Source organism: Lutra lutra, chromosome X, assembly GCF_902655055.1.
Source record: "Lutra lutra chromosome X, mLutLut1.2, whole genome shotgun sequence".
NCBI lineage: Eukaryota > Metazoa > Chordata > Mammalia > Carnivora > Mustelidae > Lutra > Lutra lutra.
Genome location: NC_062296.1, coordinates 26,126,703 through 26,270,881, shown reverse-complemented (window position 1 = coordinate 26,270,881; position 144,179 = coordinate 26,126,703). Strand labels below are relative to the sequence as shown.

At 36.9% G+C, this 144,179-nt stretch overlaps 1 non-coding gene across 1 annotated transcript; it reads left to right on the top strand.

The window, feature by feature from the left end:
* The first annotated feature begins 37,599 nt into the window (after positions 1–37,599).
* On the top strand, positions 37,600–37,702 carry LOC125092517 (U6 spliceosomal RNA). Its single transcript, XR_007124977.1, has one exon. It is a non-coding gene; the product is annotated as a U6 spliceosomal RNA (small nuclear RNA).
* Positions 37,703–144,179: the final 106,477 nt, after the last annotated feature.

Here is a 144,179-nt window from a genome sequence, read left to right as displayed (position 1 = left end):
AGTATTTGCCAGCATTATAGATATAAAGCAGGTGCTAGAGATTATTATGATTCGTTCTAGAAAATTGACCGGTCTAATATGCAGCTGTAGTTAGAGTCACCACCTGATTAAGCTTAAAATATTTTATTCTTATCAAGATGACTTTATTTTATGCACAGGTCAAAGAGGTGATTTAAATGAAGAGAGGAAAAAATGTATATAGTTCAATAATTTGATGGTGTTATTAATCACTCTGATTCCCATAGGTAGATTTATTTTTATTTTAGTAGGAGTGGGAATCCCATGATGTTTCCCATGTGATATCTCCCCATGAGTGAAGCTGCCAGTGTGGGTATTCTTTTCATCTCTGAGTATGTCAGTTTCTTCTATGTACACCGAAGTGGAGGAAATACTACTAGATCATTTAGAGATCTACTGAGCTCCAAAACTCTATTTTTTCAACTGAGATTATAAATCCCTTCTTTGACCAAAGGAGTACAGTGGTGGTTAGAGTTCTCAGTTACTACTTTATCTTAGAACTAGTGTCGAGTTTTACCTGAAAGACATTAATGATTTCTTCTCTCCGAGGCTCAGGCTCATTGATAACAGCGTAAGTCCATGTAATTTATTCTTAAATTTCTGGTAAATCAATCCATAAAAATAAATTTATCTTTCTTTTGAAATAAATTTATCTTGAATAAAATCGTGATTCTCTCTCTTCACTCATCCTCAATATATTTCTACAGTATGCCCCAGGAATTAGTTAAAATAATTGATTTTCTTGAGATTATTTTGTTATATAATCTTTTTGTGTGTGTGTGTTACCTTTTTGATCTAAGATTTGTCTTTAAACTTTGTCACAGTGCCCATTCTATGATCTGACTTTTTGGGTAGAATATCAGTGGGTATGTAGGCTCTTCACTGTGGGGCATAAGGATAATTGGCATCCATGTACAATGTCCCTTCCTCAGGAGATGTTGTTATAAGATTCTGTAAGCTAGGTTGGCTGACAGAAGGGGTTCTTCTGCTGGCAAGGGAATCTTATTGGTTTTGGCATGTCAAAGGTAATCTCAATCCTTGCACTTAGTGAGCTTTTCAGGTCTTGGGCTTTATGAATCATTGGAATTGTCTCATTTTTTCCTGTATTATTCATTATAATTAATGTTGGGTCCTGGAACAATTAAATTATTTAATTTCAGTGGCTTCATAAAATACAGATTATTTTTTAAAAAAATGTCACATTCATGGATCATTTTTCTCTAAGTGGTGATACAAAGGTATGAGCTCATTGCATCATGGAGTTCTGCCATCTAGAAAGTTCTTCACATCTATTCATATGGACATGGGACAGAGAGAAGAGTTGAATCTCAAGAGTTTTTAGGGATTAGTCTTGAAATTTGTATATACCATCTCATTCCACTTTCCACCAGCCATGAGTAGTGTTGTGAGTTCACCATAATATAAGTGCGTCTGGGCCTCAGGGAGATAAAATAAGATTGTTGAAAATTGAATTTTGTTTTTCCATTTTCTGTTTTCAAGCCTCAGTTAGGGTTTTAGACTGTAGTTCAAGCAGTGTATCCAATTCAAAATCCATGATTTCTAGGATAATAAGCATTATTAATATCACTTCCTTAGTGTCCCCTGAACTAAAATGCAGGTTATCTGCCCACCCCTCCGTACTCTGTGTCTTTTTGCGGGAAGGTATGTAATGACTTCCCAAAATGCCCTTAGCAGCAAGTGAGAAGAATGGGACCTACACAGTAGTCAAGTAAAGTATTCTTAAATTTGGCTGTGCAGACATTTATAGGCTCATATTGTATTATTGACGCTTATTATTTTGAACCTTCTTTCAAAGTAACCCCCATATGTCCATGGCTTAGCCCATGCTAAAGTTTTATATTTTCTTACTTCTTTTGTAGTCCAGTTTCTGATTGTGTCCTTTTTAGGGTACTGTACTTCAGTGGCATGCAGGGATTTATTTCTCCATTCATCTAGTGGCAATAAATTTTTTCGTTCTGTGTGGGTATGAGAGAGGTAGGGAAAGAAGAAGTAATAAAAATATAAAGGAAGGAAGGAAGTGGGGAAGGAAGGATGGAAGGAAGGAAATATTGCAAAGAAGGTTTTAAAAGTCAGGCCCAGAAGTGAAAGTCTAATGCATAATTTTACCCTCATTCCATTGGCTACAAGGATCCAAAGGCAACATGTAATTGCAAGGAAGCCAGAAAAGTAGTCTTCCTCTATATGTAGAAGGCAGAGGAAGTGATTTGAGGAGTACAGCACTTTCTCTGTCTCATTCCCAGTTCTAATTCTTAGGAGGTACATTGCAAGTACCCTAATTTTTACATGAGGGACAAGAGAAGTTTCCATGGACACTGAAATAAGTAAGCCAGAGTATCATACTGTGAGTGTAATTTTTGTTTATATCATCCTAAAACTGCAGAAGATAACAGATTTTATAAATTTCATTATAGAAGTTCATATAATGGTGTCTTGACATCGTAATATAGAATTCTGGACATATCACTTATCTTGTTAAGGTTTATCATGATGTTATATCCAGACCGGGTATCTAAGATTTCTAGTGATACTTATGTCCATTCTCCTGTTCTGTAGAAGGAGTTGTTCCATCCTTCTAAGCCTTGCCTTAAGCAAATACTTCATTACCACTTAGTATAAGCTGTCATTTAACTTCCATTTTGCAGTTTCTGGAAATGGAGTAGTAAAGCCTCATTCTCTAATACCATGAGAATCCTTTTTTATTAAAAGGCAGACATATCAAACAACCTATCCCTATGGCCCACTTTTCTTAGGGTCGGTGGCTTATAACCATTTATAGTACCAAGTAATGTATCAGGAGGAGTTTTCTCTTGCAAACAATAGAATCCACCCAGCTTACTCTAAGAAGAGGAATTATTTTGAGTCTCTTAGGCAGTTTTTGCAATTACTGGGAGTGCTATTTGTTGATGTAGACTGGAGGCTAAGGCTAATTTCTTATAATTACTTGGCAGAAATATACCACGGACCTCACTGAATGACCTTATAGGTACAAGTCCTGCAAACTCCCTTATTACCTATGCAAATAAAATGGATAGAATGCTAGAAGTTTGTAGTCTCGGGTTATTCACTTTGGAGTCAAAGTCTTTTTTTTTTTTTTGTCCACTTTTTAAAAATTAACATGGAAGGTATTATTTCAGGGGTACAGTTTTGTGGTTCAACAGTCTTATACAATTCACAGAACTCACCATAGCACATACCATCCCCTATGTCCATCATCCCGCCACACTATCCCTCCCACGGCCTTCCCCTCCAGGAATCCTTAGTTTGTTTCCTGACATTAAGAGTCTCTTATCATTTGTCTCCCTCCCTGGTTTTGTCTTATTTCATTTATCCCTCCCTTCTATGATCTTCTGTCTTATTTCTCAAATTCCTCTTATCAGTGAGATCGTATGATAATTGTCTTTCTCTGACTTATTTCGCTTAGCATAATATCGTCTATTTCCATCCATATCATTGCAAAATGCAAGATTTTGGTTTTTTGATGGCTGCATAATATTCCAACAATTTGATAGCTGCTGCCTGTACAACTGGCCCCAAGGTAATAACTTCTATTAATTGTTCTCTTTCGTTATCACATATCTATATTTTGCTTATCACGGACTAGTACTTCTTGTTTTGATCACTTTCTAGGGGTATGCAACCCCTTTTCTTTAAGGGCTCTATCTCATGTACTTTTTGGTCTGTGGCTAATATATTTGTCCATTTATGTTCAAAACCAGGTGAGAACATCCAAAAGATTATGAAGTGGATTCCCTGGCTGCCACACATATTTTTTTGGGGGCACCACTGAATAACAAAACCTTACCTCCTCCTACAGATCAGAGTGAATTAACCCTTCCAGACTGTTGACTATTTTACCTTACTGCTGACCTCTTGGCTGAAAGAGCCTAACATGACTGGGATATAGCCATAGCTTGAGTTTATATGGGATACATTACACGTATTCAAAACATTACTTCTCCATGAAACAGTATTTCTACACCTGCAGATTCTAAGTGTTTCAACAGGAAGGACATATTTCTTAATGGGTCCTGGAGAGTAAAATTAACCACGGTCAATCGTGCTTTTACCCTTTATTTCTTGGACTCATGTGTTCTACCTGTTGGTGATTCAGCACTGTAAACATGTAATTTTTTTAGCCTATCATTGCATCCTCTGCGCTGTACATCACAATGTCTTCGCTAGGTTATTCCATTGTTCTGTCAGAACATCAGCTTCATAGTGGTAGTGTATGTTGTCATACCAGTCAATCCCATGGACGTTTCTCACTGCCATTCCTGCACGGCTATTATGTAGGCACTTTGAGCCAATGCAGTGTTAGCAGGACTCTGTCTCTGTGGATGAAATCATCTGTAATCCTTCAGAAAGACGTGATATTTTGAGCTCCTGCGTATAGACTAGAGAACATAAACCCAGGATATGTATCAATTACTACATTCAGGGTGAAGAATTGCTGAAGGTACTTTCTAGCAACCAACCTGCCACCAACTGGGTGGTTGATCTGTCCAAGAGATGGTATCCCATCGAGAGATGACTGGTTTTCTCCCTTGCCCACAGGTTGGATATTGACTAATTGCGGTAGCTAGATCAGGTATAGAGAGTGACAACACATTCTTTTGTTTGAAGCATGGATTTTACCAGTTTGTGCAGAGCTATTCTATATGCCATATTCTTAGCTCTGTGATAGCCAATGACAGAAACTGATGTAGAATGGTAGGGTATTTTTATTTTTGTGATTAATATCTCTTCTTCAGAAAATGCTTTCTGATGGGCACTCAAGTACAATGTAGGGATCTTGAGAACCTGTACATTTTCCCACGGGGCTACAGTGTCCTAGCCCCAGAAATCATTTTCCTTAATATTCTAGACTATTCTTTAAGTGCATAGTCCAAGTACTCAAGCAGTCTGCCACTGTCCATGCATCCGTGTACATCCTTACTGTAGTCTTCTTCTGATTCCACAGAGTGCAAATGATTAAGGGCATCCCATGGAGCTGTATGCTTCGGGACGTTTTCTCCTCACCAATGTCTTTCATAGCCACCCTTTCATGGAGTTTTAGTGCAGGCCTTGTTAATTTTGTGACTATTCCCAAATAACTGATTGACCTACGTATGAGCCAGTCTTGACCTTTTTCCTCCTAGCCTAGCTAATCATAAGAAACCCTAAACATGGGTGAAAGTAGAGGCATTGGTGAAACTGTGGAGGCTATCATGGAGTTCATGGCCCCCTGATGTTTTTAGTGCCCTCTGGCCCTGCTTGTGCCTGATTATGGATGTCCTCTTTCCATCTTAAAATCATTAGTATGAGCCTTAGTCTATCTTTCTTTCTTTGTTTGTTTAAGATTTTAAGTCATCCATAACGCAACATGGTCCTGAACTTACAACCCCCGACAAGAGTCACATGCTGTACCGTCTGAGGCCAGAGAACCCCCCTCATCCTATCTGTTTGAAAAGATGCATAAGCTAGATAGGGAGTTCTGGCTGCATAGTTACTTGATCCTCTATTGTCAGTCACTCTATGTCTGCCAGAGTGCTGTGATACACTAGGTTCTATTTCACTATAGTTACGTATTTCTTCTATTGAATACTGTATGGCCTTGATCCAGAACCCTACATAGGGTGCAGTGGACATTCTTGTTGCAAGATCCACTCAATGCTGGTAGCCTTTCAGGTTTTCTCTTCTGCTAGTTTCTCATGGGGTCAGAAAGGTCCTCATATTGTTTAAGGATCATGGAAAGGAATCTTGTGTTTTCACTTTTTTGTGATGCTTGTGGATATTTAGGAGGAATTTATTTTAACTAAGTTTTCAATGTTATGTTTCCTGTGTGTAGGGGGTCATAGACTATTCTGTGTTACTCAGAGTCCCCTCAGGAATGAAGGACTTACTCTCTTAGCTTCTCTAAGAATGGAAGAAAAGTTCGTCACCCGAAGGTAAGTTCTTATCATGGACTGATCATCAGAGGGGTATAAAGCCACATTCAGTATTATTGGATTTCACTGAGATGTTTGGTGGCCCTGCGGGCACCTCAACTTCCCCCACTGTCTAAACCTGCTTCCTTCATTCTTTTCCCTTGCACAGGTGTTAATCCAAAGACTGTTCTCTTATATACTTCCAGCATGCTAATATGAGATATGTTTAGAGGACCTGATTTGCAGTTGAAAGCAGAAGCTGCTATGTGAGAAGGCCTGAGAAAGTATGGTTAGTGTGAGGAAAGACAGTGGGAGGATCAGGAGTTGGATATGCAGGGCACAAGTAGATAATGAGGCACTAGGAAATTGGTGGGGAACAGGAGGGTAAGTTACATATTTCACATCTTTTCTTGAGACCTCATCACCTTCGCCCCATGATGTAAATTCAAATATACAATGTATACAGTTTTATATGTGTGTGTGTGTGTGTATGTGTGTTTATTTATATAGATACATAAATATGTCTTCCATGCCATGTTTTCAGAAGAGCCATTTGATTGATAGTACTTTCTAGCAGTTGTTTTGTTTCTACTTCATGTTATAAACTCTGGAAAAGGGAAGGTAAATTGACTAGCAATCTGTGAAAATAATTATGTTTCGTTCTGCTGATAGTACAGGTTAGCAGCATTCAGTAAAAATGCAAGGAAAAGTCCAGGATCTGAAAATTGTAGTGTTGTAAGTGGAAAATCTTCCACTCCTAACATATTAGTGTATTTGAGTACACTTCTGAACACTTCCTGATTATTTTTGCCTTTACTTTTGAATTCTGAGATCAGTCTTAAATGAGGACAGGCTGGAGACAACGGGAGAAGCAAAGAACAGCATTTCCTGTTCTTTGGAAAATTCTCATACAGCTTTGTGGAACATCTTGTCTTGATACGTGCTTTCCTGTCTCGTCAGCCCAATTGGATAGCTAAGATCTGCTCTAAGCAGATTTTGTATAATGAAATGACAGGGCATAAATATCCATGCATTCTTTCAGTATGTCCCTTTCACTGTTTATAATGGTATACAAATTGCTAAGTCTGTTTGTGGCTCATCATTTATTCATCTGGAATAAGTCTCACCTTTAAAAGCTGGATCTATTGAGAAGAATTAAAATTTCACAAAGCAATTTGGACCTGAAGTTCTTCCATAGGTAGTGCGTGCCAAAGAAGTAAAAGGCATAGTTGTTGACCTTTAGGATTTTGCAGTCTATTTGACTACTTCAAGTTTACACATGAGAAGAATTGAAAATAGGAGATAATGATTCCAGTATTTCTGAATGTTGTCTAAATGAATGGAAGAGTTCAGTATTTCTAAACGTTGTCTAAATGAAAGGAAAAGTCAATGGATACACCAGGGAGTCTGTGGGACCTCATAGATCTATATACCTTTACATATGAGATATTTCTTGTTTTGTGTTAAAATGTAAAAATCTGTTTCATTTTTTAACATTTTTAAGTGTGGTTTGGTTTACAAAGGACGTGTTCACGTGTCCTCCTTTCCTAATGTAAAAATACTATTCTAGGAACTTGCATTATACTTGTAGTTTAGGTTTCTTATGATTTTTGTAACATTTGGAATTATGGGAATATGTATATTCCCTTTTGAAAAGTTTGGAGTACAGGACTTCTTCATCTCAAAACTCTGTATAGTTAACACTAAGAAATGTGTCAGGCTGTTTAAAAACATCTTTCTGTAAGAGGGCTCTTTTATACCTCTCTGATAACGCTATAGAAGTGTCATTATAGTGATAGCAGTACATAAGTTTCATCATAGTGCCATGGGAGGACCTGCACTCGGAATTACGTATTTCTTTAGTTGGGAATAACTGGAAAGCCACCATAAGATATATCTGCTTTTAGTCTCAAGGAGTGAAGTATATTATATTAGTATCCTATAGCTGCTCTAACAAATTACAAGAGCATTAGTGGGTTAACCCAACATAAATGTTTTATCTTAGGATTCTGATGGTCAGAGTCTGAATTGGCTCTCACTGGGCTAAAATGAAGCTGTCAACTGGCCTATATTTTTTCTTAGAGCTTTTAGGGAAGCATCTGTTCTTATGTTTTCCAGTTTCTAAAGGCCTCCCACATTCTTTAGCTATATGCCCCCCCTTTTATTTCTAAGTCAGCAATTTCTGTTCAAGCCTTTTTGACATTTCATTTCTCTGAAACTGACTCTTCTTCCTTTCTCTTTCACATTTAAGAACTCTTGTGGGACGCCTGGGTGGCTCAGTTGGTTAAGCAGCTGCCTTCGGCTCAGGTCATGATCCCGGCGTCCTGGGATCGAGTCCCACATCGGGCTCCTTGCTTGGCAGGGAGCCTGCTTCTCCCTCTGCCTCTGCCTGCCACTCTGTCTGCCTGTGCTCACTCTCGCTTCTCTCTCTATGACAAATAAATAAATAAAATCTTAAAAAAAAAAAAAAGAAAGAACTCTTGTAATCACATGGGGCCCATCCAGATAATTCAGGATAATCTCTTTATTTTAAGGGCAGCTCCTCAATAGTGGCCTTATTTCCACCTACTACTTTAATTTCTCTTCTCCAGGGGTGCCTGGGTGGCTCAGTGGGTTAAAGCCTCTGCCTTCGGCTCAGGTCATGATCCCGGGGTCCTGGGATCGAGCCCCGCATCGGGCTCTCTGCTCAGCAGGGAACCTGCTTCCTCCTCTTTCTCTCTGCCTGCTTCTCTGCCTACTTATGATCTCTGTCTGTCAAATAAATAAATAAAATCTTAAAAAAAAAATTTCTCTTCTCCATGTCAGTTAACATTCATAGGTTCTGGCAATTAGGTCATGGACATCTTTGAAAGGATATTCTTCCACCTAACATGTATATTGATGTTGATGTGTTCTCTCTTAGATTGGAGTCAACCCTCTATTTAACCCCTGTTTGTGCCTGTATGGAAAAAAGCTGTGCAAGCTGTAGTCCAATGGGAAAGGATTTTTATGAGTGTGCTAAGTATTCTTGTGTTCTGGTGATGCATTGATAACGAAACTGAAAGATAATCTTTAAGCAAGTATATTTAGAATAGGGGAGCATATGTGAGTATTTAACACTTTTTTTGTTGTCATTTTGCTTTGATTTGATATTTTTTATAGGGGCCTTCTGGGTAAGATGATAGAAAGACTAGTGTAATTCACTACCCCCAATATGTTGTACAAATTTTAACAGTTTCCTTGTTGCGTCATATGTAGATGACAGGACGTAAAGTTTTTTGTTTTTCTTTTTTTTGAAGATTTTATTTATTTACTTATTTTTTTTTTGAAGATTTTATTTATTTATTTGACAGAGCGAGATCACAAGTAGGCAGAGAGAGAGAGGAGGGAGCAGGCTCCCCGCCAAGCAGAGAGCCCGAAGCAGGACTCGATCCCAGGACCCCGAGATCATGACCTGAGCTGAAGGCAGAGGCTCAACCCACTGAGCCACCCAGGCGCCGGGGGTGTACAGTCTTAATCCACATCTAATTCCACATGCGATTCTGTGCATCACAGACTGAAAAATCACTGTGCTCTCTGAATATTTGTGCTATTCTGGATATTGTTCAAATGCTGTCTCATCTGCTTTGCTCATTCTTTCTGATTTTTACATTTTGTATTCCCATCTTGGACACAGTTTGTTCATTTAATGGCTATCTTGTTATTTTTCTTTTATTGCTAACGACCTGTATTAAAATCTATATAAATAGCTCATGAGAACAACACAGAATTTTTTTTTTTTAAACTCACATTGCAGAGTGACAACAATCTCTCCTAAGCGTTCGCTCTTGAGACTCTGTTCCCGCTCTTCTATGTTTAGTGACTGCCTCTAATTGAAAGACTTGCTCAGTGTGTCTCACCGCTCTTTATGCTGGAAATACCAATCTCACTGAGGCGCTGTCCTGATTAGTAGAATACATGCAATTTCTATAGTCCAATTTTCTAATCTAATGTGATTCCCCTCATGGACACGACCATAATCATTGTGGTGCCTTTTGGTCAGTCAGATTTCAAAATTTCCTGCTATAATGTTGACTCTCTGTGAGGCATCCTCTTCAGAGTTTGGAGAAGCACTTGAATATGTACAAAATGTTCCTTTGTGCTAAGCATCCTTCACGAGGAAGGGTTTGAGGAATGTGGGGGTGTGTATATCACCCAGTGAAGGGTAGTTATGTGACTTTTGTGGTTCTGTGAGTGTTAAGAGACTACCACCGATTCAATTTGTACATGGGCAATGTATTTCATGCATAATGGTATTTATAATAATTTTATTCATCACTTATCATAGGCTAGACATCATGTTAGCATCTTACCTATAATATTGTATGTAATATTTTTCAGCAACCATGTGAGTTAAGTGCAATTTTTATGTCCACTGACAGTTGAAGAAACCGATACTCACAGACATTTAATAAGTAGTCCAATGTCACACAGCTAATAAGTGGCATAACAAGTATTTCTCTTTTAATCTGAAAAAACTTGTCTTCGTTTGTTTTCTCCTGAAAGGAAAGCATTTGACAAAGATGTGGGTCAAGGTAGTATTTTGGGATCTGATCCCAGAAAGTATTTTTAAGTTACTAATGTCAGTAGTAGGAGCTCAGTGTTACTGGGACCTCCTGAAAATTATACAAAATACTCCCCAGAAAAATCTCTCCCGAAAAGATGAGTGAATGATTTATTCACTGACTCCCATCCTCCCGTGGTTGAGGTTTGTCCCTGGGAGAGTTCATTTAAATGCACTTCTGGCCTACAGTTGTTCCAGGGCTAAGAGGCATTAGAGAAGTTCTTGGGTTAGAAAGCAGAACACCTTCAAACTATGCAGGGTCGCGTTAGAAGAGCTGCCCGAAAGAATTTGTGTGAACTCTCCTGGAACAGTTTATCACAAATACCATTGAAATCGAAGGTTTTCCAAGAGGCTATGACATATGGCGCCAGAGGCATTATGTTATAGATTCTAAATCTGGTGCTCTAAACCATGATTCTGTGTGGGTCAAACTGTTTCTCAGGAAAAATTTTCACTGTATATGTTTTCTGATACTTTCCCAATATATGCATGAATGGTTTCTTTACCAATATTGATTATGCTCCTCTTATGTTCCAGACAATCTTGTGGTATTATGACGATCTACATATAGGAAAGCAAAAGTCTTTTTTTCTTGGAAATGTTCATTCCTGTGATGATTTGGCAATCAGGGGGACCTGATTCAATGAACTGTTACAGGACAGTGGATTGGAAATGATTATTCAGGTCTTGTTTGTGTATGTCATGTATTTATGTGTATAAATTTCTCTCTCTCTCTCTCTTTTTTTTTCCCAAATTGCGGATGTGAAATCAATTTTGTTCTCAGGTAAATGTGCTGGGATATATGTCAAGATACTAATAATTAACTAACTAGGCAGTACAAAGGGGAGGTAGAGTGCGCCTGGGTGGCTTAGTCAATTAGGCCTCAGCCTTCTGCTCAGGTCCTGATCCCAGAGTAGTGAGGTTGATCCCCTAGTCAGGCTCCCTGCTCAGCAGGGAGTCTTTTTCTCCCTCTCCTTCTGTCCTTGCACCCACTAGTGTGTGCGCTCTCTCTCAAATAAATAAACAAAATCTTTCTTTAAAAGTAGGTGGAGGTAGAGGATTAGGTATTAGGAAAACCTGCCAGCATGCCAGCAGCTCCGTTACCGGCATCTGATGCAGCACACACGTGGCTTCACTTCCACTAACCTTGAACTTCTGTTGACATACCTGTGAGAGCCACACCTCCATTATCGCCATGAAACCTAATGTTTGATTTCTAGACACTTAACAGACCTTTGAAGTGTTTATTTTCACGGTTCATGTGTGTGTGTGTGTGTGTGTGTGTGCGTGTGCACACGTGCACATTTTTTGTGTCTGCATTTTCAAGGATAAAAGACAGGCCTGAGCCAGATGTGACTGAAATTCTCAAACTGTCATTCACACACATTTTATTATTCCAAGTGCAATAAGGGCAAAAATATTAACTTTGTATCCTTGACTATTTGTTGCTATTACAAAGCCTCAGCAAGACATTCTATTTATATTGGTTGTGTGAGTTGAAGATCAGGTTTTCTGAATCGAAGAGGGGAAGAATATTCCCTTTTCCAATGTTATCTATTCTACTAAATTATTATGGTACATCAAAATTCAACGTTGGGGGGGCACCTGGGTGGCTCAGTGGGTTAAGCCGCTGCCTTCGGCTCAGGTCATGATCTCAGGGTCCTGGGATTGAGTCCCGCATCGGGCTCTCTGCTCAGCAAGAAGCCTGCTTCCCTCTCTCTCTCTGCCTGCCTCTCTGTCTACTTGTGATCTCTCTCTGTCAAATAAATAAATATAATCTTAAAAAAAAAAAAAAAATTCAACGTTGGCCATATTTTCTTTTCCCATCATTTTTCTTTCAAATTGTGGCACTTATGTCCCTGACCTGACTTAACATGTCAGTGCCATTAAGAGACGCGCAACGTGGTAAAATGCCAAGAGGAAGAGAATAAAGTTCAGACTACTTGGGTTTCGTACACTAATAGTGCCACTTATTATGTGATTTTTGGTAATTTACGTATTCCCTCTGAAAAGTGTCCATTTTTCTATCCTTGAGATGTAAATTGACCATGCTTCCTACTTAGTTAATGTGAGAAAAATTGAAATGGTTTATCTGAAAGAGCCTTGCAGAGGGAGCCTTTCCTAAGTGCTCAATAAAAGCCAGTATTTTCTTTCATTTATTCTATGTGAAGAAGGCTGATGGAAGTGTGCCCTTCACTGATGGGGAGTAACTATCCCAGAAGTAAGAGCTTGCTGTGTTCCTGAGGGCCCTACATACCTCTCAGCTATTGGCAATGGCCCGTGGGGCAAGGGGAAGAGGCTTTTATCAAGGACTTTGGACCTTTTGTCTTTTTGTGCCTGTCCTCTTTTTCTTTGTGACCTCTGTACCTCAGTTTATTTATCATCAAAATGTGGAGCCAGTCAGTTTTGACCTAGGTTCATAGAATGTAGCGAGGATGGCAAGGATGCGGTGGCCAGCTGAAGCTAGGAAGACCTGTAGACGCAGAAGGCATGGCTGATGCGTGGATCTCTGTGCCCAGAGAATAGCCCGGTGGGGGGCTGTAGCACTCCCTTCCATTATCCCCTGCATTTACTCCCTAGGCTGGAGATTTGTGTTCATTTAAGAAAAGGTCAGACAAAAAAGCTTGAAAATTTAGGTCAGCCTGCTGCACTTAACTCTCAAGAACCAGACACCCCACTCCTCATTATGCTGAGCAGTCCTCAGCGTTCTCTAAGGTAAGGGTGTACGAATACACATGACAAGATTCTCTGATTCAGTGCAGGCTTGCAATAGAAAGATAAGGGGAGCAGGAAAAAAGAAATCCTGAAAAACAGAATTAATTTTAGTCATGAAATGTGATGGGGTCTCCATAAACAAAAGAAGTAACATTATTTAAAGTGGCGACTGGGATACTGTGATGGCTTAAACTATTGAATTTTATTTACTATATTTAAACAGATTGATAGGGAGGATAGTATTTACTGATTGGAAAGTCAGAGAGGAAGCAGGCTTCCTGACCAGGATTTTCTATTAATTTTTCTAAATTATTTAGGATATGATAGACTTGATAAAACAAATGGGGTGGGGGCGCCTGGGTGGCTCAGTTGGTTAAGCCTCTGCCTTTCGCTTGGGTCATGATCTCAGGGTCCTGGGATGGAGCCTTGCATTAGGCTCTCTGCTCCGCGGAGGGCCTGCTTCCTCCTCCCTCTCTGCCTGCCACTCTGCCTACTTGTGCTCTCTCTCTGTGTCAAATAAATAAATAAAATCTTAAAAAGAAAAAAAAAAGAATACTGGATTAGAAACTGGGATTCAGGGGCACCTGTGTGCCTCAGTCATTAAGTGTGGGCCTTCAGCTCAGGTCATAATTCCAGGGGCTCCTTGCTCAGCCAGTGCCTGCTTCTCCCTCTCCTTCTGTCTGATGCTCCCCCTACTTGGGCTCATCTCTCTGTCAAATAAATAAACAAAATCTTTAGGAAAAAAGAATTTGAGATTCAGATTATCTTGCTAGTAATCTCGGATTTGTTTATAACTAGATATATAAACTTGAGTAAATATTTTAATCTTGATTTGCAAGATAAAGGGATTTATCTGTCTTAGATGGCCTCTAAAGTCCCTTTTTCCTACAACATTTTGTGATTCCATTTTCATCAAAGTATCTGTGGGTTTAAGTGAGATTTTTTATGAATTTGTGATATATTACTGAGAATAACAGTTAGAAAGTACCTTGGAGTTCAACTTCAATAAATATATCATGTTTCATTTACTTTAAAAAATATTCAAAAAAAGACTTGTAAGATTATGATATCTTTAAATTAGGATAAATAACATTTTAAACACAAAAATAGAAAGAGGGATACATGTTTCAGAATTCTTGGGTAAGTAAATACTACAATTTTATTTCTTTTTCTTTTTTTTAAATTTAATTTTATTTTTTCAGTGTTCCAAGATTCATTGTTTATGCATCACACCCAGTGCTCCATGCAACACGTGCCCTCCTTGATGCCCACCACCAGGCTCACCCATCCCCCTACCCCCTCCCTTCCAAAACCCTGTTTGTTTTTCACAGTTCAGTGTCTCATGCTTCATCTCCCTCTCTGAATACTACAGTGTGAATATAAAATTTGGTTTATATATATTTATAAAATATAAAATTTGAGAATCCTGGAAGCAATGGAGAAAAGTGAATTAAATTCAGTTTTATTTTATCTCATTGGTACATAAAGTGATATAGAAAACTTTGTCTTGTGAAAGAATCTTTTCTAGCCCTAAAATTACAAGGAATTGACTCCTTGGATTCTTCCAGATAGAGCCATTGGTAATACAACTCAATGGAAAACTTCTTCAAAATTAGTTTCTAAAGAATATATAGATAAATAAGTTTCCCCATTTTAGTTTTCTCATCTGCAAATTGGGGATAATTATCAAGGAATCGAGCGATGTGAGGATCAATGTACATGTAATAATACTATTGTTTAAGATGGGGGCATATATCAATTTATGTAAATTAAAAGTTTAGAAATGAATCCAGAGTTTCAGATAATATCCTCAGCTCTCACCTTTTCTTTTTCCTTTTGAATTGGCTTCATTCTCTGGGAAAAGTCCCTCTGGCAAATCTAGGCTCACAATGATACCAGAAAAGATTACCTCATCCCCAAGGACCCAGTCAATACCCTGAACATTTTGATGTTGGACAAACTAATATTATATGCCAAACTCTGCATAAATTACTGCAGCCCATTTAAGGGAATGCTTTCATTAGGCAAGCATGAGTCAAGGGGGCTCCCCATGGAATAAGGGGCTACAATAAATCTCTTCAGACTACATGTATTTAGAATGAGAGTGGGGGTAATGTGGAGTGATGTGGGGTGGAGATTATCCTTCATAAATGGTTGAGATGTCTGAGCAAATAAAAACGATACATCTCAATTACGCTAAAGTCATACGCAAACCCTTGCTTGATCAGTGTGGAATGATCATCAGGAAATTTTACTGAGCTGTAACATTCAATATATCATGAAGGGATAGATTAAAGTATTCATTTTTTCATAGAAGTCCCCTTGCCATTTGGACGTGAATGTTCATACGTCAATGACCTGAAAAGGTATTATTTCCTTCCTTTATATCCACTGGGTATGTTAATTCTCAATGATTTATAAATTCATCTTGGCTTAGAAATCTTCTCTTTAGGAGACTGTGTATATTCTCTCCCATCCTTTATGTATTTATCTTTTCTTAATCTCAGAGGGCAATTTTATTTTACCCATGTCTGCTTGGGTGGCAGGAAGTCCAATTCAGCATTGTCACACTCATATCAAACATGTCTTTACTCAAATTGTGCTGTGAGGACCAAATGAAATAATGTGAGGTATTTGTGTAGTGTTTACTTTGTCAATAATAGGTACTCAATAAATAATAGGCACTCCATAAAGAAATAAATAAACATAGAGTTCATATAACAGCTAAGAAAAAAAAAAACCCCACAAAATAGTGAGAAGACAGATATTGATGGAGCCCATTGTTTTCTTTACCAGACCTTTTTCTTTTTTGGAATGACTTCTTGTTTTTTAATGGTACTAATGTCTTCCCAGTCAATCAGACTTAAAGCTTTCATAATAATTAATTTTTCCTGTATCTGGTTTCTAATATTATTATCAGTGGAGAAATCCCTTTTGTTGCCTCCCTGGAATATCTTACTTACCCTTAAGTTTTTCCTATCCCTTCACCAGGAATCCAGTTCTGACCGTCGATCCTCACTCCCATAGCAGCTTAACCGCTGGGGTGCCTGGGAGTTGGTTAAGCATCTGACTCTTGAATTCAGCTGAGGTCACCATCTCAGGGTTGTGAGAATGAGCCTCCCATTGGCTCCACACTCTGCTTGGTGACTGCTTAAGATTTTCTGTCACTCCCTCACCTTCCCCTTCCCCCCTTACAAAAACTAAAGAAATAAAATATCCGTTTACACCTAAATGGCGATCTCCTCCCGTCCTGCCTGCACTATATTCTGCTAATGGATTGTTCATGTGATCATCTTCCTTCATTGCTTCGAAATAGACAATGTCTCCTTGGCTTGTAAAGTCCCTATTTCTGATCCTTATATCTTCAGATCACTTCAGGGAGGTTTGAATCAAGGTTTCCAGTCTCATGAGAATCTGCCCTAACAAATCGCAGGATTCACCAAAAGTGAGCTATTCACATTTTTCCGTAAATTTCTTCTCATTTCCTGACTTAATACGTGTGGTCTTCTTTCCACTTGGAATGTTCTTCTCTCCTTTAATAATGTATCTAAATTCTTTTTCTTATCTGCGATGCCTGGGTGGCTCAGTCAGTTAAGCCTCTCCCTTCAGCTCAGGTCATGATATCAGGGTCCTGGGATTGAGCCCCACATCGGGTTCCCTGAGACGGCATATCCCTCTCCTTTGGCCTCCCACTCCCCCTGCTGTGCCCCCCTCTCTTTGTCAAATAAATAAAAATAAAAATAATCTCCCAAAATAATAAATTCCTCTTATTTGTCAAGATCCACATTAAATGTCACTTTCTATGTAGCCATTCTTGATTTTCACAACACAAAGCAGTCTTTCCAGTATCTCATTGTAATGACATTTCCTTATTTTGCATGGTATTTTCTTCCTTATTGTGCCCTAAGTATATGATGGATCTCACTTATCCTCTCAATTCCTTAAGGTTAGGATCTGTGTCAGCTAAAGTTTTTCAATCCTCCAACACAGAACTCAATGTAGATAATAATTTGATGTTAATTACATGAATGCATTAAACTTTATATCACATATGTCCTTATACCCTGATTTCTGGTGTTCTAATATTAAATAATCATTAACATAGTATGGAAAAGCATATTGTTATAATGTGGAGTATTGTTAATATCTTTCCCCCCTTTTTTTTCAAAAATTTTCAATAAGCTTAAGGCAAAGACAAAGATGCACATAGTTCTTGATTTAACTCTCAGATGAATACTTGACGATCTAGAAATTTTGCTTTTGATTAAAAAATCCATATGTCTTAAATAAAATACAATTGATGATAAAGTTGACATGTGTTTATGGAAAAGAAAACCATGTTTATATTCCTCCCCCAAGGGTCATTCCACCCTTGCTTGGAAGTAGGCCACATTGGTACCTTGAGGTAGAGCAAAATATCCTGAAAGTCTTTGAATTCATGAAAACTATTAGACAAACACTGACATGAAATCAGAATTTTGTGATATAAGCAGTTGATGTGATCCTGTTGACAGGATATATGGATTTCTTTTGCAAATTGGTTTTCTTTATCAAAAGCAAAAATAACAACCATGACTTCTGTAGATCAACCGACTTACATTAAAACTGTGTAGGCTGATATCAAATATAATTTATCTATATATGAAATGACAAGTTTTTTTCCTGTGAGATCATTCTTATTCCCATATAGTGTGTGAGCACTAATCAGGAGAATGCACTTTGTTAGTTATATTTTCTGAATTACATCGTGTATTGAGCTAGTTCTATTTAACAAACTGTTTTGATGCTTCTGTGCAATTAAAAGATAGATGGGATCGGATCCCACTCCTACAATCTCCTGACAGACAAAATTGTTATGCAATTTTCATCACAGGAAGTGTAAAGGGATAGAGGCAAGGCAGGGAGATTTTTACATTGTCCTTATAGTGTGCAAATGTTCTGTTCTGTGTATAAGTTGTAGGTTTGATTTTATATTGTTTTATACAGGTATGAAGCCTGATGATCAAATACTTGTTTATGTTACGATTTTATCATTATAGATCTCCCAGTTGTACATTTTTCTACATCCCCAGGCCTTACGTTTTTCATAACTAGAAATTTGTACCTTTCGACTCCTTCAGCCATTTTACCCATCCCACATATGAGAACCACCCATCTATTCTCTCTGATCTTGTTTCTTATTGTTCTTATTGTTAACTTATAGATATGTGAGGTCATATAGTATTTTTCTTTTGCTATCTGAGTTCTTTTTCTTGGTCAGTGCCCTCACCTTCCATCCATTTTGACACAAATCACAGGATTTCATTCCTTTTTATGGTTGGGTGATTATACCATTATACATACTGCATAGTCCATTCTCTTTATTCGTTAATTTGTCCTCAGATACTTCGTTTGTTTTCATCTGTTATTCTAATGTTGCAATGATCATGGTGGTGCAGATTGCTTTTTAGGCTGTGATTTCATTTCATTTTGAAAAATAACCCAAATAGATCATATGGTGGTTCTCATTTTCATTTTTTGAGGATTCTGATAGTTTTCTTCTTCTTTTCTTTTCCTTTTTTTTTTTTTTTGAAAGATATTATTTATTTATTTGACAGAGAGAGACACAGTGAGAGATGGCACACAAGCAGGGTTCCTGCTGAGCAGTGAGCCCGACGTGGAGCTCAATTCTAGAGCCCCGGGATCACGACTCGAGCCGAAGGCAGACCCTAATGACTGAGCCACCAAGGTGCCCCTCCATACTGTTTGCTGTATTCCTTTACCAATTTATATTCTCACCAGTCGTGCACAAATGTTCTTTTTCTTTTAGACATCTTCACCAACCCTTGCTATCTTTTGTCTTTTGGATAACAGCGATTTTAACAGATGATAGGTCTTATATTATTTTGATTTGGATTTCCCTCCTGGTTAGTCTTGTTGAGCACCTTTTCACATACAGCTTGGGTATTTGTATGTCTTCTTTGGGAAAATATCTATTCTTAATCCTCTCTCTGTTTTTTTAAGTGGATCTGTTTGTTATTGTGTTTTATATGTTTTTTAATATATTTTGGATACTAACCTCTCAGGAGATCCATGATTTGCCTCCCACATGTAACTATAAAAATAAAGAATCTTTATAATGTTGTCTTATTTTAAAATCCATGTAAAAGTATTACATCAGAATTAAGAGTCAAACAAAAAAAACCCACTCCAACTCCAAGAACATCCATATCATTGATCTAACTTACAAAGTGTATTATTTTAAATTCTAATTTTATTGAGGCACCTGGGTGGCTCAGTCAGTTAAACATCTGCCTTAGGCTTAGGTCATGATCCTAGGGTCCTGGGATCAAGGCCCACATCAGGCTCCCACTTTTCTGTCTCCTTATGCTGCTCCCTCTGCTTGTGACCTCTCTCTGTCAAATAAATTAATAATATCTTTTTAAAAATACCAATTTTATCAAATGTATGTTTGCATGTATATTTTCCTGCATTTCTGTATGTATATACATATGCAGAAATGATATCACAAGTTATGTGATCTTTTTATCCTGATTTTTTGACTGAAAAATATGTAACCTTTTTTTATTTTGGGCAACAGATTATTGGTTTAGTATTCTCATTCCTGATTAGGAACATCTGATGCTGGATATGGAAATCTTTAGTCTTTCGTATAATGTTTAATTTTATTTTATTCAATATTCCTGTATTTTTGTGTGTGTGTACATGTAATTTTTAGATACTGCTTACGTTTTTATTATTATCAATCACATGGTCATATCATCATTATTATCCTCTTTATCACTAATATTTATTGAATACTTTTTACTCGCCAGCTACTACCTAATGATTCTTGTGCATCCTCATTTAGTGTCTTCACAAAAAACATAAATGTAGAAATGACTATCTTGTAAACCTGTTGTCAAAGAGGAGGTACTTTCTAGTTTCTAGGTTCAACCACTGTTTATATGGCTTGTCATGTTGCAAGAAGTAATGACTGTGGTCTTACTTCAGGACAAGTTGTTTTCAAAGTAAAAATATTAAATATGGGTAGAAAAGCCACTTTGAAATGAAGAAAGGTATATTCCATAATGATTATAAAGATCTTATGAAGGGGCACGTGGGTGGGTGCCATTGGTTAAGTGTCCAACTCTTGGTTTCAGCTCAGGTCATAATCTCATGGTCTTGGGATCCAACTCTGTGTTGGGCTCTGTGCTCAGCATGGAGTCTGCTTAAAATTCTCTCTCCTTCTCCCTCTTTCTCTTCTATTCATGCTTTGTTGCCCCCCCCCCCAAAAAATTGTTCTGGAAACTTCATGATAATATAATATTTAGATATGAAATATGTTAAATACAGGAAACACCATATAGTTGCAAAGAATGTTTTAGGTTTGAATCCTGGTTTTACTGTAAATTAGCTGTATGACCTTAAAGAAGTTACTTAACATCTGTATTGATGAATTTCCCCAGATATAAAATGGGGAAGTCGAAATACCTACCTTGTGTTATTTTTATAAGTATTAAGTGAATTTAGTCATGTGATGCCGTTTGAAAGTTACCTGAACTATCACAAGGTCTCAAAGTTGGATTATAGTTTTATGCTGATGGAAATATGAAGTGAAATAAAAGCAGAAACACTTATCCCAACCAGTCACAGCCTATGAGACAACAAGTAGATAACAAATAAGTGTGTGTATGTTCTGAAGAACTCAATAACTATGATATTACACATGTATTCAGTTTCACATTTTACAAACCTAGTTTTATTTATTTATTTAATTGTAATGTTAGTACCTGAGGTATGCAGAATGGACTCCTAAAGATGTCCATACTCCATTTCTTGGAAACTTTATAGTATGTTATATGGTAAAAGTTACTTCAGTTGCAATTAAATAATGGACCTTGAAATAGGAAAATTTTCCTGGGTTATTCAGGTATGTGCAATTGGATCACATGAGACCTTAAAGGAGGACCGCATTCATTGGGTAGAGTAAGAAAGATGTGGTAAAAGAACCAGAGACATGTAACAGACTTTAGGATAATTTTAAGGATGATACTGACGTGACAGTGCCTTTGCTGATTTTAAGATAGTTGGGTCCACAGGGCAAGGCTGACTGATGGTCAGCAGGAAAATGAGGACCTCAGTTTTACAAATGCCTAGAACTGAAACGTTGCCAGCCAACAATCCATATGACGTTTAAAGCTAATTTTTTCTGGGGTCTCCCAGTAGGAGCCAAACAGAATGCTCTGAAATGACACTGTGTGACTCTAAATGGGGAAGTAACTGAGTTATATTTTATTAGATCCTGACCCATGGAGACTGAGAGATAATAGATTGATGTTTTAAGGTGCTAAACTTGAGAGATGTTTTTACACATCAAAAGAAAACTAATATGGTCCCTTGATGTTTTTATCAAAATTGAATAGATCACAAAGTAAATCTCAATGAACTCTCCGGAGTAAAAACATCATAAATCAGCTTCTGTACCACAAATCAGTAAAACTACAGATAATTTTAAGTTAAGATAGAGAATACCCAATTCCTTGAAAGTGTTCATAATGATATACAAAACTCTGTCCGTAAATTTGTTCAAAGAGAGAAGCTCAACCTTGTTTAAGAATATTGAAGAAGGAGGTTTTTGCTAATGAGAATGTTGCATGCAAATAAATTTGGGATTGGAATAATCCTTATAAAATGCATATTAAAATCCCTAATCATCTTCATTAGGGATCAAAGAATGAATCAGTATCCTGACTCAAAGAAATTGGAAAAACAATAAAGGAGGAATTAGATGTCAATAAAAGTGGATAAAGAAATTTGAAGGGGAAAAATGAACAGATATGAGGAATTTGATTTGATTTTTTTAAATATATATTTTTAAGAGTTTATTTACTTATTTGACAGACAGAGATCACAAGTAGGCGGAGAGGCAGGCAGAGAGAGAGAGAGAGGGAGAAGCAGGCATCCTGCTGAGCAGAGAGCCTGATGCGGGGCTCGATCGCAGGACCCTGGGATCACGACCTGAGCCGAAGGCAGAGGCTTTAACCCACTGAGCCACCCAGGTGCCCCAAAGAATTTGATTTTAAATAATTTGCAATATAAATATTAAATCTAAAATTTTAATAATAAATGAGGAAGGCTAAAAGTAAAGAAATATACATTAAGAATAAAAGAAGAGGAAATAACCGAAGGTAAGAGTTTTAATGTTGTGGGGCACCTGGCTGGCTCAATAGGTTGAGTATCTGCCTTTGCCTCAAGTCATGATCCTGGGGTCTTGGGTTTGAGTCCCACATTGTGCCCCTTGCTCAGCCAGGAGCCTGCTTCTCCTCCTTCCTGCTCTGTCTGCCGCTTTCCCTGCTTGTGCTCTCTCTCTGACCAAGAAATAAATTAATTCTTTAGAAATAAAGTTTTTAAATCATATATTTTCTGTTTTTTTTTTCACATATCATTTAAAACCAGCATGAATATATGTAAATATTAAGTTCCAAATTGGCTCAATAAGAGGTAAAAACTTATGAAAAATATTACCCATGGGCAGAAATGGGAAAGCCAGTATAACATACTGAGCCCATAGAGTTTCCCTGGAAAATTCTTTTACACATTCAAAAAAATATTGTTCTCGAGGGGGGTGGGGTTATGGATATTGGGGAGGGTATGTGCTATGGTGAGTGCTGTGAAGCGTGTAAACCTGGCGATTCGCAGACCTGTACCCCTGGCGATAAAAATATATGTTTATAAAGCTGTAAAAAAAAAAAAAAAAAAGAAAAAAGAAAGGATGAATACCCAAGTTTTGTAGCAACATGGACGGGACTGGAAGAGATAATGCTGAGTGAAATAAGTCAAGCAGAGAGAGTCAATTATCATATGGTTTCACTTATTTGTGGAGCATAACAAATAGCATGGAGGACAAGGGGAGATGGAGAGGAGAAGGGAGTTGAGGGAAATTGGAAGGGGAGGTGAACCATGAGAGACTATGGACTCTGAAAAACGATCTGAGAATTTAGAAGGGGTGGGGGGTGGGAGGTTGGGGGCACCAGGTGGTGGGTATTGTAGAGGGCACGGATTGCATGGAGCACTGGGTGTGGTGCAAAAATAATGAATACTGTTATGCTGAAAAAATAAAAAAACTAAAAAAAAATATTGTTCTCATTATTATTTATGTTATATCATACAGTAAAGAATGTAGTCAAATTCTTTTTCTGGAGCCAACACTTTCTTAATAACAGAACATGATTTTTAAAAATAGAAAAGTGGTGACAATTTTCAATTTGAATATAGGTGTGAACATCTGACATAGGTTCTTTATAAATAGAATTTAAGAGTATAATAATTAATAACAGAACTTAAAGAAGTATACTTTAGGAGTTGAAGACAGTTCTATATTATACAGTCTGATGATATTTGCAATGGTAATAACAGTTAAAACGGTAAAAATAAAGTATATAGTCATTTGGACAGATGTGAAAAATCATCAAATTCAATATCTGTTATATATAAGAGTATAATAAAATACGTAGAGATTCCTCATTAAAGTAGTAACTAGCATCTTCTTTTTTTTAATTAAAGTATATTTAATATAAAGTATTCTAGTAGTTTCATTACCCAGTGCTGATCTCATTGAGTGTACTCTTAATCCCTTTTATCTATTCTTTTTTTTTCTGACTTTCTCTATTTGTTTTTGAAATTGCACATGTGAGTGATATCATATGGTATTTATCTTTATTTGTCTGACTTACTTCACATAGCATCATACCCTTCAGGTCTATCCATTTTCTTGTAAATGGAAGAATCTCATTCCCTTTTATGGCTGAGTAATATTCCATTGTCTCTCCCTTTCTCTTTCTCTCTCTCTCTCTCTCTCTGTGTATCACTTCTTTATCCCTTCATTTGTAAATGTACACTTATGTTACTTTCACTTCATTGGCTTTCTAAATACTGAAATAAACATAGGAGTGTGTATACCTTTTCAAAGTAGTGTTATCTTCTTTGGATAGATTCTCAATAGTGGCATTACTGGAGCACATCATAATTCAATTAGTATTTTTTGAAGTAATCTCCATCCTGTTTTCTTTCTTTTTCTTTTCATTATATATCTGTTTAAATTCCAGTTAGTTTACATACTGTATAATACTAGTTTCACATGTACAGTATAGTGATTTAACACTTCCCATACAGCACTCTATGCTGATCATTCTAATTGCACTCCTTAATACCCATAAACTATTTTATCCTTCCCCACACTGACCTCCCCTAGGGTAACCATCAAGTTGTTGTCCATAGTTATAGTCTCTTTCTTGGTTTGCCTCCCTGTCTCTTTTTTTTCCGCTTTGCTCTTTTGTTTGTTTCTTAAAATCCACAGAAGAGTGATATCGTATCATATTGTCTTTCTTTGACTGACATATTTCACTTAGCATAATACTCTAGTTCTATCCATATCATTGCAAATGGCAAGATGTCATTCTTTTTGATGGCTGAGTAATATTCCATTGTGTATCTATACCACATCAATTTTATCCATTCATCAGTTGGTAGATATTTGGTTAACTATTGTAGATAATGCTGTTATAAATATCAGGGTGCCTATATATTATTTTGGGGGTTTTCTTTTTACGGATTTATTTATTTAAGAGCGAGAAAGCATGCTGAGAGGGCAGACGGAGAAAAGAGAGAGAATCTTAAGCAGATACCACGCTGAGTTTGGAGCTTGATGTGATATTCAATCCCATGACCCTGAGATCAGGATCTAAGCATAGACCTGGAGTCAGATGTGGAACCCACTGCGCCACTCAGGCACTCCGCTTCGAATCAGTAATTTTGGGTAGATAACTAGTATTGCAATTGCTGGATCATAGAGTAGTTTTATTTTTTTCTTTTTTCAAATTTTTATTTAAATTCTAGTTAGTTAACATAAAATGTTATATTGTTTTCAGGAGTAGAATTTAATGATTGATCACTTATATATAATACCTAGTGTTCATTTTAACAAGGGCCCTCCTTATTCCCATCACCCACTTATTCCATCCCTACCCACCTTCCTCCATCCACTCTGTTTGTTCTCTATTGGTCACAGTCTCTTATGATTTGTTTCTCTCTCATGTTTTTTGTTTTCCCTTCCCATATGTTCATCTGTTCTGTTTCTTAGATTACACATAAGAATGAAATCATATGTTATTTGTCCTTCTTGGACTGAATTATTTCACTTAGCATGATAGACTCTAGGTCCATCCATATCATCACAAACGGCAAGATTTCTTTCATTTTGAGGTGTGAGTATTTTTACACTCAATATATATGTTACATCTTCTTTATCTATTCATCATTCGCTGAACATTTGGGCTCCTTCGTAGTTTAGCTATTGTTGGTAATGCTGCTATAAACATTGGAGTACATGTACCCCTTTGAATTTGAATTTTTTATCATTTTGGTTAATAGCTAGTAGTGCAGTTGTTTGGTCATAGGGTAGCTCTATTTTTAACTTTTTGAGGAGCCTCCATACTCTTTTCCAGAGTGGCTGCACCAGTGTGCATTCCCACCAAGAGTACAAAAGTGTCCACCTTTCTCCACAACCTCACCAACACTTGATATTCCTAGTGTTTTTTGATATTAGCTCTTCTGATACATGTGAGATGGTATCTCATAATGGTTTTGATTTTTATTTTACTGATTATGAGTAATGTTCAGCATCTTTCATGTGTCTGTTAGCCACCTGTATGTCTTCTTTGGAAAAATGTCTATGCATGTCTTCTCCCCATTTTTAATTGGATTATTTGGTTTTTGCATGTTGTGTTTTATGAGGTGTTTATATATTTTGGATAATGAATTCTTAATCAGATATGTCATTTGCAAATACCTTCCCCCATTCTGAAGGTTGCCTTTTACGTTTTTTGGTTGTTTCCTTTGCTGTGCAGAAGGTTTTTTATCTTGATAAAGTCCCAGTATTTTTTTTTTGCTTTTGTTTTCCTTGCCTCAGGAGACCTATGTAGTAAGAAGTAGCTTTGGCCAAGGTCAGAGAGGTGACTGCCTGTGTTCTCATCTAGGATTTTGATGCTTTCTTCTTTCACATTTAGGTCTTTCATCCAAATGGAATTTATTTTTGTGCATGATGTGATAAAGTGGTCCCGTTTCATTCTTCTGTGTGTGGCTGTCCAGGTTTCCCAGCACCATTTTTTGAAGAGACTATCTTTTGTCCATTTCATTGTGTTGTATTTATTTTCTTTCCTCAATTTTTTCATACTTTTCAGAATACAGGTCTTTCACCTCTTTGGTTAACTTTATTCCTAGGTATTTTATTAACTTCTAGTAGAATCATAAATTTGATGGTTTTCTTCATTTCTCCTTCCGTTTCTTTATTATTTGCTTATCGAAATGCTGCCTATTTTTGTACATTAATTTTGTATCCTGTCACTTTACTGAATTTGTCTGTCAGTTCTAGCAATTTTTTGAAGGAGTCCTTCGGGTTTGCTAAATTATCACATCATCTGCAAATAGTGAAAGTTGGACTTATTTCTTGCTGATTTGGATGCATTTGATTTATTTTTGTTGTCTCATCGCTAAGGCTAGGACATCCAGTGCTATGTTAAATAAAAGTGGTGAGAGTAGACATCACTGTCTTGCTTGTGACCAGTGTTTCCCCATTAAGTTTTATATTAGCTGTGGGTTTTCATATTTGGCCTCTATTGTGTTGCGGTATGTTCATTCTATCTCACCTTTGCCGAGGATTTTTATAATTAATGGATGTTGTATTGTGTCAAATGTTTTTCCTGCATCTATTGAGAGAATCATATGATTCTTACCTTTTCTTTTGTTTATTTTTATATTTTTTAAAGATTTTATTTATCTAACAGACAGAGAGAGCAAAGGAAGGGTTAGTGGCAGGCAGAGGGAGGGGAGAAGCTGGCTCCCTGCCATGCAGGGAGCCCCATGTGGGACTCGATCCTCGGACTCCAGGATCACGATTGAGATGAAGTCAGTCACTTAATCAACTGAGCCACCCAGGTACCCTAATCTTTTATTACTTTGCTGTGTCATGTTGATTGATTTGCAAATATGAACCACATTTGCAGCCCAGTAATAAATCCCAGTTGATCATGGTGAATGATTCTTTTAATGTCCAGTTGGATATGATTTGCTAGTACTTTTTTGAGAATATTTGCATCCATGTTCCTTACAGATATTGTCCTGTCATTCTATTTTTTAGTGGAGTCTTTATCCGTTATTGTTATTAGTGTAATGTTGGCCTCCATTTCTGTTGTCTGGAATCGTTTAGAGAAGAATTGGTATTAACTTTTCCTTAAGTTTCATAGAATATACCTGTTAAGCTGTCTGTCCCTTGACTTTTGTTTGTTGAACATTTTTCGATTATTAATTCAAGTTTTTTTCTTAACTGTTTCAATTTTAGTGCTAATTATTAATCTGTTCAAGTTTTCTATTTTTTTCTGCTTCAGTTTTGGCAGTTTCTATGTTTCTAGGAAATTATCCGTTTCTTCTGGTTTGTCCAGTGTGTTAGCATATCGTGTTCCCTAATGTTCTCCTATAATTGTTTGTATTTCTGTGGTGTTGGTTGTTATTTCTCCTTTCTCACTTGGGATTTCATTTATTTGATTCCTTTCTCTTTTCTTTTTGATAAGTCTTGCTAGAAGCCCATCAATTTTATTAATTTTTTCAATGAATCAACCCCTGATTTCATTGATCTGATCTACTATTTTAAAAATTTCTATATTATTTTTTTCATCTCTAATCTTTATTATTTCCTTTCTTCTACAGGCTTTATGCTTTGTTTCTTGTCCTTTTCTGGTTCCTTTAGGCATATCACTAGGTTGCTTACTTGAGATGTTTCTTGCTTCTTGAGGTCGGCCTCTATTGCTATGTGCTTCCTTCTTAGGCCTGCTTTTTCTGCATCCCAAACATTGTGTAGTGATATTTTTTCATTTGTTTCCATGTATTTTCATTTCTTCTTTGATTCCTTATTGACCCATTCATTGTTTAGTATATGCTTTTTATCTTCCATGTTTTTGTGGTCTTTCCAGATTTTTTCTTGTGGTTGTGGTCTACTTTCATAGTGTTTGTGCTCAGAAAACATGCCTGGTGTGATTTCAGTCTTTTTGTATTTGTTAAGGGCTATTTTGTGACCTGATGTGTGACTAATCTGGAGAATGTCCCCTGTGCACTTGAAAGTAATGTGGTTTGTGGTATTTTAGAATGAAATGTTCTGAAATATCTATATGTCCATCAGCTACAGTGTGTCATTCAAAGCCCTTGTTTCTTTTTTTGTCCTTTTTAGATGATCTGTTCATTGATATAAGTGGGTGTTCATGTCCCCTTCTATTAATTGTGTTATTATCCATTATTTCCTTTATATTCATTATTAGGTTATTATATATTTGAGTTTTCTGATGGTAGATGCATAAATATTTATAATTATAAATTTTCTTGTTGGATTATCCTCTTTATGACTATATAATGCCCGATTTTGTCTATTTATACAGTCATTTTTTAAATCTCCATTTTGTTCAATAACAGTAATGCTGTTTTTCTTTGACCTCCATTTGCATGATAAATATTTCTCCATCCCCTCACTTTTAATATTCCTGTAGTTTTAGGGTTAAAAGTAGCCTCTTGCAAGCGTCATATAGATGGGGCCTGGTTTTTTTGTTTTGTTTTGTTTTTTAAAGATTTTATTTATTTATTTGACAGAGAGAGCACAAGCACAAGCAGGGGGATTGGGAGGCAGAGGGAGTAGCATGCTCCCTGCTGAGCAAGAAGCCCAACTGGGAGCTGGATCCCAGTATCTTGGGATCATGTCCTGAGCTGAAGGAAGATACTTAATCCATTGAGCCACCCAGGTGACCCTTGTTGTTGCTTTTTTGTTTGTTTGTTTTTGTTTTGTTTTGTTTTGTTTTAATCCATTCTGGCATTCTGTTTTCATTGCAGTATTTAGTCCATTTACATTCAAAGTTATTATTGATAGATACCTATTTTTTGCCATCTTAACCCTTTTTTGTCTTTTTTTCTGGAGACTTTCTGTGATCCTTTCTTTTCTTTGTCATTGTTGACCTCTCCTTTGTCATTAAGAAGTCTGCTTTAACTTGCAGGACTGGTTTAGTGGTCAGGGACTCTTTTATTTTTTTGTTTCGTGGGAAAATCTTAATCTTATTTTGTATTCTGAATGATAGGCATGCTCTATAGTGTATTCTTGGCTGCAAATTTTTCCTATTCATTACTTTAAATATATCATGCCAGTCTCTATTGTCTTGCCATGTTTGTTTTGAGATATCTCCACCTAGCTTTTGGGTTTGTCCCTTGTAAGTTAAGTACTTGTTTTGTCTTGCTGCTTTTAAGGTTCTTTCTTCAGTATAATTTCCAGATTTAAATATAAATGTCTTGGTGTTGACTGCCTTTTTTTTATTTTGATGGCAGTTCTTACTGCCTCCTTGATCTAGATGTCTGTTTCCCTCCCCAAATAAAGAAAGTTTTCTCTTCTTATTTCTTAATATAAATTTTATGTTCATTTTCTTTCTTTTGTTCTTCTGGGTCTCATATCATATAGATGTCATTTTATTTGATGGAGTCATTGAGTTCCCTATGTTGTTTCTTGTGTTCCATAATTCTTCTTTTTGTCTTTTGTTCTGCTTCATTACTTTCTGTTATTTTGTCTTCTAGGTCACTAATTCATTGCTCTGCTTCTTCCAGCCTACTGTTTATTCTAAAAGCTTCTTTTATATATCAATTATAACATTATTTCTCATTGATTTGTTTTTATTTCCTCTTTCTTTGTGGTAATGGTCTCCCTAATGTCTCCTCTTCTCAAACACAGTGAGTATTCTTCTGATTGTGTCTTTAGATTCTCCCTCAGGAATGTTACTTATATTTGTTTCACTTGGATCTGTGGCTGTGGCTTTATCTTGGTCTTTCATTTTGGATAAATTCCTCCATTTTCACATTTCGTCTAAGTCCCATTCTTCTGTGTATTAGAAAAGTCATCTGTGTCTCTTGTTCTTGAAAGTAATGACCTTATCAAGAAGAATTCATGAAAGCGTAGGACCTGGTGCCTTAGTGAGTGTCTCAGGTATGTGTCGTGTATGCTTTTATATTGAGTTGTAGCATTTCTAGCCTTTAGACCAGTTGTCCACAGTGTCTTTCCTTCCCTGCTCTGGGCAGTGGTTAATCATTGTCCTGAATGTGCAGTTTTAACTAGGAATCTTGTGGTCTTCTTGTAAAATGAGATCTGACACCAACTCCAGCATATCTGAAGCCCTTTGGAACTCAGGTGTGTGGCGCGGTTTCTGATTGTCTTCTGAGGGAGGGGGTCCACATCATTGGGACTGAAGAAGCTTGACTTAGAAGGGTATTCCTGCTGGTGCACAATGGGTTGGGGCATGGTGTAAGCAGGTTTTAGGTATCCAGTGTCCATGATGAGCTGAGTCCCTCAGGAGGATTTGTATTTATGCTGAAGTATAGGGCTGTGAAATGGTACCAATCAATTCTTTTATACCAGTCAACTCTTTTGTTTTCCGGAGGCTTCATAGTGAGACTTGTCTTTCAGGAAAGTGATCCTAAAATAGATATAATGACCCCTTTGTGTGCTCCTGGCTGTATCCCAGCCATGGTTGTTTACCTTTAAAACCCTAGGCTTTAGCGATGTGGGTGGGTAAGGGTTTTGCTCCTCTCTTGGAGCAAGGTCCTGTCCTGCAGGGATTTATGCAAGCTCACCAAAGGAGCCATTCCTTGCAGAGTTCAGGGGGGACAGGGCTTGCTATAAGCTTGTTAGGCAACCACTATCCTTGCTCCACTCCTTCCCCACAAGGTGCTTTGAATTTTTGCTTCTTTGATATGGCCTCTTCTCTCCATTTAGTTGTCGAGGTTGTTCTGTCATTCTTCGGGTCGATTTCTGGGGTATTTAGAATGATTTGATAGTTTTGAAATTGTGTTCATGGGACAAAATGAGCCTAGGATCCTACTAGTCCACCACTGTCTTTCGTATAGTCTCATCCTTTTTTCTGACTGTCTATTCCCTCCAACATTTTAGGAGTTTTTCCTTTTTCTCCACATACTTGCTAATAATTCTTATCTTTTGGATATTAGCCATTCTGACAGGTTTGAGGTAATATCTCATTGTAGCTTTGAATTGCATTTCCTTCATGATTAGTGATAATGATCATCTTTTCATTTGTGTATTTGCCATTAATTTTCTTTGACAAAATGTCTATTCAGATACTCTGCCCATTTTAATTGGGTTATCTAGCATTGTATTTAATGGTCAAACACTGGAAGTGTTTCTAAAACAATTAGGGAGAAGACCATGATCTTGGAACTAACTATTATTGTCTAAAGCACTAAAATAAGTTTATTTTTTTACGTGTGGAAAATTACCATTATTTTCAGGTGATTGTTATGTAGAACATCCAAGAGAGGCTGAAAAAATTAATATATGCAGTATGAAAATTCAGTAAAATATTTGTTTAGTGGTTTGGAGTATGAATTATAACTACCAAAAAAAGAATACTTCAAAGGCTTAAACCCCTAATGTGACTGTATTTTGATTTAGGATTTAAAGATGTAATTTGAGTTATATAAGGTCATAATAGTAGGGCTCTGATGATAGGATTAATGTCCTTATTAGTAGAGACACTAAAGAGATTGGATATGCTCTATTTCTGTTTCTCTCATGTGTACCAATAAGTGGTTATGGCAACACACAGTGGGATGATGACATCCAGGAATCCATAAGTGGAGGTCTTTGAATGAGTCCTACTTTACTACCATCTTCATCTTGGACTTCCTAGTCTCCAGAACTTGTGAGAAATTAATTTCTGTCATTTTAACCACCCAAGCTATAGTACTAAATATGACATTTTAAGCTAATATACAGCCACTGGTTTTAGTGTTAGTAGGATTCTCATATTGTAAGTACATGTTTGTGTGTTGTATGTTTATATACCCTTTATATATGTTACATATTTGACTTTATATCTCTGAAATAATTTATTATGTATTTCCTAAATGCGTAATGTGTATTGGAGTAATACTGATGAAACTATTGAATAAAATCAGATTTTAAATCATTATAATTTGTAATTATAATTTTATAAGTATTATGTTCAATTAAAATCTAAAAGGATAGAGTTCCCCATTTACATACACACATAATCAGATCTCATTCACAATAGCATCAAAAACATTAACAATACAGGAAGTACATTAAAATGAACAGAACCTGTAGGAATAATCTGTAACATTTACCTAAATATATGTCTGTTTCTCAGATTTGAAATAGAAAACTCCTTGGAAATTAACTACTACATAAATATAATCTCAATCAATATTGAAATAGTGTGTCTTTGTATCATGGAAAATGTTTGCATTAATGAATAAATATATTCTAATACCCAGAGAACTTCAGAAAGGAGGAAGCAATGAAGGTCATTGCCTTATCAGATTTTGAAAGTTTCTGTAACGCTAAGGAGAAATTAAAACATTATGGTGTTATCTTAGAAATGGAGCAGAGACTTCATATATGTTGTTAGGTGTATAAAAAAATTAGGTATCCAATGAAATTTATCATTGGAGCTCAACCATTTGTAATAATGATTACACCCTTTGAGGACCATTAAGAAAGAAGAATTCAGAGTCCTGTTCTTATTGAAATTAGGTTATTCTGCAGATGTGTACATTTGGAAATATTGCAGATTTCAGTTATTATAACGGTTAATCATAAGGGGAAAAGAGGAGTAGTTGAACTGGAGCCCCAATTATGAGAGTATCTCGGAAAGATGACTTAATATTGAATACACTGAATAAATTAGGGCTCCTTAAAGAAATAAGACATAAAATGAATATTTTCTGAGAGCTTAGAGAAAACTTAACCTTTATGTTAAAACATCACTAATTATGGGAATTGTCGGATGCAGTGGAAAGGAGTAAGTTCGATAATTAAACCACATCTCTCAAAAACCACCACAGAAATAAATTATTTGAGTTTTGTTAGACTTTGGTATTTTTACTTTGTTGATTATTTGTTGAGTATACTCTATATCTCCAGTCTTGGTGTGAAAAAATATTTTTCTGCAAGTCTATATTATCAGTGAGTGGCCATGTACTTTCAGAAGTCTTGAAGTGGAGCTCACACAATTCAAACATGAGTCTTGTTTGCTGGATGACATTTTTCTAGTTGCAGAGGAAGTGTGTTATGTCTGTGTTTGTCTAATGTCTTCATTAATGACTTTGAAAAGAATATAAATGTATGTTAATTAATTTTTTTTTAAAGATTTTATTTATTTATTTGACAGAGAACACAAGTAGGCAGAGAGGCAGGCAGAGAGAGAGGAGGAAGCAGGCTCCCTGCTGAGCAGAGAGCCCGATGCGGGGCTCGATCCCAGGACCCTGAGATCATGACCTGAGCCGAAGGCAGTGGCTTTAACCCACTGAGCCACCCAGGTGCCCCTGTTAATTAATTTTGAAATGATAGTAAATGAGAAAATGTTGTGATCATTATGAGATTCCAAACAATAACCTCTCCAGGAGAGGTTCAGGATGTATGCAGATAAGAAAGCCAGATTTAACCTATCATGTAGATGCAATCATGCAGAGAAAATGATCAAAAATAAGATATTTTAGTCTAGGGAGTGTACTAACTGGAAATCAGCCATGCTGTGAGCATTTGGCAGTAACCAGAATAGAATTAGGCTAAATAAAATTCTCAAGGAGGGAATGGAAAGAGTCACACTGAATTTCCAACTTTTCACTAAAAAAATTTTTTTTTATCTTTGAAGTGTTTTTGTAAGAGTTGATGTAGGCCATGGTCAAAAGGTCACAGATCGTAGATGTAGATCGGGGTGATGAGATAGCATTCCATATCTGTTCCTGAAGTGCAGAAAAATCACTATAGCATGAATGAAATTTATTCATTAAGGAAAATCTGACCAGTACTTCCACTTTTTAGAGAGTACTTTGGAAAAGGGTTAATGATGAGCATAATTTGTGTTTTAGTGGGGGTTTCTGAAATAACTTTTGTTTTAGAACTATAAGAAATCCTTTTTGAAATTCAGAATTGTGGGATCTACCCCTGACCTAATCAGAGTGCTTCCATATGGGTATCAGGAATGTGCATTTTAAACGTAGTGGGTTCCACCCCCCCCCCCCCCATGTAATAACTTTTGGGAGCCATGGTTTTATGTTATCAGCACTAAAATGTGATGAATAGATAGTACAAAATAGATGTACAAAATAGTAACTGTATTTTAATATGGAATGCCTTTTCTGATTACTTGGAATATAAAGGCCCAGAGTATCAGGGGCAGTCTTCTGCATGCATAGAAAGAGAGATATAGCAATATTTGAGTTAATGCGGACAGCCTCCCGAATTAGTTACTACACAATTCCTTGGGGTATCATTCACATGAATTACAATGTGAATGGAAACCCCAAGGATTTGTACAGTAAAGACATTGATTAATTATATACAGATTTTCCCATTTACTTCTGGCTTGTTTTGATTCTGGAGAAGAGAATTTCATTCATTTATATCTTACTCTAAATTAAAAGACATATTTATTTTGATCTACATTCACTAGAATTTACAAATCTGATATTAAAATCCCTTGATCCTGGAATAGGGATGTAATTACAAATATATACCCTATTAAAACATTATGCAGTTACATCTTCATTCATATATCGTTCACCTCAATTTTGGAGAACAACAGTTTTATAACCTGTAGAGTTGAGGGCCATACCCTGGGGCAAGAAAGGTGCAACTAAAGATATGTTGATCTCATGATCGCCACCCTGAAACTATCAGTTAGCTTTGTCCTTGTCATGAGTACAACTATGATCCTGTCACATTATGTATTTTAGTTTGTAAAGAAAAAAAAATCAGTGTTTTAGGATATAAGAAAAGTTGCAGACAGCTTGATGAGCCATAGATTACATTTAGAATATTTTCACTCAAATGCAATTTTTTTTGCACCTGCAAGCAGATTGTAACCTTGAGAAGAATCTTATGCACAAAATTAGAGGCCACAGTGGAAAATTTACTTCTGAGAGTAGGTCATCAAAAAAAGCATGCTGAGTCCAGATGCAGAGGAAATTAGAACCTTTGTTTATTCTCTCTTTGAGGACAATTGTGTCCTCTGTGAAAATTACATAGCCCCTCCTTACAATGTTTGAGGGGGAGAGAAACCCGTTAACAAAACAAGTATGGGAGATATTGGAACACAAAATCAGGAGGAGGAGTTAGGAAAATAATTGTTTGAAAACTGCTGAGTCATTATGACTGATTGTATAACCCCAGGAAATAGAAGGAGAGACAAAATAAGTTACCTGAGTTAAGGGGTAGGTGGAACTGGGTGAAGTAGTTACTGTCAGGTCATGGCGTCTTCCACAAGTTTCCCTTCTCCTGGAAATCATCTTTACTTCACCCTACTGGCCTTTCTAGATTCCTCCTTATTTCCTTCCTTCCTTTCTTAACTCAACTTCTCTTTATAATGTGACTATCTATCCTCCCCATGCATCCCTCCTTATCCCCAAACTTAAATACATTTAATCTGAAGTTTCTTCTCACCATGGTAGTAAATCTATAATCCTAACACGTATCAGTGCCATATCAAAGCTATATTTCCAGGTCCCAAATTCTTTCTCAGTCTTTAAGGTTTTATAGGTAAGATAAACACGACACCAGGCGAAGTGGGTGCAAGGCAAGATTTATTAAAGGCACTCTCCTGTGAAGTTTCAGGGCTTAGGAGAAGGGGAGCCAGGAAAGTTGCACCTGGAGGAGGTGGGCACCCTCAGAGGAGGTTCCTTGACTCTGGAAAGGGGAGTGGGGGAAGTCGCACTGGAAGGGAGTTGGAGGGGGTCTTTTATCTGGCCAAGGCAGGGCATGGGCTCACATCCATATATGGTAGGGTATTTGGTGATCTGAGGGTCTGGGGTGGGGATCCTGATACTTCTGTTTCCTGCTTAGGTATCTAGTTACCTATGGAGAAGTGACCTGGGCATACATCCTTTTGGCGGGAGAGTTAAGGGTTAAGGAAAGGGGGGGTGGTTGGATGCTGGAAGATGGCAGCATCCATCTTTCCATCATTTCTATTGTTCCTCCTGCATCCCCGGAGCCCTCCGACCCAACACAGTCTATTTCTGCTTTTCTGAATATCTGCTGGATTCTCCATCTAAATGTAATAGCCACGACAAAAGCAAAAAGAGCAAAGGCATCACTTATAACAGGATAGATTATTTATTGAGCTCTCTCAGGCCCTGTTTCAAGTGCTTTACATGTAGTAACTCATTTGATTATCTGGAGACTATGAGGTAGGTGCTTCTATTAACCTCATTATAAAGATAAATTAACAAGTTTGAAAAAGATTCATAACTTCCTCCAAAATCACATAAACTATGAACTAGGAGAAGATATTTGCAAATGACTTACCTGATAAAAGTTTAGTATCCAAATTATATGAAGAACTTATCAAACTCAATATCTTAAAAAGTAATCCAATTTAAAAATGGACAGATGGCATTAACAGACACTTGTTTAAGGAAGACCTATAGATGGCCAACAGACACATGAAAAATCGTTCAACATCACTGGTTATCAGGGAAATGTAAATCAAATCTATAAGGAGATACCACCTGACATCTGTCAGAATGGCTAAAATCAACAACATGAGAAACAACAGGTATTGATGAGGATGTAAAGAAAAGGGAACCCTCTTGTATTGTTGGTGGGAATGCAAAATGGTTAGCCACTCTGGATAAAAGTATGGAATTTCCTCAAAAAGTTAAAAATAGTATACCCCATGATCCAGCAGTTGTACTACTAAGTATTAACATAAGGATTACAAAAATACTAATTTATAGGAAGAGACTTACTCACACATATGCATCCCATGCAGGAATATTCCTCAGCCATAACAAAGAATGAAATCTTGCCATTTGCAAAGATGTGGATAGAGCTATATGGTATTACAGAAAGTGAAATAAGTCAGTCAGAGAAAGACAGATACCATATGATTTTCTTCCTATGTGGAATTTAAGAAACAAAAGAACAAAGGGAGCGGAAAAAAAGAGAGTGAGAGGCAAACCAAGAAATAGACTCTTACCTATAGAGAACAAACTGATGGTTACCAGATGGGTGGTGTGTGAGGGGGTTAGGTAATCATGATGGAGATTTAAAAAAAAAAATCACACCTTTTTACGCTGAATGTGGATAGTTTGATATAATAACTTATACATACATATTTCATAGTTTTTGAAGAATATAGATTTATTTTTTAAGTAGCATTCATTTATATTAATGCTTTCCTCCAGATAAATATGAAGTTCATCTATTTATTTTTTTAAAGATGTTGGAGAGTTTATTTTTTTAAAAATGGGTGTAACTAGGGCTTGCTTTGGCAGCACATATACTAAAATTGGAATGATACAGAGAAGATTTAGATGTTCCCTGCGCAAGGGCAACATGCAAATTTCTGAAGTGTTCTCTATTAAAAAAATAATAAAAATATATAGGTGTAACTAAATAGTAGAATTATCTTGAGTTTCACTTATTAACTGGGAATGTGTTATTTGGCAAATATGTCTTCACCTAAGCTGTCCTTTAGTGACTTCCTCCAGCTTCATCAGATATGTAAACACTGTATTAACACGTATGAAGAAAAAGGCCCCAACAGCTTTTTACAGATAAAAGTTTATGTGATTGGATAGTGCTTCTGGTTTTAATATCTCAAGGCTGAACTAGATATAGATAGCTGGTTGAATGTTGGGATGGGGAGTAGATATGGCTAAGCAAATGATAATATTAGTAATTTATGTGGGAAATATTATTTTAATCATCTATTTATTTTCTTTTCACCATGCTTGGAAACACATGTGTCTTTGGCATGGGGTAGATCAACCATCTTTGTAGCTGGATGACGTTTTTCATTTTTGTGCAGACTGTTTGGTGATAGACTTCGACAACTTCTATATTTTAATATTCTGTACAGAACAAGGCATCATACAGTGGGGTGTACAGGGCTGGTATATTAAAAGGTTGACTGAGTTCTACCCTCAAATACATCTGAATTCCAAATTAGAGGTAATTTACAAAGTATCAGTAGTTTGAAAATTACCAAAAATTCTGGCAGTAGTCCTTTTCTCTGATAAAGGGAATTTAAGTAATTTTGGTCACTAGCTCAATACTACGTACTCTTGCTGAACCAGTCTTTCTAACTTTGTATAATAATTGAGCCCTTTTTTGCTTTCTTTTTTTTTTTTTAAGATTTTATTTATTTATTTGAGAGACAGAGATCACATGTAGGCAGAGAGGCATGCAGAGAGATGAAGGAAAGCAGACTCCCTGCTGAGCAGAGAGCCCAATGCTGGGCTCCATCCCGGGACCCTGGGATCATGACCTGAGCTGAAGGCAGAGGCCTCAATCTACTGAGCCACCGAGGGGCCCCTCTTTTCTTGCCTTCTTGTCAAAAACTGACCTAGGTGCTTCAGAGCCAAGACAACATGAAGACTGAGTTTGTGATAAAGAGGAACAATAGCTTTATTGCTTTTCTCAGCAAAGGAGTCTGTGGGAATCTATGTCTTTCAATAACTGCAAGCCCAACTGAAGGGGTTGGGGGGTTTTCTAGAGAAATAGAGGATCTAGTTGGTTTTGATAGGAAACCTGTGTATATACTACGAGTTTCCTTTGTCTTGTGTTTTGGGTGGTACAGGGTTCCTGAAACAAAAGGCTAACAATGGAGGAGGGGGAGTTTGAAGGAGAGGAAAAAGGTTATTTTAAGGGGCGCCTGGGTGGCTCAGTGGGTTAAGCCGCTGCCTTCGGCTCAGGTCATGATCCCAGGTCCTGGGTTCGAGCCCCACATCGGGCTTTCTGCTCAGCAGGGAGCCTGCTTCCTCCTCTCTCTCTGCCTGCCTCTCTGCTTGTGATTTCTCTCTGTCAAATAAATAAATAAAATCTTTAAAAAAAAAAAAAAAAAAAAAAAAAAGGTTATTTTAAAATCTAGCCTCACTGAAACATTAGTGCAGCCATTTTGATTTTTGTTTGACTTAATTCTTGGAAGCGTTTTCTCTCCTTTTTTCCTTTGCTGAGATCAGGGAGGTAGGTCCCTGCCTCCTACAATCACCAGAACTAGGCTTCTGTTTTGTCCTGCACTTGATTCTTTGCCCAGTATTTGAGTTCCTTTGTAATTATGTTCTTAAATTTTCTTTATCATTATGTATTCCCAGAGATTAGAATCCAGACTCGAATTTAATTTCCCATGTCTTGACCCTTGAAAATTGCTACCTGATTTCCCTGGCATTTCCTGTTTATCTGCCTAGGCTCCTTCGCTTTTACATATGACCATGAATCTCAACACCTTGCAGCTGCTGGGGATCCATTGTGAAGACTGTGATGTGAATATTGCCCTGGAGTTCCACAGTGAGGCAGCCCTAAGTCCATCTTTACTTATTTTGTGCTGATAGACGTATCTCCTTTTGTAACTGCCTTTTGTAACACCTTATTCAGTCATGTCATGGATATTTGCCCGGTATTTCTTACCAGGCCGCCTTGACCTCAGATTTCTGCCTTCTTGGAAAACTTATTAATGCCTGCTGTTTAAATACTACTGTTGATGATTACAAATACAACTTTTTAAAAAACATCAAAATTGCACAGAAAGAATTTGTTAGAATGGCAAAATTCAAGGGTATGTGAATTAGCTAGTTGTCATGGTTCTGTTTTTTCACTCTCCTCATTTGAGTGTATTTAGTTTATATATATATATATAGCATTGGTTGCTTAAAACGTTGTTTGCTTAAAACATTGGTGGCATAAAACTATTTTGTATTTATACCATCATAGCAGTGAAACAAATCTACACTAATTCTTTGATAATTCAAATACATATACAGTATTGGGAGTGTTTCTATAGAGGGTCCGAGAATATAGCCTGGGGAGTAACTAGACTCTTTGTACAATTTCACTTAGACTTTTTGACAGAAAGCGGTGGACCACCTCAATAGTTTATATTCTATTTGGACTGTGAATACGTTTTTCAGGCTTTGTCTGTATGGTCATTTTGAAAAATTATTTCAAAAGGATAACATGAAGAAGAATACTAAAAGTCGCCATGATAAAGCACATTATTTATGCATTATATACGTCAAATACTGTTCTATTGCAATTAACTGTTTTGTGAGAAATCTAGACATTTCCTAAAAGTGAGTAAATAACCTTTTGTTCACTTTCACAGAATAAAATTTCTGAAGTATAGAGGTTATTTGAAAGAAAAAAAAACCAAATTGGTTAGTTTGGTGATACAGGCACCCTGTGGTTCTGTGAATTCTAGGATGTTTATAGCAGTGTATTGCGAACTTCTTACAGTGCCTTTTCATTTCATTATCAACTATAAGTTCAAAATATTCTTCAGGGTTCTAAACCCAAATCCCTTTTCCTCTCCATTAGTTTGAAAACTAGTTTTGTTTTCATTTTCATGAAATGTGGATATCAAGGGATCCTGGGTGGCTTAGTTGTTAAGCATCTGCCTTTGACTCAGGTCATGGTTCTGGTGTCCTGGGATCTGCCATGCATCGGGCTCCCTGCTCCATGGGAAGCCTGTTCTCCCTCTCCCGCTCTGCTTGCTTGTGTTCCTTCTCTTGTGTCTTTCTCTATCAACAAAATAAATAAAATTTAAAAATTGAAAAGGAATATAGACATCATACAGGAAGGAAATAGGACATGGTATTATTTTCCCACCTCAAGCCATCTGCCTCATTGTTGGAGTGTTTTTGGTTGTCTTGTGTTTTTGCAAGCACTGCTGATCAATACTGGCTAAGAGCACAGATTCACAGCAATTCCTGTGCTCCAAGACATATAATTTGAAGATGTAAGTCTCTAGCCTGCTTAATATAAATGATAACCAATACCATCATATCTTCATTTAAAGTTTATTAACTCTAGTGGAAATCTCAAATATCTAAGATGTTTGTTGCTTCAAAGACTAGACACTTTTTTCTTTCCAGCCTCTTTCCATCATTCCCTTAAGGTAGCTTTATTAATTAGCACATCCTAGTCAGCTTCCTTCATTGGACTTTATGATGTTAAGTTATTGCAATCTAAAGCAAATTTGGTAGTATTGAAGAGTTTTGCATGAAGCTCTTTCCTTTATTCCTTGGTAATATAACAAGGTAGATTTACCATTTTTCCACCTGAAGACATTTTATTCAGGGTATACCCTTTTCATTTTAGTGAGTGAAATTACCAAACAATGGAATATTTAATGCTGAAAGCTAGGATTATCTATATTTTATCAAATAGCCTTCAAAGGGGAGCACCCAACCTGGTGTCATATGCCCTAATGGAAATTTTCCTAGGTAGTTGGGTTAAAAAGTCTAGATTTAAATCTAGAATAGATTGTTTGAATCAGAGAGTACAAATTTTAATGCCTTTAGGAACTAAGCAGGTAACCTAAATTTGTAATTATCCTGAATGTGGCATTTAAAAAAAAAATTTATTTATTTATTTGACAGAGAGAGATCACTAGTAGGCAGAGAGAGAGGAAATGAAGCAGGCTTCCCACTGAGCAGAGAGCTGGATGCCGGGCTCTATCCCAGGACCCTGGGATCATGACCTGAGCTGAAGCCAGAGGCTTTAACCCACTGAGTCACCCAGGTACCCCTGAATGTGGAATTTTTAGTAATGCTAGATATGAACTGTGTCAACAGTATGAACTAGAGATCATATTCCACTTTTAGATAAATTCACGTGAACTTGTGACACTGTTTTAAAGGAGTTTGCGTTATATCTGTACTCAAATGGCAGCTTGTTACACTATGGTAGTAAAAAAACCCAACGAGTAGGATATTAAAGCGTATTAAAGCCTTTGAGAAGTATTTTAGTCAATAAACTTGTTTAACTAAGATTTTCGCAAGTGTGACAACGCAACCCTCCTTTCTCAATATCACTGTTCCACCTCCTTTATGTCCTCCTTTATGTATGTGCTTCTTAATGGTTTTATTCATTTATTTATTTATTTAGGAGAGAGTGAGTGCATGGGCACATACCAGTGAGGGGGAGTGGGTAGAGGGAGACTCAGACTCCCTGCTGGGCAGGGAGCCAGACACAGGACTTGATTCCAGGACTCTGGGATTATGACCAGAGCCTAAGGCAGCCCATTCAAACAAACAAACAAACCCATGTACCCCCCCCAACTTTTTTTTTTTTTTTAAAGATTGTATTAATTTATTTGAGAGAAAGTAAGTGATAGAGTATGACCTGGGAGTGGGGGACAGTGGGAAAGGGAGAAGCAGATTCTTCACTGAGCAGGAGCCTAGTGTGTGGCTTGATCCCAGGTCTTTGGGATTCTGACCTTAGCCTAAGGCAGACAGTTAACCTACTGAGGCTCCCCGGCATCCCGGAGGAAGAAGATTTTTTGTTTCCTTAAGAAAACTTTTTTGTACTTGAGACAAAGAAAGATTTTGAGGAGAAATTCTATGTATGTATTTCTTTTGTACACCAATTATTTAAATTCTTTTAGAGCAGAACTGTGTCTGCTCTCACCAATTTAATGAGTTTAAGAAAAATACTGAGCTATTTACAGAGTGTCAGGAAACCCTGAAATCAAAGATCAGAATTCAATTTAAAGTTCAGAATGCACAATGTTTGAAAATTTGTTAATAAATAAATTTCCATGATCATTTTCAGTATCATCTTCACTTAAATTTTATTCATTTGTTCTGTTTTTTTTCCCATAGTTTTCCCTGTTAGCTAAATGAAAGTCTTGTTGCTTTGATGTATACAAATATTAACAGACTGAAGGGCTCAGGTTGTTGGTTGTCCTTTTCAGAGTCATCGTTCTGTAAACTGTTGCAGAAAATCTAAGAACTCCAAGTCTAGTTGCGTTCATGGCGAGGAAAAAATAAATCGCCGGTGAACTTCATAAATGGAAGCGAGAGCTTATTTTTGAACTTCAGTTTTATTTCTTTTCACTTATGATTTCCCTAACAGGGACCTTGCTTCATTTGTGGAGGTTTATCATAGGATGTGAAGATTGAAATGGGTCTTCTAAGCAAACTTTTCCAAAATGGGATTATTTGCATTTTATAAAGTGTAAGACAAATTGATCTCTAATAACACACAGTGCAAGGTTTTCTTGAGTAGAATTAGATTCTACAGGAAAGAATAGAAAGCAGAAAGGGATTGATTCTTTCCTGCCTCTTTCTGCTTTTCATTACTTGGCTTTTTTCCCCCCTTGTAGCATCGACTTTGCAAGCAAGCTGATTAGAGCGCACAGTCTGAGTCAGCTACTTCCTCAGTATGACTGGGCAAAGTGATGCAACCTCTATAGGCCTCAGTTTCCTCACAGTCCTGTTGGGACAATAAAAGTGCTTATCTTGTAGGATTCTAATAACAATGAAAAGGCATAATTCATGTTAAAAGCTGGATGCAGTGTTGGCAATCTTTAAAGATGAGGGGTTAATATTATTACTAAATATTACTGCCATTCTTTGGACTGATGAATATAAAATTAGATTTCAAACCCTACCCTAAATTTAGTTCACAATTACCCATGGGATTTTTCAGTTCTCTTTCTAAAGTTTCTACCTGGCATTCCCCTCCAGCACTTCACTTTTTAGTTGTCTTCCCTCATTGAGGCTCTTAAATCTTCCCTTCTGCCTGAGTAATTCAGTTCTTTTCAAAAGTAGTTTTCCAATTAGCAAAATAAAGACATGATAGTCTCCTAATCTGGCTTTCTTAGAAAACAGTTTAGCCCATACTCAGCAATACTTCAATCATGTCCCTTCTGGGGATTTGTGTTTTTTATTTTTTAATTTTTTTTAAAGATTTTTTATTAATTTACTTGACAGAGAGAGATCACAAATAGGCAGAGAGGGAGGGGGAAGCAGGCTTCCCGCTGAGCGGAGAGCCAGATGGGGACCTGGATTCCAGGACCCTGAGATCATTACCTGAGCCAAAGGCAGAAGCTTTACCCACTGAGCCACCCAGGCGCCCGGATTTGTGTTTTTTAAATGACCCTTGATTCCCACACCTGCCCACTCTCCTTCCTTCCAACCCTCCCTTACTAAAGAAGGAATTCTGCTGGTATGATAAATAGGGTTACTCTAGTGGTAGAATTATTATTTACAACAGGGAAATTTAGCTTTAGCGTATGTATTCTTAAGACTTTTTTTTATTCATTTGAGAGAGAGATAGAGATAGCACAAGCCGGGTAGAGGCCGAAGAAAACTCCCCTCTGAATTGGGAGCCTGACTCTGGGCTCTGGGTTTAATCCCAGGATGAGGAGATCATGACCTGAGCTGAAGGCAGATGCTTAACCATCTGAGCCACCCAGGCACCCCTAACTTTAGCATATGTATTCCATGTAATTGCATTGTTTGGTGGTGCTTTAAGGTCTCAGATCACACACCAGAAGACCTATTACTTTTGGAGGAATGTGATGACCCAAGGTAGTTCATGGTCATAGAAGATGGTGACTTTTGACCACTTACATATCTATTCTCTGAAGCTAAAGTCTAAGCAACAGAAGCTGCTCTACCAATTATATTGGACTAGTATGCTTTAAGCTTTATGGCTTATTAGAAAAAGCCGGGCCTTGATTCACATCCTGGCTCAGACACTTCCCGTCTGTGTGAACTTGGTCAGGTGTCTTAACTTCCCTAATCTTCATTATCATTTTGAGGAATAAATATAATACAAATGTAACCTCCCTGGCATATCATTAATAATAAATGTTTCTATAATTGCTTATATGTGTGTATGTATGTTAAATATTCTTGGTTGAAGGAAATACCTAGAACCATGGTCCATAGTAATATACAGATCACATCTGAGTATACGTGCCAGTGGAAATTATAAACCCTTAAGAGTTTAGATGGCTGCCATTACTAGGTATTAGTAAATTAAGTCAATGTGAACGTGTTTAGAAATATTTTCTTGACCAGTCTTTTTGTGTGGAATCACCATTGACACTGAGACCACCTTGTACTGCTGTTGTGAAACTGCAGTGTTGTGGAGACTGCTTTGTAACAAGATCTTTTTAGTATTTCAACTTGTAAATAATTTCTCTAATTCCTAAATTGGCCATAGATAATCCTGGGTTCTTTGTAACAAGCAAAATTGTTATCTTTACTGGAGAAAAATAAATCTCTTCGCTGCTTAAGAAGGAGATGGAAGGTGAAAAAAAAAAAAAAAAAGAGTCACACCAAAATAAGAGTTTCTTTTGTCATGAAAATGTAGCCACTGCACACTTTCCAAAACAGTCATTTGACAGAGAATGCTTGACAATTAAATGATGATCCCGTCTTTTAGTGTTAGATCTTAAGTACAAAACATTCTGTCAAGATGATAAATGAATCTAATAAGAGCTATAAAACACACACACACACACACACACACACACACACACAGCCCCCAAGACCTATCTACTGAATTTTCTTATGTGAAGAACATGTTGTATTTTGGATTAGTTTGAGCTTAATCTTATCTTTTAATAGTCACTGAAAAGAAGGAAACTTCTCCTTTCAAAGCCATTGAAATGAACGGTCAATTCTGGAGTTTGTTACTTTATTGTTTTTGTTTTTGTTTGTTTTGTGTGTTTTTTGTTATTGTTTGTTTGTTTTTTTGTTTGTTTTTGAGTCCTCTTGTTTCCAGTATTACTTGCTGCTTAAAAATTTGTGTGGGGGGGGGGCGCCTGGGTGGCTCAGTGGGTTAAGCCGCTGCCTTCGGCTCAGGTCATGATCTCAGGGTCCTGGGATCGAGCCCCGCATCGGGCTCTCTGCTCAGCAGGGAGCCTGCTTCCTCCTCTCTCTCTACCTGCCTCTCTGCCTGCTTGTGATCTCTCTCTGTCAAATAAATAAATAAAATCTTTAAAAAAAAAAATTTGTGTAGGTGTTACACTTTTTTTTTTTTTTTTTTTTTTTTTTTTTTTTTTTTAAGATTTTATTTGTTATTTGCCAGAGAGAGAGCACAAGTAGGCAGAGGGAGAAGGAGATGCAGGCTGTCTTCTGAGCAGGGCGTTTAATGCGGGGTTTGACTCCAATATTCTGGATCATGACCCGATCCCAAGGCAGCTGCTTAACCGACTGAGCCACCCAGGTGTCCCCACACCTTGTTTTGAATGAATCAAGGTTCTCATTGCTCTTGTTCTTTAGAACCATTGCTGGCTATCATTTACTAGCAGATGTTGTCCCGAGAGTACTTTAGTCTATCAACATGTCTTGTTGTTTTCTATAAGAAAAGAAAAAGAGCTGGGGAATGAGAGTTCTTCCTGTATCATGCTGACTTCACTTGGTCTTTAATACTCATACCCCCCTCACTTCAACTAGTTAAGGGCCATCATCAGATCTTACTTTAAGCATCATTTTTCTCAAGGAAACTTTCTCTGTCACTCAGAATAGAAAAGGTTCCCTTAGTATACACTGTAGCTGTCCCCCCATTTTCCTTAATGTAGGTTATCAGAATATGTCATTATATTAAGTTGACAAATATTAAATTACTATTCATTTTGGTTAAAAACAGTGAAATATTGGTAGTTTCATATGGTTCAACCTAAAATCCTTATTTGTAGAGTTATTTAATAATTTTTTCTCTCCTTCAGTATACTGTAAACTCCATGAAGTCAGAATTTAGTCAATTTGTTTACCTCTTTGCCCCTAGTATCTGGTAAAATGCCTGCCATGTATCAGTTGCTCCATATACATTTCTTGAATGAATGATGAATGAATATGACCTAAATACCAATTTCAGGTATCTCTATAAACTCTTGAAACAATTATTCAAGGGATGCCTGGTGGCTCAGTGGCCTAAGCATCTGCCTTTGGCTCAAGTCATGATCCTCGGGTTCTGGGATCAATTCCCACATCGGGCTCCTTGCTCAGCTGGGAGTCTGCTTCTCGCTCTGTTTGCTGCACCTCCTGCTTGCATGGTCTCTCTCCCTCACTTTCTGAGAAATAAGTAAATAAAATCTTAAAAAAAAAAAGAGACAAATAGTCAAAATAGACTAGAACAAGAATACTGTGTGTGGGTAGATTATTATGCTTTATCATAGTCATGGGGACTTTTTTTTTTTTTTTTATCCTTTTTCTTTTATGAGTTGCCGGGTAGCTCAGTTGTTGAGCATTTGCCTTTGGCTCAGGTCACGATCCCAGGGTCCTGGGGTTAAGTCCAACATTGGGCTCCCGGTTCCGCCGGAAGTCTGCTTCACCTCTCCCGTTCCCCCTGCTTGTGTTCCCTCTCTTGCCGTGACTCTCTCTGTCAAAGAAATAAATAAAATCCTTTTTAAAAATTATTTTTCTAGGGGCGCCTGGGTGGCTCAGTGGGTTAAGCCTCTGCCTTCGGCTCAGGTCATGATCTCAGGGTCCTGGGATCGAGCCCTGCATCGGGCTCTCTGCTCCATGGGGAGCCTGCTTCCCCCTCTCTCTGTGCCTGCCTCTCTGCCTACCTGTGATCTCTCTCCCTCTGTCAAATAAATCTAAAAAAAAAAAAAAAAATTATTGGGGCACCTGGGTGGCTCAGTGGGTTAAAGCCTCTGCCTTCAGCTCAGGTCATGATCCCAGGGTTCTGGGATCGAGCCCCATATTGGGCTCTCTGCTCAGCAGGGAACCTGCTTCCCCCTCTCTCTCTCTGCCTGCCTCTCTGCCTACTTGTGATCTCTCTCTCTCTCTCTATCAAATAAATAAATAAAATATTTAAAAAAATTATTTTTCTAAAGATTAAATATACAAAAATATATACGTTCCCATTCTCCCACACTCCTCCGGCACTATTACTGTTGTATATTTCTGTGCTGGATGGATGTCTGTCATCTCCCTCAAAGACTGAGCAGAAATCTTAGAGCTCTGACTACTACTTCCTTCATGAACATATGCTTTTAGATGAAACTTACTGAAACCAAATCTTTTTGCTTGCTGTTCCCCATGTCTATTTTGGATTTCTTTCCATCTGCATCCTTCCTCATGCCCCTGTTCTGTATCTACTGATATTCCACCCATCTTTCAAAGCCCAATTCATACCCTCCCACTTCCTGCCCTCTTCCTGAGTCCTTTCAGGATCAGTCAAGGTGAAGTTTTCCTTTTCAACTCCTAGAACACTTAATACGTGTGCCATACAATTCTCTTATCACTTAGTTATACCTAGTTTGACAGTAATTTGGTTTTGTGTGGATCTGTTATTCTCTTTATACTTTGCCATATTTTTATCCCTCACTGGCAGTCATTTGGGAGAAACATGCCTGCTTTAAAGAAAGCCTATCAATACCTTTATGTTTAAAAAACTTAAAATATACTTGTTTTATTATACTAAGTATATAAGGTTTATGACTTTTTTATGTTTAGCAAAAGGAAACATTTATTTGAAAAGTGGAGAAATACTTCCAAAGGGAAAATAAGAAGCCACTTTTGGCATTACATAAGTAGAAGGAGGCAAAAACATGCCTTCCTCTTCATCCCTCGGAATGTCAAGACATCACAACAACATATAGTGGAATCTTTCTTCATCATTTTTCTATCCCTTCCTTTCCTAAGAGCAGCAGTTTGGGCTGTTAGATATATATGAGGAAACAGTGTAGGACTGAGGTGACTTTCACTTGGAAGTTGTGTTAGATGCAGAGGTTTTGTGTTTTAGTCCACCTTTGGCTATAAAGCAAGGTGAATGATGTTGGGAGTTAGCTAGTTTCTCTCTAAATTATTAGCCTGAATTGTTCAATTAGGTGACAAGATGTGAGACAGGACAGAAGTTCTGTCTTTCTAAAGAGACTCATTAGGGGGGGTACCTGGGTGGCTCAGTCGTCAAGTGTCTGCCTTTGGCTCAGGTCATGATCCTAGGGTCCTGGGATTGAGCCCCGCCTAGGGCTCTCTGCTTCTCTCCCACTCCCCTTCCTTGTGTTCCCTCTCTTGCTGTGTCTCTCTTTGTCAAATAAATAAATAAAATCTTAAAAAACAAAAAAAGATACTCATGAGGCTGGAGTTGTTGGCTATCCTTTCTAGATGTGATTTTATTATAGACAATTGAAAGCATTGTCCATGAATGCTAGAGAACCACAAAGTCTTTTCTCTCCATGCACATTCTCAGGTCCTTCAGAATAATGGTAATGGCTTTTCGGCAGGGGGCGGGGGTGGGAGGTTGGGGGAACCAGGTGGTGGGTATTGTAGAGGGCACGGATTGCATGGAGCACTGGGTGTGGTGCAAAAACAATGAATACTGTTACGCTGAAAAATAAAAAAAAAAAAGGTAATGGCTTTTCCTTTTAGCATATGAAACACAGTGCATTATACATAGTAATTTTTAAATAAATATTTCAATGAATAGCTGAAATTAGGTACTGAAAATACCCTGGAATCATTAAATTCAATTTCTTCATTTTATAGTTAATGAATTTGATTTATCATGTGAATATTCTGTGCCAGGGACTCTGTCCACTGAAGACCCAATTACAAATAACACAGTAATTGTGTTCAGAGCATGTTGTAGAATGAGAAAATGGAAACTCAATGTCATGGGCAAATGTACATGCTGGGAGGGGCAGAGGGTAAGGGAGAGAGATAGTCTCAAGCCGACTCTCCGCTGAGCACGGAGCCCAACTCAGGGCTCAATCCCAGGACTGTGAGATCATGACCTGAGCCCAAACCAAGAGCTGGAGGCTTAACTGATTGAGCCACCCAGGTGCCCCCTTTTATTTTTCTACTCAGGTTTCTCTTCGTCATTTAAGTTTTTCCTCATTCTTAGATAAACTGCCTCTGGAGAGTACCCTCTTTTGATTATATCAGAATATTTTTATTTGTAACTAAAGTTTTCCAGAATTATTATAAATTTTAAAGATACAGAATATGTACGGAAGAAAATAAGTTATCAACCCATAATGGTATATAACCAGAAATAGCTACCTGACTTTTTGGCATGTTACTTTAGTTCTTGAAGTGGAGTCATGACAGTTTAATTCTATAAACTTTAATTCTGTGAATTGCTTTTTTTCCATCAATAATATTCTTTCTATCATGTTACTGCTATGTGCAAGACATTGTGCTTTAATGCATAGGCATTTTGCCTGAAAATTATTCTAGTGATAGATTTAGACACAGTCTATACTTAGATAGCTAACTGCAGATTCCCCTTATGGAAATATATATATATATATTCCCCCCCCCCGAAATTCCTTGATAAACATCTTTGGAGTAGAATGTTGAATCTTGTGTGAGTGCAGTTTGGGACCAAATCTGGCATTTATTGATTACTAAACTCCTTTGTGTATGAAAATGTAGCAGGAATTTATGGTAGAAGGTGGATTGCAGTAGAAATGACAGGATGTTAGGACAGGAGACAGTTGGGCAACATGGGAGGAATCCAGAGCCATGAGAATGATATCTCCAGTGACATGATAGCAATGATAGGATAATTGACAGACTTTTAACAGCAAAAATCTGTAATAGCCAATGTTTTTTTGTTTAGGTTGAGAAAATCATTTTCCCTTCTCAAACTTACAATAATGACTGATATACCCATGTAATTTTGTGTATTCCAGTTACAAAGGAAGGACTTTGTGTGCAAATCTAAAGGAAAGGTTTTTAGTTTTGTTTTCATTTTGTTTGTTTTTTCTTTGGTTTGGTTTGGTTTGGTATTTTCTTTTTTTTTTTTTGTTTTTTTAAAGATTTTATTTATTTATTTGACAGAGAGAGATCACAAGTAGACAGAGAGGCAGGCAGAGAGAGAGAGAGAGAGAGAGAGAGAGGGAAGCAGGCTCCCTGCTGAGCAGAGAGCCTGATGCGGACCTCGATCCCAGGACCCTGAGATCATGACCTGAGCTGAAGGCAGCGGCTTAACCCACTGAGTCACCCAGGCGCCCTGGTTTGGTATTTTCTTATACAAACTCCACTGATGTTTTTCTGCAATCTGGGGAATTGAATCAGGTGATTGGTCGAGGAGTTCCAAGAAGTGATCACAGGAAGTTCAGGGTAAAGATGATAACTGGGTAATGCATTAAAAAAAACCAAAAAACAGTTTTAACTTGTTTAGATTAATGAGTAGCCATTTTACATAATCCTTTCTTCTGGTAGAAATAAAGAATTCATCTTTGGACCGTGGAAGATTTGGGAAGCTGATGTCAAGTTTACATCATATAAGATAATACATTCTATAATATTGGCATAATCAATATCTTTGTTGGTTGTAATGTGAATTGACATTTACATGTAGAGATTCTCCATACCAATCTCAATTAAACTTTGATTGGGAACTAAGGGTTTGGAAAATCATGATAGTATTAGACACATTTTTCCTCTAAAACACCTATTATCTTCCTTAGAATAACTTTGTCAATAATCTTCCTACAGAACTTAAAACATTTCTTTTTTTTTAATTTATTTTTTATTTTTTTATTTTTTGTCAGAGAGAGAGGGAGAGAGAGCAAGCACAGGCAGACAGAATGGCAGGCAGAGGCAGAGGGAGAAGCAGGCTCCCTGCCAAGCAAGGAGCCCGATGTGGGACTCGATCCCAGGACGCTGGGATCATGACCTGAGCCGAAGGCAGCTGCTTAACCAACTGAGCCACCCAGGCGTCCCAGAACTTAAAACATTTCTTAAAAAGATGGCAAGGTTCATCAATACAGTGTCAACTTTGTTTCTTTTTCTGCCTATTTCTAAAAAACACAGCTTTCTGCTTCTCTGGTGTGGGATTTTCCTGACACGTGTATGAATCAGGACTATCTTATTCGGGCCTCAATGGTAGTGCACCCTGCATTCAAGTAACATAATGAAGACTTTTTTTAAAACTTGTCATTACAGACCAATAGGTGTATTTATTACAGGTCAAGACTTATTTCCATGTAACATGATTTTGTGTAGTAAAAGCTGGCTATAAGATGGTTAACTTGCCAAGTGATACTTATTACTCCTGTATCCCTATGCTAACATCTTAAAGGAGTTCTGCTATATTGGTTTGATTGATTTATTATGCTGATTAAATGTGCATGCCTTAATTGTTGTTCTGTCTTTTTCCTGTCCACTCCAATGAAGTGCAACTTACTGAGTTCCTAGGAGATGTTGGGTGTTTGTAATGTTTTTCTAGCTTGCAGATGATATTCCATATTCTGCTGTTGATTGCAGTTTTGGCATGGATAGCCTATCTGGAGGCCTGGAATATAGAAGCAGAATATATCTGGCCTGAGATTGAAATTAAGAATACAAGGAATAGGAATCAGGAATATAAAACAAAACAAAACAAAAACAAAAGCTACCCAAAAAACCACATTGTAAGTATATTCCATACCAAAAGAAGCAGTTTGAAATTAGGTCCCAAATCTGAGTGGAGTTATAACAATGGAGTCCTGAAAGGTAAAGTTAAATAAGAAAAGAAGTAAGTGGAGTGGAAAAGTGAGGGTGTAGAAGGCAGTGAAAGGCAGCAGAACATGGAGTAATTTGTGATATGAAGCCTAGAGTGGTACGGAAGTTCTTTATTTTGTTCTAAAGTGTATTAGCACAGTCATGTTGAGTTTAATTCAAAGCAGTAGTTGTGAACCTCAGCACTGTTGTCATTTTGGACCAGATAATTCTTTGTCTTGTGATATTTCCTGTGAGCTGTTTGATGTTTAGCAGCGTATGTGGCCACTAGGCACTGGATGCCAATAACAGCACAGTCGTGTGCCCCGCCCAACTGTGAGTTCCTGCGGTCCAGAAATTTCTCCAGTCATTAACACATGTCTCTTTGGGGAGTGAGGGTGACATTGCCCAGTTGAGAACCAGTGATTGAAGGTTTAACAGAAAGAAAATAGTCAAGAGGGTTACAATATGTACTATACTCAGTTTGTATTTCCCAGATGGAGATAAACTCCTCATACTGTGTTACTGTCTTCTTCTGTATCTAGTATTTCCAAAGTTGTATCTCTTACAAAAATTAAGACTATTGATCATACTTTTACTGTCATCATAGTAGTTCTGGTGGTTATAATTACGATAAATTTTATATGCTCCTTAGGTTCTGAGATGTATTTAGCATCTGCCTTCAAATGAAGAATGGTATTATCAGGCAAAGAAATCCTTGGAGGAATTTCTGACTTTTAGGCATTCTCAGACATGTGTTGGAAAATTTCTTAGCTATAAAGGAAGTAGGTATTCAAATACATTTTTTGATGGATTTTCGGTTTATGTGGTGTCCCAGCTTAGCTGTCCAATATAACCTTTGTGCATGTGTTTGTGGGTATTTGTGCATATGTGTTGATTTTCTGAGTTTTGTTAGAATTTATTTCTCATTGCACTTTCGGAGAATAAAAATGGAAAATAAAACAAAACAGCTGCCCCAAGTGACACTATTATCCTAGCGTTATTTTGGGCTTGAAGCGATCTAGTTCTTGAGATTTCTTTTCTGTCTGTAACTTTTCAACCATTTCATCCAAGGGAGCTGAAAATATTTTATAAAATGTTTTCCTTATTTGTTTGTTTGCTGGGTTTTTAGAATTCAAGCAATGATCCCAAACTGTCCTCTTCTATTATTTCTGCAATTACTAATTTTAATAGCTTCTCTTGGACAGCAGGGGATCATCCCTAGTGTTGTAAAGCGGCAGTACCTTTCCTTACTCAAGAAAAATTTTAATGATGAGGATTTATTGGTCTAAACTACTTATAACCTTTTGTTCTGTTTGTTTTAAACATTAGCTGAGCTACATATTAGCATTCTTATTTCAGAACATGTAAGTTACTATTAGTCCCTTTTCCGTTGTTGACAGAACAATTGAAACTCATTTTTAACTCAACGGTATTACTTTTCATAATATTTTATTTCTTACAAGGAGGAATTTGAAGAACTTGAATAAGACCAAATTTGTCCTGAAGTTCAAGATTTTGACTTCTGGATTAATTTGCCATCTTGAAATGTCAAATTAAACTTCCCAAATCTGTAATTTTGGATGTTTGATATGAAATTTGATAGAAGCATTTAAAATTGCTCTAATATGCTAAAACTATCCCCAAACTACAAAACCGCCTTGTGCAGAGAAAGAACCAGGATGTAAAAATCCAGTAAATGAAAAGGTACTCTTATAATCAGTTTAAATCAATTAAATAACACTTTGATACAGTTCTATTTATGTTTTCATTTTAAAACTTTGTTTGGGGGTGCCCGGGTGGCGTAGTTGGTTAAGCATCTGCCTTTGGCTCTGGTCATGATCCTAGGGTCCTGGGATGGAGCCCTGTGTCAGGCTCTCTGCTTAGCAGAGGTCTGCTTCTCCTTCTCCCTCTGTGCTCTCTCTCCTTCTCTCAAGTAAATAAATTCTTTAAAAGAATAAAAGTAAAATTTTGTTCATTGTAAATATTTAAATACAGATTTGTATGGATATGAAAAGTGAAAGGCTCTTATTTATTACCTATCTTCTGCCCAATCCCAGTCTCCTGAAATTCTGGCTGAGTACAGTTTGGTTTATAACTTTTGGAATTTTGTTTTAGGTATAGAGACATAATGTATCATAAACTATTTTCATGATATATACACATCTTCTCACCTATCTGCCCAAGACTCATGTAATTTTTTTAAAAACTTCTTGAATATCATTTTGTATGGGTGTTTCACAATTTTGGAACGTGTTCCTTAATGATTGGAGACTTATTTTAACCATTTTTTAAATTTTGCAAATGATAGTTCAGTCTATATCTCTGTTCTCTCAAAAGACTGAACCAAAAATGAGTAGTGAAAAATAAAATTCCTAGAATATGCAGACATTGTTACAGAAGTATATTAGACTTACATTGCAAATGATATTTTAAGCCAAATTTACCTGGACCATAAAATATACTTGCGGTCAAAATCTTGATATTAATGAGAGCTAAGTGACATGCTTTAAAACTTGAAAGTGACCTATGATAAATATACAAAGGAACCAAAGAAGCTGGTCTACAGTTCACATGAGAAAATGGGTCATATATGGTTCACAACTGTAACTTTAATATATTAAGCTTATGGGAGAAAAGAAAAAGTAAAGAGGAAAGGGACTGTCAGAAGGAAGGGAAAGAAAGAAGGAAAGAAGGAAGGTGGGAGGGAATGAAGGGAACTTGTGACTTAACAACTATATAATAAGTGCTTCAGTTTATGGGCTCCTGGGTGTCTCAGTTGATTAAGTGTCTGCCTTTCGCTCAGGTCATGATCTCAGGGTCGTGGGATCGAGTCTTGCACCCGCTCATGGTTAACATGTTTCTCCCTCTACTCCATGTTCTTCAGCTCTGTTGCTCTCTCTTTCTCAAATAAATAAATAAAATCTTTAAGGAAATAAATAAATAAAAGTGCTTCAGTTTAACATCACATCAGGTCTAAATACAAGCTATATTTAGATATTTGGGAAAAGGGATGAAGTTTTAGATGCATCCCTAATTTATGAATATGTGATTATATTTTTTCTATCCTTCAGTGGTCCTGTAAAACATTAAACATAAAGCTACATCCATTTATTTTTGCATTTAGTTAATATTTATTCAATAGTCATTCTGTATGTACAACTCTCTGTTGTCAGATATATCTGTTCATTGACTTTAAATTGTGTTTAATCTAGGCTTATATTGCAGATGCACATAATGTAATTGATTTAATAGGACAAAAAGTAGTAATGGGCCAAAGGAGAAAATGCACGAGCTTTTGAGTAAGATGGTTATAAGTTCAAATACTGACTAGCCATGTAATCTTGGCATGCTGCATACTACTATAAATCCTAGTTTTCTCATCTATCAAATGAGGAAATATTATCTACCTCATAGGGTTATAAATGAAAACTAATAATTTAGTTTAATACTTAGCATATTATTTCAAATACTGAAAACACATAATGATGATATGATTTATTATTTTTCAATAACAGTAAACATAAGATATGTCTCTAGTCAGTATCTTATTAAGTGACAAATTAGGATTATAGATCAGTGGTCAGCAAAGTTTTTGTATAAGGGAATACATAGTAAATATTTTAGATTTTGTAGACCATTTATGATCTCTCTCACAAATTCATTATTCTTATTTACAACTCTTTAAAAATATATAAACTACTCTTAACTCATAACTTGTACAAAAATTGGCCTACTGCTGGGTTTAGTTAGATACTGTGGTTTCCAATCCCTGTGATAGATGTTAAAGTTCTGTTTGATCTCAAAAAGGACACTAGCTGTCATGTTGCGCGTCTTATAGGTTGTGGTGCTTGATTTGGCTCATAGAGAATGAATGGATCCTAACTATAATTTGGAATGGTAATTCTCATATTCTTAGAGAAACTGATAAAAATATTGCTCATAGTATCACTCTGAAAAATGTATGAAGTTGAGATTAGAAATAACTGAAAACAGAATTTAGAAGTGGGCTTTTAAATGTTTGGCCACTCACAGAGTTTCCTGGACCTACAGATGTGGATGGCATTCCTTGAATGTTTCCTCTTCTATGAAATTTCAACACAGTTATTTTTCTGTATAAACTAGCCTTTATTTTTTTTTTAAAGATTTTATTTATTAATTTGAGAGAGAGAACACAAGCAGGGGGAATGGCAGAGTCTGAGAGAGAACCAGGCTCCCCACTGAGGACGGAGCCATATTCAGGACTTAATCCCAGGACACCAGGATTATGACCTGAGTCAAAGGGAGATGCTTAACCGACTAAGCCACCTAGGTGCCCACCAAGCCTTTTTTTTTTTTTTTTAAATTTCATAAGAATATAAAATTTAGAATTCAGGTATTTGAAAGAGTGACACAAATATAGCAATAATTGATTTGTGCCATGTGATGTTCCAAATAACTCACATTCACTAACTCATTTATTTCCTTCCTGCCATAAACTCGTGTTATACATATCATTATTACCATCCCCATTTTACAGATGAGGGAACCAAGGCTGAAAGGATTTAGGCAAATTATCGTATGTCTTACACGTAGTGTGTAGCAGAAGTGAAATTTAAATCCAGGTAGTTTTGCTCTTGCAACAAGACTCTGAACTTATCTTCTGGGGAGCTCTGATTCATTTGTGGTCTTAGGGCCCATTTAATGGAAACTCTATTTTATACAATTTAAAAATATATATTAACCTATTTCATAGAATGTAAAATTTTTCTATTGATGTAATTTAAAGGATACACTGAAAGAAGAAAATTTATATGCTGTCCACAAATGTCTATAATTTTTACATAACTAACTTATAAATACTGTAGGTAGAGGGTTATCATAGTCTTCAAAAGTAGGTACTGATCTCATCCTCATTTCACAAATGAGGACACTGAGATTTGAAGAGGTGAAGCAACTAGTCTATGGTCACATATCTCATCAAATGGCAGACCCAGGATTTAATCTCAAACCTATGTGGTAGTAGAGCTTAAACTTTAATCATCTTACTTACTCTCCCCAAATAATTAACCATCTGTTTGGGATAGTAAGGGATGTATATATGAAATTATGACTAATAACACCCAGTGGTATTTGTGAAATGAATTGTATTGACAATAAGTATTGTTACAATTTTAGTGGAAGGCATGGGCATTTTGGGCTATGGTGGACAGAAGAAGTGATATTAATTATTAAGATATTAAGATATTAATTTTTATTGTAGTCAATCCAAAAATACCAAAGCACAAATGGCAAGGTGGTAGTGAGATAGCATTGGCAAAAATAGTGGCCACATGGTAGAGGATTTAAGGCAATAGCAAATTGGAAAACATTACTTCTGCTGTAATTTGTTGTTATAGAAGCAATATACACTAACGGTAAATGTTAAAAAACAAAGAACCAAAGACTGAAGGAAAGTGGGATGTGATATGTGAAATTTATCTTTAAAATATTAAATAATGAGGGGCGCCTGGGTGGCTCAGTTGGTTAAGCAGCTGCCTTCGGCTCAGGTCATGATTCCAGCGTCCTGGGATCGAGTCCCGCATCGGGCTCCTTGCTCAGCAGGAGCCTGCTTCTCCAGCTCTGCCTCTGCCTGCCATTCTGTCTGCCTGTGCTTGCTTTCTCTCCCTCTCTCTCTGACAAATAAATAAAATCTTTAAAAAAAATATTAAATAATGAATCATATTAAAAACATTTTACAAGAGATTAAATATGATACAGTTTTGCTACAATACTATCTTTTCAAAGCATAACAAATGATGAGAATTTTGAATGCTGTATTTTTTTTTTTTTTAAAGAGACGATTGTGCATGCTGTCAACATTTAATAATATGCTAGTGACTTAACTGTTTTAGTGTTATGGAACAGGTTTTGATTATCAGACAATGTTTTTTTAACATCTTGAAAACGTGGCCACATTTTAAACATAAACCTCCTTATTATCTGTGTCTGTCTCTGATTATATTTGGATTTTTTTAGCCTCATAAATGGATTTCATTTAATAATGTTTCTAAAATATACCATTGTCATCTAACAAGAAGTAAGATACATTGTCACATTCCTTTCTCTGGTATTCTATTGGAAAATATGTGTGATTTCTTTTGCAATTGCCGATAAGGTGGGTATTTTTCTGTAGATTATTAGGTCATTATGAATCTCTGAGTAGATTGATGAAACTGTTAATTTACCTGTCAAGAGCGGCCACAGATGTATCTGAAAGAGGTATTCTAATGGCATGGCACTGATGCAATTTCACAAACGACTTAATGGAGCACATAAAGCATATTTCCTCTATTAAATACACATAGCATGGAGTCATATCTTGCTTTACGGGCTGTGAAAAATATTTTTAATCAGCTAAAGGATGAAGAGACTCTTCAAGGTTATGCAGATTAAGTTATAAAATGCCCTTAAACCCATAAACCTCAATGAGTGTTCAGGAAGGAAAATTTCAATCAGGGATGTTTGTTCAGATTGACAACATTTGTGAGTTTCTTAAGTTTCCAAGAGGATTTTAAAAAGAAAATTGATATGTGATTGTCATTTAAAAAAATTAGGGAAAATACAAAGGTATTCAAGGCTTATCTTCATTAAAAATATCTACTGCTTTGTGATGCTAGATTGTTAACCACTCTTATAGTCCTGATCAGAGCTCACTTACAGCTACAGTTTTGTTCGATTTCAATTACCTGATTGAACCACGGATGTTCCTCACTGTCCTTCATACCATAGCCACCTCTTTCTTCTCCTTAGCAGCAGTAATTATCAAAACATCTTTAAGTACCAGCTTGCTGCCCTATGAGATAAAGATCCTTCTATATTTCCTTTATTTATTCATTGATTCATTCACCTATTTTCTCAAGAAATCCATATATAATTTGTGTGATAGTCTCAGCACTCTAGTATGCCCTTAAGACATAATGGGGTTTCATATACTTCTGTACGTCAATTAGACCTCAATAGCTTTTAATGTGTGTGACAATGCACGTATTATGAACTGGGCTGTGTATTAGATTGAGAGGTTAACAGGTAGGGATTCCAGCCCCTTAATAAACAATTGAGTGGTAGCTGCTGTTCTACCTTACTATGAGTATTTTGCAAGGAGTGGGAAAATGGCATGGAAGGTTCACTTCAGGGAATTAGGCATGCCTGGAATTAATCACTAGCTTGATGCAAACATCAAGGAGCCTTCGATCACCTTGGTAAGAGTCAAGTAGATGGTTTCCCAGCCAGCGAAATCAGTCTCTATGACCTGTGTTTTAACTTCCAACTCTGATCTTTCCCCAGACAGTCAATATTTATTGAATCATCATGAGACCTGTTAGAGTATTGAAGATCCTGAATCATTAAGGTCTTTAATCATCTAAGAATGATGAAAATTGTTTTCAATAAGTTATTCTTCCCTTATCAAGATGAGCGACACCTTCAAGAAGAATTGAATCCAAAAACGGTTTTTTCTTTATATAAATAAAACATTCTGAGAACTCCATTTGGGTCCCACAAACTGAAAGTCAGTCCTGGCTGGATTACTTCTGAAATGTGTGATTTTGTCCATATCATGTAACTTCCTGGACCTGCAGTTTCCATCTATAGAAAGAGGATGCTAAATCTGTCTCTGCTTAACATTTGCGGTTATGTTAGTAGTTGCAGTGATATTGAATATATGAACATTTTAGGGGTGCCTGGGTGGCTCAGTTGGCTAAATGTATGTGCATTTTCCAATTTGTTCGGCAATATACAGATGTAAGTAATTTTTACTTGAGAGTATCTTTGGTCCTGAAAAAGCCTGGCTTAGTACTTGAGCAGAAGCTTATTAAGAGTCTCATCTGAAAGTTATTGCAATAGTGGAAAGTATTTTAAAAGTTTGTATGATAAAAGTGGAAATGAGAGATATTTTCATTTTATTATGAAGGAAATGGAATTGCCAATTGACAGGTGAGTTTAAGACTGACTCTTTTATTCTCAATAAATAAATTCTGTATTGACTCTTTATAATACCTATTTACAAAGCTGTTCTAGATTGCTGTGTCCCACTTGACAGAAAGTGTTTTTTCTCATACGTTGAGCTCAAGACCATTGCACTGTATCCGACTTGGAAGTGCATTCTCTACTCAGTGCAGAAAGACAGGTAGAAAGGCCAGATCCTTAGTCTATGATGTCCTAGTTAATGATCAATTAATGCTTAAGAGAAATAATGTTTTACAGCATGGGAATTTTAGCAGTATACTCAGAATGAAAAAAAAAAATAAAACAAAAAGCAAACCATCTTATTATATTTGATCAAAAGTTGTGGAGAAGTGTTCTGCAATGTAAATCTGAACATGATTATGATCCCCTCTTTTGTCCCATCCAATTTTCAAGAAATATTTTTCAAGAAAATATTTTTGCACTAAAATTACATGTGCTTTATGATGCACAGTTTAGTTTTCGCAAATGCATAAAGACATGTAACCATTGCCAAGATCAACATACAGAATACTCCTTACGCCCTATGAAGACTTCCTGTTGCCCCTTTGTAGTCAATCCCTGCTTCCTTTCATAACTCCTGTCAATCCATTCTCTGTAGTTCTGCCTTTCTAGTGTGCTTTTTCCATTTATTTTCAATGAATGAATGAATGAATGAATGATTTTAAAAGATTTTTATTTATTTATTTATTTGACAGAGAGCACAAGCCAGCGTGGTGGCTGACAGAGGGAGAAGGAGGAGCAGACTCCCCCTCCACCCCCAGCCTCCCCAGCAAGGAGTGGGGCTCTTTCCCAGGACCCTGGGATCCTGTTCTGTGCCTAAGACAGATTCTTAACTGGCTGAGCCACCAAAGCACCCCAGGTTTTCCATTTATGAGCAAATTATTCCTATTTATTGCTGACTAGTATTCCCTTGTGTGAATTTACTAGTTTGTTTATACATTCACTTGTTGATGAACATTTGTTTTGTTTCCCATTTTTGGTGGTTATGAATAAAGCTGCTATAAACATTCTCATAGTGATTTTTTTGCGAATGTAAGATTTCATTTCTCTTGCCATGAATGCCTGAGAGTAGAATTGTTGGTTCAAATGAGAAGTATATATTTAATGTTATCAGAAAGTACCCAATAATTGTTTTCTAAAGTGCCTATACCATTTTCTCTTTTCGTTTGCAATGCAAGAGTTTTCCAGTTGCTCTGCATCCTCTCCAGGATTTAGCATTTTCACTGTAATAGGTGTGTAGTGGAATCACATTGGGATCTTTTTTTTTTTTTTAAAGATTTTATTTATTTATCTGACAGACAGAGATCACAAGCAGACAGAGAGGCAGGCAGAGAGAGAGAGGGAAGCAGGCTCCCTGCTGAGCAGAGAGCCCGATGCGGGATTCGATCCCAGGACCCTGAGATCATGACCCGAGCCGAAGGCAGCGGCCTACCCCACTGAGCCACCCAGGCGCCCCTCACATTGGGATCTTAATTAGTCTTTATTTCCCTAAGGATTAATGAGACTGAGCAACTTTTTGTGTGCTTATTTGCCATTCCCATATCTCCTTTAGTGAAATGTCCCTTCATGTGGTTTACCCATTTTTAAAAGTAGATTTTATTTTCTTATTCTTGTTTTTTTTTTTGACATTTATATATTGTGGATATAATCCTTTGTTAGATATATGATTTGAAGTATGTTTTTTTTCTAGAATGTAGCTTGTCCATTCATCCTAGAAATGGAGTTGTTTTGGAGCGAATATTTTTAATTTTGATGAAGTCCAAATTATCATTACTTTAAATTGGCTGTGTTTTTGGTTTTATATCCAAGAATTCTTCCATATCTATACCCAGAAAAATTTTGCTCCTATGTTTTCTTTTATTTTTTTATACTCTCTCATTTTACATTTGGGTGTATGATCCATAATGAGTTAGTTTTTTGAATAAGATATAAGCAATAGATTGAGGTTTTTTTTTCATATGACTGTTTAATTGTTACATATCCAAGCGGTGTTATTAGGTGCATGCACATTGAGGATTATTATTTCTTTACGATGATGTGACCCTATTATCATTATGTAACAAATGTCCCTCCTTATTCCTGGTAATTTTCCTCATATATATGTTGGCTTTGTCTCATATCAATATAGTTGCTCCTACTTTCTTTGAATTTGTGTTTGCCAAGTGTTCCTTCTTTTTAGACTTTTATTTTTAACCTATGTATATCTACTTATTTAATATAGGTGTCTTACAGACAGCATATAGTTGGGTCTTAAACAAGCATTTAATTTTTTTTTTTAATGCAGTTTGACAACTTCTGTTTTCATCATTTACATTTTACTTTAATGATTTTTCTTGGATTGGGTCTGTAATTTTTTTTTTTCTGTTTGTCTTTTTTTTGTTTGTGGTTCGTATCTTGCCTTCTTTTTATTATTTGAATAGGTTTTCTTTTTTTTTTAAGATTTATTCATCCACTTTTGAGTGGGGGGATGGGCAGAGAGAGAGTCTTTCAAGCAGACACCATGCTGAGCTGGACACAGGGCCAATCAAAGTCCATGAAATCATGACCTGAGTCTAAACCAAGATCAACTGGTCAACCATCTGACCCACCTAGGTACCCCTGAATAGCTTTTAGTATTTTATTTTAATTAATCTATTTAATTTTTTTCATATATACAATCATTTTTGTAGAGGTTGCTCAAATTACAATATACATATCTGTAGTTTTACAGTCTATTTACAGTATAGGTAATATTTTACCACTTCAAGTAAAATGTAGTAGCCTTACAAACATATAGAGTTCTTTCTCTTTCCTCTTTTTATGTTAATTTTTTTTTATCCTGTGACCAATCCACCAATCAAGTAGATTCTCTAATATGTATTCTCTGGATGTCTTTTGAATACTTTTCTTTATTTTTGATTTTTACCTATTTGATTATCATGTATCTGAGTATGGTTTTCTGTTGCTTTATCCTTATTTAGTACGCTCTACTTCTTTTTGTGTAAATTTCTTTTTCTTTCTTGCTTGCTTTCTTTCTTTCCTTTAAAGATCCCACTTACTCACTTGACAGAGAAAGAGACAGTGAGAGAGGGAACACAAGCCGGGGGAGTGGGAGAGGGAGAAGCAGGCTTCCCCGCAGAGCAGGGAGCCTGATGTGGCGATTGATTGCAGGACCCTGGGATCATGACCTGAGCCAAAGGCATATTCTTAACGACTGAGCCACCCAGGCGCCTTGTAAATTCATTTCTTTCAGCAAATTTGAGAAGATCATAACTATTATTTTATAAAAATGCATTTTATCTTCCAGTCTTTTTCTCCTGTCATTTTGGGATTCCCTTGACACAATGGCCTTTTCATTTTGTCCCACATGTCCTTTGTGCTCTGCTCATTTTATTAAAATTTGATTCTCTCTGTTATTCTGATCATATAATTTACCTTAATCTATGCTTACATTCACCTATTATTTCCTCTGTCATCTCCATTAGGCTGTTGAACCCAACTCATTGAAATTTTTATTTTTGGATTCTGTGTTTTTCAATGTTAAAGTTGTATTTGGATCTTTATTGTAATATATACCTTTGTTTGCTTAAAATTTTTAGTTGTATTGTGGGAGTTATGATTTTTATGTTAGGAGAGAATAGGTTCTATTAACATCCATTGGAGGTAGTTGATATTGTTATTTTAGTATCTGATCAACTTAGTTACATTCAGACTAAGTTCTAACTTGCTTTCTGTGTGATGTTCTTTGAAGTGATGTGGTTCAGAGCCAACAACGAAGAAGGAATTCTTGAGACGTCTTAGGTGCAAAAATGTGATTTTATTAACACCCGAGTCCGGGACCCTTGGCAGAAAAGAGCTGCACTGGGGTTGTATCCTATACTATTTATATACTTCAAGGTAGGAGGGGTTTAGGGAGAGCACAAGTCTCAAGCTATTTTTGGAAACAAGGTTTCCAAGATCCTGAGTGTTCTCACTACTGTTAGGAAAATGTCATTTATTATTGTTTAATGTAAACTCAGTCATGAGACACTTTTGATGTATATTAGTGGGCGATAAGCTTGCAGGAGGATTGCTAACATGTTTCTTGGGAAGTAGAGATAAAGGATGTTTCCAGCAGAATATTTATACATTAAAGAACACTTACAGGATCCCGGGGTGGGGATGGTAGTCAGGCTAAGATTGCCTTTTGCCGTTATCCAAGTGTCCACATTTAGGCAGCTGAGGTTCCAGAGGAAGGCCACTCATACCTTTTTCAAGGACTTGTGAATGGGCTGTAGGCAGTAAGGTAATTTAATTTTTTATTTTGCCTTTGTTACCAACATCATTTTTATAGTAGTTTCAATGTCAATTTATTTGTCCAAATGTTTACTATGCTGTTTGAGTTGAACGTCACCTGTACCACTTAGCAGTTAGGAACTAACTGGTGGTTTATATCATATTTCAGCTCTCTTGTCCTTTCCTGTCTTTCTTTCTTTTTTTTTTAAGATTTTTTTTTTAAATTTATTTGACAGACAGATCACAAGTAGGCAGAGAGGCAGGCAGAGAGAGAGAGAGGAGGAGGAGGCAGGCTCCCTGCTGAGCAGAGAATCCGATGCAGGACTCCATCCCAGGACCCTGAGATCATGACCTGAACCGAAGGCAGAGGCTTTAACCACTGAGCCACCCAGGCGCCCCCTTTCCTGTCTTTCTTTATGTCTGTTCTTTGTATGCACAGACTGGAGTGATCCTGCTATGTTTTTGTCCTACACATATTTAAGGTGTCAGAGAAAGAGACCTTCTGCCCTGTGGTCCTGATGTAGGAAAGGTGTTCGGGTTCAAAGCTGATGGCCAAGATAGAATTCTTGAGATGTCTTTGGTGTAAAAAGGTGGTTTTATTAAAGCACCTGGACAGGACCGATGGGCAGAAAGAGCTACACTGGTGTCATGAGACCTGGCCCATTACATGCTTATAAGTTGGGGGTTAGCTATTGTTGGGAAAAGGTCACTTACTACCATCTAATAATACCTCAGTCATGAGACCCTTCAAATGTGTATCAGTGAGCCATATGCTTGGATGATTACCAAGATGAATCTTGGGGAGTTTAGAGATAAAGGAAATGTTTAAAGGAATTTTTATATATTTAAATTAGACTTACAGGACGGTTAGGCTATGATTGCCTTTTGCCCTTAGCAAAGTGTCAACATTCGAGGCATTTGAGTCCCTACAGGAATGTCACTCTGCCTGTTTCAAGGACTTCTCATAGAGGGGCTGTGCGTAGTACAGAAATTTAATAATTGCTCTCTGCCTTTGTTTCCCACATCAGTCCTTCTACATAGACTTAGACTGAAATTGTCATGAGACAGACTGACATCAGAAAATCAATTATATGTGTATGTACTACAAGTCAACACAGACATGGAGATTCCAAAGGCAATAATGCAACATGAAGCTCTTGTGACCTAAGAAGGGGGTAGGGTCTGGGGCTACAAAGGGGAAGTAGCCATTAGGAGGAAGGTGAGAGGATATGTTATGAAAAACAAGGTTGTTCTGTTATATAGATAAGTTTCTTAGGTAAAGGGCTTCCCTTTCCAATCTAAATTTAGGCGTTGAGGGGGAATTCCGAGAGCTTCTCCTGAATCTGCTAGGTTTTGATTACTTTAACCTCAAAATAATCTTTATGCCAAAGTCGCCCTGGGCCACTTGCAATTTCTTCCTCTGAATCTTTCCTCAAGTGTCACACAGTAAAAGCTGAGCTGGTGTGTTGTTCCACCTTGTTGAACCAGTCTTAGTCATGACGTTAGGGAAGTTCAGTTCAACTCATTTCAGGAGGTGGTTATTAGGTGTGTTTTCAGAGAGAGGCCTATGGTTCAAGAAATGAGGTATTAAACAAGAGGAATTTCCATGGAAACAAAGAAATGAAAAAAAAACAAATGGTTAATTGTTAGGTCAAAATAGAAATCAATTTCTGATTTTTGAGAATGCCTGTGGAGAAGATTTCTGTATTTTAAGATTGAAGTGTTTTCAGAGAGCCGGAGAGGAGGCAGTGTCACTCTGACAGATTTTCCTAGTTTGTAGTTCAGATGTCTCTGGTGATCTCTCAATGGCCCCCATAGCAACAGGCATGAAGAGTGCCTCTCCATGAGCTGTTCTAGTGCTTTCTCTGAAGTTTACATCAAATTATTCATATTTATTTTACAGTGCTTTAGGAAAAAGGGTAGTTTTATTTCTCACATGAATCCGACTCAAAAGGTAGGAGAAATGTAAATATTGTTTGGAGAGTGACAGGCACTAGTGGGAATCAGGATGTTGTCTAGTTTATCATAAAGTGTATTAAAATCTAATATTCACTCAGGTGTGTTCAAACAATTTTTGCTCTGTATAATCACCGTCATTTTTATCAAAGGTAGCTAAATGAACGTTTGTTTGCAAAACAAGTTTAGTCTTTACAGCTGGTTGTAATTATTTACATAAGCACAGGAAGAATAGTGATTGGCCTAGTAGGTTCTTTTAAATTTGTTTTGCTGGAACTTCTTTTAAGGTATTTCTAGATTGAACTTTTGATAGTCTCTCCAGGTTGTAATCCAAATCAAAGTTCCCACCAAATTCTTGCCAGACTTTGCCTGTAGTACTTCTAGATTAGGGTGATCTCCTCTCTTCTTCAGATCCCCCAAATATTCTAAGGTTCTGGAACCTGCCAGAAGTATTCTTCTTTTCTCACTGTAAACTCTGAAGCAAGGTTTGAGGGGAACATCTCAAACGGGCTCTATTGGCTCCATAAAAGTCTACTTAGTTCCTTAAATCTGTTCATATCTGAGTTGATGCATATTTCAAATATGACATTCCAGTCCAAGTCTGAATAATATAACCAGCGATTCCAATTGTGTCCTGTTAGAAAGAAAACAAATTTTTATTGATCTTATGTAAATAAATATATAGCCTTAAAAATATGACAATATTTACTGAGCTGTATAATTCTGAAGGGTTCATATAAGTATTCCAGTTCTGTTTATAATGGTATGATTTATCAAAATCTCAATTGCTTAGGTATCTTAAGAGAAAAGATACCTTTATATCTGAAAAAAGAAAACATTTTATTTTTTTAATAATTTTTTTTTTTTTTAAGAGAAATAGCACAAGCAGGGAGAGGGATAGGGATGGGGGATGGGTGAGAAGGAGAGGGAGAAGCAGGCTCCCCGCTTAGCCGAGAACCTGATGCAGGGCTCAGTCCCTGAACCCTGAGGTCATGACCTGAGCTCAAGGGCGTCCCTTAACCAACTGAGGCATCCAGTACCCCTTAAAAAAAACAAAGCATTTTAAAAACCCAGCAATGATCAAAGAAGGTCATAAAAATATTATTTTCCTCGGTTCATTCAGTCTCATGTTACTAACTTTTATTTGGCTTCAATCCAGTTTGTTTCTACTGGTTTTTGAAATTTTTACCTAGTTAAGTTTGACAATCCTTTGGTCACCAGAAATCTGCGCTCAAGATTTCCTTCTAAAAAAAAAATAAAGATTTCCTTCTGTGAGTCTCACTGAAGAGTAAACACATTTGCAATAGCATTAGTGCAAAACTGTAACTGTAAATGACAAGACTTAAAAATGGCCATTGTTAACGTTTTGGTTATAGTTCACTATGCTGAAATTGGCAAGGTAATTTGGTTATTTCTGTGACATAAAATACCTTAAGATAATAACATACCAGGACATCAGATTTCTAGGTATATTATACAATTTTAGAACCCTTAATTATAATCTATGTAAATATGATCTAATGAGGTTTAGTATCATTTATTTCCTTTTTTTTTTTTTTTTAAGATTTTTTCACACCTGGGTGGCTCAGTGGGTTAAGCATCTGCCTTTGGCTCAGGTCGTGATCCCAGGGTCTTGGGATTGAGCCCAGCGTGGGGCTTCCTGCACAGAGGCGAGTCTGCTTCCTCCCCAGCACTCCTCACCCTGCTTGTGTTTCCTCTCATTGTCTCTCTCTCTCTGTCTCTCTCTCTCTTTCAAATAAATACATAAAATCTTTTTTAGTTTTGGGGGGGCAAGGGTCAATGGAGGAGGAAAAGCAGGCTTCCCGCTGATCAGGGGAATGCAATTGCTGGGTCCTAGGGTAGCTCTATTTTTAGCTTATTTTTTAAATTTTATTTATGTGACAGAGAGAGATCACAAGTGGGCAGAGAGGCAAGCAGAGAGAGAGAGAGGAGGAAGCAGGCTCCCTGCAGAGCAGAAAGCCCGATGTAGGACTCTATCCCAGGACCCTGAAACCATGACCTGAGTCAAAGGCAGAGGCTTAACCCACTGAGCCACCCAGGTGCCCCTCTATTTTTAGCTTTTTGAGTAACCTCTGTGCTCTCTGTCCTGTTTTCTAGAGTGGCTGTATCAGTTTGCATTCCCACCAATAGTGTCATAAGAGGGTTTCCCTTCCTCTACAACGTCGCCAACACCTGTTGTTTCCTGAGTTGTTGATTTTAGCCATTCTGACCTGTGTGAGGTGGTATCTCACTGTCATTTTGATTTGTATTTCCCTGATAGTGATGTTCCGCATTTTTTCATGTGTCTGTTAGCCATTTGTATGTCTTCTTTAGAAAGATGTCTGTTCATGAGCAAAAATGAAATGTTGGGAGTTATTCAGGATAAAAAGCTTCTGCACAGCAAAGGAAACAATCCAACAAAACTAAGACTAAGAGGCACCCTATGGAATGGGAGGAGATATTCGCAAATGACATATGTGAAGAAGTCTGGTATCCAAATTCTATAAAGAACTTACCAAACTCAACACCCTGATGTGGTTTTGGAAGGTAGGTGGGGTTAGGTCTGGAGCCGTTGGCCATGAATGAATTCTTGAGATGCCTTTGGTGCAAAAAGGTAGTTTTATTAAAGCATGGGGATAGGATCCGTGGACAGGAAGAAGTGCTCTGGGGTTGTGACAGGTGGCTGATGATATACTTGGGAACTGGGGAAGGTAAGGAAAAGGGAGGTTTTCAAAAGAAGCTTACTATGCTAAAGAGGACTAGAGGCCTTGCCATTGTCAAGTTAAGGTTGTTTTTCCCTGTAGCAAGGCATTAACCTTAAGACAGTTGGGAGTCACACATGTCCCACCCAGGAGTGGGGTTGGGGGTGTGGTTGCATCGTGTCAGCTTGTGCTTTGTCTTTAGCTAGACTTCTGCTCCCTCATTAACTCAAATCTCAAAAAATCCAGTCAAGAAATGGGCAGATTTTGGTTACTTTTTATCTTTTTTTGAAAATAGGTTTTATATTTTAATTTTTCAAAGATAATTTATTTATTTGTCAGAGAGAGAGAGATAGAGAGAGAACAAGCAGAGGGTACATCAGGCAAAAGGAGAAGCAGGTTCTGCTGCTGAGCAAGGAGCCCAATGTTGGGCTCTCTCCCAGGTCCTCGGGATCATGACCTGAGTCGAAGGCGGACAATTACTGAATGAGCCACCCAGTCATCCCTAGTTTTTATCTTTTAGAGCTTTGAAATGCTGAGTTCTTACAAGCACTTGCTTTTAAACCAAGTATATAGAGCTCTTTCACAAATGAATTTTAGCAATACCATCTGGAGTAGAAAAAATTTCTCATATTTCTAACAGAGATAAACACATATACACAGAAAAAATGCATGACCACATTCATAGACAAGATGCAAACAATCTTCTAGCCCTAGTTCTTACTAGTATTTGTGGTAAAGACATTAAAACTCCCTTTCAAAATAATTTTCCTCCTTTTTTCTTTTTTTTTTTAAATTTTATTTATTAGACAGAAATCACAAGTAGGGAGAGAAGCAGGCAGAGAGAGAGCAGGGGGGAGGCAGGCTCCCCGCTGAGCAGAGAGCCCCAATGCGGGGCTCGATCCCAGGACCCTGAGATTATGACCTGAGCCGAAGGCAGAGGCTTAACCCACTGAGCCACCCAGGCACCCTTTTTTCTTATTTTTGAATAAACTTTTCTGTAGGTTCTCCCTGTTCTTTTTTTTTTTTAAACATTTTCTTTATTTGAGGAAAGTGAGAGAGAGTACAAACAGGGGGACAGCAGAGGGAGAGGGAGAAGCAGACTCCCTGCTGAACAGCGAGCCCTATGGAGGTTGATCCTGCGACCCTGAAATCATGGCCTGAGCAGAAGGCAGACATTTTGATGAAGTTTTAGACTATAAGTGAGGTTCCGTGGGTTAAAGTGTGGAGCTGACGACCATGAAAGAATTCTTGAGACATCGGTGGTACAAAATGTTGGTTTATTTATTTATTTATTTATTTTATTATTATTTTTTTAAATATATAGGCCTATTTTTTTTTTAAGATTTTATTTATTTATTTGACAGAGAGAAATCACAAGTAGGCAGAGAGGCAGGCAGAGAGAGAGGAGGAAGCAGGCTCCCCGCTGAGCAGAAAGCCCGATGCGGGGCTCGAACCCAGGACCTGGGATCATGACCTGAGCCGAAGGCAGCGGCCTAACCCACTGAGCCACCCAGGTGCCCCCAAAATGTTGGTTTATTAAGGCACTGGGACAAGACCTGTAGGCAGAAGGAGCAGCTGCACTGGGGTTGTGTGGAGTGGCCCATTATATACTTGCAAGTTGGGAGGGGAATCAGGGATAGCCTAAGTCTCTAAGGAATTTTGGAACCAAGGTTTCCAGGACCTTGAGGGGCTAGCTGTTGTTGGCAAAACATCATTTATTACCATCTAACAAAACCTTAGTCATGAGACCCTTCAGATGTATAATGGTGGGCCCTATGCTTGGGGGATGATTGCCAGCATGTATCTTGGAGGGTTTAGAAATGAAGTTTCCAAAGGAATTTGTATATGTTAAAGGCTTTCAGGATCCTGGTTGGGGGTCCAGGGGAGGTCAGGCTAGGATTGCCTTTTGCCCTTAGCAAAGTATTAACATTGAGGCAGTTGAGTCCCTAGAGAAATGCCACTCTGCGTGTTTCAAAGACTTGTCAGTGGGTTCTAGGTAGTATGGAAATTTAATAACTTTTCTTCTGTCTTTGGTTTCCCACATTAATTTAACCCACTGAGCCAGCCACGCAGCCCTCCCAATTTTTTTTATATATTTTTAAAGATTTTATTTATTTATTTATTTGAGAGAGAGAGAGTGAGAGAGAGAGTATAAGCAGAGAGAGGGACAGAGGGACAGGGAGAAGCCATCTCCCTGCTCAGCAGGTAGCCCAATTCAGGGCTCTAGCCCAATACCCTGAGATCATGACCTGAGTGGAAGAGAAGTGCTTGAAGGACTGAGCCATGTAGGGGCCCCTAATTCTTGATGCTTGTAAGAATGGTTCTTACCTCTTAGAGGAGATGGGATTGGTAGAAAAATTACATCACAAATGCAGAGCAACTATGCACTTCTCCAAAGTACATGTTTGGTGCATATCTGTCTGTCCTGAAACGTGCTTGATACATAATTTTATTTATTTATTTGACAGAGAGTGAGAGACCACAAGTAGCCAGAGAGGCAGGCGGGCAGAGAGAAGGGAAACTGGCTCCCCACTGAGTAGAGCGGGATGGGGGGCTCGATCCCAGGACCCTGAGGTCATGACCTGAGCCAAAGGCAGAGGCTTAACCCACTGAGCCACCCAGGTGTCCTAGCAGCTTATATTTTTGAAAAAGAATACCTCTTTTTCCTTTATATTTTTTTGTTTCAGGCAATTGTGTTTTGTGTTTTCATTTTAAAGACAGAAGATTCATAATTTCAAGGGAAAGAAAGAATGCAAAATGATTTTTTTCAGTTTCATTATTGTTGTAATTTAAAATTCAACCATCCTTTCTCCTAAGTACAGGACAATTATGTTCCAATAACTTGATCCCTTGTACTATCCAGAAACAATTTCAGAGGCTGTTTTTTATCCTGGTTTCTAGAGTTGCATTTCTGCTTTTGTAGAGACTTTCAGACAAAGAGTTGTTTTTAATTCCCCACAGAACCAGATTACAGCATAAATATTAAGCAAGTCGCTGCCTTTTTAAGTAAATTAGCTTCTTTATATTAGGGTGAACTTTAACTGAAATGGTAATTCAAAAGGTTTTTATCTGTATAAAGCATTTTAATAAAGCCTTCCTATTCAGTCTTGGGTTCCATTAGTAGAATGGACTAGGAGAAATTTTGGTTTCCCTTTCTTCTGTATAAGGTAGGTAGTGAATAAGTTCTTAATCTTTTGAATTTCTGTCTATTTTCTAGGGATTTTTTTAAATGTGAAAGTATAAGGGCTTTTTTAAGGATTTTGCTATTATCTGGGAGATATGTATTCTTTTCTATTAGGGGGGTCAGAGGTACCCCTGCAAAAGACACTACAGGGGAATGCCTGACATTTGCCCAGCTTGATTATTAATCCCTAGAATGTAGGAGAATAGCAAGCTTTTGTTTCCATTTTCAGGTGCTTTGTTAAACTGTATTCCTGTCTTTTAGCACTTACATGAGCAATATATACACTTTGAACTTAGAGATTAGACCTGAGTGCTCTTTGTAATTCTTATAAGAACAGTAAGTTATAATAGGCAGATGAGGCCAGATTTTAAGGGAAATTTACATTTTTGTCGATATTTGTTTCTATGTCTGAAGTCTAAGTTCTGTGATTTCATCTTGTCAACGATCTCTCTAGGGTAGCCATTATACTAATAAGACAATTGAGAGTTCTCTATGAAGAATATTTTTCTTTTCAATATAGCCAGTTCGAAGGATCCATCATCTTGCCAGTGATGAGTAGGATCTAATAGCAACTCAAATCAGGAAAGTTTAATGGGTTACCCCAAAATGTAAAATGCACCCAAAGAGTACATAGGTGATACTTATGATCCAAAAATTTACTTCTTAAATTAGTCGAAGAAAGCATAGACCTTCATTTCACAAGTTGTAAGGATGGTGTCATGAAATCACTTTTTCAGACTCTGACAAAGTTGTGAGATGCTGTTCTGAAGAAAAGATTCACCACAGCTGTGTTTTCGGTTTCAAAGCCGAGAAAACACTTTATTAATATTATAAAAATCTGATAGAAAGAAGAAAAGGGAAATGTATACATAGCTGAGGGCAATATTTTTTTGTTTTTTTTTTTTTTTTTTTTTTAAGATTTTTATTTATTTATTTGACAGAGAGAGATCACAAATAGGCAGAGAGGCAGGCAGAGAGAGAGGAGGAAGCAGGCTCCCTGTTTGAGCAGAGAGCCCGATGCGGGGCTCGATCCCAGGACTCTGAGATCATGACCTGAGCTGAAGGCAGAGGCTTTAACCCACTGAGCCACCCAGGCGCCCCTAGCTGAGGGCAATATTAAGTGGTAAAGGAAAATGAGACAGAGTTCCATGAAATCAGTTCCTTACTTCATCCAGCCTCAGGAGCTGGGGAAGCCCCATGGAGACAGCCAGGCTGGGGTCCTGAGATTCCTGGGCAGAACATCCTCTCCTCAGCTGAGACTGTCATCTGATCATCACCATAAGGGCCCTATTTATAGGGCAAAGGATGGGCTCTGAAGTTAAACATTTGTTTGCCTATGTGTAGTTAGGAGCGAACTACATTTCCAAGTTATAATGTCTTTACATCTTCAAAGAGCCTGGGCCATCTGTGCTTTCCTCCCCTCCTGGATTCTATTCTGGGGGCCCAGCCCAGCCTGTAGCAGGAGGGAATGTAAGGCAAAATGTTCAGGTCTTGGCCTTCAGATCGCATGAGCCAATTCTGACCTGGAGGCCAGCTCATGCCAACTAACCAGGCTTTTGAGGTCATCCGTACCCCTGGAGTCTCACAAAGAACATTCTTTAGCCTGCCCATGTACCTGGCAGTTCAGGCGGTGGGTATGGGTAATGCAGGGCAAATCCTAGAAACCTCTGTCCACTGTCCACACAATGCAGAAACTTCCAGGCACAGACCTGCTGATCCTTTTATCCTGGGTAGGGGATTACCGGAATGGGATTTTACAGCACTAACAGGCAACAAAGGTTAACAGGTTTCTATGGGCTAGAAACTTTTTATGACACCCCTTGACAGCTGACATAGTTTGACAGAGTGAGCTAGAGGGTCAAGAGTCAGATTCCTTGGCCATTTGGCCACCAAAGTGAATCCTGGTAAGTGTGATGTGGTTCTGGAATAGAGGTGATGTTTTTTGGGGTGAGCTGACGACCAAGAAGGCATTCTTGAGACATATTTGGTGCAAAATGGTGGTTTTATTAAAACAGGGGGACAGGACTGGGGGGCAGAAAGAGCTGCACTGGGCTTATGAGGAGCAATTGATTATATTCTATTTGTTTGGGGGAGGTAAGTTAAAAAGGAGGTTTTTGAGAGAACTTTTATATCCTAAAGAGGACCTCAGAGATACCAGAGGCCTAGCCATTGTAAAGTTATAATTGTTTTTCTCTCTGGCAACATTAAGATAGTTGGGAGCTTTCTGGAATAATGTCACATATATCCTACCCAGGATGGGCTGGAGGTGGTGGGTTCCAGTGTGTAGAGAATCTTTCTGATGGTAGAGAACAAAGAGAATCGTCTCACTGATCATAAAGCAATGCACTTAGGTCATAGAACAGCATGAAGGAAAAAATGTATACACATTAGTAGTCTTGGCCGACCTTTGGAAATCTTGGAGCTGCAGGCACCTAAGAGCCATATGCTGTGGGGTTCTTGATTATGTTAGTTTTTTGTGTGCGCTGATGAATGGAAGTTTTCATGAGGATGACAGATGACCTTGTGTCAATTTAACCATCACCTTGTCCAATTTACCATATCATGGTCGTCTTTTAGATGTGGTGAGTGCTCTACCATATTGTAAGTTCTCCACCACTGCCTGTCATTTCGTGGCTTTGGCTTCTGAGAGATTACTTAGCAATAGCTTTTACCTCTTGGCCACAAGAAAAGATACAGGGAGAAGAATACAGAGACCATATCTAAGATGAAATGGATCGGTAACCTGAGTACGTCACCAAATTTAACCTAAGCTTTGTTAGGCCCCCGTGAGTAGTTTTACAGATAATTTTTTCCTGCTAATCTACGTGTAGAAAGGGAGAAAAAAGGACTATCAACTTTCTTGCTCCACTGGACTCTCTAGATAGAGACTCTGTTAAGGCTGACATGGTAAGAAATCTCACCTTTTGCTAACTGCCTGTTAGATACCCCAAAGATCTCTTAGGTTTAGCATTGTTTGGAATATGTGGTGTCCAGTAAGTTAAAGTGTATTACTGATTACTGTACAACTGTTGGGGAGAAAAAACTTCTGCCCTATTATTCTTATAGCTTGACTAACAATCAAATTGTTATGAGACAGTATTATAGAAGAAGGTAAAGTTTATTAGGCTTACCTACAGGAAACACACAGGGACCTAGAATTTCTAAAGACAATGAGGCTACCTGAAGCTTATATGAACTAATGAGAGGGGTAGAGTCTAAGGATACAAAAGAGAGAAGGCCATTAGCAGGAAGGTGAATGATGTTTTGAAAAACAAGGTTGTCCTATTATTCAGATGAGTCTTTTTGGTAAATGGGAGTCTCTGTTAATATCTGTCTTCCTGGTCGAGAGGACAGAGAGCTTTCCCTGCTTCTGCTGGACTTTGATTCCTTTTAATTAAAAAAAAATCTGTATTACAAAGTGGCTCTCTGGCCCATACAGGGTGTCTCTTGTAAGGACTCTTACCATATTTTCCAGCACATGGGGAACAATTACCCTTGATTCCTCTGGCCAGAAAGATGGGGTTCTTTCCAGATTTTAGACCTTCTCATAAGATTTTAAATGGTGGGATTGCTTCTACCACAGCAGTACAACAAAAGGCTCAAGGATGTCCCCAAAGTCATGGCAAGATGGAATAGAGAGATAAAATGTAGCAAAATAATGGGGATGAAAGCAATAATGAAATACCATTACACACCTACTAGAATAAGTATAATCCAAAAAGTTGACAGTACCACCTGCTGATCAGAATGCAGAGGAAGAACTCTCATTATATATTGTGGGAGTGCAAAATGATAATAATGTGGAAGACAGGTCGACAGTTTCTCTCAAACTGTACTTAGCCTCACTGTGTAATCCAGCAATCATGTTCCTTGGCATTTTCCCAAATGAGTTGAAAGCTCATGTCTGTACAAAACTGCCCATGAATGTTACAGCTGCCTTATTCATAAGTGCCAAAATGTGGAAGCCTCCAAAATGCCCTTCAATAGGTGGGAGGATAAAGAAACTGTGGTCCATCAGCACAATGTAAGATTATTCAGTGACGAAAAAATGAGCAATCAAACAAAAGGTATGGAGGAACCTTAAATGCATATTGTTGTGTGAATGAATCCAATTTGAAAAGATTACATACTGCTTGATTCCAATTGTACGATTTTTCTGGAAAAGTCAAAAGCATCAAATCAGTAAAAGATAATGTTTGCTGGAGGATTGCAGGAAGGGTTGAAGGGTTAAAACACTAGAATTGTTTATGGGAGGGAAACTTTTCAATATGATGCTATAGTGGTGCGTAAATGACCGTTTGCATCCATCAAAACCCAGAGAACTTCACAGTAAAGAGCAAATCTTAGTGTATGGAAATTTAAAAATGATTCAGGAGCTTGGTTGATCTCAGGAAGCCCTGAAGAATATGACAAAAGAATCTGAATATCACAAATGTATGAAACTAGTGAACAGAGTGGGGGAACAATGTGTTCACCTAGTAATTTTAAAAATGGTTGGAGACTAAGACTAAAGTCACTCAGAGCTGTGTATAAGCATTGTACTCTAGTTGATTAAATTGTTTTCTGAGGCGTGTGGGTTTACCATTTTGAAACCACAATACATGTATATTGGATAGAAATAGTAAGTAAATTGATTGCGTATGGTAGAAGCCAGTTTTCTTAATGTTGCCATGGAAGGTTACAGAGAAGTTAAGGGGGCTGGCCTGGATTAATTCATGTTTTAATGGTTTATAGTTGGAGACATTAGTTTGACCTCTTATTTTGCTTTAATATAGACATAAGTGGATCTCTATATCTCTAGAGAGACATATTTATATACATTTATTAGTATATATACATGTATTTTTCTTTTCCTCTTTCCTTACTTCAGAAAGCAAAGAAGTAAGAATAATCAAGTATCATTGACATTGCCTAGCATCAGATCTTGCTTTCTAATGCCATTCTATAATAAAAGAAACCCCGGATCCATTGAGAAAAGACTGATTGTAGCAGTGGGGCAGCATATAAATAAAATGTGCTTGGACCATCTGGTAACTCCTGAAAATAAGAAAGTTCTCCTCTCCCCGTAATTAAAGATCCAACATGCAATGTTGGGTTATGTCAAAGGATATTGGGAGTTTTGTGGAAGAGCGGCTTGTAGCGAAAGTTGAAAAAAATTTTAGTACAATGCCTAAAATATCATTATATTATATCTTAAAAAATAAAATAAATATTTATGAGTAAAACTGATACATATAAAGATTGAGGAAAGAAAGAAATGAGCAAGAACAGAATAATGTCCCATGGAGAAAAATCCCAAATAATTTAGATATTCTGTCCTCAAAGAGGTATAGTCTGTCCTTAAATGGTGGAGAAAAACTCTTCCTTTGTTGAGTTTGGGCTGTACTTAGTGACTATTTTCTGAAGAGTATTTTATGGAAAGGGAGGAAAACAATAATTAGTGTACCACTGAGAAAGCTGACAAAAACGTCTCAAGCCACGTGATGAATGTTAATATCAATAGTGATATCGATATGAAATGTAGTGCCACGTGTGAGATCCTTGAAAAGAAATAGTCTTTGAGGATAAAGTGAGGAAAGCTAAATAGTATGGACTTTAATTTATAATAATGTACCAATATTGGTTAATAATTATGGCAAGTGTTATGTAGTAATGTTGTTATGGAACCTGGACTGGATCCTGGGGGGAAAAACCAAGCAGCACTTGGAGACCTTGGTGGATTTGACAAGGTCTTTAACACCAGCCGGCCCAGAGGAGAGTGATCTCCAAAGGTCTGAGACTGGAGCACAAGCAGGGATGGGGATTTATACACTTCTACTTCAGGATACTTGGTACTTTTGGCATGTGCGGGGAGACGGGATAAGGAAGAAGACCCGGAAGGGCTTTGAGACAGGGACTGGAATTCCCTTCCTGGTTCGGTCGGCTATCTTACAGTACGGTTTTTCCCTTATCAATGTAAGTTGTTAATAATTGTGTGAGTGTCAGTGGAATGGTATTCTTTTTATCTTTGGATGAATTCTGTTATCCAAATAGTTCTATAATAAACAGTTTGTTTAAAATGTCTTTTAGACAAGAATGTGATTATTCCACATTCTTAACCTTTCACTGTGCTTCCAAACATGTCCTCTGACTATAAATAAGGAGCTACTCTTGGACTTTTTTGTACATTTGTAACTATGGTACGTTTATATATTCCTTCAATTAAAATGCAGGATAAAAAGGAGGGGAGGAAAATCTATGAAGCTTGGTGTTAATTAAGTTGTGACTGGAGTCTCCGATCTGCCTCCTACTGTTTACTTTCTAGAGCCCTTAGGTAGAGACTTTTGTATTTTGTTCAAGCATCATAGGTGTAATCAGTGGGAGAGATAAGGTTTAGGTTAGGACACCATTATTGTCAGGATTGGCATTCCCAACACCTGTTTCATTTGAAAAGAGAGCATATATATCTTTGGATGATCTATTTTTCTTTTTTTGTAAAATCTATATTGTAGTCAATTTATTTCCTAAGTGCTCATACCCCATTGAACGTTTACTTTAGCTTCAGAGCATCACCATGTGACTGCATAAATTTATGTGCTAACCCATGAGTTTATCTACCATTGATTACAGGTCTATATTTAAAGCTAGAGAGCTGGATGGTATAAATGTTTATAAAATGCCTCTGTTTATGTTGTATCCACCTACCTATCTTTCTGTTTGTCCAGCTTTACCTGAGAGATAACCTTACTAATGCACATTCACAAATAGGATCATATGTTGTATTTCTTTTAGCTTGGTTTTTCAACAATATATATTGAACATTTTATCATGTGCACACATCCAGATCAATCTCATTCTTTTAAAAATGGTTGCATGTGTATTTAGGAGGTTAGATTTAACTTATGGCTAATGGGGAAGAATTTCAACATAGTTACATTTGCAAGTTACATAGGTCATTTTGGCCTAATATAAAAGGGAAGAAGATGAGATGCAGGGAAGCTAATAAATAAGTTAAAGCTGGGGTCCTCTAGGACACCAGGATTCGGACCTGGAGTAAAGTATTTGGGGAGAAGTGTTGGGATACATTTGAGAAGTTATTGAGAATTTAACAAAAAAATGTTATGAGGGTTGAGTAGGATTTGAGCTAGTGCTTAATTATATACTATAGAAATGCCTTTAATGAACTCCTTTAGCATTGGGGTGTTTTATGTTCCTCAGGCTATGGGTTCAATATAGAATTTATGTTAGCATTTCAGTGTGAATTAGATTAACTTCAAATGTTCATGGCACAGGTATATTTAGATAGCATTTATTATCTCTTTTGTTTCATTCTGTCAGTCTAGGGTTTGCTTTATGATTATGAGGAAATGAAAATTAGTTGAATAAATTGAGCTTGCTTATATGAAACCCTAACCCATGTGACTAGCCGTGACTAAACATTTTGTTTACTTGATCACAGTGTATTCGTCTGTTCCAGCAGCCATAACAAAATAACATAGACTGGAGTGTGTAAACAACAGAAATTTCTTTTCTTACACTTCTGAAGGCTAGAAGTCCCAGATGCTGTTTTTGTAGCTTATAGACACCTACTTTTTTACTATGTTCTCACATGGCCTTTACTCTGTATACAACTAGAGAGAGAAGGGAAGAGAGGGAGAGAGCAGGACAGAGCTCTTTCTCTTCTTAAAAGGCCACAACCCTATCAGATAGGCTCCCTCTTTTATGACCTCCTTTAACCTTATTTACCTCCTGAAGTGTATCTGAAGGAAAAAATTTACTTTGGGAATTATGACTTTAATTCATTAATTTTGAGTGACACAGTTCAGATCTTTGCCATCATGATTAACTCTCATGAAAACCCTACAAAATATTATCAACTATATTTTATATGTGATGAAATTAAATCTGAAAGATGTCAAGTAAATGGCCTAGGGTCACTGGTATAATAAATGATATAACTGCTATTTGAGCCTCCATCTCTCAGAATCATTCCAGTACACCCGGGGTTAGAAAACTGTAGTCCATGAACCAAAACTGAGCCATCACCTGTTTTGTTGAAACATAGCCATGTAAATTCCCTAACTGCCTATGGCTGATTTCATGCCACAATGACAATTTTAGTAGTGGTGACAGAGTCCATATGGCCCACAAAACCTAATATTTATTACCGTAAACTTTGCAGATCAGGTGCCAGGCCCTGTCCTCCATCAAACTGCTGTCAAACAAAGTTGAATTTTTTTAAAATGTCCTCATGTGTTTATCAAATTACTACCTTTTTCAATCTGTCAGTTTGTGCTACCTTTTTTTTTTTTTCTTCTTCTTCTGTTGGCCCTGTGTTTTGTTTAAAGATGATGGCTAGGTAAGGCTATTAATTGATTAATGGAAGATGCTAAACCTCTGGATTTCATTGCTCTGCCAGGAAACTCAGAGGAATGAGCCAGAAAACTTGGTTTGGGGACATGGACCCAGAGGCTGTGAAATTGGAGTGTGGAGAAGATAAGTTCTGGAGCACTGGATTAATTTCATGATGCAAAAATGTATTTCACTCATACAGGTACAGAGATACCTCTCCTTGAAACCCAGTGTTTTCTATAGCAATTTTCACATTAAAGTGGCAGAAATAATTAAATGAATTTTAAATTTTAAATTAAATGAAAATTTAATATAGACTCAGCAAATGTAACCCTAGAGGAATAATGTCATGACTAATTTTGATATAGATACTTCCTTCTGAAAGACTTATTGTTACACAATCAAGACTAAGTCAAATACTGTAGAGCCTTAAGGTTATGTTGCTTACTATTATGCAGCCCCAGATGTATTTTTGGTCAAATCATGTCTCAGGAATTATAACAGCTCCATCCATTAGAAGTCAGTCATAGTGTGATTAATATAAATATTAGTCTTTTCCTTTATATACACTTTTTGTTAAAGGTATTTATCATGCTGATTATATATCTGTTCTTAGGACGGATGACCCTACAGAGAAGAGAATTACGACTGATAATAAGTAGATCAGCGAAATACTAAGGAACTTTTAAATAAACACACAAACTCTGACCTCTAATATTCTAAGTTGTTAATCAGTCTCTACTTGTCGACCTGTGGTAGAAAGAAACTCATTGTTTGTGCAGTTACCTGGTTTCGATTGTGGACATCCCTATTCATTATAAAATAGTTTCCATATGTAGGTCCAAAATCTCTAGTGTCATACTTCCGTCTATTAATCCTATAGGCAAAGTGGATCAAATCTGGTTTCCTTATCTATTAGCAGCCCATTAGATTTGAAGTTACTCAAAATCCGTTTGTTTTCTATACTCAGTCTCCTTGGTTCTGCCAACTGTTCTTCACATGTTATTGTTTTTGCCTCCCTTGCTATCTTGGCCATCCTCCTTTGTATATGCTCTTTGCCACTGGGATTCATAAGGATATAGTCCCGAGTAGCTCCGTTGTTTGTCCATGTCTCCCAGGGTAGAACAGGCCTATCTATTTTATTTTACTGATTATATTTATTGGATTATTTCCCAGGATCATATCAATGCTTACATATTTTTATTATACGTCTTCTTCATAGTAAATGTGTAATCATCCCACCCAAACATGATTTTATTGACTTATGTGCCTTTAGGTATATGATTTCCCTGCTCTTTCTTGAATACTTTACTATTTAGACTCATGGGTAAGATTCTGCGTAAGTATATGAATAATTCATCTTGTTGATACAGTTGGTCCCTCTCTTATTCACCTAATGGGCTCACTCTCTTTTGAATTCCCTCTCAGTGGCAAAGTTGATAAGCCAAATTTCAAAATTTTCTTCCAAATAATTAATGATTATTTTGAATGACCAGACTATGGAATGCCACTGATGTTCTAAGTTGACATTGCTTTGCCTCTAACCAAGGTCGTATAAATGTCTCAGATACAAATCAGTTGAACTCTGCCAGTACTTAATCTGTGTTTTGCTCCTTGTTTTGCATTAAGAGTAGTGAGATTGGCTTCATCAGATTTCCTGCTGTTGGCAAGTTGCTGTATGCTTAACAATATTTTCCCTGATCTACCACTCACACAAAACTTACCTTTTGAAAAGGGAATTGATAATACTTTTTTATAGCTGGTTATTTATGAAAACATAGAATCCTAGAAAAGTCTAAGATCCTCTCTGAAATAATCAAGATTAATTAATATCTCAATCATCTTTCCCTTTATGAGAAATTAGGAAGCACTGATACATCTCATGTCTTCCAAAATCCCTCCTTAGTTTATTCAAACATCACTATTATATTAAAACAACGCAGCCTGGTGTAAAGAGAAAGAGAGTAGCCTTGGAATCAGAATTGTGTTCAACTTCTCTCTCTCATAGTTGCTTCTTGGAATAAAATGTCAGCCTTAATATTTTCCTTTGTGAAATGTAAATAATCCTATTTGCTTGGCAAGAAGAGTTGTGTAAGTTATCAATGCTGTATGTAACATACCTAGTTCATAGTAAAAATTTCTGTTATTACCGTTATTTCTTGGAATATATAACATAATTTGTTATTATTATTCTTATTTCTTTGGACCATAATTCTTTTAGGTCTGGTAGCATAATTTTGCTTAAGATTATAAATATTTTCTTAAAATTTTCTTGTGTTGCTGAAGTTTCCAATTTCTTCTTCATGACCATTCGAACTTTTTAATCCTTGTATTATCCCCCTACCCCTTTGTCTTTGGACTCCTACCCCATAGTTGTTTCAAGTAGTCCAGGAGTTGTCTGGGGATACTATGTCAGATGCTAAGGTTCTCAATCAGAACTTCTCCTTAATATTATATTGTGTGCTCACAACACTTTCTTTCCTCCCTCTTTTACCTTTTATCCTGCCTTATTCTAATAGTAAAACATACTTTCTCCATGACTCTTCTTCCTTACTATCTCAGATTTTTCTTTTTTGAGTCTTTTTCAACCCTTTCTAGGTTTTCATAACATCCAAAATGAAGTTTTTGATCCTTGTTTTCTCTCTTGCCTTGAAGTCTATAGTTCTACAACAGAGGCTGGTAGAATGTTACAAAGGAAGACTTTTCTGAATTAGATTTGTGTGTATATGAATGTTATTGTCACCAGTGTTACCATGTGATTAGAATGTGTTGGGTAGGGCGCCTGGGTGGCTCAGTGGGTTAAGCTGCTGCCTTCGGCTCAGGTCATGATCTCAGGGTCCTGGGATCGAGTCCCGCATCGGGCTCTCTGCTCAGCAAGAAGCCTGCTTCCCTCTCTCTCTCTCTCTCTCTGCCTGCCTCTCCGTCTACTTGTGATCTCTCTGTCAAATAAATAAATAAAATCTTTAAAAAAAAAAAAAAAAAGAAAAAAAATAGAATGTGTTGGGTATACCTTCCTGATAGATCTGATTCATCATTAAAATTGCTTTTCCTCGGGGCGCCTGGGTGGCTCAGTGGGTTAAGCCGCTGCCTTCGGCTCAGGTCATGATCTCAGGGTCCTGGGATCGAGCCCTGCATCGGGCTCTCTGCTCAGCAGGGCGCCTGCTTCCTCCTCTCTCTCTGCCTGCCTCTCTGCCTGCTTGTGATCTCTCTCTGTCAAATAAATGAATAAAAAAATCTTTAAAAAATTGCTTTTCCTCATATCTGTTTTTTTTTAAGATTTTATTTTTTGAGAGAGAGAGAGAGAGAGAGAGAGAGCGTGCACAAGCTGGGGGAGGGGTAGAGAGAGAGAGGGAGAAACAGGGTCCCCCTGAGCAGGATTCCCAGTGTTGGGCTTGATCTTAGAGCCCTTGAATCATGACCTGAGCTGAAGGCAGATGCTTAACTGGCAGATCAACCCAGGCTCCCCTAATATCTGTTTTTAATATGCACATAATGGGGCTTAAATGATGGTGTACAGTGTAATGAGTAGTGCTCAACAGTGGTAACATCAGGTTGGTTCATAATCAGAATGATCTTAAAATTTCCATGGCTTCTGAGGAGTCAAGATGGCGGAGAAGTAGCAGGCTGAGACTACTTCAGGTAGCGGGAGATCAGCTAAATAGCTTATCTAAAGATTGCAAACACCTACAAATCCAATGGGAGATTGAAGAGAAGAAGAACAGCAATTCTAGAAACAGAAAATCAACCACTGTCTGAAAGAACTCTACGGAAAGCGCTCAGGGAACAAAAGCTCCCGGAAGCAAACCCAGCAAACCCCAGCGGATTACTCAGCCCGGCCCCCGGCTAAGGGCGGTGCAACTCCGCCTGGGGCAAAGACGCTTGAGAATCACTACAACAGGCCCCTCCCCCAGAAGATCAACGAGAAACCCAGCCAGGACCAAGTTCACCTACCAAGGAGTGCAGTTTCAATACCAAGGAGAGTGGCGGAATTCCAGAGGAGAAGAAAGCAAAGCACGGACTCATGGCTTTCTCCCCATGATTCTTTAGCCTTGCAGTTAATTTAATTTTTTTTTCTTTTTCAATTTTCTTTTCTCTACTTCTGCTAAATTTTTTTAACTTTTACCGTTTTTTTTAACGTTTTTTAAATAGTTTATCTAATATATATATATATATATATATATATATATATTCCTTTTTATATTTTTTCTTTATTGGCTTTCTTTTTTTAATAGTTTCTTTTCTTTTTTTTTTTTTTCCTTTCTGAACCCCTTTTTATCCCCTTTCTCCCCCCTCACAATTTGGGATCTCTTCTGATTTGGCTAAAGCATATTTTCCTGGGGTTGTTGTCACACTTTTAGTATTTTACTTGCTCCTTCATATACTCTTATCTGGACAAAATGACAAGGCGGAAAAATTCACAACAAAAAAAGAACAAGAAGCAGTACCAAAGGCTAGGGACCTAATCAGTACAGACATTGGTAATATGTTAGATATAGAGTTCAGAATGACGATTCTCAAGGTTCTAGCCGGGCTCGAAAAAGGCATGGAATATATTAAAGCAACCCTCTCGGGAGATATAAAAGCCCTTTCTGGAGAAATAAAAGAACTAAAATCTAACCAAGTTGAAATAAAAAAAGCTATTAATGAGGTGCAATAAAAAATGGAGGCTCTCACTGCTAGGATAAATGAGGCAGAAGAAAGAATTAGCAATATAGAAGACCGAATGACACAGAATAAAGAAGCTGAGCAAAAGAGGGACAAACAACTACTGGACCACGAGGGGAGAATTTGAGAGATAAGTGACACCATAAGACGAAACAACATTAGAATAATTGGGATTCCAGAAGAAGAGGAAACAGAGGGGAGCAGAAGGTATGTTGGAGAGAATTATTGGAGAGAATTTCCCCAATATGGCAAAGGGAACAAGCATCAAAATCCAGGAGGTTCAGAGAACCCCCCTCAAAATCAATAAGAATAGGTCCACACCCTGTCACCTAATAGTAAAATTTACAAGTCTTAGTGACAAAGAAAAGATCCTGAAAGCAGCCCGGGAAAAGAAATCTGTAACGTACAATGGTAAAAATATTAGATTGGCAGCAGACTTATCCACAGAGACCTGGCAGGCCAGAAAGAGCTGACATGATATATTCAGAGTACTAAACGAGAAAAACATGCAGCCAAGAATACGATATCCAGCTAGGCTATGATTGAAAATAGAAGGAGAGATTAAAAGCTTCCAGGACAAACAAAAACTGAAAGAATTTGCAAATACCTAACCAGCTCTACAGGAAATATTGAAAGGGGTCCTCTAAGCAAAGAGAGACCCTCAAAGTAGTAGATCAGAAAGAAACAGAGACAATATACAATAACAGTCACCTTACAGGCAATACAATGGCACTAAATTCATATCTCTCAATACTTACCCTGAATGTTAATGGGCTAAATGCCCCAATCAAAAGACACAGGGTATCAGAATGGATAAAAAAACAAAACCCATCTATATGTTGCCTACAAGAAACTCATCTTAAACCTGAAGACACCTCCAGGTTTAAAGTGAGGGGGTGGAAAAGAATTTACCATGCTAATGGACATCAGAAGAAAGCAGGAGTGGCAATCCTTATATCAGATCAATTAGATTTTAAGCCAAAGACTATAATAAGCGATGAGGAAGGACACTATATCATACTCAAAGGAACTGTCCAACAAGAAGATCTAACAATTTTAAATATCTATGCCCCTAACGTGGGAGCAGCCAACTATATAAACCAATTAATAACAAAATCAAAGAAACACATCGACAAGAATACAATAATAGTAGGGGATTTTAACACTCCCCTCACTGAAATGGACAGATCATCCAAGCAAAAGAGCAACAAGGAAATCAAGGCCTTAAATGACACACTGGACCAGATGGACATCACAGATGTATTCAGAACATTTCATCCCAAAGCAACAGAATACACATTCTTCTCTAGTGCACATGGAACATTCTCCAGAATAGATCACATTCTTGGTCCTAAATCAAGTCTCAACTGGTATCAAAAGATTGGGATCATTCCCCGCATATTTTCAGACCACAATGCTCTGAAGCTAGAACTCAATCACAAGAGGAAATTTGGAAAGAACCCAAATACATGGAGACTAAACAGCATCCTTCTAAAGAATGAATGGGTCAACCAGGAAATTAAAGAAGAATTGAAAAAATTCATGGAAACAAATGATAATGAAAACACAACGGTTCAGAATCTGTGGGACACAACAAAGGCAGTCCTGAGAGGAAAATATATAGCGGTACAAGCCTTTCTCAAGAAACAAGAAAGGTCTCAGGTACACAACCTAACCCTACACCTAAAGGAGCTGGAGAAAGAACAAGAAAGAAACCCTAAACCCAGCAGGAGAAGAGAAATCATAAAGATCAGAGCAGAAATCAATGAAATAGAAACCAAAAAAACAATAGAACAAATCAACGAAACTAGGAGCTGGTTCTTTGAAAGAATTAATAAGATTGATAAACCCCTGGCCAGACTTATCAAAAAGAAAAGAGAAAGGACCCAAATAAATAAAATCATGAATGAAAGAGGAGAGATCACAACGAACACCAAAGAAATACAGACAATTATAAGAACATACTATGAGCAATTCTACGCCAACAAATTTGACAATCTGGAAGAAATGGATGCATTCCTAGAGACATATAAACTACCACAACTGAACCAGGAAGAAATAGAAAGCCTGAACAGACCCATAACCAGTAAGGAGATTGAAACAGTCATCAAAAATCTCCAAACAAACAAAAGTACAGGGCCAGATGGCTTCCCTGGGGAATTCTACCAAACATTTAAAGAAGAACTAATTCCTATTCTCCTGAAACTGTTCCAAAAAATAGAAATAGAAGGAAAACTTCTAAACTCATTTTATGAGGCCAGCATCACCTTGATCCCCAAACCAGACAAGGATCCCATCAAAAAAGATGGGATCTACAGACCAATATCCTTGATGAACACAGATGCAAAAATTCTCGCCAAAATACTAGCCAATAGGATTCAACAGTACATTAAAAGGATTATTCACCACGACCAAGTGGGATTTATTCCAGGGCTGCAAGGTTGGTTCAACATCCGCAAATCAATCAATGTGATACAACACATTAATAAAAGAAAGAACAAGAACCATATGATACTCTCCATAGATGCTGAAAAAGCATTTGACAAAGTACAGCATCCCTTCCTGACCAAAACTCTTCAAAGTGTAGGGATAGACGGCACATACCTCAATATTATCAAAGCCATCTATGAAAAACCCACTGCAAATATCATTCTCAATGGAGAAAAACTGAAAGCTTTTCCGCTAAGGTCAGGAACACGGCAGGGATGTCCGTCATCACCACTACTATTCAACATAGTACTAGAAGTCCTAGCCTCAGCAATCAGACAACAAAAGGAAATTAAAGGCATCCAAATCGGTAAAGAAGAAGTCAAACTATCACTCTTCGCAGATGATATGATACTATATGTGGAAAACCCAAAAGACTCCACTCCAAAACTGCTAGAACTTGTATAGGAATTCAGGTAAGTGTCAGGATATAAAATCAATGCACAGAAATCAGTTGCATTTCTCTACATCAACAACAAGACAGAAGAAAGAGAAATTAAGGAGTCAATCCCATTTACAATTGCACCCAAAACTATAAGATACCTAGGAATAGACCTAACCAAAGAGACTAAGAATCTATACACAGAAAACTATAAAGTACTCATGAAAGAAATTGAGGAAGACACAAAGAAATGGAAAAATGTTCCATGCTCCTGGATTGGAAGAATAAATATTGTGAAAATGTCTATGCTACCTAAAGCAATCTACACATTTAATGCAATTCCTATCAAAGTACCATCCATTTTTTTCAAAGAAATGGAACAAATAATCCTAAAATTTATATGGAACCAGAAAAGACCTCGAATAGCCAAAGGAATATTGAAAAAGAAAGCCAAAGTTGGTGGCATCACAATTCCGGACTTCAAGCTCTATTACAAAGCTGTCATCATCAAGACAGCATGGTACTGGCACAAAAACAGACACATAGATCAATGGAACAGAATAGAGAGCCCAGAAATGGACCCTCAACTCTATGGTCAACTCATCTTCGACAAAGCAGGAAAGAATGTCCAATGGAAAAAAGACAGCCTCTTCAATAAATGGTGTTGGGAAAATTGGACAGCCACATGCAGAAAAATGAAATTGGATCATTTCCTTACACCACACACGAAAATAGACTCAAAATGGATGAAGGATCTCAATGTGAGAAAGGAATCCATCAAAATCCTCGAGGAGAACACAGGCAGCAACCTCTTCGACCTCAGCCGCAGCAACATCTCCCTAGGAACATCACCAAAGGCAAGGGAAGCAAGGGCAAAAATGAACTTTTGGGATTTTATCAAGATCAAAAGCTTTTGCACAGCAAAGGAAACAGTGAACAAAACCAAAAGACAACTGACAGAATGGGAGAAGATATTTGCAAATGACATATCAGATAAAGGGCTAGTGTCCAAAATCTATAAAGAACTTAGCAAACTCAACACCCAAAGAACAAATAATCCAATCAAGAAATGGGCAGAGGACATGAACAGACATTTCTGCAAAGAAGACATCCAGATGGCCAACAGACACATGAAAAAGTGCTCCATATCACTCGGCATCAGGGAAATACAAATCAAAACCACCATGAGATATCATCTCACACCAGTCAGAATGGCTAAAATTAACAAGTCAGGAAATGACAGATGCTGGCGAGGATGCGGAGAAAGGGGAACCCTCCTACACTGTTGGTGGGAATGCAAGCTGGTGCAACCACTCTGGAAAACAGCATGGAGGTTCCTCAAAATGTTGAAAATAGAACTACCCTATGACCCTGCAATTGCACTGCTGGGTATTTACCCTAAAGATACAAACATAGTGATCCGAAGGGGCACGTGCACCCGAATGTTTATAGCAGCAATGTCTACAATAGCCAAACTATGGAAAGAACCTAGATGTCCATCTACAGACGAATGGATAAAGAAGATGTGGTATATATACACAATGGAATACTATGCAGCCATCAAAAGAAATGAAATCTTGCCATTTGCGACGACGTGGGTGGAACTAGAGGGTATCATGCTTAGCGAAATAAGTCAATCGGAGAAAGACAACTATCATATGATCTCCCTGATATGAGGGAGAGGAGATGCAACATGGGGGGTTGAGGGGGTAGGAGAAGAGTAAATGAAACAAGATGGGATTGGGAGGGAGACAAACCATAAGTGACTCTTAATCTCACAAAACAAACTGAGGGTTGATGGGGGGAGGGGGTTTGGGAGAGGGGGGGTGGGGTTATAGATATTGGGGAGGGTATGTGCTATGGTGAGTGCTGTGAAGTGTGTAAACCTGGCGATTCGCAGACCTGTACCCCTGGGGATAAAAATATATGTTTATTAAAAAATAAAATTAAAAAAAAATATTTTCATGGCTTCTTTGTATAATAGAAACTGGTATCTGTAGGTCCCACCATTCCCTAATTGGGAAATCCCTAGAATCATAGTGAGTAATGATTTCTGGAATATCCATGTTTCCTTCTTCCTAGTTATTATGGTAATGAGTACATTTTAGTCCTCAATTTCTCTCTAGGATTTGAAACTTTTCACTCTTCCTGCTTTCTTTAAAAGTTCAATTGGCTTCTATCTTTCACACTCCAGATTTTGTTACTTTTTTATGTATTCCTTTTCTCTCTTATCCGTCTTCTTCCACCTACCCTTCAAACATGCTAGTGTTATCTAAAACTCCATGTTCTACTTACTCCCCTCTAAATCCATCTACTCTCCTTGGGTCGTTCATTTATTCACATAGCTTCAACTACATGTCTACCACTTGTAAGTTGATAATATCTAAATCTATATCTCCATTTCAGAAGTCTCATCAAAGTCTTAGATATGTATGTCTAACTCCCGACTGGATATTTCCACTTAGGTGTTTTCTCAACTTCTCAAGGGAAACATGAAAGTAATAATACCACCTATTATCTTTCCCCCTGTTCCACATTTTTCATCGTAAGCTCTAACTCAATGAATAGTATCAGTATTGATCTATGAATTCAGTAAGTCATTAATTTGAATTGTTCCTTTCCCTACGTCTCACTGTGGTGGATTTTAAAAGGCTAATGTTTATTTGCATTTCTTCCCATCAAGAGGCAGTATGTTTCCCCACCCTTTGAATCTGAGCTGGCCTTGTGACTTTTTTTGGTGGAAATCATATTGTGTGATTTCTGATCCTTGGCCTCAGGCCTTGTAGTTTTACTCTAATTCTCTTTAAACCTGGTGTTATCGTGTGTGAACACCTAGGTTTGTGTGCTTGTTTTTGAGACCATGTGGACATCAGCCCAGTTTAGTTGTCATCAAGATGAAGTGTAACTACTTGAACCTTGTATACAAGATCCTGAATGATGTGCCTGCCCTGTGCCATGTTACTGCCTCAGTCCTATCAAGATATGGTTAGAGTGTATTCACAATTTTGATACGTTTTCATTGAGCCCCTGTATTCCTAGTCTGAATTTTCCCACCATCTTTTTTTTTTTATCCCTTAGTACCTCCTTTTGTCTCTATCCTTGTATTTTAAGCTATATTGTCAATGTACCTCCTTATATTCCCTTTAGTCCATATGATATTATTTATTTATTTATTTATTTATTTATTTATAAATTTTTATTTATTTGACAGAGAGACAGAGAGACAGCGAGGGAGGGAATACAAGCAGGGGGTAGTGGGAGAGGTTGAGAAGGAAGCTTCCCAACGATCAGGGAGCCTGATACAGGGCTTGATCCCAGGACCCTGGGATCCTGACCTGAGCCAAAGGGAGACGCTTAACAACTAAGCCACCCAGGTGCCCCCATAGGCTCTTTAAATGCAAGGAGTATGCCTTATTCATAACTGTATTTGTGGTATTTAACTAGTATAGAGTGATCAGGTGACGATTTGATTAGAAGCATTTATCTTACCAATGTTAGAATGCCAAGGGAAGTCCAGAATTTGTAGGTCTTAACACTTGAAATAGGTATATGCAAAGGATATTTATAAATCAGGGTATCCAAATGGATATGGCAATAGGAACTGGGGGAAACATTTTTTGTCATCCATTAAATACTGACAGTGTTTATATATTTATAATATATGTACATTGTGATATATCTGATAATAGAATTTCAGAAAGCATATCGTGTTCCAGTCAGTTTTAGCAGTTGGACTTACACACACATGCACACACTCACACACATTCCTGTCTAGGAGAGTTCTAGATCCTAGGAATTAAGGATAAACTTACTTAATTTTGAATTGTTGTTGAAATTTTTTGAACTATTCTGTTTTCATAGTGTATACAAATGACATTTAGACAAGTTGTTCATTTCCTGTGGGTGGAATATTTATGTAATATAGAGACATGATACACCTGAGGGAGCAGTTTGGGAGCATGTCTGATTAACTGAGGATCTGAATTCATTTAAATGCATATTTATATCAAAAAGATGCATGTGGGGGCGCCTGGGTGGCTCAGTGGTTAAAGCCTCTGCTTTCGGCTCGGGTCAAGATCCCGGCGTCCTGGGATCGAGCCTCACATCGGGCTCTCTGCTCGACAGGGAGCCTGCCTCCTCCTCCTCTCTCTCTCTGCCTGCCTCTCTGCCTACTTGTGATCTGTCTGCCAAATAAATAAAAATCTTTAAGAAAAAAAAAGATGCATGTGTTTATCTGTATATACACATATAAACATTTTCTATTTATATGCTCACATGATCTCTATATATAGACCTCTATTTATCGTGTACTGAATCAATGGAAAAATGCTGTATATTTACTTCTTTTAATATTTGTCACCAGTGCAGTTTGCAAGTTTGAAAGATTTTATGGAAATTATATATATGACTAATGCACTTGTAGAAATCTGCCATTTTGTAAATGGTCATGAACATTCAAATTTATCCCTATCAATTTGGAGGAAATATATTTTTTTTAAAGATTTTTTTTATTTATTTGACAAAGAGAGATCACAAGTAGACGGAGAGGCAGGCAGAGAGAGAGAGTGAGAGAGAGGGAAGCAGGCTCCCCGCTGAGCAGAGAGCCCGATGCGGGACTCGATCCCAGGACCCTGAGATCATGACCTGAGCCGAAGGCAGCGGCTTAACCCACTGAGCCACCCAGGCGCCCCCAATTTGGAGGAAATATTTATCTTTTGATGTTGGTCTAGGATGGAATTGCAAGGAAATGATAATTTCTATTCACTTAAGATTTTAAGAATTTTATTATTTAGGTGTATATTTTACTTTTATAATCTGAAAGAAAAGGAAAAGAAAATATTTTCTTAGGGATTTTGTTTATTTATTTGACAGAGAGATTGAGCACAAGTAGGGTGAATGGCAGAGGGGGAGGGAGAAGCAGGCTCCCTGCTGAACAGAGAGCCCAGTGCTGGGCTCAATCCCATGACCCAGGAATCATGACTTGAGCCAAAGGCAGATGCTTAACCCACTGAGCCACCCAGGCACCCCAAAGGGAAACAATTTTAAAAAAACCTTTGCAGGTGAATTGTGACCTCCGTAGAACTAATAAAGTGGCAAAACTTTAAATACTGTAATATCATGGGGATTGTGACAGCTATGCTGAGATTTCTTTCAGAAACAAGGAAGTTAGTTTGCATTTGACTTTTATATTAAATCAACATTATGAACAGATATTTACATTTATGAAATTGTAGATTATAATGGGTGCAACAGTTTTATATTTAAATATATGAGTAATCAGAATAATAGTTGAGTCCCTGATGATTCCACACATACAATGTTTTTTGAAATCCATAGATCTAAGTATGAATAATAAGTAAATGTGAAAATTGGAATCATATGTATCTATTATATGAAGTCTCTTTTTTTTTTTTTAAAGAGTATTTACTTATTTATTTGACAGACAGAAATCACAAGTAGGCAGAGAGGCAGGCAGAGAGAGAGGTGGAAGCAGGCTCCCCACTGAGCAGAGAGCCCGATGTGGGGCTCGATCCCAGGACCCTGGGATCATGACCTGAGCCGAAGGCAGAGGCTTTAACCCACTGAGCCACCCAGGTGCCCCTATTATATGAAGTCTTACTCTTCACAGTAGTTTTTGTTTTTCATAGTCCTCTTGCTTCTCTTTCAGTCATAGGCTTATGGTCTCTCCTGGTCACCTTCACTCCTCATTTTTGGGAAAATATCTTCTTATTCTTGCCTTTTCCAAAGGGTAGCACTGTGTTTACCCTTTTTTTTTTTTGAACACTTTATTAATTATCTTTTAAATTTAAATTCAATTAATTAACATGTACTGTATTATTAGGTTCAGATGTAGCATTCAGATATACATCAGACTTTGCTCACCTTTTAAGAGAAAAAATGATGGAGTTTGATATAGTGAGGTGTGTCATTCATTCAAACAGTGTCCTTTGGAATATAAGTAATTGTATTTGTGGTCTGTCTTGTGAAGCAATCTTTGAGTTAGACTGGATTGTGTCATGTATTGCATAGACTGGGGTGGGGAGCATCAAATTACTCCTCAAATCGCTCTCTGGATATTATTTATATCTCTGAAACCTGAGATGATCCCAAAGTAATATCATCTGTGTTTTGTTCATTTGCAAAAAATGGGATTTCCTGTTCATACAAGGGGGAAAATGCTAATTTGGCTCATCAGAGTTATCCAAGGACTCTTTGTGCATAACGTGTCACAAGAGGAGGAAATACATTTTGATGAGTTGGTATAAATGAATCCCTAATGTAGGCCTTTCTTTTATTTAGAGACACAGGAAGGATTCTAGACATTTCTGCTAAAACATCATAAGTTTAAGGATGATGTATCTATCCAAATCCATTTCATTTGGTCCAAAGCTGAAATATTTTCAACTGAAACAAGGTCAGCCCTATGTAGTCAGAGATGCATTTTTTTACATTAGCTAGTGAACAGATGAAGTCCATTACCTTCTTATTTTGCAGAGGTTTAGTTTGTCCTGTTATTAAGTAGGTACACTTTTCTACCTTATTATTTATTTAATTCATATACTTAGTTACCATTTGGTAAGGGAAATAAAACCCTGCATAGTGGTAAAGAGTGTCTGAGCGGTTATTTTATATTCATGTAGTATTTTGCAAAGAAGAGATGTGAAATAGTCAAGGTATTTATTGGATTATCCGAAGATTTTTATTTCTTGCACTGGTTCTTCTCATCATTAATGCAAATAATACATAGTTAGAGTGGTGTGAAATATTATTTTTCCTTTTCCATGACTTTGCTATTATTTTGACACTTAACAGCTTTGGAAGAGCACGTGGTCATGCAAGGAAGTTATATATATTCCTTCTAAGTACATTAGTAGTCAAATGTGGTTTTAGTATTTGAGAATATGCTTCTCTGGAAAAAGAAAGAAGGATGTGTTTTTCTTTTGCTCAGCAGGAAACGTTAGTGACTGCCAGCCAAAGTTTTCTCCTTGCTGTGTTTTGAATTTTCAATTCCATTAAACAATTTGTAATCTTAGCCTTCAATCCAATCTAAATAAATGCTGGTCATCTCAGGTGGTGGAACCCACTGTTGGGCCCTCTCTTAATGAGAATTTATCTGGAGGGGAGTTGGCTGGAACTGAAGAAATTTGGAAACTGTTTCTCTATTCTCAACGACTGGGTTTATCTCAGAGGAAAGAAATTAAGTCCTATTATTTGGGGTAGGAGTTTCATAAAAATTTACTTATGCACGATTCCTAGAGAGATAATCTTATTTTAAGGTATCCTGATAATCCTGAGGTCATGGGTGTCATACTTTAGGAAAGTTTCAAGATAGGCGGAAAATGTGAACAAAGAACAAATTTTGTTTTGAAAAATTGTCTTACTCAAATAGGGTTTTGAATTTGCTTTTCTAAAACATAGCTTTAAAAAGGACAATAGCTTTTTCTTACTTCAGTTACCCAAGGGTAAGAAATGCTCCTGATTCAGGGTATAATTCATGATTTCATATAAGATACCCTGATACTACTTTTGGTTGGGCGGAATTAGAGTAAAATTACTAGGTAGCAATGATGAAGCATTACTTGTGTTGTGATATAAAGCAAACTTTTTAAAAAAACATATCATTGACACATATCATTATATTATATTAGTTTGAGGTGTATTTCATGATTATTCGATCTTTGTATTATAAAATGATCACCATAATAGACCCTGTTAACATTCATTACCATGCATTTCTACCAATTTATTTTTCTTCTGATAAGCCTTTTTAAGATTAACTCTTTAGAAAGTTTTTAATATACAATACAATATTATAAACTATGGTGGCCATCCTGTACATTACATCCCCATTACTTACTTTCTTACTGGACATTTCTATCAGTTGACAAACTTCACCCATTTCACTCACCCCCATCTCTCATTCCCAGCCTGTGGCAATCACCAATTTAGTCTCTGAATATATGATCTTAAATAAAATCCAAGTGTTTGTGATGGTATTTAAGGTCACCACCAACAGATAAGAAGCAAGAAATTAGCATGCAACCAGAGCAATTCACTGTGTGTGTGTGTGTGTGTGTGTGTGTGTGTGTGTGTGATATTTATTTACGATTAGATTTTCCAGCCAGCCATGTTTTCTCTCCTATGTAGAAGCCTAAAGAAATAGCAGAAGTTAAATAAATGAACAAGGGCTGGGAAGATGGGAATCAGTTCAGTGCATATGCAATCGCATATGCCAAGTTCCCAAGATGAGAAAGAGCATGACACCTTTAACAACTGAAAGGAATTCAGTACAACAGGAGCATATAATTCACTGTCATGAGTAAAAGATTGGGGTTGGAGAGAGAAGCAGCAAGCACGTCATAAAGAATCTGGTGAACCATTGTGTGATTTTCAGCTTTATTCTAAGGGTAATGGGTAGTTGTTGAAGACTTAGGCAGAAAAAGGATATTAGATTCATGAGTTTTAAAGCCAATGTGACTATATTGTAGAGAATCAATTTGAGGGCTTAATAATGGAGGTGGCAAGATTATTTGGAGCGTGGCTATTGTAGTAATTAAGTTAAGAATTTAATAATGAATTAAGATAAAGAAAATTCGAGTAGTGAATTAAGTTGCTCAGAGGTTACTGGGACCTGAGGAATGAGTTCGTGGCCAAGGAAACTGAAATGTTCTTAATAATTGTGAAAATGAGAGGCCAATGATGACATTTATCTAATATGTACAGTGCTATACAGTTTACTAATTACTTTAGAAGGTGTTGTCCTATGTAAACCTTTTTTAATAGCTTCATAAGTTATTAAACAATAACTGCATAAGTTATTGTATTATTATTTTTCTTATGCAAATAATTGAATAGAAGTTTGCAGAGGTTCTATGAATGTTCAATGTCATACTGCCAAGAATTTTGAAAGGTCATAGATTCACCTTCCTATATCTTAACAAATTAGTTTGACACAGTTTCATGGAGTTTGGGAAAATTAAAAAACAAGAGGTTCCTGGGTCAAAGACAAAGGACTTTAGTACTCAATGCTTTTTATGCAACATGAGTATATTCGTATGTGTTCTTGTTGCTCTTCAATTCTCATGTGAGTAATGTGAAATTGGCTCAAGTGGCTGCTACACATTTAGTAGGTATACTCCACAGCTGAGAAGACCTAAGCCTAGGAAGCCCCAATATTTTAACTTCTCCCCAACATTTGCACTGAAGGATGATGATGTTATCTTTAGTATCCTGGACAATAAACACATCTGCCCTATGTATTGGAGGAAGACACTATCTCTACCTCCCAATGTTGTCAAAAACACTTGAGAAGATAGTCTAGAACATCGGCTTTCAGTGCTTCTGATCAGAAGCTGCCTAGAAATGTAAGATATCCAAGGAGAATTATCTCCCAGCAATAATCTTTGCTCTTGGATTCCAAGTCCCATGGATGTTCCTTCCTCCTTGATTTCTGTAGGATTTATAATTTTATGAGCACATTCATAACATTGAATTATGTCAAAACCTTTATATAGAGATGAGTTCGCTCTGAGATTTGGAGATTCATGCTCATGAATATACAAAAGTAGAATTGTGTAAGCTCCCACAGAAATATTTTCGTATTTTTCTTTGCCTTAGCATCTGGGAGATTTCAATTATTGCTACTGGCTGGATTTAGAGGACTGAAAACTAAAGGAGCATGGCTGAATGTTTATTTATTAGACTTTTTAAATTGCTCATTCATGGTGTTTGGAACTGTAGGAGGACATAGTGCTGCCAGAACCATTCAATGTGAAAGGAAATGATAGGAAATACAAGGAGCAAAGGAGAGGCTTTAACAGTGGAATCTCAACCAATAATAAAGCTACATTGGATGTATACATTGATGTGAAATTACTTGGTATCAAATGCAGATGTTGTGTCATTTGTATACTGTGCAGAAACCACGTTCCTAGTCTCGAGAATAGTCAAGGACTTACGTTACTTCTGAAAGTGCTTGGAAAACTCCAAACCTAAATAAGTTTACAAAACCAAAAGTCACTGATCACATTCTATATGCCATGTCCTTGTATTTTTTTTAAAAGATTTTATTTATTTATTTGACAGAGATCATAAGTAGGCAGAGAGGCAGGCAGAGAGAGAGGAAGGGAAGCAGGCTCCCTGCCGAGCAGAGAGCCCGATGTGGGACTCAATCCCAGGATCCTGGGATCATGACCTGAGCCGAAGGCAGAGGCTTAACCCACTGAGCCACCCAGGCGCCCTCATGTCCTTGTATTTAATTCTTACTGCAAACCTATGAGATCATTATTATTCTCATTAAAAGAGGAGGAATATGTGGGATACCTCCCTGGCTCAGTCAGTTCTGCATGCTTCTCTTGATCCGGTGGTTGTGAGTTCAAGCCCATGTTGAGTGTAGAGTGTTTAGAAAAACAGAAAAGAGAAGATAAAGAGAAAGAATAAGAATTTTGGTTAAACTAAATACGTTGCTCAAAATTTTATAATTGTAAATTGACCAATCTTAGATTTGAGGTTTGGTATAATTCCCAGCACTTGTGATAATTCTATGTCACCATGCTACCTATTTATAAATTCTTAAAATTTTTTAGAATTAGTGGAATTACTATTTTCTAAGAGTACTTAGATGCTCTTAATGAAATATGTTGACATCTCTAAGTTTATGTATTATCTTATTTGGAGAAACTTAAAAATATAATCAAAATCAAAAAAATAAAAGTGTTTATAATAGGTTGGGGGTGGGAAGAAGGAAAATCAGCCATGAATCTGTTTCTTAAGGAGTAGAAAGTCCTCTAGATACCACCAATATATATTTTTATTAGCTGATTGGATAGAAGAGGATATATAAATCCTATCTACTTATCTCTGCCTAATAAAATGTGTTCACAATTTATATAGTTAGATTGTCTAGATTACTCAATCAGATCAACTATCCAGAGATTGCTTCATTACTCAGAAACAGTTTATTACAGTAGTTAAAAGTCTTTTTTTTTTTAAGATTTTTATTTATTTATTTGACAGAGAGAAATCACAAGTAAGCAGAGAGGTAGGCAGAGAGAGAGGAGGAAGCAGGCTCCCCACTGAGCAGAAAGCCCGATGTGGGGCTCGAACCGAGGACCTGGGATCATGACCTGAGCCGAAGGCAGCGGCCCAACCCACTAAGCCACCCAGGCGCCCCTAGTTAGAAGTCTTTTAGTGATAATTCCTACACTGTCTGTTAGACATGGTCAGTTCACTTTTAGAGTTCAGTGCAACTGATCATTTGGATCTTGTGGACTAATTAATACATCAGAGTAGTGGTTTAACAGGATTTTTCTCCATATTAAGAATGTGGAGGGACGCCTGGGTGGCTCAGTTGGTTGAGCGGCTGCCTTCGGCTCAGGTCATGATCCCGGCGTCCTGGGATCGAGTCTCACATCGGGCTCCTTGCTTGGCGGGGAGCCTGCTTCTCCCTCTGCCTCTGCCTGCCACTCTGTCTGCCTGTGCTCGCTCTCGCTCCTCTCTCTCTGACAAATAAATAAATAAAATCTTAAAAAAAAAAAAAAAAAAAAAAAAAGAATGTGGAGTTCGCTTCCTGTAGACACAGCTTCAATCTTCAGAGCTTAATGTAGGAAGTATTGCTTTTATTGTTTTTTTCAGTTCTTTAATACAGGTTGTGTAGGATTTTGAGATAATACAATAAGGAGTAATAATATATCTGTTTTCTGATGTTTGTTGGAGAGCTATGTTGATTCAGTATTGTCTTACCTCCTATGTGTTTGCTTATGTGTCTGATATAGCTTGGACTCTGAGAAGTAATCTTAACAGATTCCTAAGAAAATGGAATCCTCTGGAATCGAATGCATTACTGTGAATGGAGTAAACGTCACAAATAATCTGCTATGAATATCTGAGGAAAAGCTGTATGGAATCAATTCCAATGAAAATGCTTAGTAATACACACTAGAAAATTATTTAAGAGAAGGGTAGAAAAATGCTTATTTGTTTATTAATTTGGATAAACATGTTTTCCATTAGTGCATTTAATGAGAATCCTCAAAATGGAATTGGTGGTGATAAATTTAAAAATAGATTAAAGAAAATACTTTAAGAAAGATAAAATTAACTTGTTAGTCTCATGAATACAGTTTATGAATAGGAAACAAAGATGAAAATAAGAGAAAATCTAATAAAATTATTTAAGGAAAAAATGGAAATTTTTCTTTTTATTTTTTAAAGTAAGTTTTACACCCAACATGGGTTTTGAACTCCTGATCCCCAGGTCAAGAGTTCCATGGTCTACTGATTGAGGCAGTCAGATGCCCCTGCAATTGTCATTTTTAACCACCGCCCCTCCCAAACACATAAACACACACACTGCCCCAAAGTAACAACTGATATCTGAATATAGATATTCCTAATACTTCCATACAATTGACCTATTGTGTGGAATTAACTGTATTGCTGGTAATGACATCTTGACTTTGGAGAAAATCACAATGTTTAATCCATAATAAGGTTTTTGCCATATACTATTTTGGGCAGACTTGGGAAATGCCAGGATGATGGCAGAATTTATTTTTTGATCCGGAATTAGGATTTGTAGAGGATATTGTTTGAGGGTGGGGATCTATTAGTCCTTCCTTCAATAGGAGAAGTTTAAAAAAAAAATGCTATGGTTTTATTTCAAACAAATCCCACATTTTCCTCTTAGCTAATTTTATCCAATGAGCAGTTTTCACAAGGGAACAACTCTCCTTACCTGGCTGTTTAGGCTTTCCTTCCTTCCCCATTCCTTCTCTCTCCTCTTTATCTTCCTCAGAAAAAAATTGCTAAATCTCTACTATGTGTTGAGATGTTTTTTTAACCTCTAGTAATTTATTGATAAACAAGAGCATAATACATGCCATCTTGGTGCTTAAGTGTAATATAGAATGCACTCAAGTAAATAGCTTCAAATACAGTGTTACAAATGCTGAAATAGAAGTACAGAGTACTATGTAAAGAGAGAGAAAGCATCTGAATTTCAGGGAAAGCTTTCCAGAGGAAATTAACATGTAGATGAGATATGAAGGAAAAGTAGTAATTAGCCAAGAGAACAATGGAGGAATGAATGTCATTTTGTAGAAGAAACAGAATGTGAAAGTTTTGGTGTTGAAAGCAAGCACAGAATCTTCAGGAAGTGAAAATCCAGTCCTGGATCAGAAAAATTAAAATTTTGGGGTTTATAATAGATAACACTTAGGAAAGAAGACTATAAAGGCATGCATAATACTGTAGACTGATTGAAATGAGAAACCATTGAGTTGTTTTTTTTACTTTTTTAAACAATATTTTATTTATTTGAGGGAAAGATCACAAGAGATGAAGGGGTAGAGGAAGAGGGAGAAGCATACTCCCTGCTGAGCAGGGAGCTGGACATGGAGCTTGATCCGAGGACCCTGGGATCTTGACCTGAGCTGAAGGCAGATGCTTAACCGACGGAGCCACCCATGTACCACTATTGAGTTGTTATAAGCAAGGAAGTGGCTGTATCAGTTGTATATGTATATGTATTTAGGTATTTCAGATGTATTTCTTAAAAGTTCAGTTTCTACTGTGTGCAACATAGCAGTGCTAAATAGAGTGGAAGGACAAGAGAAAACATGCATGATCCACTGAGAAAGATGTTAAAACATTTACTGTGACACATAAATGAACGCATGACTCAGGTTGTAGCAGCGAAGATGGTTTCAGGACATTTTGGTGTTACAGTTCCCAAGATCTGTTGATGCATCAGCTAGGGCAGAGGATTAAGAGTTTAGATGGTGATTTAGTAACGAATCTTGCTTTCTGTCTTGGATAATATGGTAGGTACCATTTTCTGAGGGACAACACTGTAGGAGAATGATTACAGAGTTGCGGTGATGATAATTTAGTTTTTCCTTTGAGCCATACATTGGGCTTTATTTATAAGGCTGTTGGATATATGTGTGTGGAATATAGAGGAAAATTTGAGATACAGATACAAATTTGTGAATCTTCTATATATTGGTGGTGATAGATGGCATATGAATTGAGAACATACATGGAAAGTATGAGTGGAGTGTAAGAGCTTAGCACAGAATCCTGTGGAGTGAGCCTTCATACTTAAGGAACGGCCTTAGTAAAATTATCCATCAAAAGAGACTGAATAGAGGAATAATCTGGAGAAAGTAGATTTATGGAAAGTGATGGAGAATACCTTGGAAAGGAAGTGGGTTTCAACAGTACCAAAAAGTCCTAGATTAAGTATATTACAAAAGAATCCATAAGAGTCAACAACAACGTTGTCCGTGATTTGGGCAAGAGTGGTTTCAGTAGAATGAAGAATATGGAAACCACATTGGAGTAGATTAGAAAGATATTGGGGTTTCAGGAAGTGTTTGATTGGATATCTGGGGAAGTTATATGTATACCAAGGGCCAATGCTGGTGGTGCTGATTTTGTCTTATAATTCTGCCTACCTTTGAAGAAATATTTGCCTACATCAAAGTCACAAAAGTTTTCTTCCAAGGTTTTCTCTGAAAGTTTCATCTTTTTAATTTTATGTTCAAGTCTATGATCCATTTTGATTCATTTTTTACTCATGTGAGGTTTTTAAAAAAATTTTTATGCTTATGCATATTCAATTCTTCCAAGACTATTTCTTGAAGAAGCTATTCTTCCCAAAATTGCCTTCCTTTGTTGAAAATCTGTTGCCCATTTTTGTGTGAGTCTGTTTTGGTACATTCTATTACATTCCACTCATTTGTCCATCTTTATGCCAGTAAATACACTGTTTTGATTATTATAGCTCTATAATATTGATGTTTTGACTACTGTAGTTACTTTGCATTTGTATTTGATATGAATTTTAGATGCAACTTGTTAATTTCTGTATAAAAGCCTACAGAGGTTTGGATTGGAATTTTTAAAAAAGATTTTTTTATTTATTTGTGAGAGAGAGAGAGAGCACAAGCAGGGGGGAGCAGCAGGCAGTGGGAGAAGCAGGCTCCCCGCTGAGGAAGGAGCCAGATGTGAGACTGGAGGCTAGGACCCTGGGATCATGACCTGAACCGAAGGCAGATGCTTAGCCAACTGAAAGCCCCAGGCATCCCTGGATTGGAAAATTTTTTTTTTTTTAAAGATTTTATTTATTTGACAGAGAGAGATCACAAGTAGACGGAGAGGAAGGCAGAGAGAGAGAGAGAGGGAAGCAGGCTTCTTGCTGAGCAGAGAGCCCGATGTGGGACTCGATCCCAGGACCCTGAGATCATGACCTGAGCCGAAGGCAGCGGCTTAACCCACTGAGCCACCCAGGCGCCCCTGGAAAATTTTTTAATGTTTATATGAGTGTTAAGATTGAATTTAATCATGAGCAGGATCTCTCTTCATTTAGTGAGTTTTTCTTTATTTCATCTCAATAGTGTTCTGTTGTCTTGAGTATATTGGTCTTACAAATCAGATTTATCCCAAAGTACTTCATATTTTTCATACCTTTTAAGAGTTTTGTTTTTGCTTGAATTTTCTATTGTTTACCTGCAGGATAAATAAAATTGATTTTTATTTAAACTTTTTGAGATCATTGTATATAAACATGCAATTTTAAGTAATTATTGAGACGAATACCGTGTATACTTAACCCAGTTTTCCTTCATGCTAACATGTTGAGAAACTATAATATGACATCACAACCATGATATTGACAGAGTTGCATTCAAAGTTTACAACATTTCCTTCTCTAAAAGGATCTAACTTATTCCCCTTTTATATAACCTCTTTGATTCCCATGTTTTCTTCTCATAGCCCCCTGTTCTTATTTCCTGGCAACCACTCATCTGTTACTTTTCATGTAATATTGTAATTGTGAATAATTCTATATGAATTTAAAAATATAGTATGTAAACTTTTGGACATTCACTTCTTTCATCCATTATAATACTTTTCAGATTCATCCAGAAATGATAGAATTGTATCAAGAATCTGTGTATGTCCGATGTGTGTTATTATCACAATTTCTCTCTCCTTCTATTTCTTTTTATGAGATCATAATATTAATAAGGATGGACAAACTAAAGAAGTAGTCTAATGACTAGTGGAAGGTGTTAGTGTGAGACTAAAGAATATTATCTCAAGGGGCACCTGGGCTGTCTTAGTGGGTAGAGCATATGACTCTTGATCTCTGAGTTGTGAGTTTGAGCCTCCTGTTGGGTGTGGAGATTACTCAACAAAATGAAAAATAAATAAAGTTATTTCAGAACTTCCATTTGTAGCCATTGTAGTTCCTATTTTCCACTGTATATATCAAATTATTACATGTGTGTGTGTGTGTGTGTGTGTGTGTGTTATTGGAAGTTTATAATTTCTTCCATCTAAATGATACTGGGACATTGGGTACTTCTTTGGGCATTTGTGAAATTTTCAAAAATTAGAAATATGTACAAGTAGCAGGCTTTTCTTCAACTGGAGAAGTATAATATCACACTTAAGCAAATCTCTCTTCATTAAGTGTAGTACCAAGATAAGTGAAATAAAAATGTGATGCCATATAAGACGACGTTCCTTAAGTTCACAAAAGAGACAATTTAGAATGAATATTCTTCTATGAGTTACTAGAATAATTGCTGTCTGAGGGTGTTTATATTCAGGTTGATATTATCTCCCTGTTGCTGTGTTTTTAAGGAACATTTCGCCTTTGTATCTAAAGCATTAAAGTACTTTCTAGTGACAGGAAAATGCTTCCTTAAGCCTCTTCTCCCACTGGATTTTTAGAAGGAGGTGCTATGTAGCTGGGCTCACACCCAGTATTTGGCACACTGCTTGTTATTCTGCAAGTTTTATTTAGTTCTTTCTGCTGAGCAAATCTCAGAGCTGAATCTATTCTATTCTATTTTCATTCATAGTACCTGAATCTTTTGGTAGGACTAGGTAGCTAGAATACTATTGGATGCAGGGATTGTGTGGATAAATGTATAAAAGCAAATATTTGTGCACATTTGTGCCTTCTGCTTAGTATTATTATTAATGGTTCTGAATTATGCAGCCTTATTGGTTCTAAATTGTTAGTTTCCTGCTGCTAGTGAAGAGGGAGTTAATTTAGGGAATAGGGTACAACACACTCTAATATTAATAGTTATACCACAGTTACGGGCTTCATATTCATTTTTAACTTTTTAGGAGACTGTCAGAGGGAAGGTGGTTATGTCACGGCAATGGGTATAATACTGATAATTATTATCATTTATAATAATGATTATTAATTTTTATATTAACTATTAAATTCCATATAATGAACCAGCAAATTATTCACTTCAACCAGTGTACAAATAGTGTACAAATATTTCCCTGATTTTGCTTTGAATATTAAAGGTGAGAGGATAGAATAGAGATGGATAGATTGCATTAGTGAATTAATTTACAAATGAAAGAACTGAATATAAAAGAATTCAATTTTTCCATAAGAGCTACTATCTAAAAGATGACTTTGGTATGATGGAGTTGGAGTTAAGGAGGGAAGGTGAATTTATAGAAGGAAAAATGTCTGGATGTAAAAGGAAAGAATGAGTCAACCTTCCAGGTGTTTTAGACTAATTTAGATGGTACATGAAAGGAGGTGACTATTTGCAATTTCGCACATCCTTCATCAATGAATCCAGTCCCTTTTTGGATGAAATTTTCACAGAAGCAGTTTTAAAAGTTATTCTAGGATACCAATTTTTCAAATAGTCCACACACATCTTCATTCCTAGGGTATGTGCATCTAAGGATTCATGTGTTTTAAGATACTCTTCGCCGGAGATGTTCTTGATAATAATCTTCAAGGCAATATAATCCTTTTAGATACTAATTGCCCACTGTGTTTTCACTGATGTGAAATTTACCTATGTAGGTATTTCATTTAAGTAAAATTATGTGACATGTGACATTGTATCTGTCTTCTTTCACTTAGCAAGATGTTTTTAAGGTCATCCACATTCTAGCATGTATCAGTACTTCGATCCATTTAATTTATCAATAATATTTCATTGTATGTATATATAACAATTTGTTTATCTGTTCATCTGTTGATGGATATTTGTGTTGTTTCTACCATTTGGCTATTATGAATAATGTTGCCATAAACATTATTGTATATCTTTGTAGTATTTGCTTTCAGTTCTTTTTATTATATACTTAGAAGTGGAATTTGATTATATACATAGAATGGTAATTCTGTGTTCAACTTTTTTTGAAACCACCTGTTTTCAATAGCTGTTTATTCCCACCTCCAATGTACAAAAGTTCCAATTTCTCTGATTGATATTGGAATGAGAGAGGTTTTTATCTATATATAGTCACAGTTTAACTGAAGTAGGACTTACATCCTATTCTTTGCAGTGGATGCCCATTATTTATTGTATCATTTTGCTACTCTGACAATGCCCTTTTGGAAATGAAACAATAAGTATTTGTGATTTGTAGTTACTGAGAAAAGGCTTGTATGTGTATTAATAATGGAACAGTAAGAGTGATTTGTCTAAAATTCTATGATTTGTCAGGGTCTCTTAACTTGCATTTTATTATTGGTTAAATACCATAATGATTGGCTGTCTTACTATTGATGTCAAAGTGTCCTACAAGATAATTTACATACCATAAAATGCACTCTTTTAAATTATAAAACTCAGCGGTTTTCATTACATTCAGAGTAATACAATTATCCATCCAAGTTTAGAACATTTTCATCATCCCCCCAAAGTAACTTTGTTCTCATTGATAGTCACTCCTCATTTCCCCTTCCCACCTAACCCCTGGCAATGATTAATCTACTTTCTATCTCTATGGACATACCTATTCTGGTCATTTCATGTAAACGCAATTGTATAACGTATGTTCTTTATTACATTTTTTCACTTTCATTTACCTCATTGCTTATGATGTTGAGCAATGGCTACTGCTATATCTTTCTTGGAGAAATGTCTGTTCACATCCTGAATTTTTTTATTTTTATTTTTAATTGGTTTACCTTTTTATTTTTGAATTTAAGTGTTCTTTATTTATTCTAGAAGCACATGCCTTAAGATATATGATTACAGAGTGTCATTCTGTGTGGTTTCTTCTCTTTCTTTATGGTTTATTTTGAAACACAAAACTGTTTAATGTGGATAAAGTAATATATACCTGTTTTTTTTTGTTGTTGTTGTTACTTTGCTTTTGATGTCATACTTTAAAAGTCTTTGTCTAACACAAGGCCTGGTGATTTTCTCCTATTTTTTTTTATACTAAAAATTTTAAGTTTTTAGCTCTGTTATTTAAGTCCATGATCCATTTTGAGTTAATGCTTGTGTATGGTTTGAGGTAAGAGTTCAAATTTATTTTGCACGTATCAGGAATTGCAAGCTATCAGGTTGGTAAATTAGTATAGCAAACCAAACTGAACATAACGATCAAGACTTTACTAATTTACTGTGATAGTATAAGTAAGAGGCCAGAGAGGAGATGCCTGCTCCTCACAGTATTTCATTTTAACTCACAGAGGCACAGGACATGGTTAAATTTTTCAGCTACCATTGGCAGTGTGGTGTTGCCTAGTATGGTTGGTCATCTCTCAATCAAAAGGCTTTTGCAGTTTTTTAGACCTGAGGGCTGGGGAGAGTGAGTGGAGGAAGTGCTTGGAGTAGAAAAGTACTGAATACTGGAGGGTAAAGCCCTTGATAAGGAAGTCTCCACTGAGGAACTTTGGGTACGAATACAGATTGGCTTTCGACCATGGCTTTGTTGTTGGCTAGGTGACTGAGTCCCTTCAGATCTTGAAATGTGTTGACTGTGCAGCAAGTCTGGTGGGTGGAATTTAGCTTTCCTTTATGAGACCTGGCAAATAATGACTTTCAGTAGTTGCTTATTGTGTGGGCTGAGAAATCATATATGACATTTGGGTATGGAGACAGAGTCCTCTGCATGTGGATTTCCATTTGTCCCAGAAGTGTTTGTTAAAGGAACTGTTCTACACCATTGAATCGTCATGACATCCCTATTGAAAATCAACAAGGATTTAGTGTGGGAATCTCAGTTCTATTCCATTAGACTAATTTTACTATGCTGGTCTATCCTTATGTGATACTACCCTGTCTTGTTTGTTATAGCTGTGTAATATATATTGAAATCATGGGTTATGTGAGTCTTCTAACTTTGGTCTTCTTCATCAAGGTTATTTTTTCTATTCTGGGTCCCTTGCATTTCCACATGAATTTTAGGGTCAATTCTTAAGGCCCTTCTCCATCATAAAGAATTAGAAGATTTTTTTCGACAATTTATTGCATTATATATTTTTGGAAACTATCACTTTGATATATCACATATGATAGCTTTGTTAACAAAACAAAGTGAATACCTTGCTTTATTTTCTTCTTAAAGAGTTATTTTTTTGTTTTAATTTTTTTAAGATTTTATTTATTTATTTGAGAGATTGAGAGTGAGCACACAGAAGGAGAGAGAGGGATAGGGAGAGCAGGGGACTGAGGTGGGGCTTGATTCCAGGATCCGAAGAACACAATCTGAGCCTAAGACAGATAGATGCTCAACCAACTGAGCCACCCAGGCACCTGAGAGGAGTTTTTATTAAGGAATAATGGAAAAGAATCTGTGAGATTATCGATTAATTGCAAGAATATGTATAGGCATTATCTCGTTACTTTTTTAGAGTTTTTTTTGAATATATATGTGATATAAAGGCATCTGAAGAAATATTAAAAAAATACAAGTTAATTAATAGAAACCAAAGAAACCTTGAGGGAAAATTGTTGATCAAATGTAATTTTTTTTTATTGAAAGGTAGTAATAGTATTTAATGAAAAAGCACAACTTCTATTCACTTCATGATTGCTAATTTTAGTCTCACAATTCCCGAGAAGAAGAGAAGACCAAATTTAATATTGAATTTCACACAGATGGAAACTGGAGTTCACAAATTTGATGTTACTCGCCCCAAGTCATAATGTAAATCAGAGTGCCCCCAAACGTGTTTTTTTCCTCATCATAATTTAATGCTGTTTCCTCTGAATCATTTGTCTTCTTTTGGATAGAAATTATTATTTTATGCAATACAAAAATATGCATTTGACTGTAGAAACAGAATTGCCTGAGATTCATTAATTCTATAGTAGTCATGATTTTAAGCACTTGATGCTACTCACTCAGTCCTTTATCTGTATGTACTTTGACTAGTCAGTAACTTTGCTTACTTAACATTCTGCTATGTAGATTTACATGTGTATTTCAGGCAATTGGAGGACAGAGTACTTGGTAAACAAAAGAAAATGACATTCATAATGCTTAGTGGTGAATATGCCATTGGGTTTAATAACAAATGCTTTTTATTCGGAGACAGGAGTCTAAAAGCCAAGTATTAAATATATTGATACATTAGTTTTAGTAGATATACCAAGCAATATGAGATTGGAGTCTCTATCAGGAAAGCCAATCACTTATCTATTCCAGAATTTTCAGTGACTAGAACATTGCAATGTATGGAATCCATGATATAAGTTGACTTAATTGAACAAATAAAGCATCCCACACAGGAACAACAACATGTATTGTACAAAGGTTAATATACATGGGGCGCCTGGGTGGCTCAGTGGGTTAAAGCCTCTGCCTTCGGCTCAGGTCATGATCCCAGGATCCTGGGATCGAGCCCCACATCGGGCTCTCTGCTCAGCAGGGAGCCTGCTTCCTCCTCTCTCTCCCTGCCTGCCTCTCTGACTAGTTGAGATCTCTATCAAATAAATAAATAAAATCTTTTTAAAAAAAGGTTAATATACATGTATATTGTTTTAAGATTCGCATGTAGAAGAGGTTTAAAAAAAAACTTGGAAGTACTCTAATAATAGGTGATTTTTTTTTTTTTTTAAAGATTTTATTTAGTTATTTGACATACAGAGATCACAAGTAGGCAGAGAGGCAGGCAGAGAGACAGAGGAAGGGAAGCAGGCTCTCTGCTGAGCAGAGAGCCCGATGTGGGACTCGATCCCAGGACCCTGAGACCATGACCTGAGCCGAAGGCAGAGGCTTAACCCACTGAGCCACCCAGGCGCCCAATAGGTGATTTTTGACAACACATTCACTGATGTGGAAAAATTGTAGTCTTTCCATGACTTTTGGTTCTAACACAGAAGAGCTGTTTATTTCTCAAATTCTTAGAGAGAGATGTCTGGATTAGACCACAGATACAAATCTCTCTCCTTACAAATAAACTAAAAATCTCCTTTTCCTCCGGACCATTGTTTTTGTTCTTTCTCTTTTTTGTGATTCGCTCTCAAGTATTGCCCTTTTCCAACAATAGTTGTACCTTGTGCTTTGTGAAATGAATTTTAATAAACAATGTGCAATAAAGCTAAGCCAACATTTTAGATGGCTAGGCTTGCTTTAGTGAAAACACAATAATGTCACGAAGATTTATATTCCAAATAACCTAGCCTCTGATAAAATGAAGCTAAGCTCCTTGGATGTCCCTTAAAGAATGTTCCATGTGACAGTCCTTACAAAAGCCAGGGCAACTGGAACCCTAGAGCTGAAATCTTTCTTTTTAACCTCCCAGCAGTGGAAGACCTAGGAGGAAGCTAGACAGATTGCTAGGTGGAAAGACAGATTCTTTTCCAGGAAAGAACGCAAGTAGATCCTCTTGTCTCTCAGTCATATCAAATAAATACAGCTTAAGAACTTGAAGTAATATTTCTAACGTGATGTTCTTTATTTAGCTTTAGTATACTTTTTCCCTCAGGGAACCTTGAGAGATGTTGATTATATCCATTTAATATAACTGTGATGATGGTTTTAAGCACCTGTGTTGACTTATGTGCTTCTAAGCATAGATTACCTTCTGAAGGTTAAAAAACAAATAAACAAGCTTCCTTAAAATTTTGATCAGTTTGCTTTATTTTGACAGCTCTTAATGAGATGAGAAATATTAAAGAATAGAGACTGGGCTGGAAGGATCCTTTCTCATTAGTCACCTGTTAGCAATAACTGCACATAAAAAGAATGTGAGACTGGTATCTATAAGGAACAGAGGTGAAATACGGTATTTTTTCCTTGAGAATTTAGAATTATATATGCTGTTTTGATTTCTGTCTCATGGTATAGGATAATTTACACAGAGAAAGGGGCTTTAGTCTTCTATATTGGCTTTAGCCTGCTATCTTACAAATAACTGCTAACGGTCAAATGGCTGTTAGTATGAGGAAGTACTCATTGTGGCTTGGGTTAAATTCAACCCCAAGTTTCTTGGCCTTCCTGTTGCTCTATAGAATGTGTCATCTGTATATGAAAGAAAGTTTTTATCTTGAATTGGTAAAACCATTGCAGACAATATACCTATGTATTAATTTATCCTGGATAATAGAGCATGTCCAGTATTAGAGAGGTTTCAATCTGGCAATCTTTGTGTTTATTTTTACTCTCCGTTTATTTTGGCATGCACACACATTATTTTGGCATGTCCGTACAAATATATTGCTTGAGCAAGAGGATTTCGACTTCCATACTGCTTCAAAGGAATGGAAATAGATTTCACGTAAAAATCCAGACTTATGGATTCCTTTATATCAATAGGATATTGACGCAGTGGTTTCTTGTTCATGTTGGCAATAGTAAGCTAGAGCTATGAATAAGTACCTTTCCTTTATCGGGAGGGGCAGGAATTCTAAAAATTGCCACAATGTCCACCAATTTCCATTTTTTTTTAAAAGATTTTATTTATTTATTTAACAGATAGAGACCACAAGTAGGCAGAGGCACAGAGAGAGGAGGAAGCAGGCTCCCCGCTGAGCAGAGAGCCCGATGCGGGGCTCGATCCCAGGACTCTGGGATCATGACCTGAGCTGAAGGCAGAGGCTTAACCCACTGAGCCACCCAGGTGCCCCCACCAATTTCCATTTTTAACACCCAGTGCACATCATGTATTTAACCATTTCTGCCATTCTAAGCGACTGTGTTAGAGAGTCATAAACCCATCACTATGTGGATAAAATCTAGCCTGAATTGAGCGAATGATGAAAATTGCACTAATATTTAAAGGAAAGCAGTTGTTCTCTTTAAGCAAATATTTTTTCAAATATTGGAAGCAATCATTGAATCGCAGCTTGAATGCATTATTACTTCTAGGTCCTTAGAAATTATCTTGCCAAATCCCCTTAATTTATGAATACAGAGTCTGTGATTCTCAGCAACTTGCCTCAGTTTTTATAGTTAATTTCTGAAACAACTGTTATCAGAAACATTAGTTCATGGCTGTTTTTAACCATTCTGCTATTTCCAGTTAATACCCAAATATGGTATTTTTAAGTAGTACATGATTCAATTCAACTTTATTTTCATGACCCAACTTTGATTTTGTTTCTTCTCTGAAGTCTTTCATGGCTGGTCCAACTCACCAAGGCTTACCCCAGTTTCTCCCTCCTTCAAATTATTCTGGTATGTATAACCTATAGCACTCAATTCACTATGTATTCAGTTTTGTTTTTTTTTTTAAGATTTTTATTTATTTATTTATTTATTTATTTATTTATTTGACAGACAGAGATCACAAGTAGGCAGAGAGGCAGGCAGAGAGAGGGGGTGAAGCAGGATCCCCGCCGAGCGGAGAGCCCGATGCGGGGCTCGATCCCAGGACCCTGGGATCATGACCTGAGCTGAAGGCAGAGGCTTAACCACTGAGCCACCCGGCGCCCCTGTGTATTCACTTATTACATGGTGCAATAACTTGGTTCCATTATGAGGTTTTGAGTCCCTCCACGGCACAACAGTATTGTATACTTTTCTCCACATTAGCATCTAACACTTGGCCGAACACTTAATAAACGCTTGATTCATAGTTGTTGGTTTGAAATGAATTGAATTGTAAATCCATGGCTGTAGTACAAATCAGAAATATTGTTTGCTTGAGTGTGCATAAAACAGCCGACACTGTCTCCAGAACAGTAGGGTCCATGCCTTAGCTGAGATGCACCTTTTGTTTTTTTATCCACTAGCCACTGCCCAACCCTGGTCTCTTAACTATCAAGAGATACTCTTTTGGGTGGAAAGATGATCCAAGGGTCTTTGGCATATAACTTTACTGTGAAGAAACCTAGCAGACACTGTCTCGACTGTTTTTGAATTTACAATTTCACAATACCTTTCCCATACCATTTCACAGCCTATATCACTTTCTGTCTTGTATTACAGCTTTCCAATTTTATTACAACCATTGGTGGCAATTTAAGACCTTGTTCAATAAAAAGGGTTAATCAGGCAAGGAGAGTAGGAGATGAATACTCAAATCAGTGATAATAATGCTAGATACAGAAGTTCAAGAGAGCCTGGAACATAAGGTTTTAGCATTTAGGAAGGTATCCAATGAATATATACATTATTTCCTATTTATAGTTTGTCACCTCCAGCTCAGAAATTAAATTCTTTGCTTCCCTGGAGCTACTGGAGTACTGTTCATATTCTCTGAATGTTAATGGAAATATAATCAAACACAGGAACATATCTATTTTTGTTTTTGTTTTGTGTGTGTGTTTTTTTTTAACATTTTATTTATTTATTTATTTTGACAGAGAGAGAGAGCACAAGCACAAGAATTGGCAGGTAGAGAGAGAGGAAGAAGCGGGCTTCATGCTGAGCAGAGAGCTTGGAGGACATGGGCCTGCATCCCAGGACTCTGGAATCACGACCTGGGTTGAAGGCAGACACTTAACTGACTGAGCCACCCAGGGGCCCCTGCTTTTTTTGTTATATATAAGGTAGATGCCCTGGCATCGCTTGGAACCAGTGGATGTCATTTCTAGGTTTTGCTCCTTTCATCCCCTCAAAGTAACAAAATTTTGTTTGGAGGCCTATAATTTAAACAATTCCCTGATCAGTAATATTTTGTCACAGCCTAATTTTTTTTTATGAAAAATAAGATCTCTAATTCTTTGGATGACGTATTTTAGTATTAACTAAAAGCTGAGATGGCATCTCAGCTAATTAGAATCTGGATCAAATTTGGGAGAGAAACTTCAGAAGATAATGAATAATTTCTTTGGCTGGCTTGTGATGTTCAATTTTCTGGGAACTGACAATTACCCAATATTAATACTGACAGCCCATTTCAAATGTAACATCGTAAATATAAATAAAGGATTTAAGACCTCTACCATTTGATATTTTTGAGTCCATCATGTGAAAAGAGAGTCTGCCCTTTTGTGCTGTTTGCAAAGCATCTGACAGCTGTTGGCCATGCTTATTAAAAAGTGACCTGTTTTACTTCATTACCTCTTTACGAGAGAAATTCACATTCTCCTGGTAATTTAAAAACCTATCTTAAAATTTCATAGACAGATCCTCCTGTGTCTTGGTGTAGTAGGACTTTAGGATCACCGTAGTTATTTATGAGTTTACTGCAAACTGTGCAGTAAAATGTGCCCATTTAGGACATCCTTTCAAACACTAATGATTGATTAGAAACTTTGACATTGGGGCTTAACTATTCTGAGGATATGTATGGCTAATGATGTAGGAACCTTTGAGACCTCTCTGATTCTTTCCTTAGCCCTGAAGCCTAGAAGCTCAAGTGAGCAGAAAATGGAGAGGCGCGTGAGTCAGAAGGCCAAAAGTAAAATAAATGAAGAAATGTTGACTATTTTACAGAGTGGTAGTAATTTAGCTTGATTGGGCTTATTATCTTCTGCAATCCTTTTCTTTGCATCCACAAGCATTTATCAATTATTTACAATATCCTAGGCAATATTGTACACTATTGTTTAATTCAGCTCCTAGATATTTGAGATATGGAGATTAAAGAGTTATATGCATTTAAAAGAGCCAAAATTGGGGTGCCTGGGTGGCTCAGTGGGTTAAAGCCTCTGCCTTCGGCTCAGGTCATGATCCCAGGGTCCTGGAATCGAGCCCCGCATCGGGCTCTCTGCTCGGCAGGGAGCCTGCTTCCTCATCTCTCTCTCTCTCTCTGTCTGCCTCTCTGCCTACTTGTGATATCGCTCTGTCAAATAAATAAAATCTTAAAAAAAAAATAAAAGAGACAAAATTGCGTCAGGGTGATAGACAGGAATTAACTGTGACATTAAGCTCTCTATTACTGGTACAGCATAAAGTGTTTAGGAGTGATTTGTGTTCCTTGGACATAGTCATGATAGAGGTCTTTATGCATACTGCATGGAATCAGTAACAGTAACACCAACTAGGTGTCAAGCACTCAACTAAGCCCTTAAAATGTATAAATGTCCTTAATTCTCATCAGCAAGTTAAAGAACTAGAAACTATTGTATTCATTTAATGAAAATGAGACCCAGAGAGGTTACATAAATTGTTCAATCTCATCCTGCCAGTAAGCAGTACAGTAAGGTTTTGAGCTCAGGTCACGTCGTTCCAGAGACCGGGCACCTAATTACTATACTGCACTGTCTCTCATTAAATGTTAATTGATGTAATTGTTTTTATTATGCATATTCTTTACTTGAAATGCCATTGTCAGTTGGGTGATATCAAAGTGTGTGATTTTTCTTTGCTTTATACGTTGATGGGAATATTATAATTTTACATTTTCCATGTGGAAATTGTGGTGTAATGAAAATTATGAGTTGTTTTTCATTTTATATGATGGTGTTAATGACAAGATGATAGTAATAGTTAGTAGGTGCCAGACAGTATTATAAATGCTTCATTTTTTTTAATGCATATATCCTCATAACAACCCCATGGGTTAACTATAATTAGCACCCATTTTATATATGAGAAAAAGAGGGTAAGGATGCTAACTTACTCAAGGTCATACAGCTACAAAGCAACAGAGTAGGATTCATATCCCAGCCTTTTGCCTCCACAGTATTTGTGCTTCATCCCCATATGATCCAGTTCATGTTCTATCATACTGTTTTTCTATTTTTTATTTTTTTTAAAGATTTTATTTATTTATTTGACAGAGAAGGGTCACTAGTAGGCAGAGAGGCAGGGAGAGAGAGAGGCGGAAGCGGGCTCCCTGCTGAGCAGAGAGCCGGATGCGGGGCTCCATCCCAGGACCCTGGGATCATCACCTGAGCTGAAGGCAGAAGCTTAACCCACGGAGCCCCCCAGGCAGCCGATCACACTGTTTTTGTTTGTTTGTTTTAGGAAATGGGAGATACTTACTATTGTCCCATCTCCCTCTGCAATGTTATCTAGGTCCTCTGTGTTAGTAGATAGCATGTTGATATCTAGAAAATAGTGAGCCTGGATGATGTCTAGAAAGTCTTCCAGTTCTTTTCATAAAGAAGGCAGATGGAGAGGTCTTACTGAGACTGGCTTTTTACACCGTGGATACACAGTTGGCAGTGTGGACAGTAATAGCTATGGATAAAAGGCACAGAAGGTATCAACAAATACATATTTTGCATCTTCTATTTATAAGGCTATTTTTCAGCATTGAAGATAGAGCATGAAACAAAATAGATAAGATTCTCTACCATCATGTAGTTTGTATTCTAGTGGGGAAAGATTGGCAACCAAATTGTTGCAAGCATCTTAGAGAAAAGTTACCAGGGAGTAGGAACAGGGAATGTAATCCACGGGGAGGCGGTGGTGTAATTTTAAATAGAGTGGTTAGAGCAGGCCATCAAGTGAAGGAGATATTTAATTCAGTTTTTTAAAAGGTGAGGGATATGTCCACACAAACACTTGTACATCAATGTACTGCAATGTATATAGCAGTATCATTCATAATATTCAAGTGATGTATAACCAAATGCCCCTCAATGAAGAAATGGGTAAAAAACAAATTATTTCTATGTGATAAGATGGTATAAATAGGAATGCATTCTGATGTATGCCACAACATGAACTTCAAAAATGTTTCAAGTTTAAGAAAAGAGTCACAAAAGGCCACAGATTGTATGTTCCATTTATATGAAATGTAGAGAATACAAAAATCCTAAGAGTCAGAAAGTAGATTAGTGGTTGCCAGGGCCTGGGGAGGGAGAGTGGGGAATGGTTGTTTTTGTGAATGTATTTTTGGAATGATGAAATATTCTGAATGTAGATAGTGGTGCTACTTGCCCATCCTTTTGATTATGCTAAAAAGTACTAAGATATACACTATAAAGTGTTGAACTTTATAGTATGTAAACTTTATTAATTTTAAAAACCTCAAGACAATATTTTATTTAGCCAAAGTACATGTAAATTTGGCCATGTATGTTTACTTTAAATTTAAGGGCATCCATACTGCCCTTGGAATTGAAAGTTTGTCAAAACCCAGTTCCCTTCCTAAGCTGGTGCCCATCCTTCAACAGTAATGGCTACCAATCTTGACTCTTGAGTTTTGTGTTGTTCCTTCTCAGGTGGGCAGATGTTTGAGAGTCATGATGTCACAATGACCTCTCAGAACATTCCAACCATCCTTGGGGATGGTAGGTGCATCTGTAACGGAGTTGAGTATCTAACTGAATAGTCTCTTGAAAAGAAAAGAAAAGGAAAGAAAAGAAAAGAAAGGAAAATTATTCTGACACAAGTGTTTTTCTGATGGTTGAATTCCAAAAGTTATGCCTTGATGATCTATTTCAGGTGAGATCCATAGTTATAACTACTTTGGCTAATCTTTAATGTACAGACTGAAAAGTCCGTCGTTGTCTTAGAGATCTGGCTGATACCAGTCCAAATATAAGTTCTCAGAGGTAATAGATTGATGAAAGTATAACATTCGGGGCTCCTGGGTGGCTTAGTTGTTAAGTGGCTGCGTTTGGCTCTCCTGGGTGGATCAGTGTATTGGGCCTCTGCCTTCAGCTCAGGTCATGATCTCAGGATCCTAGGATTGAGTCCCACATTGGACTCTCTGCTCAGTCGGGAGCCTGCTTCCCCCCCCGCCCATCCCTTGCCTGCCTCTTTGCCTTCTTGTGATCTCTGTCAAATAAATAAAATCTTTAGATGAAAAAAAAGAAAGAAACTCTTATAAAAAATAACATTCATGTATTTAATAGAATACGAGCCAGTTGGGAGTTTATTAAAAAATATTCACTGGCAAGTAATTTTTGTATCATTTTTATACAGCAGTCTGTTCATATCATGTATAATCTACACTACAAATTGTAATTGTGGATACTCCAGTGTTGAATTTATACCTCAATACTTAAAAGTTAATGTTCCTATCAAAAGATGAATAGACAAAATTTTAGTGTTTTACTAAATGTTTACTAAATTTTACTAAAAATTTAGTGTTTTACTAATTTTAGTAATACAATGCAATATTTTCACTCACAAAAATGAATGTGAAATACTGTTCCATGTAAAATATGGATGAACCTAAAAAAGACATGCTAAATGAAAGATGTCTGACATCAAAGGGCACATATTATATGATTCTATTTGTGTGAAATGACCAGAATAGATAAATCCACAGAGACACAAAGCCGAAAATGGTTGGGATGGGCTGGAAAGATGAGGCAATGGGAAAGTTCAAGTATAGTGAGCATGAAGTATCCTTTTGAGATGTTGACAAATTTCTGGATATATTAAACAGTGATTATTGTGCACCTCCATAAAATAATAGTAAAGACTGGATTTTACACTTTAACAAGGTGAATATTATGTTACATAAATTTTGTCTTAATCAAAAATATGTTTACAAAATGAACTTCCTAAAAATGGTGAAGGAAGTGAAGGGCCAAGCCATACCGAAGAGCTGAGAAAAGAGAATGCAAGACCGAACAAATAAGGTGTTCAAAGACTTCATAGCCAGAGCACATCTAGCATATTTGAGGAATATCAAGTGGCTAGTGTGGATATAGTAGAGTGATCAGCAAAGACAGCAATAGTCAGAGGAGATAGGGTATCAGAATCAGCAGGGGGCCTTGAGGGACTTGAAACCATTTTGTAGACTTTGACTTCTGTTGTAAAGTGCAGTATCATTGGAGATTTGAACAGAAGAGGACTATGATCTGGGCATCTGGGTGGCTCAGTGCGTTAAGCATCCAACTCTTTATTTCAACTCCAGCTTTGAGGTAGAGTTCCCCTCTCGGGCTCTGTGCCCAGTGTGGAGTTCGCTTGTCCCTCTCCACCTCCCCCTGCTCTCTTGCTTTCTCATAAATTAAAAATAAATAAATATATATATAAGTAAATAAATAAATAAGCAAATAAAACCAGTCTTCAAAAAGAAAGTGAAAGGGGCACCTGGGTGGCTCAGTGGGTTAAAGCCTCTGCCTTCAGCTCAGGTCATGATCTCAGGGTCCTGGGATTGAGCTCCGCAATGGGCTCTCTGCTTAACAGGGAGCCTGCTTCCCTTCCTCTCTCTCTCTGCCTGCCTCTCTGCCTACTTGTGAGCTCTGTGAAATGAATAAATAAAAAAATCTTAAAAAAAAAAAAAAGTAAGTGAAATATGTTCTGACTTATGTTTTTAAAGAAGTATTCTGACTTTTCTACAACGAAGACAGTGTAGGAACACAAGATGCGAAGCAGAGAGACTAATTAGTGGTGCTTTTACAATAATCCAGGTAAAAATAGTAGTTTTAGACTTAACAGTGGAGGGTGTAAGAAGTGTTTGAGAAAACAATTCCTGATATGCTGGATGGGAAATAGAAGAGGAAGAGGGAAGTCAGTGCTGACTCCTACATTTTTGGCCCAAAGCAACTGAAGTTGTCAACTTTATCAATAAACGGAAGTCTTTGGTACCAGCTGCTTAGCCATAGACGTTTGAACACATTACCTTTAACATACCTATTAGTCATTTCTTCAGTATTTTAGTAGGCAGTTGCATATATACAGCATACCCATGTGGGATACATACTGGTGTCTCTTAGGATTGTTAATACCCTGGCAATACCATTCTTTATATATTTTAATATGTCCTCTGTATGTGAGTCCTGAGTTCAAGTGAGAGGTGTGGATCAGTGATATGATTTCATTCATCTTATCAGCACACACATAAATATATGTTTTTTTTTTTAAAGGTTATTTATTTATTTATTTGACAGAGAGAGATCACAAGTAGGCAGAGAGGCAGGCAGAGAGAGAGGAAGGGAAGCAGGCTTCCTGCTGAGCAGCGAGCCCGATGCGGGACTCGATCCCAGGACTCTGGGATCATGACCTGAGCCGAAGGCAGCGGCTTAACCCACTGAGCCACCCAGGCGCCCCTAAATATATGTTTTTTAAAGCCATGGACGCATGTTTCCCAATAGATTTATTCTGTAATGTGTAAAGTGCATGGATTGTGATAGATAATGTAGGGTCTTCTGGCAAGGCTTGCATATTAAAGCTCCTTTTGAGTTGAATGGTATTGAGGGTAATTTTTTTTTTTTAAGATTTTATTTAATCCATTTGACATAGAGAGCTCAAGCAGTGTAAGTGGCAGAGAGCGAGGGAGAAACAGACTCCCCACTGAGCAGGGAGACTGACTTGGGGCTCCATCCCAGAACCCTGAAACCATAACCTGAGTCGATGGCTGTCGCTCAAATGAAGGAGCCACCCAGGTGCCCCGAAGGTAAATTTTTAAAAAGTGATTTTTTTTTTTTATTCTGCTGCCAACAGAGAAACTAATCTTTCCCCCTCTGTTTTTCAGTACATTTCTGTGAGAAACCTATTGTTTGTGACTCCTTCTTTTTTCCCTTTGATATCTCCGTAGATGTGTTTGACATTAGGTAAGCCTATTTTGAGGCTTAGAACCCAGGAGTATTTTTCTTAGGGGTCTGGGAGACATCTCTTTGAAAGTGTAAACCTCAAGGATAACAGTGCCTCTATCTCCCTGTCACTGTGGGGATGCCTTATTCTGAACTCTGACCAAATGCTTGTCCTAGTGATTGAAGTTTTATTTTTCTTCATACATAGGCACTTAGCTAAAACGAATGGCTGCTACAGTGACAGGTAAATTTGGGATGAACTAAGAAAGAATGCCTAACGAGTGATGTTGTAAAATCCTCTTATAGGAAGACAAGTTATGGTTATTCATGAAAACATGTATATAGTGGATTATAACTGCTTGGTGGTATATATCGTGGAATTTCTTTCCATCCTTGTAATCTCCCAGCAGATTGCCTATGATGCACAGTGTAATGTGCTTTAGTACTTATTCAATAATAAAATGGTTTTCTCTCTTTTCTATATCTCATGGACAGCATTCTCTGCCTTGACATGATATTTTTAAAGTGAGTATCAGGGACCCCTGGGTGGCTCAGTGGGTTAAGCCTCTGCCTTCGGCTCAGGTCATGATCTCAGGGTCCTGGGATCGAGTGCCGCATCGGGCTCTCTGCTGGGCAGGGAGCCTGCTTCCTCCTCTCTCTCTGCCTGCCTCTCTGCCTACTTGTGATCTCTCTCTGTCAAATAAATAAATAAAATATTAAAAGAAATAAAGTGCATATCATTGGTAATAAAGCACAAAAATCTTGTATTTTTATAGTTTCTGTGGGTGCCTTCTAGTGATTACTCTCACTGAACAAATAAATAAAGTAAAACTTAGAAGAGAGATATTTTTATATAGCATACCATTTTATAGATTGAGTTTCTCAATATGACAGACACCCAAGATGGCAGCTTCCCTCCTCCAGACTTTACTGCTCTCCCAGTTGATGATTGCCCACTTAGCCACTGATTCTCTGAAGTAAAAAAAATCTGTGGATATAGGTTAGGAAGCCTCTTCACTTAACAACAGTAAATTATTTGGGCCTATTATTTTATAAGTTGAGGATCTAATGAGTAGCGGAAGAAAACTTTTCATGGAGTTTTGGTGTAGTGATGAGACTAGACAAACAGACAATGAAAATACAGTAAGATTATGTGGTATGATCAAGAAATTACAGAGTGCTTTGGTAATATGAAGGAAGGGTGTTTGGTAGTCTTTGAGAGTCACAGGAATCTTCCTGGAGGAAGGTTGTTTTGGCTGAGAAGTGTTAGCATTAGGAAAAGTGATTGTGAGGTGGTAAAGGGTGTGCCAGGCATGTGCAAAATTCCAGATATGAGCGAAGAAATAAGTATGTATGGAACTGTAACCAGTTTAGTATAATTAGAGCATGAAATATAGCTAAATGAGGTTGTGGATTGTTAGTGACAAGAGAAGATACTTGCACTACATGCCTTGTTAAGGCATTTGAATTTAGCAAGTTTTGGGAAGTATTAAGGCAATTCATGGGATGGCATTTTAAAAAAAATGTGCTTTATTTAGAAAGATCAGTGCTGCTGCCGTAGGAAAAGTAATTTTGAATCTGTAAAGACTGCATGCGGGAAATCTTTTTTTTTTTTTGCGGGAAATCTTGATATGATGCAGTGGCACAATTCATAAAATACTTGTTTTGATCAGACCTAGAGGTAGAGGGTGAGGCCAAGGGAGGAAGTACAAGGGCCATGGGCTCATTCTTCCCCAAATCCCATTGTTAAAAATCCTGCTTTTAAAAAATTGAACTCATTTTGGCATGTTCCCTACATTACTCACAGGTGTTAGAAACAGAAATGATCCCTGGCAATGGGACAGCCTCCCCCTTTTTCGGAGAACCATGAGAGAACCATCGTCTCATGTTCAAATTCTTTTTTACCTGAGAGACCATAAGCAAATGAATCCTACTTTGTATTGTATTTTGGAGCATCTTACTCTTTAACCACTCAATCTTAAAATGATTTAAATGCATTATCTTTGAGGGTGATTAGTTTCCTTGTTACCATCACAGATGCCTAAAGACAGCCTAAAGCAGAATACATTATCAAATTTAAAAAAATAAGGAATGTAAATATTTACCTTAAGTACTCATAAACCAGTATTCTGCTGATTGTTATAAATGTAACTACTGAGGTAGGAGAATTTAGAAATTGGTAAGTATGTTAAAATCTTAATATATATTTTAATCTGTTAATATTGCATTTTTATTTAATGTATTTGTTTACCAAGAGCAGAATTCTTCCTATCTGACTTTGGGAGATAGAGAAACTATTTATTGATGCTCAAAATTATTTTCAGTTGTCCAGAATATTTAGATGATACTATAATTCTCTGTCATTTCATCCATACGTCTGAGTACATCTTGCATAAAGTACCTATCTAACACTATTTAAGTAAAGGTAAAACATATGTACATTAACAATTACCAATAATATCAAAATGCTGCACTTAAGTATACAGAAAACCAAAACTACACATAGCATATTTTGGTTCCTTTAGTTATTCTATGTGGACTTTAGAATGTTTTAAGAATTTAGGGACTTGATATCATAGATCACAGAGATGATAACTGTCTAGTATTTTAGCTATAAATGAAATGGTATTAAGTAATTTCATCTTTGGTTCAGGATAGGCCCTGGCACATTTGTTTTGTAGTAAATCCTTGTCATCACCATGATAGTTGTTACTCGTTTTTCATAGTTGCCAGGGTGCCAATATTACACTTTATTTGAGTATCCTAACGGTTTGCCTTCAGTAAAAGTAATTATTTCTTGGTATTTTGATTTACAAGGCATATTCAGGCCCAGTATTAAAAAAGTGCTTTATTAAATAATCAGTATTTCTAATACTCAGTATATTGTAATATTCATCAACCATCCCCAATTGATCCAGGGGTTTAATTTGAGAATTGATGTTCTCTCATAATGAAGGATAGTGTTGCCACTAGGATTACTTTATTCAGTGTTTTCTCCCATGGTAAAATATATGATGTTTAAAAAAACACCGAAATAGTCATATATCTATTTAATTACAAATGTTATATTATTTATGCTGTCATCATTTTATACTATTCACGGGTTTTATTTTTATTGCTTTAACAAGCATACTTCAAAAATTAAGGCTATATAAAAGCTTTTTAACAAAGTATCAGATTTGGTGATGGTTTCTTTATCAGTCAGGGTCCTGTCCGGGAACAGACACTAGTCGATTTCAAGATCTCTATTAGAGAGGAATACATGGATTCAAGAACTATGTATTTTTGTGGAGTTTCACAGGAACCGATCACAATGGGATGCCATTACTACCCTATGGCCTTAAGGGCCACGGGGCAAAAATGGCATTACTCGAGTTTAGAGAGAGTTTAGAGCTGTGTAGGAAGTTTTGTACTAAATGAACTGTGACCATGGAAGAAGCAAAGTTGGACGCAGAGCCATTAAGTGTGGGTAGATTTCATAAGTACAGGGATCTCTCCTCTATGACCTCTCTTCTATCCCTTTTTCTCTTCTACCCTGCCAATCTTCTGTTGCCTACGGACAAATGTAATAAATATATCAGTGCAACTGTTAAGAGGGCTCCGGTAATTCTATTTAGAGAAAATAGTCTTCCAAGAGCCCTGAGCATGTCAGTACAAGGTAGAAAGTGAATTTGGACAAAACTGGATCGGGACATACAGAGAATAGGAATGACATTTTCAGAAGTTAAAACCTCTTTTATTTACCTGAATGCATCAGGACTTCAAACAGATTTTTATTTTTTTTTATTTTTATTTTTTTAAAGATTTTATTTTTTTATTTGACAGACAGAGATCACAAGTAGGCAGAGAGGCAGGCAGAGAGAGAGGAGGAAGCAGGCTCCCCGCTGAGCAGAGAGCCCGATGTGGGGCTCCATCCCAGGACACTGGGATCATGACCTGAGCTGAAGGCAGAGGCTTTAACCCACTGAGCCACCCAGGCGCCCCCAAACAGATTTTTAAAAGTAAAGTATGACAACTTTGTTTTTAATGCATTACCCAGATATCTTGGGACCTTTCTGATGTCTTAAAACTTTGAAACTTAGAATGACCATTTTAAAATACAGTGAGATCAATAATTCCAAATGAAGATAAATTTTGAATTAGCACTTTTCATTATAGACAAGATGCTCCTTACTTAGAAATCATGAGCACATGCATACCTCATATTGCCTGATTTTCTTTGAAATGTTATATCTCTGTGGATTCCGCACACATAGGAAATGAATTTGTTTTCTTCCATTAATATGTGTCACCTTAATTTGTTCTTAGTCCAGCTAGGATGACCTTGAAGGGGACTGGAATTTTCACTTCCGTAGTCATGACTTACCCGAAGTCATTCTTTTCTGTTTAGGAAGGTGAGTTTAATCTTACCTGTTTTCACGTTTTCAAAGGAAGTACAGAATCTAGATGTTTATGTGAAAGTTCTGTATGTTGAAATGTAGATTAATTTTTTTTTAATAATCTTGTGTTCAAAGTTAAACATGTGCAGGCTTGATCCTAGTTCATAGGCCGTTATATTTATCATCCAATCTGATAATAAACTTCTCATCACTGGCATCTTTATAATCTCTATTCAAATGTATGAGCAATGTGAAGATTTCTGGGTCTTTTGAAGGGAAATAGCGGGCAGCGAAGTATTTTTGTGTTTCTGAGATCATAAGGAGGCAACTTACTATTTGTAGTTGGGCACTTTAAGGGGAGCGGAAGTTCTTTCAACAGAGATGTCCCTGGAAATATCTTAGTGTTTCATGTAACTGTTGCTCTCCTGTTCCCCTTGGGTGGTAAAGCTGTGAACTGCATCCTATTCAGGATAACACCATATTAGCATATGTCCCTCTGTTTCACAACAACCTAACAATTTGCCTCATTCACTTAATTGACTGCATAACTACATTATTATATGAACAAAAGCAAAAAGAAGGTTTATTTTCCATTCATGTACATTTTTTTTTTTTTCATTTTCCCCACTGATGCTGTAATCACTGGAAGTAGTTTTGAGACACGTTAAAGAATTTCAGGGCCCCTGATATTGGGGAATATTAGTAGCTGGTAATTTCCTTCCCTGTAATTTACCCTTTTCATTAGGATTTTTGTAAATGTTTAACATAGGGCCATAATCTATAGCACTTGTGGTGAATTTACTTTTCAGAATGATAAATATATATTAGAGTAGCTGTTACACAGGCATTTGTGCGTACAATCCATTGTAATGGGTATAAGACATAGAAAAAATGAAAAATAGAAGGCTTGAAATGAACTGATAAGTGTAGTGAGTCTCAAATTGGAGCAATACCTCAGTCATTTTAGAAGGTAGCTCGCTCTAAATATACATTTTTTGATTATTCATATGGGCCACATTTTTACATTCTCTACTGTAACAAATAGAGCAGAAAATATAAAATGAAAAATATAGAAAAAATTTTGACTCTAACTCCACTGTACAATTCTATATACTATCATTTTGAATGAGGAAAGGCTTTGCATTTACCTATGAAAAAGTGCTGTTATAATCAGTGCCCAAGGGTGTAAGAGGCTCAGGCAGCCCCACACAGACCATGTTTGTCTACTTGATGCTGACATAATCCAAAGGCAGAGATACTAGTGTTGGGGAAACAAAAAAGGTATTTCAGTGAGGCCAACACTTGGAAGATACTAGACTAATGTCTCAAAGACTGTTTCCAATGTCCTGAAACTACTTTGAACTTTCTACAAGGAAAATGTGGAACAAAGGTCCTTGGGTATATGCAGGTGGGTGGTAAAGGTCAGGTTGATCATTGTCTTGGGGTCAATCATGCTGGGTGTTGCTGGCATCTGGGCAATCCTTATTTTTTGCTTGGGTAATTTCCATTACTATCACAGGATTCTTTGGCCTCTAGGTCTTTTGCTTGAGTCAAAAGATAGATGGGAAAGAAGAACTTAATCAGAAAGTACAGGGATTTCCTGGCTTGTTCAGTTCATAGAACATGTGACTCCTGATCTTGGGGTTGTGAGATCAAACCGCAGGTTGGAGGTAGAGCATACTTTAAAAAAAAAAAAAATTTAAAAAAGGAAGTACTGGGTGAATCAGTAGGTTAAGCATCTGACTTTGGTTCAGGTCATGATCTGGGGGTCCTGGGATCCAGCCCCATGTTGGGCACCCTGCTCTGCTTCTCCTTCTCCCTCTGTCCCTGCTTGTGCTCTGTCATTCTCTCTGAAATAAATGAATAATAAAATCTTAAAAAATGTCTTTCAAAAGAAAGTACAGACTAAGGTCAAAATGGAGGTAGTTTAAGAAATAACTGGATACTTTTTCACAACTACGTTTCAGAAAAGGTACATTTTATAATATTGTTGATGATTTCACATTTATTATATAACTACCTATTTCTGGGTAAATTTGTATACAAAGAAAAGCCCAATTAACTTAAAATTATGTGGAAGGATTATGAAAGAACCAAAAGATAATTGGAATCCATATATCACCCTTCTCATTTATCCTTAGTTTCAGATTGTTATCTCTTCAAATCATTTACCAAATCAGCTCATATTTAAGACAACATGTTTGAATTTAAACCATTTATTATTTAATTTATATGTGTCATAGAAGAATTTTTCCTCTCCTTTAAGGTCCTTCTATCTGGAATGAGAATCCATTTGACATGACACAGATTAATAGGAAAGAATAAAATTTATTGACATAAATACAAAGAATCTACATGACGTGAAAATTGTAAAGACGGTGAATCACTAGGACTCTTATTTGAGCTAAGGGCCGTGAGGATACGAAGAAGATAAAGACCAAGTAATATGAGAAGAGTTGTTTGGAAAACTAAGATGACTTTTTCTGCAGGTGAGATTGTGAGGTTAAGAGCACTTTGTGTTAATAGGCCTTTTGATACAAGGAGACAGTTTTAGGGGGAGGGAACGAACTTCTCCTGAATGGGTTTTGTATTGGACATTCTGTTAAATGCCTCTTTTTACAGTTATGTGTGTGTATAATCTTGCCTTAATGAGGAATCTTTACAATTAAAAGAGTTTTTTTATGTATAGTAATATGCCTTTTCATGTATAGTAATATGCCATATATGCCATATAGGAGAATCTCTAATATGTTTGGAGAGTGAAATCTAACACATATGGCTGATATAAATTATTATATAAAGATGTACAAAATTGTCAGATTGCCTGTGTTCTGGGGACTCTGAGGGCCCTGGGGAGTGAGTTAAGTTTTGTAGAAACTCTCTTAAACTCAAAAACTAAGGCAGACCTTTGCCTGAATATTAGAAGTTACCAAAACTGAAAGTTTCCAGTTAATCTCATAATGAAATTCTGCTCCAGTTAGGTGAGTTCTGTAACTTTCCAAGTAGAATAATAAAAGTAATACTCTAATAACCTAAGGAAGAAAATTCAACAAACATGTGTGAGTTAAATATGGACTACCAGACTTGGATGGGTAGAGGCTGAATTTCCTTAGGCAGTGCTCACATCTCAAAATCCTTCCAAAGAATTTCTACATTTAGAACCCTGAAGAGCTTTTCAAAATGTAGGAAAACATTTTGATACCCTATAACATGTAAATGCCAAAACAAAAGCTACACCTTGTACTTTACCTCTTTCTCTTTTGCACTCATAGGCTTGTGCTAGTGTATACAAACATACACACAGAGCTTAATTTAATCCTCACATATTTATTTCTAGGTAGATACCATCATTATTAAATTTTTTCTGAGGAGATAACGAAGAATTTAGAAAACGTAAGTGACCCACATAAGACCTGCATAACCATTGGCCCCAAATTTTAACTAGTATAATTGCAATTTATTTTCATGGTGTTTAATAAGTTTGCAGATGCCTTGGTCAAGAAGAGAATTAAAGAATAAGAAATTTTCCTTCTGCTATTAAGGTTCTTTATGCGATTACCATGTGTTGTAAGAGGTATTTTTGAGACAAGTTTCTTTAATTCTACATAGCATTATAAATAGGGATATTCAGGCTAATTTTGCCTTAGATTTCTTGGGTAGAAAGTAATCTATTGTGTTAGCTAGAGGCAGGGTTTCTGGAGATAGGCTACCTAGATTTTTAATATGATCTTACCATTTGTTATCTGTGTAACCTTGGGCAAGGTTTTATAATTTATTTGTAAAATTGAGATAATAGTTCTTACTTACCACGTTTATATGCATTAAAATTAAAAAAAAAACTTGCATCAAAGTGAGTACTCTTTATTGTTAGCTGTTAGCATTCTCATCTGTGCATTTCCAGGTAGCAAAATTGCTTAGAATAGTGGTTCTAATATTTTAGTGTCTATCAGTATCCCCTTGAGATCATGTTAAAGCACAGGTTATTGGTCTCCATGCCCAGGCTTAGTGGTTCAGTAATGCTTGGGCAGGTTTGAAAGTTTATATGTCTAATGAGTTGCTGCTGTTCCATGAATCATACTTTTAGAATCTGTTGGTTAGAATACAGTGTTAATAAAATCTTGATCATAGCTTTGGCCTTAATTTTGGCCTTTTGTCTCCCCCAGCCCACCCCCAACTTCTCTATCATCTAAAAATAAGATTCTCTGCGCTAGGCATTCACATAGGAAACTTCAATATCCCCAATCATTGCATCAAGGAAAAAGAACTAGAATTTGGTTTTTGTTTTTGTATTTTTCTTTTCTTTTTTTTAATTTAATTTTATTTTTTCAGTGTTCCAAGATTCATTGTTTATGCACTATACCCAGTGCTCCATGCAATACGTGGCCTCATTAATATCCACCGCCAGGCTCACCCAACCTCCCATCCCCCTCCCCTCCAAAACCCTCAGTTTGTTTCTCAATCCACAGTCTCTCATAGTTCATCTCCCCCTCCAATTTCCCCCAACTCACTTCTCTTCTCCTTCACCCAATGTCCTCTGTGTTATTCCTTATGCTCAAAAAGTAAGTGAATTGATAGGATAATTGACTCTCTCTGCTTGACTTATTTCACTCAGCATAATCTCCTCCAGTCCCGTCCATGTTGCTACAAAAGTTGGGTATTCATCCTTTCTGATGGAGGCATAATACTCCATAGTATATATGGACCACATCTTCCTTATCCATTCGTCTTTTGAAGGGCATCTTGGTTCTTTCCACAGTTTGGCAACCGTGGCTATTGCTGCTATGAACATTGGGGTACAGATGGCCCTTCTTTTCGCTACATCTGTATCTTTGGGGTCAATACCCAATAGTGCAATTGCAGGGTCATAGGGTAGCTCTATTTTTAAATTCTTAAGGAATCTCCACACTGTTTTCCAAGTGGCTGCACCAACTTGCAACCCTACCAAGTGTGTAAGAGGTTTCCCCTTTCTCCGCATCCTCTCCAACACTTGTTGTTTACCGTCTTGCTAATTTTGGCCATCCTAACTGGTGTAAGGTGGTGTCTCAGTGTGGATTTAATTTGAATCTCCCTGATGGCTAATGATGTTGAAAATTTTTCATCTGTCTGTTAGCCATTTATATGTCTTCTTTGGAGAAGTGTCTGTTCATGTCTTCTTCCCATTTTTTGACGTGATTATTAGTTTTTGGGTGTTGAGTTTGAGAAATTCTTTATAGATCTTGGATATCAGCCCTTTGTCTGTAGGATCATTTGTGAATATCTTCTCCTATCCCGTGGGTTGCCTCTTTGTTTTGTTGACTGTTTTCTTTGCTGTGCAGAATGTTTTAATCTTGATGAAGTCCCAAAAGTTCATTTTCGCTTTTTGTTTCCTTTGCCTTTGCAGACATGTCTTTTTTTTTTTAATTTTTTAAAAATTTATTTGACAGACAGATATCATAAGTAGGCAGAGAGGCAGGCAGAGAGAGAGGGGATTAAGCAGGCTCCCCGCTGAGCAGAGAGCCTGATGTGGGGCTCCATCCGAGGACCCTGGGATCATGACCCGAGCTGAAGGCAGAGGCTTAACCCACTGAGCCACCCAGGCGCCCCTGCAAACATGTCTTGAAAGACGTTTCTGTGGCCGATGTCGAGGAGGTTACTGCCTATGTTCTCCTCTAGGATTCTGATAGATTCCTGCCTCACGTTGAGGTCTTTTATCCATTTCAAGTTTACCTTTGTGTATGGTGTAAGAGAATGGTTGAATTTCATTCTTCTGTACATAGCTGTCCAATTTTCCCAGCACCATTTATGGAAGAGACTATCTTTCTTCCACTGGATTATTTTTTCCTGCTTTGTTGAAGATAAATAGTTCACCATAGAGTTGCAGCTTCATATCTGGGCTCTCTACTCTGTTCCACTGGTCTATATGTCTGTTTGTGCCAGTATGATGCTGTCTTAGTGAACACAGCTTTGTAGTAAAGCTTGAAATCAGGCAATGTGACGCCCCCAGTTTTGTTTTTCTTCTTCAACATTTCCTTAGCAATTCGGGGTCTCTTCTGGTTCCACACACATTTTAGGATTGTTTGTTCCAGCTCTTTGAAAAATGTCTGTGGAATTAGCATCAGGATGGCACTGAAAGTATAGATGGCTCTAGGCAGTGTAGGCATTTTAACAATGTTTATTCTTCTGATCCATGAGCATGGAATGCTTTTCCATCTTTTTGTGTCTTCTTCAATTTCTTTCATGACTGTTCTGTAGTTCTTCGAGTACAGATCGTTTCCCTCTCTGGTTAGGTTTATTCCAAGGTGTCTTATGGTTCATGGTGCTATAGTTAATGGAATCATTTCCTAATTTTCCTTTCTATCTTTTCATTGTTAGTGTATGATAAAGCAATTGATTTCTGTACATTGATTGTATCCTGCCACATTACTGAATTGCTATATGAGTTCCAGTACTTTGGGGGTGGAGTCTTTTGAGTTTTTCATATAAAGTATCATGTTATCTGAGAAGACAGAGAGTTTGACTTCCTCTTTGCCAGTTTGAATACCCCTTTTATTTCTTTGTGTTGTCTGATTGCTATTGGTAGGACTTCTTGTTCTATGTTGAACAGTGGCAAGAGTGGACATCCTTGCCGTGTTCCTCATCTCAAAGGGAAGTCTGTCAGTTTTTCCACGTTGAGAATGATATTTACTCTTGATTTTTCATAGATAGATCTTATGAGTTTGAGGAATGTTCACTCTATCCCTCTACTTTGGTGAGTTTTAATCCAGAATAGATGCTGTATGTTGTCAAATTCTTTTTCTGCATCAGTTGAGAGGACCATGTGGTTCTTCTCTCTTCTTTTATTGATTTGTTTTTATCACATTTATTGATTTGTGAATGTTGAACTACACTTGCATCACATGGATAAATCCCACCTGGTCATGGTGCATAATCTTTTTAATGTACTTTTGGATCCTATTAGTTAGGATCTTTTTGAGAATCTTGGTATCCATATTCATCAGGAATATTGGTCTGAAATTCTCCTTTTTGATGAGGTCTTTGCCTGGTTTAGGGATCAGTATAATGCTGGTTTCATAGAAAGAGTCTGGCAGTTTTCCTTCTGTTTCTATTTTTTGAAACAGCTTCAGGAGAATATGTATTATTTCTTCTTTCAATGTTTGATAGAATTCCCCAGGGAATCCATCAGGTCCTGGGTTCTTGTTTTCTGGGAGGTTTTTGTTCACTGCTTCAATCTCGTTACTAGATATTTGTCTATTCAGGTTGTCAGTTTCTTCCTGATTCAGTTTTGGAAGTTCATACTTTTCCAGGAATGCATCCATTTCTTCTAGGTTGCTTAACTTACTGGCATATAACTGTTGATAATAATTTCTGATGATTTTTTTAATTTCCTTGACGTTGGTCGTGATCTCTCCCCTTTCATTCATAATTTTATTAATTTGAGTCCTCCCTCTTTTCTTTTGGATTTGTTTGGCCAGTGAATTATCAATCTTTCTGATTCTTTCAAGGAACAAGCTTCTAGTTTTGTTGATGTGTTCTACTGCATCTCTAGTTTCTATCTCATTGATCTCTGCTCTAGTCTTGATTATTTCTCTTCTTGTGTGTGTGGTTTGCTTAATTTGTTGTTAGTTTTCCAGTTCTTTAAGGTGTAAAGAGAGCTGGTGTATTCTGGATTTTTCCTTTTTTTTTTTTTTTTTGAGGGAGGCTTGGTTGGCTATGTATTTTCCTCTTAGGACCACCTTTTCCGTATCCCATAGGAACTAGAATTTGAAGGTATAATATCAGGGAATTCACCAAAATGTTAATCTTGACAGTCTTTGTTCAGTGAGATTTTAAATGCTCTAAATTTATATTTTGTGGAGTCCTATTTTTTTTAACTGAAGTCCAATTTTATTATCTTAATGGGTATTTTTTCAAAAAGAAAGACTACTTCTGAGGTTAGTCATTAATGTCAACTCTAAGAGAAAACTGTTAGATTTTATTTATCTTGTACTAGTAGAACTTCATAGAATGTCAGTACAATTAGAGTCTCTCACCCTGAAGCACCCATTTTTTTTTAAGATTTTATTTATTTATTTTAGGGAGAGAGAGAGCGAGAGCACCCATGTTTGGGAGGGGTGGGGGGAGCAGAAGGAGAGGTAGAAGCCAGCTTGCAGCTGAGCAGGGCTCTGGGATCATGAACTTAGCCTAATGCAGATGCTTAACTCACTGAGCCACCCAGGTGCCCTGAAGCACCCATTTTTGTGTCTTTTTCTCATCTTGAATTCAACTTTTGAAGAGCTTAATTTGTCTCACACATAATTACAATACAGAGAACAACTCTCAAGTTGTAGGTTGTTATTTCAATGATTCATTGAATTCATTTTCTTACTCTCTTTATTTTGAAAAGATCTATTTGTTATCTCCTAAAAATATTCAGTCTTAAGTCTATTATTTAGAGAGAGTGTCTTCTTCTTCTTCTTCTTTTTTAAAATTCTGAATATCCTGAGCATGTATCTAGTGTGAAAAAGTGGGGTACTAAGAAAATGATGGACCTTTACATCTAATGAAATAGGTCCTTATAAACTGAACTATAAAGGCAGTGCTTAATTTTAATATATAAAGCAAGTGGTGTAGTCTTCCCTACTGCTAGCATTTGTTTCTCTACACTATTCCTGGGAATTCATAAGAGAACATTCACTACAAAACTTAGCTTTGGATGAGTGTAGATATTTAAAGCTTTTGAAACCCAGTGCATTTGATCAACTTATTTAAAAGTATATACAAATATAAAGCTTTTGAATTAATCGATATGTATCAGGCATTGAAGTAGACACTTTATATCCGTTAGTTTCTCATTTAATTCCCACAGTAGCTCACAACATTACATACTACTATTATCTATCTTCTTATGTTAGAAGAATTGACATCTAAATTCAAGTCTTATTTAATCTGAGAGGTTGTTTTAGTGCTACAGTGAATAATTTTCTTGTTTATGTGAAAGTAACAGCCAGAAGAGAGATTTTTTTAGGTCATACTAGGAAGAACATGGAATCAGCCTGACTGGGGTCCATACCCTGCCTTTGCTCATTATAATCTAGTGTGTCTCTCTACCAAAGGTATATTATCTATTTTAACTTCTTTATATCTAAGCCTCACTTTTAAACTTGGGAATAATATGTTTACTCCACAGCATATTGATATAGTTTATTGGATATCTATTGTGTGCTTAGCTCTGTACTAGATTATGTGTAGTTATTTTGGCCTTGATTTTTATAAACTCATTGGAAGTTTCCTTGCAGTGTAAAGTCTTTTGTCTTCACAAACAAAATAGCAGGCAAAAATAGTATTCTAAGGGCTCAGGGACTTGGCTTTTGATGCCCTAGCTCACTCACTTTGTAATTTTTTGACCACAGGCAAATCCTTTAACTTCTCAGTGCCTCTTTGTACTTATTTGTAAAAAGACTGAATACTAATTTTTCCTAATTCATTTGGTTTTTATGAAGATTAAGTGACCCATTAAAACAAGTGCTTTCAAAGGCATTTGAAGGTATTTCCTTTTCTTTTCACGTTTTGGTGAATGTTTTTCAGCAGTCATTCTTTGTGTGGGTCATAGTAGCAGCCTGAGAATATTACTCAACTTCCTAAAATCACAGTATCATAGTGCTTTTACTTATTATGTTACTACATTGTGGCCCACAATCAACCAGGCCTGATTTGGGTCACTTAGATGTTACACCTCTCATCGGACAGTTTCCTGTGGTCAGTCCTGGTGGTTAAAGAAGCTCATGTAGTACCAGCAAGTACTGTTGATGGGTCATTTATGGATTTGTATGGTCTCTGTTGGGTTAGAATTGTGTGTTTTTTTTTTCTTTTTATTGTCATAAAAGTTACATACAAAATTTATACTCATAACTGTTTTAAGTGTTTAGTTTAGTATTCAGTATATTTACATTGTCATGAAACATCTCCAGAATTTTTTCAAATTGTGTATCTGAAACTATATGTATATTAGGTGTATTAAGTATACCTAAATAGGTGTATTTATAGTTTGACAACCCCAGTCTTTGGCAACTAGTATTCTATATCTGTTTCTGTGAATCTGACTACTACAGATACCTCATATACATGGAATCATACATTTGGTTCTGTGACTGGCTTGATTCACTTAGCATAATTTCCTCATGTTCATACAATTTGTAGCATGTGCAGAATGTACTTCCTTTTTAAGATTTCTTTAGATGCATTTATCACTTTTTCTTTAACTCCGTTTTTAAGGATTTATTTCAGTGAAGGAGGGGCAGAGCAAGTGGGAGAGAGAAACTCAAGCAATGTCCACGCTCAGCATGGATCCTGATGTGGGGCTCGATTTCACGATCCTTAGAATAGACTGGTGCAGATACCAACAGTTGGACACAACCAACTGTGCCACCAAGGCACCTCTTTAATTCCTCTTTTGATGTAAATTTTACTTGCTTCCACCTATTGAGTTTTTGGAATTGCTATGAACATGAGTATGCAAGCATCTCTTCGAGACTATGCTTGAAGTACTTTTTGGTGCATATCCAGAAGTGGAATTGCGGCTTCGTGTTATCACTTACCTGGAATACCTTGTTCCATCCTTTCCCTTTTGTTCTATGTGTGTTCTACGATCTAAAATGTATCTTTTGTAAAGAGCATATAGTTGGAACCTAGATTATTATTTTTTTAGTTTATTTACACATGTATGTCTCTTGACTGAGGAATTTAATCTACTGATATTCAAAATAATTTGATAGTGAAGATAGTTTTGCCATTTTGTTAAATGTTTTCTGTATGTCTAATAGCTTTTTTTCCTTAATTCATGTCTTATTGCCTTCATTTGTTCCTCCTTGATTTTATATTGTGATATGCTATGAGTCACTGGTCATCTCCATTTTTGAAAATTCTACAGATATTTGTTTTAATTTTTTTTCATTTCATTTGTAGCTCCCATTGCAATTACATTAAACATCTTAAAATTGTGACATACTATTATAACCTCCTAATTACTGACATTTCACCAATATACAAAAACTGTAGTCCTTTAACGTTCAACTTCTTCCATAATATGTTACTGATTTCACAGATTACATCTTTTTTTTTTCCATGTTTATTTTTTTATTTTTTTTTATAAACATAAAATGTATTTTTATCCCCAGGGGTACAGGTCACAGATTAAATCTTTATATATTGTATACAGATTGACACAGATTATAGGTTTCTTTGTATGTTTTTGTCATTTAAATTTATAAACCAAATTTGGTATAGTACAGGTTGTTTCAGTTGTCTGTGTCTTTTACTTTACCAGATAGACATTTGTTTTTGTACAGCTTTTTTCTATATACCTTCGTTTTGTGTTAACATAAAGGACATCTTACAGTTTTGCTTGTAGAGAATGTCTTGCATTACTGAATTCCCTAAGCTGTTGTTTATCTCAAAAGGTCTTAATTTGTCCTTTTTTAAAAAATTAAGTTCTATGCCAATGTGGGGCTTGAACTCACAACCCTTAGATCAAGAATCATATGCTGTATTGGCTTAGAAGCCAGGCACCCCTCTCCTCTAATTTTCAAGTACAATTTTGCCTTATATGGTATTCTTGGTTGACATTTGTTGTTGTTGTTCAGAACTTTGAATATATTATCCTACTCCTTCTGGCCTACAACATTTCTTCTCAGAAACCTGCTGATATTATTCTGGAAATTTTCTTTTATGTGAGAAATTATTTGTTTCTTGCTTCTTTCAAGATTCTCCCTTTGTCTTTGACTAAAGTCATTTTTGTTATACTGTGTTTCATTGTGTTTCCCTTTACATTTATCCCAGTTGGATTCCTCTGTTCTTCTTGAAACTGTATAACCATTTATTTCCACAGATTGGGGAAGTTTCTGTTATAATTTCTTTAAATATGCTTGCTATTCCTTTCTCATTTTTCTGGAATGCCCATATTTCATATACTGGTCTTCTTGAGAGCATTCTATAAGTCCTTTTGGTCTCTTCACTTTTCTTAATTTTTTTGTTCTGACTCGATTTTATCTATTTTCAAACGTAGTATATATTTATCTTTGTTTGCTTTTTCTTTGATGAAGTCTTGGTGTTGAATCCTGATAATGAATTTTTTAGTTTATTTATTCTTCAATTTCATAATTTCTCTTTGGCTTTTTTTTTCCTTTTTAAAAGATTTTATTTATTTATTTATTTATTTATTTATTTACTTATTTATTTGACAGATATAGAGAGAGAGTACAAGCATGGAGAGTGGCAGGCAGACAGAAAGGGAGATCCAGGCTCTCCGCTGAGCAAGAAGCACAATGTGGGTCTTCGCGCTCAGGAAGGAGCCCAATGTGAGGCTTGATCCCAGTACCCTGGGATCATGAACTGAGCTGAAGGCCAAATGAGCCACCTAGGCTTCGGTGTTTGGTTTTCTTTTTATTGGTTCTCTTTGTTGATATTCTCATTTCATTCATGTATAATATTCCTGATTTCAATAGCTATATATTTGTGTTATCTTTTAGTTTATTGAGCATCATTTTGATAGTTACTTTCAATTTTTTGCTGTTAAGCTTATAGATCTGTTTTTCTTTAGGTTTGGTTTGTTGTATTTTATTCTGTTCCTTTGTTTGGGCCATGTTTCCCAGTTTCTTTTATGCCTTCAAATTTTTGTAGGATTTCATCATTTGAAGAAATAAACACCTCTCTCAATCTTTGTGTATAGGCTTTGTGTAGGATAAGACCATGAATCCTCCTGGCTGGTGGTTCCAGTTCCTCTCAATCTGTTTTTGATCTGTTGCACCTGTATCTGAGTGCAAGTCTTCAGTTCTAATGCGTCGTTCACCTTGTTTTTGCTGTTTCTATATTTTGCCTCCAGTCTTATTAGTTCTCCAAGTTAGGTGAGACATAAATCAATCCTTTTAGCATCATCTACTCATCCAGAATGCTGATCACACTGTCACCCTTGTTGTGTCCATCCCAAGGTACAGGATTCAGAATGGGTCATTTCTTCCTAGTTGCTTTACACTATGCCATGCACGGGGTGGGACAGGAATGGTTGAGCCAGACACCTTGAATTTTCCTACCACTTTTTTTGCAGTTCTTTCTTGGTTTTACAATGCTCTTCGTTTTGAATCTTCTCAGTTGGTCTCTAGCATTCTCACAGTGCTATCCTGTTCTGTATTCTATTTTTAACTTGATGTCTCTTTGGGTAAAAAGTCCTATATCTTCTTAGTCTGCTGTCTTGCTCACCTAATTCTGCTTGAGTATTCTGAATTATTGTGAATACCACTAATATTGTTTGATTTCATGAAGTGATCATAGGCTTACAGTTGAAACCAGCTCCATGCTGAAAGAGGAAAGAGAAGCTAAAAGTGTTACATGTTAACTGTGTGTTCTGGGGGTAGAGTTAAGCTAATACATGTCTGGTCTAATAAGAATTAAGTCTCTAAGTTTTGTGTCAGATAATTATTGCATTCCATGCATATTCTAAAGTGTGAATAGAGCAGTTTTGTCAATTAAGGAAAACATGTCAGATTATATCAATAATCAGCAGCATTTCTGAAGAAGCCTTTTCACTCATATGATTTAGGTTATTAATAAATAGTAGGAATTTTTGTAGCTCATCCCCCCAGTATTTGATTCTGCTCTCTGAATCTTAGCCCTGACTAGATACCAAGCCAGCCCCTCAGAAGATTTCACCAGAGAACATCTAATATGTTTGAGCCATTGTAATTTTTCCTCTGGGGCAGCAGGATAAAAAGCTATTTTTACAGCTAATGGCAGTAGTTGTAGAAGGATTACTTTTGTGTTTTTCAATGGAATATCACTGAGTAGTAGCAGTAATTATATTTTCAGCCTCACATTAAATCAGTGTTTGAGCCAGTCCCCAATTAAGTAATAAAAGGAAGAAAAGTATCCATGTTAATGGCACAAATACAAGAGCCAGTCCACTTGGGTTCAGATCTGCACTTTTCTGTGTACTGGCTGTGTGACTTAATGAAAGTCACATAATTTTTTCTATTTCATCTATGATATAGGCTGAATAATAAATCTACCTCAAATGGTTGTTATAAGAATTCAATGAGTCACTAATATGTGAAGCACTTAATAGTTGGCTGGCATATCATAGGCATGCATTTGCTATGACCAATATTGTTCCTTTACAGAGGAAGAATGCTTAAGTACTTCCATTCCGAGATCCTGGTGTCAGCTGTTCTTCCTTTGGTATCTCTGATTTAAGGGTACCTTATATTATTGGGTCAAAATGTGCAAACAACCTAATTTCACTTTCCAGTTACATTACCTACCAATTCATGCTGAAATCATGAAGCTTCTGTTTTGAGCTTGGTGAGGGATAAGGGATCATTTGGCCCAAACAAAATGACACTATTTTCTTTTATATAATTTTTCATTTCATTGATATAGAATAGTGTCCAGGACAAATCTTGGACTAAGGAGCTATTTTCTTCCCTTACAAGGTATGTCACGCTGAGCAAGCAACCTCTCTGAGTCTTAGTCACCTCACTTTTAAAGTAGCATCAAACCATCCCTGACTAGCATTAGGATCTACTGAAATATGTAGCAAATTCATAAAAAATGATAAATATTTTAGGAAAAGATAACTTTAGTCCATCTTAATTTTATCTTCACCACACATGGACTCCACCAAAAACCCTACCACTATCATGGATGTTACTTTTTCTTTCTTCATATTGTTTTCCCAGAAAATATTTCTCTGAACACTGAAATTAAAGTAGCCCCCTTTCATTATCCTTATGCTATCGTCTTTCTTATTGATTTTATATTGCTTATCACATCTATAATTATCATTTTTACCTATTTATTTGCACATTCAGTATCTGTATCATTAGCATAATACTTTCTCCTCTGTGACCATTATTCTGTAGATAGTGTGGTAGCATTTGTTGGACTTCTGAGGGGTGGGAGGGGTGAAATTAATTTTCTATTTCCCCACTTCTTTACTGTGGCTACAGACTACACCAGTGTGCCCATTATCATGCCTCTTTTGCTCTCTCCTTTTGAAAAATCTTTTCTTCCACAAGGAGCCTTTCTTCTCTTCAGTTTCAAAAGTGTCACTGCTAGGGGAAGAATAAGATAATGGTTTCGAGTGTAGGAAGTTGGATGATGTTTTGATTTTTCTATTTACTTCACCACTTCTGGTGTTGTGTGATGTGAATACTAGAGCATTGGTCATCCTTCCTGTGTACTTGTAATTCTCTAGAAATAATGTAAGCCTTATGACAATTTATCCTAGCTGTAACAAGGAAATTATGCAGTGCATCTTTTTGTCAGTTTCTTTAATGGGATCTGTAGGACTCAGAGAACAAAACATTGACAGTTTAAATGAGCATTTGTTCAGAGTAGGAACATAGGCAGTGAATATACATCCTTTGAGGAAGTAACTGAATTTATTTGTCTTGAAACATTTTGTACCTTAGGTTTGTGAATTGATGAATTCTACATGCTCACCCTCTCTCTCATTGTCTATCAAATTTCTAAAAGATGTTTGCTGAGAAGTCTTCCATTTGTTTTCTTTAAATGTATGACTTGATTCAGAAGAAATTTCCCCATCTCTTTCAGATGTGTCTCTCGTTAAAACCCAGGGACAGTTAGAGACATCACTTATCTTTACACGAATTATGTAGAAAGTGGAGATTTATATATTTATATTGATTTATAATTGTGAAGTTCAATTTTGATTCAGCACACGTGCGCGCGCGCGCACACACACACACACACACACACACACACACACTGTAGCAAATCTCAACCTTACAATCCCATCACTATCCATATCAAAGGGCCAAATGGTGCTATTCAACTACTTTGTGCTTTTTCTTCCACTGCTGCTTTTCTAGCTATTGGTGTCTGTGGGTATCCAGATGCCCCATACTATATCTCCAGGAGTTCAGTCATTAAAGCAGGACTGTTCTTCCTCCAGGAGTTTGCAGTCTTCATAAATTAAACAGGCCCAATTTGCAGCAGATCCATCTTTTAGCTAATAGGTTCCTCCATGATTCCTGTGAAATATATTACTCCAGCTAGATCTTGCTTAAGCAGCTTCTCTAGAGCCCCTAGAGGTCTCTTATACAAATTCTGTCAATGGCAAATGAGGGATTTGAGTTCTTTTGATTTTTGTGAAGATCATAGCATAGAGAATGTTGGCTAAAGTATTAATTTTCCCTGAAACTGCTGGTCTCACCTTGAAATGAGATTAGTTCACTAGGGGAATCAGTTTCAGATACTTTTCTAATTATGTGTTCTGTGGTTATCTGGTATAATTGATAGGAAGAAATATCTTATTTCTGTCTACTTCTGCTCATTGTACTATGCTGTTTTTGACTTATTTGAAAGAATAGAAGAGACAACATTTGGGGGGAAAATTTGTTATGTGTTTAAATGGATTATAAATATATAAATCAAGAAGGCTAAAGTTTGTGAAATGTGTGCATTATCCAGTAGAGCCATGACTTAAGCACAAGAAAATAATAACTCAAATGGACATAGACAACAATAGGTATAGGGAAAGAAGAAAGAAGAAGCAGTTATAAGAGAAAACTCCTGAGTACTTTATTTACTCTTAAAACAATTTCACCTATCAAATATATTGCAAAGACACTTGAACCTCATGATTAAGTAAATAGACTCTAGGTTTTTGAAGCAAGGCAGATTTAAATGTGAGGCCTTGTTCTGCCATATTACCTATGTGACCTTGGTATGTGTGTACAATTTATCTATGAAATTGACATATTAATAACTATACAGTTCCACGTGGTTGTTGATAGAGGTAAATATAATACTGGGTGTATCGTGTTTGATACAGTTTCCTGGCTTATATTGTGTATCATCATAAGATATCTGTTATTACTGTCATTTTAAGTATGTTAAAGACAGTATTAGCATGTATGTTTTTCCTCACATTAGAAGTCCTTAAAAGTGGTCCCATCACTCACATACCTAGCAATTTTGGGCATTATACTTATTAATCATATACTTATGATCAATGTACAGAATTGTGGAATCACCATATTGTACACCTGAGAGTCATATGCCATTGCATGTTAACTACACTGGAGTTGAGGTAAAAAGTAATAAAAAAGTGTTTCTAGAATAAAAGTGATATACTTTGTAGAAATGCTGCTGTTAATGTCTGAATATATGAGGGCCTTGAAGTGACTGTTAGAATGTACAACACGGGAATCATTGAATAGGTTAGCTGGGTAGAGGCCTAGATGGAGTGAATTCAAGAGTGAGTAAGTAAAGAGAAATTGGTGATGGTACCAAGCAACTCTTTTGAGGAGTGTTGCTTTGTAGAAGTAGAGAAATGGCATATTAGGTGCCAGAGGAATAGTGTGGTCCAGAGAAGGTTTGTTTTTTGCCCGTATTGAAAAAATGGGCCTGATCTTTGGGGTCCTGGGATGGAGCCCCACATCCTGCTACCTGCTCAGTGGGGAACCTGCTTCTCCCTCTAACCCTCCCTGCTTGTGCTCGTGTACTCTCTCTCTCTCTCAAAAACAAATATATAAAATCTTTTTTTTAAAATGGGAATGATTCATCAGCTGAGAATGAGGGCGTGAAAGGTGCTAAACATTTGAAGAGAGTAGAGAAATTGTGAAAAAGTACATTGGGAAGAAGGGAGTATAAATGGTCCAGAAACATAAGATAGACCTTCAGGGCAGTGATACCCTCTTGAGATTTGTGGCCATGTCTTTGTTTTTTTTGTTTTCTTCTTGAGACTTGTTCAACTCCATGTGTACAGACATAGTTTATCATTTTTCTTTTTTTTTAAACTAGGCTCCTCACCTAGCATAGAGCCGAATGCAGGGCTTGAATGCATGACTGTGAGATCGAGACCTCAGCTGAGATCAAGAGTTGGATGCTTAACCAACTGAGCCACCCAGGTGCCCCGCAAAGAAACATAGTTTATATGAACTGTTTGGAGTTCACTAAAATAGTGTGAACTCACAGGAGCCACTAGTCCGAAATCAGAGGAATTTTTTTCCTATTATTCCTTTCCATTTTCAAGGACTTCCTAGGTTTATTTACTCTAGTCTGTCCATTGACTTACACCATGTTCCATCTTCAGAATCCTTGGGAGCCAATCACAAATGTTACCATTTGTAATATCCATTCTGCTTGGCACAGTTGTCCATAACTTTATTGAGATAATCCACATGCCAGAAGTGTCCCTTTTAAAAAAAATGTACAAATTTAGTGAATTTTATTTGACTCACAAAGTTGCCAACCATCATCACTCTCAAAAGTAGAATATTTTCACCACCCAATCAATGAAACTCAATATATTCATTCCCCCACCCATGCTACCAACCACTAATCTACTTTCTGTAGGTATGGATTTGATTATTCTAGACTTTTCTTATAAAGATAATCATACAACTTATTGCCTTTTGCATTCTGGTGTTTTAAACTATTAAAATATAGTATGTTTTCAAGGTTCATGTACAATACAGCATGTATCAGCACTTCATTCCTCTTTATTCCTTTTTTTTTGTTTCAATCATATTCCATTGCATGACCATTTGGTATTTTATTTATTCATTTTTCAGTTGATGGACATTTGGATGAATTTTTTTTTGCTATTACGAATTATGCTGCTATGATTATGCATGTAAAAATTTTTATGTAAAAACATGATTTTATTATTTTTTAATTAATTAATTATTTTTTAAAGAGAGAGAGAGAGAATGAGAGAGAGAGCAAGCATGCAGGAGCAAGGGTGAGGGAGGGACAGAGGGAAATGGAAAGAGAATCCTAAGCAAGCTC